The sequence below is a fragment of the Amphiprion ocellaris genome, chromosome 6 (genome assembly GCF_022539595.1).
Source record: "Amphiprion ocellaris isolate individual 3 ecotype Okinawa chromosome 6, ASM2253959v1, whole genome shotgun sequence".
NCBI lineage: Eukaryota > Metazoa > Chordata > Actinopteri > Pomacentridae > Amphiprion > Amphiprion ocellaris.
The window spans coordinates 11,224,595-11,357,545 of record NC_072771.1 but is presented as its reverse complement, the minus strand read 5'-3'; the positions used below and the strand labels follow the sequence as shown (position 1 = coordinate 11,357,545).

General features: G+C 40.8%; 1 protein-coding gene across 3 annotated transcripts; it reads right to left on the bottom strand.

Annotated features, from left to right (window-relative positions):
- Window positions 1-25,842: 25,842 nt before the first annotated feature.
- On the bottom strand, window positions 25,843-90,444 carry top3b (DNA topoisomerase III beta). 3 transcript variants are annotated; one of them, XM_023273345.3, is made up of 19 exons: window positions 90,370-90,444; window positions 90,074-90,278; window positions 83,564-83,695; window positions 81,164-81,270; window positions 80,974-81,048; window positions 79,932-80,128; window positions 78,488-78,644; window positions 78,296-78,409; window positions 77,827-77,917; window positions 49,348-49,502; window positions 49,065-49,170; window positions 43,163-43,309; window positions 42,245-42,418; window positions 39,583-39,711; window positions 38,356-38,505; window positions 36,285-36,385; window positions 31,915-32,116; window positions 27,374-27,561; window positions 25,843-26,307 (listed from the first exon to the last, which is right to left on the bottom strand). In XM_023273345.3, exons 2-19 carry the CDS (start codon window positions 90,141-90,143, stop codon window positions 26,026-26,028), a joined length of 2,577 nt encoding a protein of 858 aa, XP_023129113.1. In that variant the 5' UTR covers window positions 90,144-90,278; window positions 90,370-90,444; the 3' UTR covers window positions 25,843-26,025. The 3 variants fall into 3 exon arrangements, with proteins under 3 accessions (XP_023129113.1, XP_023129112.1, XP_023129115.1); XM_023273344.3 differs by having other exon boundaries at window positions 90,074-90,428; XM_023273347.3 differs by lacking the exons at window positions 49,065-49,170; window positions 49,348-49,502 and having other exon boundaries at window positions 90,074-90,429.
- Between the last annotated feature and the right edge of the window lie 42,507 nt (window positions 90,445-132,951).

The window sequence follows — 132,951 nt, the reverse complement described above, 5'->3', positions numbered from 1 at the left end:
CGGGAAAAACTAAAATTTGATAGACCGCTTTTCAACTGCTCAGGATTTTTTTTTTCGTTAGCTGTTATGGTCAAAACGAGAGATCAGGTGGCCTTAAAATACATCAATACTGAATTTTATATAGAGCGTTGAAGTTTTGCGGAGTCAGGGCTACTGGGCTGCTTGGCTACTTGACTGACAGTGTGGTCTGGAATGATTGACAGGTTCTATGGAGGAGGCAGCCGAGACGCTCATTCACTGTAAACGCTGCTCTCCTTGGTTGGATTAACTGATATGATCACTGTTGGTTTATTTGTTGGTGAAGCAGCAGAACATTTTCCACAGATAGTTTTTTTGCCTGTTGGCTTGTTGTAACCAGTTTTCTACCTTCGGCTGATTCTGCTAGCAGACACTGAAAGGACTCTGATAGTTTGGTAAGTGTTTATTTTCGTATCGGTGCCGCTTACAATGCACTTTACATGCAACTTTAGTGTCAGATCTAATGTGTGCCGCCATGCACTCCAGATGTTGTTGGAGATTATTTCTGTGTGTGTTGACCAGAGAAGAGAGTTAGCATACAGTAAATGTTCGCTTTAATGTTTGCGATGCTAACCGAGCTAGCTGCTCAGTCGTAGCCTGATTAAAGCTAACATAGCATTAAGCTAACGATGTTTGTGTTGAGTTTCATGTAAACAGCTGAAGTGTGTTGTATTCGTGCAAGGTGGTACATTTAGTTAATAAAACTGTCAGTGGAGATGCTGGTTCACATTAATGTAACATTTAGAAAACCTAAATGTGATTAAAACAGTGAGGTTAAGGTTCTGTGTTGTCAGTAGTCCTGAATATCTGCTGAGTCTTTGAAGTTAAACTGGAGAAAACGGTAAATCTACTCTTTAATCTTTAACGTTTAATGACTGATTCACATGATGTAGTACTTACTCCTGCAGTGTAGATTGAAAAAATAACCTCCCAGAATATGTCCAAAGTAATGATGAACACTACAGTTATTACATTTAAACTGCAGCACAGATAAACTGAATAAAATCCTCTCCCCTAAAGCTAAAGTGAGTACAGGCCTTTCTGTCTTTTAGTGCTTGGAAAATTATATGAAATAGGAAATCTTTCCAGGGATGCTTTAAAATGAACTTCTGCTGTGATGCTGATAGTGTGACGTCTGTCTTCATCTCAGATGTCTCATATTCACTGTGAGGATCTTCTGAGTGAAGCCACCAGAAGGAAAACCTCATCTGGTTGTGAAGAAGGAGACTGAATGGACGATATCCTCAGTGAATCACTTCCTGTTTAGCTTTCACTTACAGAAAGACAGACCGACTCTCAGCAGTTTATTATTGTTATTAATGGAAGGATGAGGAGAACATCAGTGCTGCTCTTCCTCACAGTGATGAAGGAGAGAAGACCCTTCAGACAACCACAGCTGGATGTTCATGTTCTCTGGAGCTCTCAGTCTATCAGACTAGATGTTTCCAATGATCCAGACCAAGGCTGGAAGGAAAAGACACTGAAGTACCTGTTTTATTATGAGATGTTTACTCTTGCTTACACTACTCTAGATAGGGGGATATTTGAATTAGTGAAGCCCCTGCCCCTTTGGCCCTTGATGCCCAAAGTGCCCTTTTGTCAAAGTTGTTTGATTTTTTTACATTTTATATAATTTTATTTGTAAATGGGTGTGTGAAAGCCTTTGTGGCCCAAAATAATAAACAAAACCAAAATAATAATAATGATTCAGATCTACCCTCGGTCGGTCACATGATCCACGTAGACGTCCCTCACTGCCCTGAGATGCCCGAGAACGGTATGTCTGCAGAGCTGGAGGCTGCACGGAGAGGGCTGCACACTTCCGGTCACAAATTTAGAGCATTTTTTAAAAGTTACCACAATAGATGATCGCCAAAGTACACAAGTTATGGTTTAAATGCAGAACTTACATTTTAACGGACGATTTCACTCAAAATATACTTAGAATTTAAAAGGATTTTTCAAGGAGTATGTCGCTTTCATTTTGGCCACAGTAAGTTTGTCAACAGAGGCGGAGGCTGCACTTTCAGGACCACATCGAGTATTCCACACAAAGTACTACTTCATATCCTACCTAAGATTTTAAAGGTTTGATTCACCCAGATAGCACTTATTACAATATCGACTGGGCTGCTGAGACTTGTGTTTAACAACATGAAATTTATACGCCTTTACGCATTGCGTTTCAAGACATGCTTTCATTCTGAAGGAGATGTGCACTGATACATGGAAGTGAAGTATTCTGTGAGTGCTGGGAAATTGTTGGTTATCGTTTGACGGTCTATGTTGATGAAGTTCCGAAGGTACGTATTTGGACAATTTGTGAAATTATCAGGAAAAAAAAATAATGGAATCATGTAAAGGCTTTTGTGGTGTCGAGATCTCAAACAGCACAATCTGAAAGGTTGGAAAGAGGCAATACACACAGAGACTTTTGCACCTCTCAGCAGGTATTTTGGCCCACTCCTCATGAGCACACTGCTCCAGTTGTCTCAGGTTTGAAGGGTGCCTTCTCCAGCTCCTTCCACAGATGTTCAATAGGATTTAGATCAGGGCTCATAGAAGGCCACTTCACAATAGTCCAATGTTTTCCTCTTAGCCATTCTTGGCTGTTTTTAGCTGTGTGTTTTGGGTCATTATCCTGTTGCAAGACCCATGACCTACGACCGAGACCAAGCTTTCTGACACTGGGCAGCACATTTCTCTCTAGAATACCTTGATAGTCATGAGATTTCATTGTTCCCTGCACAGATTCAAGACACCCTGTGCCAGATGCAGTAAAGCAGCCCCAGAACATAACAGAGCCTTCACAATGTTTCACAGTAGGGACAGTGTTCTTTTCTTGATATGCTTCATTTTTGTGTCTGTGAACATAGAGCTGATGTGCCTTGCCAAAAAGTTCCAGTTTTGTCTTGTCTGACGTTCTCCCAGAAGCTTTGTGGCTTGTCAACATGCAGTTTGGCAAATTCCAGTCTGGCTATTTTATGATTTGTTTTCAACAATGGTGTCCTCCTTGGTCGTCTCCCATGACGTCCACTTTGGCTCAAACGGATGGTGCGATCTGACACTGATGTACCTTGACCTTGGAGTTCACCTTTAATGTCTTTAGAGGTTGTTCTGGCCTCTTTTGTTACCATTCGTATTGTCCGTTTCTTCCATTTGTCATCATTTTTCCTCTTGCGGCCACGTCCAGAGAGGTTGGCTACAGTCCCATGGATCTTAAATTTCTGAATAATAACTGTAGTCAAAGTAACATCAAGCTGCTTGGAGATGGTCTTATAGCCTTTACCTTTAACATGCTTGTCTATAATTTTCTTTCTAATCTCCTGAGACAACTCTCTCCTTCGCTTCCTCTGGTCCATGTTTAGTGTGGTACACACCATGTCACCAAACAGCACAGTGACTACTTGTAACCCTATAAATAGGCCGACTGACTGATTACAAGTTTGTAGACAACTGTGATGCTAATTAGAGGACACACCTTGATTGAACATGTCCCTACGGTCACATTATTTTCAGTCTTTTCTAGGGGTACCATCATTTTTGTCCAGGCCTGTTTCATGAGTTTATTTTTTTAAATAATTCTGTTGAACCACGGTTCAAAAACAATGTCTGATTTTCATTGGTTAATTTCCGTAGAATTTTTATTTATTATTACTTTTGTCAGATTCAAATTATTTCTGTGACCATTGTGGGTTTTTCTTTCATTAACCGAGGGGTACCAACAATTGTCCACGTGTGTATATGCCAGTGGTTCTCAAATTTTTTCTGTCGGGCCCCCCTTCGGAGGACAAAAAACTTTCGTGCCCCCCCAATAACTTTGTGCATATATATATATATATATATATATATATATATATATATATATATATATATATATATATATATATATGTATATATATATATATATATATATATATATATATATATATATATATATATATATATATATATATATATATATATATATATATAAAGATCACGGGTGTCAAACTCATTTTATTCCAGGGACGACATAAACCCAATCTGATCTCCAGTGGGCCCCACCAGTAAAATCACAGCATAATAACCTATAAATAACCACAATTCCAACTTTTCCCCTTTGGTTTAGTTCAAAAATAGTACATTCTGAAAATGTTCACATTTAATGAAGTATCTTTTTACAAAATATTATGAACCTGAAATTTCTTAAGGAAAACAAGTTCAATTTCAACAGTAGCCTATTATGCCTCAGTTCACCATTTACACATGCATTGTAACTGCCAGATAACAGTTTACCTACAAAAACACAAAACATTCAGTCACAGGTTTCTGGAACTGAACAATCTAGTATTTTACTTCATGATCAGAACAACTTGTCAAATTCTAGAAATTATTTTAAATTTACAATTTTACAAATTTACAATTTACAGTTATCCATCCATCCATCCATTATCTATACACCGCTTAATCCTCACTAGGCTCGCGGGGCGGGCTGGAGCCTATCCCAGCTGACTCGGGCGAAGGCAGGGGACACCCTGGACAGATCGCCAGTCTGTCGCAGCGCCACATACAAAGACAAACAATCACTCTCACATTCACACCTACGGGCAATTTAGAATAATCAATTAACCTCAGCATATTTTTGGACTGTGGGAGGAAGCCGGAGTACCCGGAGAGAACCCACGCATGCACAGGGAGAACATGCAAACTCCATGCAGAAAGATCCCGGGAAAACCGGGACGCGAACCAGGGATCTTCTTGCTGCAAGGCGAAAGTGCTAACCACTACGCCACTGTGCAGCCCTAATTTACAGTTAATGTTGTTGTAATTTTTATCATTTGTAAAGTCGTCCCACGGGCCGAAATGGACCGTCTGGTGGGCCGGTTTTGGCCCGCAGGCCGTATGTTTGACATTGCTGGTAAAAATAATCGGAGGAGATGAGCCGAGTATGTGACGTGATCGAGTACGCTGGTGTTCTGACTGCACATTAACGACGCGTTCTCCCGTTCTCAGGAGTCTGTACTTCAGAGTCTGAACGGCCAGTGCATATACCATAGACATATATAGAAGATCATTATTATTAATATTTTTTTTTATATCTATGGCAAATACAGTCTATGGGGACAGCACAATTTCAGTATTGTTGTACGCCGCGAAAAACAGGCCGACGTTAAAACAATAGTTCAGCTAATTAGTTCTGTGGTGAAGGACCTTTTCCTCCCAGTCTCTTGCGCCCCCCTTGACATGCCTCTGCGCCCCCCCAGGGGGGCGCGCCCGACTATTTGAGAAACGCTGGTATATGCACTTAACATATTTATTTATTTATTTACTTTTGTCTGCATTTATTCTCATTGTTTAACTCCACAAAAGAGGTTTCAAAATTATATGAGATTGATGCATATTTTAGCCTTGCAGCCAAATATTTTAATATTTAGTGCATGTGTGTGACCATCGCCAGCCCTCCCTGAAAGCTAAGCAGACATTCTTTATTAGAATTCCCTATTATGAGCCAGGGAGGGCAGTGCTACACCTCAGTGATGTGCAGGGGAAACAAAGACTGGACAGGACGAACAGGATGAACAGGGAGAGAAACTAACAGGCGGTGCTATTACAATTAAAGAGTGTGATGTGGTGTGCTATTCCCAACTACTAACTGCCCATCAATAAAACTGAAAAAAAAACACAAAAGAAAAAGAGATTCAATCAATAAATAATTAAACTAACGGTACTGAGCACCATAATTGTGGATGTCTTGACAGTATAAAATAGAATAGGCCAGAAGCGGATACTAGTGAAAGAGAGAATGAGTTTAGGGTAGAGACTCTGGAGAGATTCTCAGCACATTCTGATCAGGTCTCGCCAGCTCCTGCCGAGTCCCATAGTCAGCGAATGATCGGATCCACGAAACATGCAAGTGTGAAGGACCCCGAAGCCCAGAACAGCAATCACGGCAAGGCAGGGCCAAGCCAACAGGGCACCCCTTCCCCCCGGGCCATAGGAGCCACAGGGCGGCGCCCCCAGAGAGCCACCAGGGCCACTGTGAACCACGCGGACCCAGAGAACGAGAGGGAGCAGCTACCGACACCCCCACCAAGACCGACCCAGGCAGCCCGGGGCACAAGGACCCACCCTCCACCCAAACCCCAAAGAGAGTACTATAAACCACCTTTCGTCAAATTTTGACAGGTCCCGTTCAGAAGCTGCCACGTCACAACCGGAAGTCCCGCCTTACCACGCCCCCAACGGTTGGTGTTTTTTTTTTTTTTTTTTTTTACCGGAAGTCCCGCCTTCCCGTACCCTAATCTGCGTAGCAACCCTAATCTGCATAGCAACCCCTAACCCTAACCAACCGGAAGTCCCTCCCTCTTTAACTGACAGAAGCTTATCTAAACGGAACCCGACGTGTCCCCCTACCCCTCCCTTTCATCCTATGACAGAGCTTTGAGAGAAACCCGGGAAATCTGAACTAAAAAGTTCTGTCTAGCATTATCACCAGCTTTTTCTCTAGCTTTTTCTCCTCTCTCTCTCTCCATTTTGCATCCTCTGAACCAAAATGCTACTGTCCAGTATTTCTCCCCATACCTCTCACCGGGACCAGAGGTGTCCGTTTGAACACAAGAACCCTCTTCCTCCCTACCTCTCCCTTACACCGGAAGTCCCTCCTTAACTGACAGAGGCTTATCTAAGCAGAACCAGACATGTCCCCCCTCACTCTCCCCTGTCTGCATTCTTATAGACTTCCGTTTTCCATCCTCTGACAGAGTTTTTTTAACAGTCGTTGAGAGACAAACCATGGGAAATTTGTACCAAAACTTCTGCATCCCCAGCACCTCTAAGCAGAACGAGAGGTGTCCATGTGAACAAAATGCTGCTGTCCAGCTTTCCTCCCCTCCCTCCTCTGAACAAAAAAATGCTACTGTCCAGTGTTTCTCCCCACACCTCTAATCACGACCAGACATGTCCCCCTCTCCCCTCCCTGCATCCATAGACAGAGGTTTATCAGTCTAGATGGGAGAGGTGTCCGTCTGAAAAAAATGGTACTGTCTAGTGTGTCTCTCCACCCATCCCCACACCTCTCACCAGACCAGATGTGCACCCGGGAAATTTGAACAAAAGGTACATTGGACAGCTTTTCTGTTGAGGGGGTTGGTGAGGAGGGTGATGACGATATCTAACTGTGGCTGAAACTCTGAGGTGCTTTACAGGCCCTGAAGTAGGCCTCTTGTTTGTTTTTTTTCATTTTATGATTGGGTGAGGCCCAACTTCAAGTACTCTGCTTCTCTTAAAACCAGTGTGACAGAGCAGCTTCAAGAAAGACATTTCACTGACTACAAACTCATGTTTTATTCCCTGACGTATGTCTCAGTAACGGAAACAGACAATAATGTGATGTTTGGTCTCATTTGACAATTTTCATGAGGAAGATAAGAAGTATGCAAGAATCAGCGAAAATATCCAAGAATTAACTAATGACGAATCTGAGGACAGGACTCAAAATAAAACAAAGCAAAAATTTTAAAAAATAAAACAAACAGCACCGGTCTCTTGCTTTAGGATAGCAACAGTGACTTGAATGCCTCTTGACTCATTATTCTCTAAAACTGGTCACAAATGATTCAATATGCGACGCTTGAGCTAAACAACACATTGGAGGAATGACAGAAAATAGATGTAGCATCACATCATTGCTAGAAACTGCTGCAGTGGTTTTATATTAGTACATGGCACTTGGGACTGCCACATATAGAGGGAAACTGTCAGGCTGGCGGCTGCCAGGCCCAGTTAGTGCTCTCCCCCTCCCCTCTCCATTCTTCCCGGTTAGGACAGCCCAGCAGCGCTGATGGAGCAACAGGTGTTCCCTATCTGGTACAATTTGCCAGCTCGGGAACAGGTGGAGGGCAACCAATCGAGTGTCAGCTCGGCTGCAATATAACCAGACGCCACCCAGCTCTCAGCGCCAGATTGTCACACCGCTTGGAGAGTTCTGGACCCACCTGTTCCTGCCGTTGTGCCAGGAGCACGGGAACCTGGTCGCCTCCTCCGAGGAATGGAGATCCACACCTGAGTCGACTCCCTCCTGCTGGCGTCCTTCCCCGCTCACCTGTTGCATCTCTACCCAGGCTGCCACCGCTGTTAACCGGTCCAGAGCATCCCAAGTAATACCCGCGTGTAGTTAGTCCTAGTTATCGCTCTTGTTACAGAGGCTCCGTAGTGTGATGACTTCTGTCTTTATCCCCCTTTTTCGTTACCCTCATAAAGAAAGCCTCAAGTTAAGTTACCCTTAGGATAGATGCTTCTCGCCTAGGTGATACCTACCACGAGTTGGTTAGAGTTTTTGTCGCGTTACGGTTCCGCCCGGCCCTTAGGTGCCGCTACAGGATTCAGAGCTTAGTGCGCTCTATTTTTGGTTCATTGTATGTCTTGACTTCTGTTGTTGTCCCAGAGGACATTGTAAATAAACCAGAGTTACACTCTATTTCCGACTGTTCATTTCCTGCACCTGAGCTCCCACTGAATTCCGTAACAGAAACAATGAAATGGGGATACTGACAGCAAAGCAGTTTTTTTTTTACTATACACAATAAATGTCAAAATAAAGAATGCATAAAAACTTTTTGAAAAATTCTGTAATAATTAAATCAGGAAGGAAAAGAAGGTTGTTAGATGGTACTGAATGATAAGAGACCCCTCTTTGATGGCATAGAATGACATGGGCTTCCTCTTAGTTAGCATGGACCGATGTTCACACTCCTGCATGTGTGCGTAAGGACAGAAGAGAATATACGACTGATCAGTGATTCAACTAAAAGATGTTTCACCATCATATTCAACGGAATAAGCCGGGACATTTCGAGATCCTAAGAGCATTAGTGTTTTTTAACCTTTCTTTTAGTTTAAACTTTTTAATGAACTTGTAAATGCAAGTTGGCTGATCAACTTAAGTCTCAGGTGTTTTTTGAGGCAGATCAAAAATGTAAACTTCAACATAGTTTGAGATGAGATGGTATATTTGACGGGTTACTTATAGAATCAGTATCTTCAAACATAACTGGATTTAATGTTTTTGTACTAATATACTAAGGTTCAACTTCAGTGCATATTCCAACCATTTTCAAACTTTTATATCTGATTAAATGCTATTTAGGAGCAAATGGAATAAATATTTTTTTAAGGAAAAATGCAATAACACAGTAAAAAAAAAAAAAAACAAATGCACAACTACAGGATGTTCAGTGAACTCAAGTCAATGCTTATTTAAAGTGAAGCTAAGATTTTACTCAACTGAAAACACATTTTGTTGTGAGACCACAATCAGTTCTTAAAAATAAATGTTGCAATGTTCCATGTCGGTAATATTCTTGTACTGTAAATATACGTTTTGGATTGAATGGCAATTTCTTGGTGTCTTCAATTTCAACTTCAACTCTTGAAAGAGTAGCCCTTTCTTCAGAATCCTCTGTGTCCAAGTTTCTTGAAACCGCTTGTGTAGAAACAAAAAAAGCACTTATTTAAAGTAACTGAATGAATGAAAGCCATACTGAATATGACAGATATTTTTTTCTATTAAAATACTGCATGTCGTGGAAAAACTTACCATCCTCGTCTATGGAGGCAGCCTGGTCTCTAGACTGAATATCTTCTGTTTCTGAGTAAGGGAAACCTATGGTTCTATTTCCTGAAATATAGAAAAAAGAGCAAGACAATGAGTGCTAAAAATTATCTCGCAACATTTTTATTGTAGTTTCTGGACATAGTTATAATTATTATTTACTAGCCCTGGCCAAAAAAAAAAAAAAAAAAAAAAAGAATCCATAATTACCATTTCAATAACATATATCATCTTCAGTGTGAGAAGATGATATATCCCTGACTCCCTGGCTGATCGCCGTCAGCACTGTGTTGAATGTCAGTCTCATCTGATGTTTGAGGAGAGCAATTGGCTACATGGGTTCTGTCCTGTAAAAAAATAATATAACAGTGCATACATTTACGTATTAAATTTTGCTATAAACTTTATTAGGATATTTATAAACTTTATTTGTTTACTTTATTTCCATTGTTATTACTGTTGTTGTTTGTGGCTCCCTTGTGATCGGCTTAATGTATGAAACCTGTGAACGCATAACAGACATTTACCATATTCAGTCAATTAATGGGACTAATCAGAGAACAGAGGAATGGCACAGTAAAATTACACTGAAATGTTAGGAGTGTACTAGGAATAGATTCACCTCAGTGATTGTAGTCGTATTTAAAGCTGACGTACAAGCGCAGTACTTATTCTCTCTGTTAGAGTTGGAGCCGTGTAATGTTAATTCATTGTATTTTGTAATTTGTGAAAGAGTAGCTTGTTATTTTTTTTTGTCCTATAGCCCACAACTGATAACAGTTACGTTTTCTAAAATGAGATTTTATGTTGGATCGATTGCATTTGACGGCTCTCTGTAGGCTTTTAAAGGAAGAAAACATAAGCTTTAGAAACTTTATATTTAAATCACCCCTGAATTTATAACTTAAAGTATTTTCTCCATTTACCCTTATAAAAATGAAGGAGCAGCAAATGTATTAATATGTAGAAAACCGTTAAACATAATGTGCCATAATATATTTACCTCTATTTATGATAGAGTTGTGTTGGCCCATACTTCAGAGTCAATTGCTGAGTGATAACTTACTGTAAGCCTCAGGTTAAACTTTTCACCTATTTTAGGTAAATCCCTTTACAAGATACAGCAATGACAAAAATTCTCTTCAGATGGTTCCATCTTTCTTTACTTCACAAATTAAGTGTGGGTGGGTTTTTTTGTTTGTTTGTTTGTTTGTTTTAAGTTTTATTCCTACTTGCTGGAGAAATGCAGAGCAGGACATTTCTTTACAAAAACAAAATGGATCAATACTTGTTGGACAAGAACTTCTGTAAAAAGATTCCTTTCTATCACAGCTCTGTTTGTATGTTCTTCAGTCTTTGTAAATTTGCTAGATGAATTGAGCATGTGTCTGTGTGTAGATTCTTCTTCAGCCAAGTCCTTGTATTGCTAGTCCAAGTCACATCCACTGAAGTGACGTGTCTACGTTTGGTCTGGCTGCACTGATTAGCATTTCCATGATTTTTTTTCCTTCATTGGAGATTTATCTACCTGAATATTTATTTTATTTATGAATCTTTCTATCAATATGTAAAGACATAATAGTTGTAAGTATATTGAAGAGGTACAGTGCAAGAAAAACATTTACCCTACCATCCTTCAAGTTTATTTTTTCCTTCAAGCAAAAAAGGTGTAAGGTAAGTTGCATTTCCTTTTCTAAAACCTGTATGTAAATGCTAACAATTTATAATGATTTTTTTAATAAAAATATATATAAACATGTGGCGCTGGCATGGTACACACTGGCATGATTTCTATTCAGTCAGTTTGTAAAATGATTAGAAAATTTTCGGTTATACATCTTTGTACCAATGGACTCATGTAATTTATTCATTTAATGTAAGTTGCTGTATTAATAAACTTAAATATGTTTTGTTTAGATGGGCTTTTTTCAACCTATGCAGTGTATTGCACATAACATATTCTGAAATATTTCACAGGAAAATGAGACTCAGAAGCGTTTGTCCTGAAATGAAAGTTTTGCAGTTCACTACTTCTGGGGAAGACAAAGGCTCTTTTAAGAAAAAAATTCATCAATCAGGAGAAAGGTATGGCTGCACATAAAATTCTGTCATCAATAGTGTATGTCTGTTCAAATCATAATTTAAACTCAGTTTAGCAGCTAATGTATTTTCATGCAGGGAATTTTGTATTAGCACTATTTGTGCTAGTTATAAAAACGTACAAGACCATTTTGCCATGTAAGCAGCATTAAAGTAGCTTAGGCAGATGCAAAATGTGAATTTACTTATTTGCTTTCTTATTTGAAGTTAAATGGGAAGGTCTGTTCCACTTAACAAAACATATGAGAAACAAACAAAATCCTATATCTATCATGTTAAGCTAAATGGGTGCTGATTTAATATTTAATGTCTAAATGAGTGGGAAGCATTGATATTCTGATAGAACGCACGACAAGAAAAAAACTGATAAGTTTTGCTGCACTATTATAAAAATGCAGATACTATAATTCTTCTGCCTCGTAATTAGTGTTACACCTTTTATCTAAACATTTACAGTGACAAGGTTTCAAAGTATTGTTGATAGTGTAACTGCTGAGCTATTTTCTGTTGTGTGTGCCTGGTATGCAGCAACGCATGAGCATTTACTAAACTTATATCATACTATTCATTTATTCTTATTTATTATCTGTTAATCAGGTTATGGAGTGATTGTCGCTAAAAACGTAGAGCAAGGAGAATACTTGCTCGAGTATGTTGGAAAACACATCACTGGATCTGAAGGAGAGGCACTGAGCTGACAATGCAGCATTTCTGTACTTCTACTGCTTTTAGGGACAATTTTTCTTGTAAGATTGGACATCCTAACTTAAGGTAATTGTTGTATTTTGTTAAATGTTTTACAACTGGAAAAATCTTTCATCATGCAGCGTTGATGGCAGTAAACATACAGCAAGACTTGGAAGATTCATAAATGATGATCACATCAAGCCAAAGAGCAAAATTAAAATATTACGTATGTCTTTGGATTGTTTCCTCATAATAGCTTTACTCATATCATTTGTGCAACCTCAGATGAATGTAGCATTATTTGATGTATAGAAGATGTACTGTTTGTGTGTGTGACCCAAAGATATTGGATGAGCAGAAAAGGCCACATCTGTGTGCATTTTCAAAGTCAAATATCAGTGCAGAAAAAAATTGTCTGACTGCAGAGACCCTGACTGCCCATGGAGACAGGCATTTCTGTTTCTATATTTTTGCCATTCCATCATTTAATTGAGCAATAAGGATGTCTCTAATCCTTACCAAAATTGTTCTTCAAAATTCTGAAAAACATTGTCAGTGATATAGTAAAACATGCTTTCAATCACTGACATCACCCCGTTGATATAATTTGTTTCAGAAAACCATTACTTCCTCATGCAGGGAGCTCCAGGAAAAGGCGGTAAATCAAAGCCCATGTGTTTTTTTTTCTTTTTGCATGCTGTACAAAATTTGAAGTGATGACAATGTCTAATGGTTGTTTTTCTGTATTTTCAAGGAATTACGTTGGAAGAGTTCATGAGAAAACTTTGTAAGCCTGGCGTGGTGAAAATTGATGACCTTGTTATTAACACTAAAACAAAGATTGCAAATGGATGCAATGCTGCTGAAATTTTCCCAGGACTCGTCTGCGACTGCAGACTTGCAGTGAAATGAATTGCCAAGTATATTTCTAAAAATGAGATGGAAATGGCACACGTCCTATGTTCAGAAAATTTAAAAGCATAGAATCTTTTACAATCAGTTGCAGTGTTGGAAGATAGTTACTTTGCCTATTTTGTCTCCCTTCTCTGCAAATACAGTCTGATGGAGATAACTGAAAACAAGGATTTTCCTGAGAGAGAAAGTTTGACTTGACGGTCAAAGACTGGAGATCTGCCAGAAGCTACTGCAAGGACTACAGGAACTCCATTCATGCGGGATTTTGCACAGAGACCTGAAGCCTGAAAACATTTTGTTTGGTAAAATAAATAAATAAATAGCTTAGCCATAGCCATAACTGGTAGAATGTATTTATTATCCAATTTTTCATTATATGTGTGATTACTATTACGTACAATGATAGATATTACTATCACGTATAATAACATCATCTTTACAGATGATGTTATTTTGTGGATATTGTTTCAAGTGCTACATGTCTAAGGATCATTTTCAGTATTTTACCAGCAAGAAACTGTTTAGCGCAGGAAACTGGATTTGGCACAACCAACGTTGCTGTCTCAAATGGCTGGATCTTTCTCTTGGTCAAGTGATGAGGATGTTGGAGGTATATAATACAAGTACAAGAAAGAGTCAGATAAGTTCAGGACGGAAATGTCGCTTCAATGAGCAAGATGACTGCTACAAGTTTAGATTTCTTTAAAATACATGAAATGTGGAGCTAAAAATACATAAACTAGTTTTGCTGTATGGTGAATTGTCTCACATGTCAGTATTCAAATCAGTTTACATGAACTCAACTGTATTTTGTAAGTATTATTATAGTCATTGTAATATTATAATTTAAAAAAAATATTACAATCTATGCAGTTTAGAAGGGACTGGACACTGTTTCAAATGAATCTCCTGTATTGCAGGTAGCAGGGTGCCTGGTGCATTACATACTGATGGATGGACAACAACAACTACACCCTACTCCAAGGTTCTATTTGGGTGATCTCAAAATGTCAGAACGGGTAACTTCGCTCTAGAAAGGCATTAAGGTATCATTGGAAGAATGCTGTGTAAATCGACAGAAGCATGCTTTACCACTGAAGAATACCTTCAAGCTGTCACAAGTATGTGCCCAGACAGACACTTCTGATTGCTTCACTTCATACATTAAACGTATCATAAAAATTATATGTATACACTGTAGTTACTATTGCAAGATTGTATGTATAGGGTGAATGTCATCCTTAATTGACTGAATATGGTAAATGTCTGTTATGCATTCACAGGTTTCATACATTAAGCCGATCACAAGGGAGCCACAAACAACAACAGTAATAACAATGGAAATAAAGTAAACAAATAAAGTTTATAAATATCCTAATAAAGTTTATAGCAAAATTTAATACGTAAATGTATGCACTGTTATATTATTTTTTTACAGGACCGAACCCATGTAGCCAATTGCTCTCCTCAAACATCAGATGAGATTGACATTCAACACAGTGCTGACAGCGATCAGCCAGGGAGTCAGGGATATATCATCTTCTCACACTGAAGATGATGTATCTGTCATTGAAATGGTAATTATGGATTTTTTTTTATTTTTTTTTTTTGGCCAGGGCTAGTAAATAATAATTATAACTTTGTGCAGAAACTATAGTTACTGCTAGTTACAGTTAGTTATAGTCAGTACTTTATAGTTACTGACTATAAAGTACCATATATGACTCATCTTAAGACAAGATGAAGTAACAGGCTCTGCATTTCACAGATGCAGAGCCTGTGAAAAATGTTGCGAGATAATTTTTAGCACTCATTGTCTTGCTCTTTTTTCTATATTTCAGGAAATAGAACCATAGGTTTCCCTTACTCAGAAACAGAAGATATTCAGTCTAGAGACCAGGCTGCCTCCATAGACGAGGATGGTAAGTTTTTCCACGACATGCAGTAATTTTAATAGAAAAAAATATTTGTCATATTCAGTATGGCTTTCATTCATTCAGTTACTTTAAATAAGTGCTTTTTTTGTTTCTACACAAGCGGTTTCAAGAAACTTGGACACAGAGGATTCTGAAGAAAGGGCTACTCTTTCAAGAGTTGAAGTTGAAATTGAAGACACCAAGAAATTGCCATTCAATCCAAAACGTATATTTACAGTACAAGAATATTACCGACATGGAACATTGCAACATTTATTTTTAAGAACTGATTGTGGTCTCACAACAAAATGTGTTTTCAGTTGAGTAAAATCTTAATTCATTAATAGGGAAACCCAAAAGGTTCTGGTCCAAGAAAGAAAGGGTCATCATTGATGGGCATTTTAAGAGATTCCTCAAGGAAATGAAGATCCCTGGCAAACCAGATTGTGAAAAATGCTTACATCTCTCAACTCTTTTAGTGACCTTATGAGTGTTTTTATGTGATGAACTGTCTTGATGGTTTATTATGTAGAAAAAAACAACATTACTGTTGTCAGGAGTGCAGCAAAAGCAAGTGACAAACCTTCAGTTTAGGAGTGTATGTGGACTCAGCTTCACTTTAAATAAGCATTGACTTGAGTTCACTGAACATCCTGTAGTTGTGCATTTGTTTTTGTTTTTTTTTACTGTGTTATTGCATTTTTCCTTAAAAAATATTTATTCCATTTGCTCCTAAATAGCATTTAATCAGATATAAAAGTTTGAAAATGGTTGGAATATGCACTGAAGTTGAACCTTAGTATATTAGTACAAAAACATTAAATCCAGTTATGTTTGAAGATACTGATTCTATAAGTAACCCGTCAAATATACCATCTCATCTCAAACTATGTTGAAGTTTACATTTTTGATCTGCCTCAAAAAACACCTGAGACTTAAGTCGATCAGCCAACTTGCATTTACAAGTTCATTAAAAAGTTTAAACTAAAAGAAAGGTTAAAAAACACTAACGCTCTTAGGATCTCGAAATGTCCCGGCTTATTCCGTTGAATATGATGGTGAAACATCTTTTAGTTGAATCACTGATCAGTTGTATATCCTCTTCTGTCCTTACGCACACATGCAGGAGTGTGAACATCGGTCCATGCTAACTAAGAGGAAGCCCATGTCATTCTATGCCATCAAAGAGGGGTCTCTTATCATTCAGTACCATCCAACAACCTTCTTTTCCTTCTTCATTTAATTATTACAGAATTTTTCAAAAAGTTTTTATGCATTCTTTATTTTTAATACTTATTGTGTATAGTAAAAAAAACTGCTTTGCTGTCAGTATCCCCATTTCATTGTTTCACTCTATATGTGGCAGTGCCAAGTGTCACGTACTAATATAAAACCACTGCAGCAGTTTCTAGCAATGATGTGATGCCACATGTATTTTCTGTCATTCCTCCAATGTGTTGTTTAGCTCAAGCCTTGCATATGGAATCATTTGTGACCAGTTTTAGAGAATAATGAGTCAAGAGGCATTCAAGTCACAGTTTTTATCCTAAAGCAAGAGACCGGTGCTGTTTGTTTTATTTTATTTTTTTAAATTTTTGCTTTGTTTTATTTTAAATCCTGTCCTCAGATTCGTCATTAGTTAATTCTCGGATATTTTCGCTGATTCCTGCATACTTCTTATCTTCCTCATGAAAATTGTCAAATGAGACCAAACATCACATTATTGTCTCTTTCTGTTATTGAGATATACGTCAGGGAATAAAACATGGGTGAGAGGTGTGGGGATGGGTGGAGAGACACACTAGACAGTACCATTTTTGTTCAGACGGACACCTCTCCCATCTAGACTGATAAACCTCTGTCTTTGGATGCAGGGAGGGGAGAGGGGGACATGTCTGGTTGTGATTAGAGGTGTGGGGAGAAACACTGGACAGTAGCATTTTTTTTCTTCAGAGGACGCAGGGAGGGGAGGGTGGGGAGGAAAGCTGGACAGCAGCATTGTGTTCACATGGACACCTCTGGTTCTGCTTAGAGGTGTTGGGGAGAAACATCCCACATAGGGGATGACAATGTTGTTTCTCTTTTTGTGGAGATTGTGGGTGATTCTGGAGATTGTGGCACTGAGAACATTCAGTGGCCACTCCCCGAGGCACTGGTTCAGATATGTGGATGACACATGGGTCACCATCAGGAAGGGTGAGGTCGAACCTTTCACAGAACACCTCAACTCGGTGGATAAAAACATCAAGTTCACAAGAGAGGATGTCCAAGACAACTGTCTGGCGTTTCTAGATTGCGTGGTACGCATTGAAACCAATGGGGAACTCAACATTGGGGTCTACAGAAAACCCACTCACACAGACCAGTACCTCCTGTTTGATTCACACCACCCACTAGAACACAAGTTGGGGGTGATCCGTACCTTAAAACACAGAGCACAGAACATCCCATCAGAAGCGGATGGAAAAAGAAGGGAACACAAACATATTCACTCTGCTCTTCAAACTTGTGCTATCCAAACTGGGCTTTTATCAAAACAGCAAAAAAGCGCAGGGAGGATAAGAAAGACGAGGACCACATAAAGAGAAACAACATTGTCATCCCCTATGTGGCAGGAATTTCAGAGAAACTCAGGAGGATCTTTAACACCCACCAGATCCCAGTACACTTCAAGCCCAGCAACACTCTGAGGCAAAAGCTGGTCCATCCCAAGGACAAAATTCCAAGGGAGAAACAGAGCAATGTGGTGTACGCAGTGCAGTGCAATGAGGAATGCTCTGACCTGTACATTGGAGAGACTAAGCAGCCATTACACAAGCGCATGGCACAACACAGGAAGGCCACGACCATAGGCCAGGACTCAGCAGTCCACCTCCACCTCAAGGAGAAGGGGCACTCCTTTGATGACCACAAGGTGCGCATTCTAGCCAGAGAGGACAGATGGTTTGAGAGAGGGGTAAAAGAAGCCATTCATGTCAAACTAGAACGGCCATCTTTGAACAGAGGAGGGGGCCTCAGACACCACTTGTCTCCCACTTACAACGCCGTTCTTAGAGCCCTCCCAAGGAGGTGCAGCCATCTGTCCCACTTGCAGTCAGGTGACCCCCAACCACCCTCCTAGAGGGCTGGGAGGGGTAACGACCGCCCATCAAAGGCTAACGACTCACATTAACACCTAACGAGTCTATTGGTTTCGGGTCTTTGTCCACTTGTTTTTGCCACCACCCTCCTGGTGGATAAATATCTGGTACTCCCCACCAGGCTTTCAGAACTGAAGAAGCCTCTTGGATGAGGCTCACACGAGGTTAGTCCAGTTGCCATAACTTATGCTTGCTTGAGAAATGCCGGTTTTGTTTTCGTGCTGGAGTCGCTCTCGTGTGTCGTCACTCCCTGTCCAATCAGTGGCCTGCACTATGTAGACGTCACATCTCGGCTCACTTCATCTCGCTTGGAGTCGAGAAGGTACGGAAAATCGTGCCTGATACCATGCACTAATCCATATGGAAACGCTCGCAAACAAAGACGAGCCGAGCCGCACCGCGCTGAGTAGGTGCTTGTGGAATCGCGGCTTAAGGTAACTTCGGCCCTGGAGAACCAACCTCCCCTGGTACTTTCTGACCACGGTTGGGCAGCTGAGCAGGAACGGTTAACACTATATTAAATGACCAGATTCTATGTTGCTGTGATTTCTGAATACACAAATTGAGGAATGAACATTCTTGATGGAGCACTACACTCTCTGAGTGCTTTTCTTGTTTATCTTTTTGTCCGTCTTCCTCTCGTCTGTCCCTCACCTGTTTTCTGAACTCAGCTGCATAGTTTAGCGGCTGGACTGCAGAGACCAATTCATTGGCTGAGTTGCGTCACGTGGGATGGCTGAAGTCGTACCTAATTGGTCTGTGTGTTTCCTGAACTGATAAACTAATGCCGTAAACACTGGAAAAACTGCGCCGGTAAAATAGAAGCGACCCATCAAATGCGCTGCAGATGCGTTAATTGTCTTAAAATTTTTAATCTGATTAATTATGGTGCTGGATTAATCCGCGTTAATGTGCTAATTTCGACAGCCCTAATATATATATATATATATATATATATATATATATATATATATATATATATATATATATATATATATATATATATATATATATATACACCTCCTCACCAACCCCCCTCAACAGAAGCTGTTCAATGTACCTCCCCTAACAAAGCTATGAGGTGTGAACAATGATATGGTATGTTGTGATTCCATGTTACATTCTTTATGAATATGGGTTGCGACAATTCAGCCAGTTATATTGTCAGGTACGTTTCTGTATGGTGTTTAAAATTCGTGCTCCATGTGCCCCCTTTTAACTTTGAGCACCTGCCCCTCCAAAGGCCTCTGCACAGCCCTGCTATAAAGTGAATATAAAGCATCACGCCCCCACATCTGAGAAACTGGAACCAGTGAGTGTGAAAATTTGCTTGAAACAAAACCAATTATGGTGGCTAAGAGTCAGTTTTTGTTGATCAACTGGTTGTTTGACTAATGTATCATTACAATTCAATTCAATTCAATTCAATTCAATTTTATTTATATAGCGCCAATTACAGTCAAATTGTCTCAAGACGCTTTAGAGAACCCATATGCCTGACCTCCAGAGCAAGCCAAAAGGCGACAGTGGCAAGGAAAACCCCCTTTTAACAAGGAAAAAAACCTCGAGCAGAACCCGGCTCTAATGTGGGGGGACCCGTCTGCCTGCTGACCCGGCGGGTTGAGAAGGACAGAAGAGGTAGAGAGGTAGAGGTAGAGGATTACAGGTGGAGGTAGAGGGATAGAGGTAGAGGGACAGAGGTAGAGGGATAGAGACAGAGAGGTAGGGGGGGACACAAGGACCATAAAACACACAGTTTAATACATGCATGATAAGACAGATGATACATGCAAAGTACAACTAACATGGAAACTAATTATAGTTTACTGCTATGGTGTACGACTCTGGCATTAAATATACTACATATATAGCTGGTGGTAAATTCAAAAATATGTAGATGAGCAAATCAAGTATAGTAAGGGCAGTGCAGAATAGATTGGTGGAAATGGGCAGCTGGAGGTGGGAGAACAACCACACATCTGAAGCATCCAGCTCTGGGACCAGGGACACTCGGAGAAAAGACACAGGGAGAAACAGAGTGAGTGTAATGCAATAATGGTATATATAGTAAATACATAGGTAGTTAGAGAAGGGCTCGGTGCATCCAGAGAGGTCCCCCAGCAGCCTAGGCCTATAGCAGCATAACTAGGGGCAAACTAAAGGACATCAAGAGAGAAAGTCAGTTGTGCAAATGAAACACCAGCTCACCCTGTCAGGGTCCCCCAGTCAGCCCCAACTATAAGCTTTGTCAAAAAGGAAGGTTTTAAGCCTGGTCTTAAAAATAGAGAGGGTGTCAGCCTCCAGGAAATTACAGCTCTACTTGACAAAGAATGAGAAATTAGAAGGAAAAATACAATTTAAAAGTGGGAAGTGAGAATAAAACATCTAATAACGAAGCACATTAGTGGACACTTTTAAAAGCTTAACTAAACTAAAAATTTGGTATGAAAATACAGAACAAAATTTATTGCTAGAATGTTGACGTACCTCTCCTTGATTAAATCCCGAGAAACTCACCTCCATGTGTAAGTTTACTTACAGTCATCATAGTGGTGTAGTCTATATTTTTCTAGTGGGTATACTCCGATTTTTCCCCTTCCAGCCTCATAAACCAAAGCCAGGTCAAGTTCTCATATATATGCGCACACACACACACACACACACACACACACACACACACACACACACACACACACACACACACACACACACACACACACACACACACACACACACAGCAGCAGCAGCAGCTCCTTTATTTCAACCAAACCACCAATTAGCTAGTTATAGACGTGATAACGTCAGCGGACTCCTCTTCCCTGTCATCAGGTAGAGTTGATGTGGCCTCTCTTTGTCAGGCTCCTTTTCTTAACCGTTAAGGTTAGCTCCAGCTGTAGTGTTCCCTAAAGCGGCAGTATTCACAGGACAAGCAGCAGGCTTATTAAGACACTGAAATAGTGTCATTTGGTTTTGCTTTCTTTTTGTTATTTTTTCTCCACCAACTGGTGTTGGATCATTTGAGGTTGTTGACTCATGGCCCTCTTCTTCTAAGCCAGGGGTATTCAACTAAAATTCAAAGAGGTCCAGTCAGAGAAAATGGATTAAAGCAAAGGTTCAGAACATCATAATGTCTAACTTGAGTTAGTGTGATATATGTTGTTGTAAACTGGTAGTTTTATTAGGGTCTGCCTGTCATCAAAAACTGACAGTCAAATAAATTCAGTACGGTTCAAAAACATTTTTGACAATGTTTATTAATAAATAACTTAAAATAAAATGTAGAACTTGAAAAAAATCATGACTGAACAACCTGAACCAACTTATGCACATCTTTAACAATATCTAAATCTCATAAATGTTAACAATTGAACCCTTTTACATTTTTTTCCCGTCTTATATTACTCCCATTATATCTCTGCTGCTTAATGGGAGAACTGAGCTGCCAGTGTAATGGAAATTTTATTATTTGAAGCCTTATCATTTAGAGAGTTGCTTTGCTATCTGAAAACATACATATATTGTCTGATATTGATGAATGAAGAAATAGATTTCTGTGCCTTTGTAAAGTAACACATGTGCAGGGTAACCTGTGGTACTGCTGAACTTTGCTTAACCCAGCCAGAATGCTATGTCTGTTGACCTTCCTATCAGACATACCAGATGGTAGAAAAGGGGTGCTGGAAGTAACAGCCACGGATGTTGCCCCCACTTGAACCTTGCTTTTCTTCTTTACTAAGCGTTCACACTTATTGTTCAAGCGAGGACTGAACGAACCACAGAGACGTTCCAAGGGGGGGTAAGACGGGGGTTGTCTGAACATCCTGACATTGTTACCTTAGTTCTTAGAAAAACCGCTCTGCAAGCAGTTAAGACAGATAAGTGACTTTCTATGTGTGTGTATGTGCAACTGAAAGTATATAATGGGTTACTTCCTCTTGAGAGGCGCACTTGCAGTTCCTCTGTCGCTGCAATGTCACCTGTTCCTTTTTTGAAGCTTCAATAAAGAGACAAAGACATTTCTGGACTCATCAGAGTTTTATTCATACATCGATAGATCAAGGCTGAACTTAGTTTTTTCCACAACACCAGTATTTTGAATCGTGGCCTGAATGGTGTCAGGGTTATTCTCAAACACATTTAGAGGAGCTCATTGGTGAGTCTGGAACGATATTTAGTTTTGATTATGTTCACAGTTGAGAAAGCTGCCTCGCAGCTGTATGTTGAGCCAAACATGGTCAGCATGTGACCTCAGTCTGTCCTCTAGGGATGTGTAATGTGCAAAAGACATGGCTCTAAGAGCCGATGCTTTGTAGTGAATCTGAAGAGCCAACTCCCATCGAGTGAGAACCGACTCCCAACTTATTTAATAGAGTGTGGAGTTTAACACTGTCCTCACAGTAACCACGTTACTGCATCCTAGGTTTAAGAAGCTTGCATTCAGTGACAACAGAGCTGTCGATGAGACACGTCAGAGAATAAGGGCAGCAGCAGCAAAATATCCCCCAGCAGCCTGACACCTCCACCATTAGAGGGTCAAGTGGAGGAGGAACCTCAAACTTCTGCTGTGTGGAGGCTCTTTGATGGAAGAGCTACAGGACATGATTCAGGAGAAATCCTACAGCTGATGCTATAATGGAGGTGAGATATCTAGAGGAACCCCTCATCCAACCAGCAGATGACCCACTGAGCTGGTGGCAGGCCAAGGCCTCAGTTTTCCCCATCTGGAGGGTAGACCGTGTATTGTGGCAACTTCTGTTCCATCTGAGAGAATCTTCTCAAAAACAAACAAACAAACAAACAAAAATCCAAGCTCAGCCATCTGATTTTTCTGAATGTCAACCTGCACTGAGGACATTTATACTCTTGGAATACCGAGTTTGGTTCTGTTTCTGTTCCGGTTCTGTGGGTTTGTGTGCAGTGTTTTGTTCATTTGTTTTCTGTGCAAAAAAGTTTGATTGAAATATTAAACAAAAGTAAGAATGCCTGTTTTTGGAAAAAAACAGATGCACAAAATGATGCAATTATAAGGCTTCTCATAAAAACACTGAATGCAAAAGAGTTTATCAATACGCAAATCATTCATATTTGCCTGGTTAGGCTAAAATATGAGGCTACAAATAATACTAAATTAGGAAGCGTTTGGGAGCAGAAAGAGCTGTCTCTTCTTTCAAAGCCATGCCAAAGAACCAGCTCTCTGAAAAGAGCTGCACTTCCTACTACTGTCCTCTCTGTCCCTCAAATCTCCACTGGTTTTTGAAGGCAGAGCTTCGATGCAATGTAGCGACTTCATTGGCTGAGTAGCATCACGTGGGATGGCTGAACTCGTGCGTAATTGGTCTGTGTGTTTCCTGAGCTGATAGACCAACGATAAACACTGGAAAGCTGCGCCGGTAAAATAGAAGCGACCTGTCAAATTTAGACTGGTATAGACGGTGTCTGGGTCCGGATCGTGGTCCGCCATTTAGTGACCCCTGTTCTCAGCCATACACCTTCCCCCGCCCCATACAACTTCACCGCTTCCAAACACAGAGAAAGAGAATTTATAAATGGGAAAGTGAACATTATGTCAAAAAACATACCGATAGGTATCTTTGCACATTTTAAGTGGTTATACAGAAATTCGGGACCTTTTCTAGTATACGGTGTACACCAGTGTATCACGGAGACTACACCCCTGAGTCAGCATAAATATCAAGACAGCATTTCAGCTCTGTATACCACCACAATGGATTTCAAATCAAACAATCAAGATGTGCTTTAAGTGTAGACTTTCAGCTTTAATTTGAGGTTATTTACATCCAAATCAGGTAAACAGTGTACGAATGACAACACATTTTAGATGTGCCCTCCAGCGTTTTTATTTGTTTAAGTTCTGTTTTGGCCTTTTAGGCTTTATTGTATAGAACAATGGAGAGAGAGAGAGAGAGAGACAGAAAACGTGGGGAGAAGAATGGGGGAAGGACCTGCGGCAAAGGGCCATGGGCTGGATTCAAGCCCATAACCGCTGTGTTGGGGACTATGGCCCGTTTATGAGTCGCAGAACACAGAATACTCCACTTCTTTGCCCTACAAAAACTCTTTGGTTGCTTACACAGTATGCTTTGAGTCATTGTCCATCTGCACCGCGAAGCGCCGTCCAGCTAGTCCTGAAGCATTTGGCTGAATATGAGCAGATAAAATTGCCCAAAACACTTCAGAATTTCTGCTGCTTTTGTCAGCAGTCACATCATCAATAAATATAAGAAAACCACTTCCATTGGCTGCCACACAGCATTATACTACCACCACCATGCTTCACTGATGAGGTGGTATACTTTAAATTTTGAGCAGTTTCTTCCCTTGTCTATACTCTTCTCTTCCCATCATTTTGGTACAAGTTGATCTTTGTCTCATCGGTCCATATGATGTTGTGCCCCAACTGCACAGGCTTTTTTAGATATTTTTTTGGCAAACTAATCTGGCCTTCTTGTTTTTGAAGCTCACCAATGATTTACACCTTGTTGTGAACCTTGTGGTCACTCTAGTGAACTCTTTTCTTAATTGTTTACTTTGACACAGACATGCCTACCTCCTAGAGTTTTCTTGATTTGACCAACTGTTGTGAAGGAGCTTTTCTTCACCAGGGAAAGGATTCTTCTGTCATCCACCACACTTGTTTTCCATGGTCTTCCGGGTCTTTTGACGTTCTTTTACAAAAAATGTACCAAACAGTCGATTTGGCCACACTTAATGTTTTTTCCTATCTCTCTGACTGGTTTGTTTTGATTTTTCAAAATAGTGAAGTTTTTTTTATAGTGACAGCTCTTTGGACTTCATATGGAAAGCTGACCTCACCAGATTCCAAACACAAATACCACACTTGAAATGAACTCTAGACCTTTCATCTGCTCCTTGTAAATGAAATGAGGGAATAACACACACCTGGCCATGGAACAGCTGAGAACCCAACTGTCCAATTAATTTTGTTCCCTTATAAAGGTGGAAGGCACATATAAAATGTGTTGTAATTCCTACTCCATTCTCCTGATTTGGATGTAAATACCCTCAAATTAAAGCTGAAAGTCTGCACTTAAAGCATATATTGTTTCATTTCAAAACCAATGTGGTGGTGTACAGAGCTGAAATGCTGAAAATTGTGTCAATGTCCAGGTATTTATAGATCTGACTGTATATACCAGTCCATGATTGGCTGGACTCTATCCCAGCTGATTTAGGGTGAAAGCAGGGATTACCCTGGACAGGTCACCAGTCTATCACAGGATCATGCAGAGACTATGGACAAATTAGAATTGCCAGTTAACCTCAGCATGTCTTTGAACTGTGGGCGGAAGTTGGAGTACATGGTGAGAACTCACACAGACACAGGGAGAACATGCAAACTCCACACAGAAAGATCCCAGGCTTATGTCTGAATCACTGCACCACGTGGCAGCAGTACACTGCTAAAAGTATTTGAACTGAAGTTTCTACAATGTTTTCTATGTTAAATGTGGAGCTTTTTATATTCTTTATATGATGAACAAACACACTTACAGAAATAGTTTCATCATATATCTTACATTTTAAATGTAGTAAAACACAAGAAACACAGGAGTCCATGTATTGACATGCACTGCCATACAAATAAACAAATGACAGGATGCACGGCACACAGAATCTACACAAAGTAAGCTGCCAAGGCAGCCATTTTGTCTTTAGGTTTTTTAGGATTGCCACGACGTCCTTTGCCTCTGCCCCGTCCTCCTCGTCTTACACCCCCACCACGGTGTATGGAGTGCCTCATGGTGGCATGTTTGAGCTCCACCAGATCCTGAAAGACAGGATCACAGAAAACACAGCCTCTGTGTTGGGTATCGCCAGCGGGAAGTGGAGTGCGAGTCTTGTTGAAGTCCACTGCCACCAGAGATGCATCGCAGTTATCGCAGCTTTCCTGAGCAACCTACAAAAAGAGAAAAGAACATTAGGGGCAGCATTACACACCAAGAGAAATGATAATAATTTACAATTTCTTTTTCTTCAGGTGATGTTTGAAAAACCTGCAGAGAGAAGGAAGAGAATGCAGGAGAATTACATCTTCTGAGAGTCAGGGGATTGGGGACCCCAAAACTTTCTGAACTGGAAAATACAACACTCACACCACTGTAAGCTGGAATTGGCCAGCTGGGAGAATGTGAGAGAGGAGTAAGTCATTGTACTTCTCTTGTATAGGGCTATCTATCCCTTTCTCATTATGACATGACTATGTGTGGAGCTTTAATGTGGAAAAATGTGTGTCTGTTGCTCTAGACCAGTGGCTCTCAAACTTTTTCTGTCAGGCCCCCCTTCAGAGGACAAAAAATGGGGTGGATGCAGGTGCTTGACAGGTTCACAGCTGAACACAATACAGATAACAGAGGAGGAGGAGTGCAGTGGCCCAGGGCCATAACGGTCCTTGTCAAATATTTCTCCATTCTCTGCAACTGCTGACAGCTAATCACTGTGAGCAGAGCAGAATGAATTGGGGATGGTTACTGTGACAGCACAGTTTGAGTATCGGTGTGTGCAGCGATAAACAGGCTGACGCTAAAACGATAGTTCAGCTAATCAGTTCTGCGTAGACGGACCTTTTCCTCCCAGTTGCTCGTGCCACCCTGGTGTATTAATGGTGTAATGGTCCACAAACTTCGTGGTTCAGTATGATGAATTTTTAAAGTAAACTGAAAATATCAAGGCACCCATTTACTTCCGACTTTGAATGAAAAACGACAATTAAAAAAAACATCCATTAAAAAACCTTAACTGGAATTGCCACTGGACAAAAGTGACCATGTGTTTACTGGTAGAGTTAAGGCATGTTGACCCCAAACAGACTTGTCACACTAATTGTTTGTCTCACAGAGTGCAGTAAACAGGGGACATTTCATGCCAAACTAAAAGTCACATACACAATTGGTTGAGACAAAACAGGCATACTGTCACACTACGTTAATAATCTAATTATCTAAAATAAGCCAAGACTTACTTACCAGTACTTTATGTGCATGTTCAAAAAAGTGCACCACCACATTGCATTTATTACAGGCCATCCTCCATTTTGGTCCAGAGGTGGGATCCAGCACCAAAACCCCACTATCACACTCCACACACTGTCCAATGCCTAAAGAGTTGAGAGAGTGCTGACAGGATGGATGGGTACATTCATTGCATCCCATACCTGGAAAAAGCAGACATGAAAACAAGGAGGTCAGAAGGTCATACTACCAGTCTAATAATACTAAGGGGCAGATAGACTCAGAAGACGGTGGTAATCAAATGTGCATTTTGTGTTTATTAAATTTGTAGCTACAATCTGTGTGTCTCGAGCTACTGCTTCATTCATTCATTCATTCAATCATTCAATCATTCAGTTGCTGGACTGATGGTGTTGACTTCCAGACATATACTGCAAGTAAATGAGAGCTCATAGGTTGATAGGTATGATTTCAAAGAGAACACCAAACTCAGAAAAAGGAAATAAAACATAATGCGGATTTTAAAAAATAAAAACCCTAACATACATAATATTATACATTATTAAACACTGAACACATGAAATGATTTAATAAGACAAAACTGGCTTGTATGAGATGTACAGTTATGGAAAAATTATTAGACCACCCTTGTTTTCTTCAATTTCTTGTTCATTGTAATGCCTGGTACAACTAAAGGTACATTTGTTTGGACAAATATAATGATAACAACAAAAATAGCTCATAAGAGTTTAATTTAGGCGTTGATATCTAGCCATTTTCCGTGGTTTTGTTGATAATTAAAATTACTTAAGTTCTTACATCAATAGCTATGGCACTGTACTGCCAATAACAGTGCTTTTATGCATTCCATGTTTTCTTTATAGTCTGTTGTATTCACATGATACACACAGGAGTTTGTACTTGATTGCATAACCACTGTTTTTGATGACTGCAGCCATGTGTCTTGGCATACTCTCCACCAGCTTCTGGCATTGTTCTGCTGTCACAGCAGCCCATTCCTGTTGCACAAATTCGCTTTGCTTTTGGGCTTGTGGTTCGCCATTTTGTGTCTGATGATTTTCCACAGGTTTCAAATGGATTTAGATCTGTTGCTTGAGCAGGCCAAGGCATGGTTGGAATGTTTTGATTCTCCATCCAGGCTTTAACTGACCTTGCCGTGTGGCGAGGGGCATTGTCTTGTTGGAATATCCAGTCATTCTAGGCAGGAAAGAGTTTTCCAGCTGATGGAAGAGTAGCTCTGTACATGACCTAGTTCATTCGCCCTTCACACAATTGCATTTGCTCTGTTCCACCCATACTGAAACAACCCCAGACAGGGGTGGACTGGCCATCTGGCATACCGGGCACTTTCCCAGTGGGCCGATGTCTAGTGGCAGCTTGTTGAATCAACTAGCCATGAAAATGTATGACGCTGGAGCATCGGGCCCATACCCAGCCGTAGCCAGCAACAGGAGCCACGAGGAGTAGAAAGGCCGCGGTAAGCACGGAAGCCTACAGTGCGAGCCCGGGTAGAGCCACCACAGGTGCAGATCTTGGTGGTAGTGGCAAATATTCAATCCTCCTCCTCCTCCCCTCTCCCCGGTCTGTGGGCTAGTCTGGGCCAAAAATGCCAGGGCTGATTTTTTGTCCCAGTCCACTCCTGACCCCCAGATCCATCACTGATCCACCCCCATGTTTTACTGTAAGGGCAAGACAGTCTGGTTTGTAGGCTTCTCCAGGCTTCCTCCTAACCAGTAAGTTGGCTGGAGTGAGCATCAACTGAAAATTAGATTCTTCAATGAAGAGAACATTAGCTCAGTCATCAACAGTCCAATCCTTGTGATCCCAGCAAAGAGTAACTGGGCTTTCCTCTGCTTTTCATTGATGAAGGGCTTCTTCCTGTGTGACTTCAGACCAGCTTTATAAATCGGTTTCCAACTGTCCTTGCAGAACAAGTCACATTTCTCGACAGTGTCCACTCACTTTTAAGGTCCCTGGAGGTCTGACAACGATTCCTGACATAGGAATGGATGAGTGCACGGTCATCTCGTGGGGTAGAAAGACGTTTCCTGCCCCGACCAGCTAGCAATTTGGTAATACCATGTTTGGCTTGTTTTTTTCTTGGTGTAATGAATGGCTGTCTTGGAGATCTTCAGTTTTTTGGCTACGTGACTCTCACTCATGCCAATTTCCAGTAGTGTCAAGACGGCTGCCTTTGTGGCTTCACATAATTCTTTTGTTTTAGGCATTATGTGAGAGGTGACAACTTCTGAGCTGTGCTATGGCTTGAATGTAAGCAGGAAACCACTCTAGGCCTTTGCATGTGCAGTGCTGCTTAAGACGATATGGCCTCTTATATACGCTGGGAATACAGTTAAGCTTAAGCATGTCAAATAGGACATAGTGTTACATAATCAGCTGCATTTTTTGTCTTGTTCATTGTATTCTTCAGGTAATAAATCTTTAGTGGTACCAGGCAATAAAATGAACATGAAATTGAAGAAAACAAGGGTGGTCTAATAACTTTTTCCATGACTGTATACATACAGTGCCAAGCAAAAGACAGAAATTTTCTATTTTTGCATATTTCTCACACCTAGATGTTCCAGTTCATCAAACTAATGTTCGTATTTATTGAATATTATACAGAGATAACCCACAAAACACAAAATGATTTAAAATGATGGTTTATTGAATAATTACGCCAGTAATCACGGAGTAGGCAGGAGCGAGCGTATGGGCACACTGCCCCTTGGTGGCGAAGAGTAACTCTGCAGACATGGAACGTTGCCTCACAGGTGGGGAAGGAACCTGAGCTGGTGCTGGAGGTGGAGCGATACCAGCTAGATATAGTTTGGTTCACGTCCATGCACAGCAAGGGTGCCAGAATCAAAATCCTGGAGAGGGGTTGGACCCTCTCCTTTTCCGGAGTTGCCCAGGGTGAGAGGCACCAGGCAGGTGTGGGGGGGATACTCAACATGGCTGAGTGCCGCTTTAATTTCTTCCCGGAGGGTTAGGGTTTCATCCCGGGAGAGGCTGAGGACATGGAATCTGAGTGGACCATGTTCAAAGCCTCCATTGCAGAGGCAGCCGTTATAGGAGCTGTGACCTAAAGGACACTGGTGCCTGTCGCAGCGGAAACCCAAAATAAACGCTGGTGGAGGGAAGTCGTCAGGCTGAAGACAGAGGCCTTTCGGGCCTGGCTTGCTCGGGGGTCTCCTGAAGCAGCTGATGGGTACTGGACGTCCAAAAGGGCAACAACTGCAGTAGTCACAGAAGCAAAAACTCAGGTGTAGGAGGAGTTCAGAGAGGCTATGGAGAAGGACTTTCGGTTGGCCTCAAGGAAGTTCTGGCCAACCGTTCCACTCCTCAGCGAGGGGAGGCAGAGCTTTGCCCAGGCTGTATACAGTCAGGGGGAGAACTGTTGACACGTACTGGGGACATTGTTGGGCAGTGGAAGGAGCACTTTGAGAAACTTCTGAACCCGGTAAACACATCCTCTGCAGAGGAGGCAGAGCCTGAAGACTCAGGGGTATCTTCATCCATATCCATGACGGATTTTGCCGAGATAGTTAAAAAGCTCACTGGTGGTAAGGCGGCAGGTGTGGATGAGATCCGCCCTGAAATGCTAAAGGCTCTGGACATCGCTGGACTTGGCTGACACGTCTCTTCAGTGTCATGTGGGCATCGGGTACAGGAGGACGATGAGCCTTTATGTTCTTTTTGGTCAGGAGTGGTTTATGCCTTGCAACTCTTCCATGGATGCCATTTTTGCACAGTGTCTTTCTTATTGTGAAATCATGTAGATGGACCTTAACTGAGGTCAGTGAGGTCTGCAGATCTTTTGATGTTGGTCTGGGTTCTTTTGTGATCTCCTGGATTAGACGCTGATGCACTCTTGGAGAAATGTTGGTAGGCCGGCCACTCCTGAGAACGTTCACCACTGTTCCATGTTTTCTCCATTTGTGGATAATGTCTCTCCCTGTGGTTCTCTGAAATCCCAAAGCCTTAGCAATGGCTTTGAAACCTTTTCCAGACTGATAAATGTCATAACTTTGTTTCATATCTGCTCTTCATCTGTTCTGTTCCACCATCTCTTAGAACGTGGCATCATGTGCTGCTTTTGGAGAGCCTTTAGCTACTTCACAATGCCAGACAAGTTCTATTTAAAAGATGGTCAGATTCAACAAGTCTGTCAGTAATCATACGTGGGTGAGACTGGTGAGTGAACCCAACTGACAAATTAATTTGGTCATTTGGTAGATTGGAGTTAAGGGGGCAATCTCTTTTTCCATATCAGGCATTGTGAACAGGACAGCATTTTCCCTTTAAAATCTTTGTGAAATGCGGCACGTATATGCTGTACTTAAAAGCATAAAATTTTGGTGAAAACCACCGTCAACATTATTATTATATACTGGTTATTATCATCAAACAATGTTATATATAGCAATGGTAATGTTAAGGTTAGTTTCATGTTTGCTGGAGGGTTTCAAGGCTTAGGCTAGTTAGCCACTTTATGACAATTCAGAGTTGATGTTCAGTTTTTGTCTTACCTTTCTTCATGTCCCGGAAAGGCGGGTTGCTGAAGCAGTAGGGGCACAGGGGGTAGCTCTTTCCCCGGGCTCCAGACGTCCACAGCACAAGCTCAAAGTCATCCAGCGGACAGCGGAGCTCCTTGTACAGCTTGATGGCTCCATTCTGGGGAAGACTATAGGTTTCATCACAGTGGGAGCAGTGGAGCCTGCTGGGTTTTGCCTATAGGCACATGTTAGATTGAAAATTGTTGAACAGATTATTTACTGCAAAGTGCATTCGACAAATTGGACAGCTGAAACAAGGATCCTACAAATCCTACTACAGCCCTCGGAACAAGCGATCATAAGAAATTTTTTAAAGGGTGTTTGTAGTCAGTCTTATAGCAGTCATTGCTTACAGTTTAATATATTATGCATCAACATTAGAACAATAATTATACTCTGATCAGCGTCAGCATCACAAACAACTGCCTAAGACTCTCATGTCACCTGCGAGGTGGAATATCCACAGATCTTGAATTTTCAGCACATCACACACACAGTCAATTGGACTAAAATGTGTAGAATTCGGAGGCCTTCCTTCAACTACTTTGGGCAGCTACTAACCACCGTATACCAGGAACACCCTACAACACCATGCTGTTTGAGAAATGCTCTGACCCAGCTGACTTTAGAGAAAAGGCAGGATTCATCCTGGATAGGTTGCCGGTCCATCACAAGGCCACAGAGAGAGACAGACAAGCAAACACACTCACACCTATGACCAATTTAGAATCACCAGTTAACCTAAGTTAACCTAACAGTCTTAAGACTGTGGAGGAAGCTGGACCACCCAGTGACAACCCATGCAGTTACAGGGAGAACATGCAAGCTCTAGTTAAGTCTGCTCAGGATCATCTGAGTCATCCCTTAGGCATACTGCTATGGGTTTAGACTGATGGGGGATTCCCATGATGCACTGCACTCCTTACCTCTCCTCTCTCTTTCTTCCATACAGTTATATATATATATCACCATTACATATCACTAACTCTGTGTATTCCCCGAGGTCCTGTATGTGTTCTCTCTACTGATGTCTCTCGATTTGGAGTTACACGTCTCGGATCTGCAGCTACTGGTCTCAGGAACCTCCAAAATACTCATTGTAAATCATTGCAAATCTCATCAGTTGCGAGTTGTGGGTTATTGGGCTCGCTTTCTAAAGTGTAGTCGCTTATTTGGGCTTGCTTTTCTGCCTGTATTAACCCCTCCTGATTTTCTCTCAGTTCTCCACAATAAAGCAAAACATGTTAGTTTGTCCTTTTCCAGAACCTGTCCACTCCCCCGTTTCTTGGTTACCACCCCCACCCACACTCACAGCAATGCTTGTTTGTAGGATCAATGTAGGACTTAATGCGAAGTACAGCGGATAGACTTCAGACTTCCGTGTCTGCATCTCTGTGTGCCTGCCTGCCCGGTCCTGTCAGGGGTTGCCTGGTAGCAGATGCTGCTGTGCACTGCACCCGCGTGTTTAAAAACTCCACAATGTCCAAAGAAGCAAAAATATTTGCCAAAGTACAGACGTTAAGTTGGAAGAGTTAAACCCCTGGCTAGACAGCGTTAGTGGCGATAGGTACAGGGCAAACTGTATAACGTGTCAGCTGCACGTTTCTGTTGCTCATGGTGGACTGGCTGACGTAAGGGAGCATCAGGGGACCAACATGTAAGAAACATGAGAATAGAGAGGACCCAACCAGCAGTGTCACAGTTTTTCATACCCCAATAATCTCCTGAAGTCGATATGGTAAGGGACATCATGATGTGATCAGCTAGATTTCCTACAGTATATGGTTGTGAATTTACCAGTGGATGCTTGTAGTCATGCTGATGTGGCCATAGACTCTGCACTAGTGACACAATAAATGTCTAAATTGTTTATTATTTTTTAATGCTTTTAAGTTTTTAATAGACGTTTATTAAATAGCCTATATGTAATCAATAAATGGCCTTTGTCTATCTAAAGAAAAACTCTGATATGTTAACAGCACTACATAAGGTCAGTAGTTCAAACCCCAATGCGGCCACTGCCGGGCCCTTGAGCAAGGCCCGTAACCCTTCCTGCTCCAGGGGCGCTGTACTATGGCTGACCCTGCGCTCTGACCCCGATTGGGATAAGCGAAAAGCAACATTTCACAGTGCTGTAATGTGTTTGTGACAAATAAAGGCAAATTATTATTATTATTATTATTAATTATAAATAAGTTAATACATTAATTGTGTTAAGATTTAGAAAAAAATGTTTTTTTCAAAATTAAATATACCACTCCTTGGGTTGTAGTGGCCCTGAGGAACCGTGGCGGGTGTCCTTTATTTTCATTTCTGATAAGTGCCAACCCTAGATTTTGCAAATGTGAGATACGGGCTCACCGTGCAGCTTTAGCATTTAACACAGCATGCTGGCACTGAAAAGCACAAAAAAACCTCTGCACTATTCTCATCCATGAGGCTTACGGACATTGGTTCCACCACTACAAAACAAAACGAGACAAGACAAGACAAACAAAGGTGCTAAAGATAGCCACTTACACAGCCTATCTCACACATCCACCAGTGCTGTGGCTCATCTAGGCGAATTAATTGGATCTACCTGGACCAACAAAGAAGTCATAATACACTGGACCAAATGTCTTTTATTTTAATCAGAGCTTTAGAATCCAAGTTTCTTTTCATCAGAGTATAAAAATTTAAGTTATTCAAAGGTTATATTGACTATTTACTGTCAATTTACTGCATACGAAAATAAATGTATATATTTATACTGTTGTCAAGAGGCGTCTCATTTACATGATGTGGCAGTTCAGCTGTTGGGCTTGTTTTGGGCTTGTTTCCACAGAGCTGGTCGCTTGTTTCTATCGCGAGATCTGGCAACACTGGAGTAGCATGTCTGCTACTAGAAATACACGATGATTTCCGATTACAACTCCACGATTGAAGCCCGTGCTACTCAGTCCTTGCATGGTTATGAGAAGAGGTCTCAACAACTTGCAATGAAGAAGATACTTGAAATTCTTCCGGATGGGTATCCTCTAATGTCAGAATCATGAAGGGACTCTCCCGACCAAAGAGACCCTATTTCATTGGCACTCTAAATTGTCGTACTCTCTCATCACAATTGTCAAGAGATGAGCTCAACAAGCACATCAACACCTATAACATCTCACCTCTGTGCATTCAAGAACACCAACACATACATGAAGAAAGTGATCCCGAAATAATTGCCCATAATCTTGGCTCAAACAGGCTATTTACTGCATCTGCCTGGAAAAACAAAGCCGGAGCATCAGTCAGCAGAGTAGGGATTGCAGTTAAAAAACATCCCCTTCCCCTTCTTACAAATGTCACGAGAGTTAGCAAGAGCATTGTCACTGTAGTGTTTAAGGGAAACCCTAAAACAGTCATCATCTCCTGCTACTCTCCACACAACCACCTCCCAGTAGAAGAAGTAGAGGAGGCCATCAGTCACAGATCATTTCATCCTGTACAGGAAACGCTGGAGAAATAGTATTAATGACTGTCAAAGTCCGTTCTTCCTCTTCCTACTCTCTAACTTAGCCTCCATACACAAAAGAAACTTGGCTCAAACAATCTCAACTGGCAGGCATTGAAAGAAAATGATAATCTAGCAAATACGATTGATGATTTAATATCTGAGAAACTAAATTCCCTCCTTGAGGTTCTCGCATTACGTATGTCCCAAAAGACAAGGGTTAGCTTTTGGTTTTCACTAGAATACTCCACTTGACAGTTGCACACAACCCACTTTGCATATACAGATGCAGTGGCAATGACCAAAATATCAACAGCCACATGATTCATTCATGAATTTCAAAATGGTTGTATCATCAGCTTGAAATGGTAATAAAGGGAGCACATCAGCCAAACTTTGAAGGCCAGAACTTAACAGTCAGACATTATGTGGTCTCAAACGGGAACATAAATGGTGCTTTGGAGATTTCAAGGTAAAAACGTATTTGGGAGTGGACTATAAAACCATGTGATTGTGATAATATATATATTTTATCACAATGTAGAATATTAGGAAGGTTACTGATAATTTACTTGGCATACATTGTTAGATTCCCAAACTTTCAAATATATACATCAAAAGACAGAAACCCCTTGTTCTTTACCCCATGCTTTCTGTTGCAAAAGAGGTTGTGGTACCCCATCATCTTATCTTGTGATGTTACCTGTAGTAGTCTGAACCAGTTGATAAAATGTTGATGGCCTCCTGAACCACCAAGCATTTTCTGAGTTCAAATCTACACAGGGTGGTCACTCTAGGGTCTTGTTGTAGACAAATCTGTAGTCATGCAAATTCTACAACTAGTTTACACATATCTGCTGACCTGGATGCATTTCATGAAGCGGTGGCATTTGCCACAGCGGGATAAGGGCTTTCCAGTGGCAGCAATGGGGGAAAATGAGACCTCCATCAACTCATCCATGCCTGTAAAATAAAACAAACAGTACTGCTAATGTGCAATCAGTTAATTTAAAACTTTAAGCCTTATGTACACTGCATTCACGTCCACCTTTGAAATGCTGTTTCTGAATGATCACTCATTTTTGTCATTGCCATTACCTGGCAGCTTTACCATTTTTGCTCAGTACTTGCCTGGGCTAAAATGAAAAAAAGGAAATGCTTTTCCATGTATTGTTACTTTTTATCTTTTGAAGGTAAAAGAATAGAAAAATTAAAAAGTAACTGGCATATGCAAATGTTTGAACAATCTAATAAGTTACTACTTGGTAACTATACCTTCAAGCACAAATCACGACTTGCAGACAATTTATGTACGTAGCCACCATAAGATGGATTTATGGTCTAAACAAGCTGCATAGCAGATGGATAATGTCAGAAATCCCCTCAACCTGCACCTTCCTCTCTGTGGGTGGTTGTGTTGGCTATGACATGTTACATTCTGAAACACCAACTTTTACACCCTGTACTAGTTCTGAGATTTTTAGCTAATTTAGTTAGTCTTGCACATGCAGAATGCTTACAGCCTTACTCCATCGATTTTTAAGTTTCAGAAGCTTTGGATCATTGTTCTGTGTCAAAGCTAGCTTCTTTCAGGTTTCACTCTCCTGAATAACTAGAGGACAGTCAGTGAAGTTAGTGAAATCCATTCCTCCCTCTATCTGTGCAATATTTCATGTGCCATGGGCTGCTACATGACCCTAAAGCAGTTTTAATATTTTTCTGCATCTTATCGAGTCATTCACACTTCCCCTTAACTGACATTTCTTTCTTTAGTGGAAACTGCAGGCTGGACGTACTCCGATATCTTTGTATGGCTTCTCTTACTTTGTAGGCACCAGGTAGGTCTATTTTCAGATCTTTAGTTGCTCAGCTCATGGCTGTTGAGTACTACCTCATTATTTGAAGAGTCAGAGACCATCTGATCTCGAAACTTCATCAATTGATAATCTCTCATTAAATTTAAAAAAGTCCTAACAGGATAAATAAGTCTTAACGAGTTCATGAGGATCTTTTTGTTTCATTTCATTTGGGGCGGCTGTGGCTCAGGTAGTAGAGGGGGTCGTCCAATGATCAAAAGGTCGGCGGTTCGATTCCCGCTCTGTCCTAGGCATGTGCTGTTTTGTCCTTGGGCAAGACACTTTACCCACCTTGCCTCCAGTGCTGCTACTCACACTGGAGTATGAATGCGTGTGAATGCTGGTGGTGGTCGGAGAAGCCGTAGGTGCAGATTGGCAGCCATGCTTCCGTCAGTCTGCCCCAGGGCAGCTGTGACTATAAATGTAGTTTACCACCACCGAGTGAGAATGTGTGTGAATGAATAATGGATTCATTGTGAAGCGCTTTGAGTGCCTTGAAAAGCGCTATATAAATCTAATCCATTATTATTATTATTATCATTTAATAACTAAGTTGCCCAAACTTTTCCACACAACTGTAAACCAGTCTTGGATTTTTCAGGGGAATGTTCGAAACAACACACAGTTATGCTAAAGCCATCAGTATGGTATAAAAGAATCAAATAGCTAACAGACTACTCTGCTGTTATCACTAGGTTAACTGTGAAAACTGTGAAAAAGAAAAAATATAGCAAATATATCCACATTTATTTTTGGTTATCTGAAACAAAAATGACTTGATTATTAAAGAGTTGAAAAACTAACCCATTTCCTTTTGGTTCTAAAGAAAACAGATGGAGGAATTTTATGTGACTTTATCAGAGATGCCAACAAATTTAAACCTGAGAGCCTTATAATGTATTCCTGAATAGATTTTACTGATCAATCTGTAAATTATATTTTTGATTGTTGGGTCCATAAAGCAGCAGAAAAAAGCCAAAGGATACAGGGTTTTCTAATGTTAAAGACATTTTCAAATTTTAACTGTAAAACAAAGCAGCTTGTCACATTGTGTTTCTGTGGCTGTTGTGAACCTACTGGTGATGGAATCCACAAAGTAGTGAAACTTCCTTTTAAAGATATCCAGTGCATGCTGCAGAACCTGTTGGTAGTTGGCCCTACCCAGGGCAATAAGGTTCAGCTGCTTCTCCACAGCACTACGTATGGTTGGCAGCACCAGCTCTGCATCTGCAAGACATCCATACAGCCAAGCCACAAGTCATTGGTATTTTAATGGCATTCTATAAAACTAACCCACGAGTCTCTATTATCACTGTAGTAGATTGTGTATTTTAACCTTCGGAATCCTAAAATCTGCCAGTGAGTTTTAAATTTTTATGCTGCCTTTAAAACAATGTTAAGATTACACCAATTATTAGAACCACAAACTATAAATAAACACAAAAATGTAATATTTTCAGCTTTTTGACCATCTCCACCACAGTCAACCACATGTAGACTATTATGTCAGAGAAGTTGATAAAATTTCAACTTAAAATCATGATTATTCCATCAGAAATCCTTTATTCTACATGCTTCATTTAAAACTTTTGCACAGAATTAACCATTTACTGAACAAACAAACAAAAAAGTCAAACTCCTGGGCACACCAGTGAAGCCACTGGTCACTCAGCTGTAACCAACAGTTACCTCACAAGGACTATTCAGTTAGTCAGAGATTATTTCAGCTAGGCAGCATTTACAGAGTGAAAAAAGAAATCCAAATAGAGAAATATCTACAGTATGTAAAGCATATTTTTTCCGGTACTTCCAAGTATTTTCAATTTTTGTAAAATAAACAATCAAAGAAATGCAATTTTTTAGTTCTCTCTATTTACAGTCATGGTTGTAGTTTCCATTGAGGTGCAGGACTTTATATTGTATTGTCTTTGGTGTACATGTGATCCGTTTTTATTGTTCATCTTGTTTGTGTGCTGCCTCTTGGCTAGGTCGTTGAAAATGAGAATCTGCTCTCAACTAACTTACCTGGTTAAATAAATGTTAAATAAAATAAATACATAAATATTGCATTAACAAAATGAGTCCACAGTGAATAAAAATATGTCAGGAGCAGTTCAGAGGGTTAATGAAAAGGACTACTTTGCCTGAGTCCATGTCCTGAATGACTGACCATTTAGTACTAACTGCATCAGTTCCTGGAACTTACAAAGATGATTCTGCAAGGTATGAAAATCCCATGGTAAATGGTCATCTACAAATCCATTATACATGTAAGACAATTTGCTTTCACTGAAGGCAAATTACCTATCTTGTAGTAGCCATGTACCAGAACAATGCCCAAGTTGGTTGGCTTTAGCTTGCGTCCATTCTCTACTGTCACATAGTTCCTCTGGCAAATGTTATTGATGTGGACGGGGATGCTGGCATCAGTACCTGAATGAGGAAGACAGAGGCCCAAATCTATTAAATAATTATCAATCCATCATCTATGCACCGCTTAATCCTCATTATGGTCACGGTTGGGCTGGAGCCTATCCCAGCTGACTTAGGGTGAAGACAGGGGACACCCTTGGCTGGGCACCAGACTATCACAAGGCCACACATAGAGACAAACAAGCACACTCTCATTCACACCTATGAACAATTTAGAATTACCAATAAACCTCAGCGTGTCTTTGAACTGTAGGAAGAAGCCGGAGTACCCGGAGAAAACCCATGCATGCACGAACTCCATGCAGAAGGATCCCAGGCCCAGGCTGGGACGTGAACCGGGGATCAGTGCTAACCACCAAGCCACTGTGCAGGTCAATAATTATTATGTTTTGGCAAATAAATCTTTGAATGTTGTGCTTAATAAAGACCAGTAGTGAGCCAGGACTTTTACTGATTTACATATATAATGGCAAGATAAAAAGGCTAGCTTTGAATTAGAGTAGGTGTAGTCCAAGATAGGACTGCCTCAGTGACACAGATCCTCAGCTTTTAGAAATGAACTACTTGCTGCTATGAAAAAATAAAACATTTGGTGTGTACACACACACACACACATACAAACCCTTTCAATTTGAAGACCTAATCACAGGCATGGCAATAGCAAATTTTGATTTCAGCTGAAAATGTTCGGTATACAATCTTCAGGGGGGGTCCAGGGGGGCGCAGCCCCCCCCCCTTGAGCCGAGAGGTTTTCAGTAAAATAGAGTTGATTTAGAATGAAAAACATGCATAGAATTACAGAAGACTAGATTGTAATGAATAAGTTAATTTAATGAAAAGTTAACTTACTTTTTCTTCAATGTCTCACTGCATTTAGTCCTACAATTTTTACAGTTCTATAGGTCTTTTAACACTATTTACACTGGAGTTCTACACTGGTCACAAAGTCACTTCTAATGTCACAGTTTCCTCTATGGCAGGGGTATTCAACTAAAATTCAAAGTGGTCCAGTCAGGGAAAATGTATTAAAGCAAAGGTCTGAAACATCATAAAGTCTGCCTTCAATTAGTGCGATATATATTGATGTAACCTAGAAGTTTTATTAGCCTGTGCATGTAATCAATAGCTGACCATCAAATCAAATAAATTCAGTACGGTTCAAAAACATTTTGACATTTACTAACAAATGAATTTTGATATAACTGTACATCTTAAAATTAAGTGCAGAACTTGAAAAAATAATGACTGAACAACCCAAACCAGCTTATATACATCTTTAACAATACCTAAATCTCAAAAAATGTAGACAATTGTACACTTTTAGATTTTTTCCCCTGTCTTGTTACTCCCCTTATATCCCATGCTGCTTAATGGGAGAACTGAGCTGCAGTTTGCCCTGCCAGTATTTTTTGAATTGTGTATTGTGGTCTGAATGGTGTCAGGGTCATTCTCAAACACATTTGGAGCTCATTGGTCAGTCTGGAACCATATTCAGTTTTGTCATGTTTGTTATGTTCATAGTTGAGAAAGGTGCCTCCAGCTGTATGTAGAGCCAAACATGGTCAGCATGTGCAGGACTATTTCCCTCTCGGTGTCGCTTTATTCATTTCCTTTTTTGTCTGTCTCTCACCTCTCAACTGTTTTCTGAATGCAGAGCTGTGATGTTTAGCAGCTGAATGCAGAGACTTCATTGGCTGAGTAGTGTAACGTGGGATGGCTGAACTCGTACGTAATTGGTCTGTGTGTTTCCTGAGCTGCTAACTAATGCCGTAAACACTGGGAAAGCTGTGCCGGTAAAACAGAAGCGACCGGTCAAATTTAAAATCCCGTTACAATTTACTCATTACAGGTCCGGTCCGTATAAGACGGCGTCTGGGTCCGGATCCGGACCGTGGTCCGCCAGTTAGTGACCCCTGCTCTATGGAGTCAGCTGTGTCAGTTTTTTTTTACATTTACAGAACACTCTTTAAACACTATCAGGGATTTATTTTGCCCTGAGTCATGAGTCAAATACCCATTGTTTTGTTAAATGACTCTAATGACTTTTCTCTCAAGCCAATTCCATCGGAACTTGTTTTTGACACTTTTATCTATTTCTAGCACCGATGACTCTTGATCTTTCAATAAAAACCTCATAATTCCACCGAAAATGATCCCAATAGCTCAAAATTCCAACACGAACATGCCGCCATGAATTGTAACAAAAGAATGCATCGAGCAATTTGATTGGTCCAATCGTTGGCAGCTAATCAATTTCGACCAATCGCAAGGCCTTTTACAATGCAGCAGGAGCTAGACTCGTTCTCTTTGTCTGTTACGCTGCGGGAGAAACGCCGAGCGCTTCTCAAAAACCGGGAGCAAGAGTAACAAAAACATACCTCACCCCCCCTAAAAATTTTCTCAACGGATTTGGACGATTCACAGAAATGATCAATTTGAAAATTAAAATGGCGGATTTCCGCGGAACGGCGGAAAATTGCCATGCCTGTAATCAGAAATTATAGAATGTTTAATAGACAGTGCTGAGATTTACCAATGCCATGTTTCTCCATGAGGGTGATGAGTTCAGCCTCGGTCAGGTAGTCTGGTGGGCTGGTCTGCTTTTCCACCAGCTTGATCTCATCTACTGTGAAACTGTCTCCACGTTCACAATCTGGCATGGCCTCTTCCAGAGGGATACCTTGCCATGGCATAACTGCTGTGTAACCTGAAAACAGATCATACACTTAATGAGGATTAGGCTGCACCAGCTATTCAGACATGAAATACTAAGTCTTTTGGCAAAGGTCTTCTTACCTTCCGTTTAACTAACACTTAGGTTTAAATTACTTCTAAAAATCAGGTGGCAATATCAAAATTTTACAGGACTTCAATAATGTGTAAAATGTGTTTGCGTTCAGGACTTGTCGCTCTGACATCAGCTGAATTCACATGAATTCTAAAGCAGTTTTAAAGAACCAGAAACTCTAAACTCTTGTCAGATCATTGTAATCTGGTAAACCAGGAATATGAAGCAAAGGGCCCACATCAATACAATGACACAAACAAAATAATTAAGTTAATAAAGATTAAACCAAGTCTGTCCATTTTATAAAGAAATTTTAATTGTCTTGAGAGTTAATTTAAATTATCTAAACCTCAATAGAGAACTGTAGTATAATCAGTCCACCCAGAGAAGCCCAAATAACATTACAGGATTCTAGTCACTAACAAAAAAGCTATCAAAATACATGGAGTGGATTGATTATACCACCAGTAACAGATGTAAAATATATTATAAAGCAATATTTTATCCCAGCTAAGTAGCTTTAAAAGACATTTATGTAAGTTGCGGAAACCTGAGCTACTGACAACCTCTAAGTGACTGAAGGTCCAACTGTATTTAAAACTACTGCAAAATTCTTGGCACTTGATGTTATGAATATGCAGTGCCAATTTCAGCTGGCTTTACCTGGTGATATGAGGGTTTTTCCACTACATGAGAAGGCCTCTTTGCCAATGTTGAAGTCTATAGTGGTTTGTAGGTACTTGCAATCCTGAGTAAGAGTGGCGATGAAATGCCTTGTGATGTACTCATATAGCCGCCAGCCATCACTTCCTGTGAAAACAGCACCAAGGGAAAGAAGCAGGGTTAGAAACTGAACATGAAGAAATGCATCTAAGGGCTCTGTCTAGGCTTTGTGTTTTACAGTCAGCACTATGCAGCCACTGTGGTGGTCTTGACCAGGTCTACACCAAACATGTGAGACCCCATCTGACATTAATTTTGGTTTCATCTGACTCAAGAAAGCATTGCCAATATTCATCAGGCTTCTTTGTATGTTCTGTTGCACACTTTGATCTTGCAGTTTTGTGCCATTCATTGAGCAATGTTTTTTTTTTATGCAATGTACTTCACACTGTCTCCGCAACAGTGAAATACTAGTGTCCCAATATAATCCCTATGCCATGTTCAAACCATGTCTGTTTTTCAATTGCAGTGTTGTGTGAATAGTTGTGTTTGGCATTGTCTTCAGTTACTGGCAGTAAGGCTCTTCCTGTGCAACCTACTCAATGCTGAAGCTTTGTTTCAGATTATGTTGCTATTGCTGGTCTTGTAATTTCTGTTTCCTGTGTTGAAGCAGTCTCACAATTTGGTTTCTTACTTGTGAAAACAGGCTCTTTCCACATGGAGTCATGCTGCAGAAGGCCAAAAGTGACAAAAGTGTGCTCTTTACAAGTTCTTTTAATGTTGTTCATATAATTAGCCTTAACTGGAATTACACATATAATCCCTCATTACTGTTGTCATGTTACCTTTTCATTGATTGTCATGTGGCTGCACACCTGTCCGGTCAGCAATCTGTTTGTGATGTAGTTTTCTTCATAGTTGTTCTTTCATACTTTCACATAAAACTCAGGCTCTGGCTGTCAGTGCATAGTGTTGTTCTTGCCATGTATTTCAGTAGCTATACTGCCTGTAAAGTCCAGGAACAGGAGCACGGAATGATTATAATCTTGGCACTGTCATGCTTGTGGTTGCAGTTTTGCTGCAGCAAGTATTGCTTATTGTCAGTGCATATTATTCTTTTATAATATTGCAGAGCTTTGAAAAATATAAACGCAGGTAAAATTTTCTTTTAAAGTGTAGGTGGGTCATTCCAGAATTGGAGGACGTTTGGGCTTAAAACCTTTTGAAAAATAAACCTCTTTTACAATTTTCTGCTACGTATTCATCAATAATAGGTAATAAACTATCAAAGGCTTGATTGGCTCAGCTTACACAGCAGTGATACCATTTATATTACATGTTTTATTTGTTGTTTGCTATACTTGGCGCAATCCTGTTGCCAACACTAAGGAACCTGGAAAAAGTACATCAATTCATTTATTAAAAAGAATTCCTTTCTATCAAGTAAAGAAGGTAACATTCTCTCTGAATAACCACTTTGTTTCATATATACGGAGCCCCGGAAGGGACATGGAGAAAAAAACCAAACAGGAAGAATGCCGAGAAACTTTCTTGGGATCTCGAGAAACTTTCTCGGGATCCCGCAATAACTTTTGCGAGATCTTGCAAAAGTTCCACTTTGGTAAAGTTGGAAAGATATTCACAGATTCGGACTTCCGGCATAAATAACTCATGAGATATACGTTGTCAAAACATAAACTGTGCCTCTTTCAAATTGCTGTAAGCTGGACAATATGCTACAAGGCCAGTTTTATCAAAAGTAACTGTCTTTCAAGCTGCAGAAATTACACTGGTGTCTATGAGCAGTCGGCTGTGCAACGAGTGAATGGGGACTGTCTGCAAATTGCAAAACAGCTGCAACAGCGAAGAGAGACACTACACAAATATTCAAATATTCAAAAACTGCACTCATGCATTGCAGTATCACCAAAATCACTGGAGCCATCAATTGTCTCCTGCTGGTCATACTACAACTCTTGGTTTGATATTAAATGTTTTTTTTTTCATAATTTCAAGGATTTTTTATTATTTTATTATTCCATTAGTAATAAAAGTCAATAATTTCACTCTTATACTGTAGTGCCACCGAAATCATTGGAGCCATCAATTGTCTCCTGCTGGTCATACTACAACTCGTGGTTTGACATTAAATATGTTTTTCATAATTTTAAGGATTTTTGATTATATTATTGTTTTTATTATTATTTTATTAATAAAATTCAATAACTTCACTCTTATGTACTGCAGAAAGATTACACTCTGTCTAACTATCAATTGGCTGCTGTTGATCATACTACAACTCTTGATTTGATATTTAACTATTTTTCATGATTTTAAGGATTTTTTATTAGTCTGGAAATTGTTCTTATATATCTCAAATATTTTTTGTTGTAACAGATAAAAGTGCTCATCCATTTTTTTGGTTGATTGTGGAACATTAATAACCGACAGTAACTGATTTTTATTTTATTTGGGTTGTTTATTGCCATGTGAAGTCGTGCACACTATTTAGTCTGCAAGCTTGTGTGTGAAGTTTAAGGATTATGAGTAAATTAGCTTTGAAGGCTCATTTCTTGATGTATGTGGTACTATATCCACAGTGCACCTGCTTTTCCAAATACATGATACTGAATGGTAATGGAACTTGGAATCCTCACCAAAGAGAGTATCAGATAACACCAATATACCAAACTAAACTGTTTAAACTGTCTCCTCAAGTACTGATGATTGGGAAGAAAGACAATAAGATGCCTTCTTACAAGGCTGCAGCATTAATTGTTTCATTTAAACCTTAATGTTAAACCACTAGCAATATTTTACAAGTTAAGGACTGTACGGACAATACTTGGAAGAAAAAACCTGAAGGTATGATCAGTAGACCCCTTTGCTGGTTGGAGGGAGTTTATTTTTTCTGCAGTGTATAAAAGTGAAGTGATTGAATTTTATTTACTATAAAAAAATTCCTTAAAATTCAGATTTTTTATTTTGTATCAAACCAAGAGTTGTAGTATGACCAGCAGGAGACAATTGATGGCTCCAATGATTTTGGTGACACTACAGTTCATAAGAGTGAAGTTATTGATTTTTTTTAATAATAAAATAATGAAAATTCCTTAAAATTCTGATTTTGTGTTTAATATCAAACCAGGAGTTGTAGTGTGATCAACAGGAACCAATTGATGGCTCCAGGGATTTTGGTGACACTACAGCACATAAGAATGAAATTTGGGGACTCAAAATTAATATACGCATACCACCATGGGGACTGAATATTCGGATATTCGGGTCCAGCCCTAGCAACAGGTTGAAGTTTCATGGAGAAAAGTAAACAATGACATTTTTGTCAAAATTTTCAGAGAATAACTGAAAACGTACTTTATTGTGGTATATCATATGTATCATTATCGTGATATAAAATAATCCATATCGTGATATAAAATAATCCATATCGTGATATATGATTTTTTCCATATTGCCCAGAACTACTTGTGTCATTGTTCTTTCCACAATGGAAATCAAATATTCTTCAGAAAGTTCTTCCCAACTCTGTTGCTGAAGTTCCCAAAAATGTGTGGCACTTGTAGGTTGCTTTCCTTTCACTCTTCTGTCCAGTTCATCCCAAACCAGCTCCATGGGGTTTAAGTCTGGAGACTGTGCTGGCCACTCCATGGTTTCAAGATTACCATCTTGTTCTTTTTTCCTGAGGTAGTTCTGGCAAAGTTTGGACTTATGTTTTTGGTCATTGTCTTGCTGTAGGAGGAACCCCTGACCAACTAGGCTTGTTTCCTGAAAAACGCGTTTTTGTATAATTCTGAAATGTATTATGTTTCAGTTTTGGGTAACCTTACCTGTTTTTTTTTTAAACCTCTGGCAGTTCACCACTTATTTTGTACCATTTCAAGCTATTCAATGGACTTGAATGACTTGAATTTCAACAAAAAAACAGTATAAATTGGGGCATTCTTAAACTTTTAGTATATGTCAATAATTCCATCAAGGCAGTTGCTGCAACCATAATCCATTTAGACTACCATTAGGAAATAAAAGGAAACAATATAGTCTGTAAAATTCAGGAATCTGTTTAAAATATGTAGATTAACAAAATTCTGTCTTAGATAATGTAAATTATTGAATTGAACCATAAATAATAGTTTTGAAATTCTGTGTAAACTGTAGGAGATGCAACCCTGCTAACGTAGTGCAACTGTTACTCTAATCACAGTAACAGGGTTGCAAGTAACAGGGTCACAAATCCATGCTAATATTAGCTTTTTCTCAAGAGTAGAAGCTAGTTATTTAGCTAGCTGTTACTGCTGACCAAGAGGACAAACTTACTTTTGTAAAACAGTAAAGAAAAAAGAAAAAATAATTTGTCTTATCCTGATAATATGCACAACAGAGTTGCATGAGGTAGATTGAGACATTCAATCAAGGCTGACAATGTTACGAAAATATAAAAAATAGAAGAGAGAGCATACCTTTGCTCCATCCATTCTTGTGGAAAACTGTTTAAGGATGTTTATTCAAGCTATCATGTGATTCACTGTTTTCTTCTTCTACCATGCTAAAAAAGATATGGTAGCAGGGTTGCATGCATGTGTTGGGAAACACATTCCATGCATAATAAGTGTTATTGAAAATATTATGTGATTAAAAATAAAGATCCCACAATTACAAGAGACACCCATGAAAAAAGTAACACCAAAAAAAGGAGATTTAAACTTCATCTTAACTTTTTCATTTGGGGTTCAATTTGGTCATCAGGAAGATGGGACAAGACAAAACTGACATTTTAGGACAGTGGTTCTTAACCTGGGTTCGATCGAACCCTAGGGGTTCGGTGAGTCAGTCTCAGGGGTTCGACGGAGGTCAAGACACAAAGCCGACTCATATGATTCGTGATGACACGCCCTGCTTGGCCATCACTGGCTATAGGTGATCACGCTACGTTGCTTGGCCAATCTGTGCTGCAGGGAATTTGGTGCGCTCAGTAGTCGACTTGTGACTGTTGTGATGGTACGTCGTGTGATTTCTTTCTTAATATTTTAATCCATACTAACTATGTTGAGCAAAAAAAGAAAGTGGTCGGACGAATATGTACAACATGGATTCACATGTATAACAGAACGTGATGGGAGTCAGCGTCCTATCTGCATGATTTGCAATGCCAAGTTAAGCAATTCTAGTCTAGCACCGGCAAAACTAAAGGAACACTTCCTTAAGCTGCATGGAGATGGGGAATACAAGAACACAAGTGATGTTAATGCACGGTTCATTTTGTGCACCAGTAAAACATATAACTATGTCTTGAATTTGAAAAAAATCATATTTTATTTTTCAATAAAGAAGGGTTCGGTGAATGCACATATGAAACTGGTGGGGTTCAGTACCTCCAACAAGGTTAAGAACCACTGTTTTAGGGGATACCCCAGATTTATTTGGTATTTTAAAAAAATATTTTCAAACATTCTTTTCTCATTTTTTTTTTAGTTTTGGTCTCAGGAAAAGTATATTTACACAACAACTGCATATTATGGTATTTTGTACATGGATTATTTGAAACTTGATGGGTGGGGCATAAAATGTCCTCCAATTCTGGAATGACCCAGCTATAAAAATGTAATTTTAAGTGACAGACAAATGCTGAAGGTCACAGTATGTTAGACTACGCAGTTTGGCTGCATTCATCTGAACAAGCAGAGAATGTAAGACTGTAAGTTACAGTTGTACATCAATATATATACATATTGATTGATACATATTGATATCAACATAAATACATCCTTCATTAGGACATCATGTATAGTAAAATGTCTCCTTTGACAACTGATGACTTGCACTTACTTTTTGGTCCCTGAGATGACATTTATTTTATATTTATTATATTGCTTGTATGACTCACCCAATTCGCCTTCTGAAGCAGCACACATTGGAGTAATAGGTGGATGGTCCCCAGCATCAGTTCCTTTCCGGGGTCGGTTTAATCCAGTTGAAAGCAAGGCTTTCACCTGATGAAGAGGTAAAAATCCTACATATATTTGGAACGACATTGGAGTTATATTTTCTAACTGCCTGCTTAGGGCTATAAATACAATGAATCCATTTATGTATGCACACACTGCTGTCCTTGAATGTAATGGGCCATAGATGCTTTTATGTATCCTTGGCTCCACAGTGGCCCTTACCTCTTCTGCCCAGAAGGGATTATTGGCCTGTTGCTTCAGTGTTCCCTTCAAATCGAAGTTCTCTGGGTAGTGGGTCGTCTCAGTACGTGGGTAGCTGATGTAGCCCTGTGTATACAAGCGCTCTGCAATCTGCATGGCATGCTGGGGACCCATGCCTGAGACATTACAAATATCAGATTGTTTTCTCTTCTTCTTACACTATCACAAAACCAAGAGCTAAATGCTTATCTATTGTGATGGCTGAAATTCCTAAGCTGGACTCACATTGTATTCCACAGAAGGAGAGTTGCATTTTTACAAGATTTTAGACAGTTCATTCACACTAATGCAAAGCTATCTTAGACTAAAAGATCTAAAGATAATTTCGTACAGTATTTTCCATAAGATACAATATATGGTGATTTTTTTATGCTGAACTTTGTTATTGGCAATAGATCCAAAGAGTCTACCAAGTGTACATGCTATATCAGTATTTAATATTGGTAAAACTCCTGTACCAGCAATCATTTAATCCATCTAACCAGTATTGAGTTATTATCAATGCCTGACTTGTCTTATATCTCTTTGCCATGGAGCCTTATGTTTATTAAAAACAGATTGGTGAAACTGGGAGACATGTTTCTTGACTACCATGACTACACACAAAAACTTGTTTTTGATAAATTCCAAATGCACTGTCCGTCTTTGAGAAATACTCAGCAAAATGCTACATTCCAAAACGCAGTAGGAGAGATCATGTTTTTCCTTGATTAAATTATCTTCACTAACTTATTGTAAAATCCAGAATAAAATTTTAAACTATTCTTCTCACAAGAGTGCTGTCACATTTTGGGTTTAGTCTTAGCTGTCAGAGGTTCCAGAAGTAGAATGGAAGGCAGAGGCTTCACAGTTATCACCTCCTCTGTTGTGGAATCAGCTCCCACTTTGGGTTTAGGAGGCAGACACCCTCTCTACTTGAAGATTAGGCTTAACACTTTCCTATTTGATAAAGCTTATAGTTGGGGCTGCTAAGGTGATTGATCTTGAACTATTCTTTATTCATGCTGCTTTTCTAAGCAGGACTGGGATGCTTCCCATGAGACAGTGAGCACTTCTAACCCTATCCTCTCTTTCTTTCTTCATACAGCTATATTCCACCACTGTACATCATTTTTCATCTTCTCTTTCTCAGAGTTTGTGTTTTGTCCTCTCTGCTGCTAACTATAGCTTCAGAGCTACATGTTTCTGACCCGAGGAGACTGGCCTCAGCAACCTCCAAAGTGCTGATGATTCTCTTATGCATTGTTTCTCTGTTTTCTGTCTGCTATTCTGTTCTCCCTCTTCTTCATTACTTACAACCCCCTCTGTTTGCATAAAAGTAGTATTGGAACACACAGTGGCACCATACTCTCGAGCATTATTTGAACATTATTGTGCTGCAGAAAGTAGTGTTGCTATAAAAATGGCGAGAGAAAGGCAATTACCAATAGAACAGAGACTGACCATCATAACACTTAGATCTTTCCTACAGAGAAAGTGCAAAGAAAGTCAAGGTGTCAGCGAGTACAATTTCTTCACCATCAAAAGGCATTCAGAAACTGGGGGAATCTCTGACAGGAAGAGGTCTAGAAGACCCTAAGCCACAACAGAATCAGAAAACAAGTTTCTGAGAATCAACAGCTTGTGTCATACGTGGCTCACAGGAGAACAGATTCATGCACAGCTCAATAGTTCTTAAACTTAATCTTTACCTCCATCTACAACCTGGCACTGTCCACAGCATGGGTACCAGTCAGCTTCAAGGCAGCCACAATAGCGCCCATTCCCAAACAGTCGAATGTCACATGTCTAAACGACTATAACACTGGACCCATACCAATTTGCATACAGGGAGAACAGATCGACTGAGGACGCCATCGCCGTTGTGCTCCATACACTACCGGAACATCTAAAGCACAAAAACACCTATGCGAAGCTGCTCTTCGTCAACTTCAGCTCGGAATTCAATACAATTCGGCTCCACAGTCTCTGAGCCAAACTCGTTAACCTGGGATTAAACAACACCCGTGAAACTGGACTGTGGACTTCTTAAAAAACCGCACACAGAGTGTGAGAGTTGATTGGCACATCTCCTCACTAACACCAAAGCCTCCCAAGGATGTGTGCTAAGCCTATTGCTCTACACTCTGTTCACACGACTCCTCCGCCACCTCTCTAGGGCTGGCCTGAATAGCAGTTTCTGGGCTCCGGATATTCGGGCCCTATTAATAACGAATATCTGAATATTTGGTCCGCTCCGCAACGTCCGACGGGGGGGCGAATACCACCATCGGACCAAATATTCGGATATTCGGGCCCTACACCTCTCCACCACAGTGCTCGGCCTCATCAGCAGTTACAATGACACACCATACAGGACTGAAGTGCAACATCTGACATCATGGTGTGATGACAATAACTTGGTTATGAGCATCAAGAAGACAGAGGGAATTATTGTTGATTTTCGCAGAAATGGACAACAAAACCACTCTCCACTCTCCACTGGCAGTGAGGTGGTGGAGAGAGCATCTAACTTCAAATACCTGGGAGTAACCATATTGGAGGACCTGTCCTGGAGCATTAACACCTCCTCAACTGTGGGGAAAGCACAAAAACATCTGTGCTACTGAAGGAAATTGAGGAGTGCCCAAATCCCAAAGCAGCTGATGGTGAACTTTTACAACTGTGCCATCAGAAGTGTTTTAACTTTTGGATTTTTAGCGTGGTTTTCCAGCTGCATTAAGGCTGATCAGCAGGCACTCCAGCAGGTGGTAAAAACAGCAGGGAAGATCATTGGGACTACTCTTCCAGCGATCACTGCCGTCTACACCACCTGCTGTCTGAGGAGAGTGCACAACTTCATATGTGATCAACACCACCTGAAACAGTTCCACCTGATGCCTTCAGGTAAAAGGTACAGGTCTATACAAGCTTCAACCACCAGACAGGTCCACAGCCTGTATCCTCAGACAGTGAGGCTGCTAAACTGTTGTCCCCCTCCTCTCTCTGCCCCATCCAGAGACACTCACCATACCCCACTGTTACAATAGCTGTGAACTGGACTTTGCATTGTTGCATTAGACAAAACATCACTCAAATAACTGTCTGTACGTTCCCTCTGTGTGTTCATATGCCCCCTATATGCGCAGTACCACTATTACTGTTCATTAGGGTCCGAGCACCGATGGTGCAGAGGACCCTATTGAAACCCTAGGGTTTATTATTAGGTTCCGAGCACCGACGATGCCGAAGGACCCTATTGTAATGCAAGGAATTATTATTAGGGTCCGAGCACCGACGGTGCGGATGACCCTATTGAAACCCTTAGGTTTATTATTATTATTATTTTCCCGGCCAAAATGATCGCATTTTTGAGGGCCTGAACATGCTCAAAAACTCATGAAAATTTGTAGAAAAATCAGAAGTGGTGAAAATTTTTATATTTTATTGGAATTGCGCATGTGTGTGGCAAAATGGCTCTATAGTGCCACCTGCAATTAAGCCCCTGAACCATGTGTGACCTACAGGCATGAAATTTGGGAGGGATGTTTAGCATGTCAGGGTAAACAAAAAAAGCCTGAAGGACCCATACCCTAAACCCAACAGGAAGTGTGATATTTTGCATTGAATGTCAGATTTTGCCCATTTTTGATTTTTTCTAGAGTGAACTTCTCCTAGGGTGTAACTCCAATTCACCTCAAATTCGACCAGTACATACAGCAAGCCTTAATGATCAAAAGTTATCAAAATTTTCATTTTAAGTGAAAGGGCATGTCTGTGGCAGCGCGGCAACTTTTGATGTTTCGCCATGAAAATTTAAATATTTATATCTCTGCTGTACATGATGCAGTCTGGCCCAAACTTCACATGCTGGACACCAGGGGTCCGTTTCACGAAGCAGGTTCAACAAACTCTGAGTTTAACCCTGAACTCTGAGTTGATCTACTCTGAAATAGAAAACTCTGAGTTTTCGGTTTCACAACGGCTGATTTGAGTTGGTTAAATCAACTCAGAGTAGTTTCACCCAGAGTTAAGCGCGTGCACCACAACTCTGAAAAGCCAGTATCAATGGAGCGCCGATTCGACGAGTCGCAACGGGGAAGCGGAGGACTACACCGTTTGAATTGGAAATCTTAATGCGCTTATATAGCGAGTTTGAGCACGTTTTTAGAAAGAAGTGCAACAGATGCAGCTGCAAAAGAGAGGGAGACGGTGTGGGAGAACATTGCTGCCCGGGTCAATGCGTAAGTTTAAATCACAATAATATTACAGGAAAACTGTTTGAATAGTAGACTATTAAGTTATTTCATTTAGGTGCAATCCCGCGGGGAAGAAGGGCATGTGGCAGAAGTTTAACATGAAATATAAAAACATTTTTAAAACAGGTAAGAAGTCCGCATAATCTCATGGAGCTACCTCATTTTGATCATGTTTTAAATTGTAAAGTAGCCTAAATATTAAGTGGCTGTTTGACTGTGCAGTGGTTTTCTCCCACACACAGCCTAAATGTCTGCATCCATATCATGTTCTGTTAAACAATTAAGCCTATTTAAACTGACAGACTTCTACTCAGCCAACTATATATATACATATATACACACACACACACACACACACACACACACACACACACACACACACACACACACACACACACACACACACACACAGAGAGAGAGAGCCTTGATGGCTCTGAGAGGTTTATGTCCAGGGAAAACGACAAAGATGGTAAAAGTCGTTTCAGGGCCAGATACACATTTCTGACCGTCCTGCATACAGTTGTCTTACTGAAGTGCTCTGCATCTCCTACATTATATAAAACAAACTTTGCAAAGAACCGCAGCACAACACACAATATCTGCTGGGATGTGAGAGCATGACTGCGGTTGGTCATGTTGTAAATGTAAGGACGGATGAGGTTGGATGTAGATTATGGACTGTGACGTGAAATGGTACCACTCTAAAAGATACTTGTCGAGAAATGCGAGAACATCTATGCGCGGTCTGATAATCTCCGGATGAATATTTAATTCTCTGTGCAGTAATGCTGCTCCTTCATCTACTGGATCGTTAATAAAAGGACGTCATTTTGACACACCGCAGAACTAGACTTCGCCAAAACTCGCCAGCTGACTGAATGAATGAGGAAATGAAATAGCGTGTGTGGCTGAAAGAGGGCGGAGACTGAGAGAAACTCGAGGTTTACTGAGAAAAACCTGGTCCCGACCAGGTTAGAGTCAGAGAGTCTGTTACTACGGTAACTGACCGAGAGTTTAAGTTACCCCTCTTTGTGAAACAGGCTAGAGTTACCCCTCTGTCTCGGGTTTGAGTTACCTCCCTTTGTGAAACGGAAAACTCCGAGTTTCCCTCATTTCAGGGTTAACAAACTCAGAGTTTTCCCTAAACCTGCTTCGTGAAACGGACCCCAGGTTCAGTCTGAAGACATCCACACTTATAAATTCTGAAAAAGTAATAGCGCCACTTGTTGGTAACAGTAAGTTTGAGGCATTATATTTTTAGGTACTGTGGCCCCAAACTTTGGATATAATGCTTGGAATTGGTCAGCCAAGTCTTCACCTCTTAACAATTCCACACTGTGAAGGCTTTGACGTTTCATGGAACGCTGTTGCCGTGGCAGCCAAATATCGCCATGACAGACAAAGTACTTCTTGACAGGTTATGAATGCTCCAACACTCACCAAAATTACCACGCACATCGCCATTAATGAATGGAAAGACATTGTATGCATCTCGGTGCGGCATGTGCTATAGCGTCCCTTACAGCATTTTTAACAAACAGCACCCGAAATGTGTTTAACCTACATCCATGAAATTTGGGAGGCATATAGAGCACATCAGGATGCACAAAAAAGCCGCTTGGAGTCATACCCAAAATGCAACAGGAAGTCCGCCATCTTGGATTAATTGTGAGAATTTTGGGGATTTTTGTCATTTTCGAGAACACTTCAAATTCGGCCAGTACATTCAGGAGGCCTTAGTGAGCAAAAGTTATCAAAAGGTTCCTTATAAGTCAAAAGGCGTGGTCGTGGCGGCCTCTGGAATTTTGGTCCTTCGCCATAAAACATCAGGTGCTGTGTAAATGCCCTGAACAACCTCTAATCTGCCTGAAACTTTAGATGTATGATTAGAGTCCTGCCCTGATCACATCCATATGATGAAATACATTCACAGTCATAGCGCCACCTGCTGGCAACAGAAAATGTCATTTTTTTCACTTTGATGTACTATCCTTAGCTTGTTGCTCATATTCACCTCAAATGTGGTGACAGAAGCCTAAACACGTTGATGATGACTCACAGAGAAAATGGTGACTTGTCATCAAAAGGCGTCTGTGGTGGCGCGGTGAATTTTGATGTGTCGTCATGACTACTGAAGTGTTTATATCTCAGCTAATCCTAATCCTATCTGCCCCAAACTTCATGTGTTGGACACCAGGCCCAGCCTGAACACATCCACACTCATAAATTTAGAAATAGTCATGCGCCACCTATTGGTAACAAGAAGTTCCAAAATTACATTTGCATGCACCATTGCTTCAAACTTTGTCATGTCATTCTGGAAATTTGTCAGCTGACTCTTCACCTGTTGACAATGCTACAGTGTGAAGATTTTCACTTTTGATACAATCCTGTTTCCATGGCAATGCATTGTTGTCATGACAAACAAAGCAGCTTTTGACAGGTTAAGAATGCTCATAACCTCACCAAAATTACCACAGACCCAAAGAAGAACACTGTATGCATCTTGGTCTCAGGGATGAGAATGGCAAATGGAAAAAAACTCGCCCCCCCCCCCACCCCACCCCACACACACACACACACACACACACACACACACACACACACACACTTTGAAGACATCCATAGACCAATATACAGTCAAAGTGATAGCGCCACCTGTTGGATGGACAGGAAATGCTGTCTAACTAGCCTGTACATGCTCCAATCTGCCTGAAATTTTACGTGTGATCAGAGTCCAACCTTGATGGATTCCATAGACCAATATACAGTCCCAGTGATAGCGCCACCTGGTAGATGGACAGGAAGTGCTTCATTTCTCGCATGTACATGTACCAATCTGCCTGAAACTTTACAAATGTGATGAGAGTCCGGCCCTCATGACATCCATTGGACGACATACACTCTTGGTCGCTGCGCCACCTGGTGGACATGCTTGGATTCGCCGACCAGCAAGGATGCGAGGACTCGTTCAATGCTGCTTGCAGCTTTAATTAGGGTCCGAGCACCACGAAGTGGTGCGAGGAACCTATTGAAACCCTAGGAATTATTATTAGGGTCCGAGCACCGAATGGTGCGAAGACCCTATTGGAATGCAAGGAATTATTATTATTTTTCTTTGTGCGACGGGGGAAATGCATTTTTGGGGACCTTATCATACCCCAAAATGCATGAAAGTTGGCACACACATCAGGACTGGCGAAAAATTTGATATTTTGTGGGACTTTTGCATGTATTTACCAAAATGCCTCCATAGCGCCCCCTACAAACTTGCAAAAAGTGGTCATTAGGCCAACTGGCAGGATGTTTCATCTACAGTTACAAAACTTTGCGTGCATATTCAGCACATCAGGACACACGAAAAAGTCAATCATGGCCACGCCCTAAACCCAACAGGAAGTCGGCCATCTTGAATTAGCTGTGAATTTTCTGAGATTAATAACTCAGCGGAGGTAAGTCCGAGAGATGCCAAATTTGCCCAGTATATGCAACAGCCCTACCTGATGAATAGTTATCAAAATGCTGTGCAAAAGTCAAAGGGCGTGGCCATGGTGGTCATCAAAAATATTGATCCTTCGCCATTAAACAGGAAGTGGTGCCTAACTTTCAGGAACATGTTCCAATCTTTCTGAAATTTTACATGTGTGATCACTGTCCAGCCCTGACGACATCCATGTGGTTATGTACATTGACAGTCATAGCGCCACCTTGTGGTAGCAGGAAATTGACATTTTTTATACTTTTATGTACTATTCTTAGCACGTTGATCAGATTCACCTCAAATTTGGTGATATACGCCAGAACACATTGATGATGATTCCCAGAGAAAATGGTGACTCGTCATCAAGGGGCGTGTCTGTGGCGGCACAGCGAATTTTGATTTCTCGCCATGAAAATTGAATTATTAATATCTCAGCTGGACATGGTCCAATCCGGACCAAACTTGATATGGAGGAGACCAGTCCGGGTCTGAACACATCCACATCCTTAAATTTAGAAATACTGATAGCGCCACCTATTGGCAACAGAAAGAAATTGTCATTACATTTGCACCTACCATTGCCTCAAACTTTGTCATATCATTCTGAAAATTGGTCAGGTGAGTGGTCACACCTGGACGATGCCACAGTGTGAAGATTTTGACGATTCATGAAACACTGTTGCCATGGCAACGCAATGTTGCCGTGACAGACAAAATACTTTTTGACAGGTTAGGAATGCTCATATGCTCGCCAAAATTGCTACACACATCAGGACTGCTGAAATATTTGATATTTTACACAAACTGCACATGACTGTTGCAAAATGGCTCCATAGCGCCACCTGGAAAATTTCAAACATTTACTACGGGCCGTATGTGTGACCTACAGTTCTGAAACTTGGTAGGCATGTGTAACTTGTCAAGACGCACAAAAATGTAATTGACACCCATGGCCAAAATCCAACAGGAAGTCGGCCATTTTGAATTATATGTCATATGTTTTGACGATTTTGGGTCATTTTTAGACATTTTCAAAAGCTATCAACTCAAACAGGGTAACACCGACAGAGCTGAAATTTGGCCAGGATGTACTCCAGGCATGGGTGATCAAAAGTTATCAAAATGCTCCGCAAAAGTCTGAGGGCGTGGCCATGGCGGCCTCCTGAACTTTGATGCTTCACCATGAAACATCAACTGCTGTGTAACTACCCTAAACATGCTCCAATCTGCCTCAAACTTTAGATGTATGATCAGAGTCCTGCCCTGATGACATTCACATGCTGAAATACAGCCACAGTCATAGCGCCACCTGGTGGATGGAAGGAAATGCTCTATAACTGGCCTGTACATGGTCCAATCTGCCTGAACTTTTATATGTGTGATCAGAGTCTGACCCTCAACACATCCATAGGCCAATATACACTCTCGGTCACAGCACCACCTGGTGGATGGACAGGAAAACCTCTATAAGTAGCCTGAACATGCTCTAATCTGCGTGAAACTTTACATGTATGATCAGAGTCCTGCCCTGATGACATTCACATGCTGAAATACAGCCACAGTCATAGCGCCACCTGGTGGATGGAAAGAAATGCTCTATAACTAGCCTGTACATGCTCCAATCTGCCTGAAATTTTACGTCTGATCACAGTCCGGCCCTAATCACATCTTTGCGCCACTTGGCGGCCATTTTGGATTTCTCGCCATGAAACAGGAAGTGCTGTGTAACCAGCCTGTACATGCTCCAATCTGGCTGAAACTTTACATGTATCATCAGAGTCCGGCCCTAATCATATCTATGCGCCACTTGGGGGCCATTTTGGATTTCTCGCCATTAAACAGGAAGTGCTGTCAAACCATCCTGTGCATGCTCCAATCTGCCTGAAATTTTACATGCATGATCAGAGTCCGGCCCTAATCACATCTTTGTGCCACTTGGCGGCCATTTTGGATTTCTCCCCATGAAACAGGAAGTGCTATGTAACCAGCCTGTACATGTTCCAATCTGCCTGAAATTTTACACGTATGATCAGAGTCCGGCCCTATTCACATCTTTGTGCCACTTGGCGGCCATTTTGGATTCTTCGCCATGAAACAGGAAGTGCTGTGTAACCAGCCTGTACATGCTCCAATCTGCCTGAAATTTTACTGTCTCAGTTGCAGCACCTCCTGGTGGACATGCGTGGGCCAGCCGGGCCGCACGGATGCGAGGACCCGTCCAACGCTGCTTGCAGCTTTAATTAGGGTCCGAGCACCAACGGTGCGAAGACCCTATTGGAATGCAAGGAATTATTTATTATTATTATTATTATTATTATTCTTTTCCGGACTTTTGAATTGCCTTTTTGGCGGCCTTATCATACCCCAAAATGCGTGAAACTTGGCATGCTCATCAGGACTGGCGAAAAATTTGATATTTTATGGGAGTTGCGCATGTGTGTGGGAAAATGGCTCCATAGCGCCCCCTGGAAAATTGAAAATTTGGTCATTAGGCCAACTGGCAAAGTGTTTCATCTACAGCTACAAAATTTTGTAGGCACATTCAGCACATCAGGAAACCCAAAAAAGTCAATCACGACCATACTGTAAACCCAACAGGAAGTCGGCCATCTTGAATTAGCTGTGAATTTTGATGACATTAATAACTCAGCGGGGGTAAGTCCGAGAGACGTCAAATTTGGCCAGTATATGCAACACTGCTTCCTGATGAAAAGTTATCGAAATGCTATGCAAAAGTCAAAGGGCGTGGCCATGGCGACTCCCAAAAAAACGGATCCTTCGCCATGAAACAGGAAGTGGTGTCTAACTCTGCTGTACATGCTCCAATCTTCCTGAAATTTTACATGCGTGATCAGTGTCCAGCTCTGACAACATTCATGTGGTTATGTACATTGACAGTCATAGCGCCACCTTGTGGTAGCAAGAAATAGACATTTTTTACATTTTGATGTACTATTCTTAGCACGTTGACCAGAATCACTTCAAATGTGGTGACATAAGCCTGAACACATTGATGATGATCCCCAGAGAAAATGGCGACTCGTCGTCAAGGGGCGTGTCTGTGGCGGCGCGGCGAATTTCGTTTTCCCGCCATGAAAATTGAATTATTAATATCTCAGCTGGAAATGATCCAATCTGGACCAAACTTGATGTGATGGACACCAGTCAAGTTCTGAACACATCCACATTCATAAATTTAGAAATACTCATAGCGCCACCTATTGGCAAAAGGAAGAAATTGTCATTACATTTGCACCTACCATTGCCAGAAACTTTGTCATATCATTCTGAAAATTGGTCAGCTCAGTGTTTCCCCCTTGACGATGCTACAGTGTGAAGATTTTGACGATTCATAAAATTCTGTTGCCGTGGCAATGCATCATTTCCGTAATAAACAAAGTACTTTTTGACAGGTTAGGAACGCTCATATGCTCGCCAAAATTGCCACACACATCAGGACTGCTGAAATATTTGATATTTTACACAAATTGCACATGACTGTTGCAAAATAGCTCCATAGCGCCACCTGGAAAATTTCAAACATTTACTACGGCCAGTACGTGTCACCTAGAATTATGAAACTTGGTATGCATATGTAACTCGTCAAGACGCAGAAAAATGTAATTGACACCCATGCCCAAAACCCAACAGGAAGTCGGCCATTTTGAATTATATGTCATATGTTTTGACAATTTTGGGTCATTTTTAGACATTTTCAAAAGCTATAAACTCAAACAGGGTAACACCGACAGAGCTGAAATTCGGCCAGGACGTACTCCAGGCATGGGTGATCAAAAGTTATCAAAATGCTCCGCAAAAGTCTGAGGGCGTGGCCATGGCGGCCTCCGGAATTTTGATGCTTCGCCATGAAACATCAACTGCTGTGTAACTGCCCTAAACATGCTCCAATCTGCCTCAAATTTTACAAGTATGATCAGAGTCCTGCCCTGATGACATTCACATGCTGAAATACAGCCACAGTCATAGCGCCACCTGTTGGATGGAAGGGAATTCTCTATAACTAGCCTGTACATGGTCCGATCTGCCTGAAATTTTGTATGTGTGATCAGAGTCCGACCCTGATCACATCCATAGGCCAATATACACTCTCGGTTGCAGCGCCACCTGGTGGATGGAAAGGGAAAAGCTCTATAAGTAGCCTGAACATTCTCCAGTCTGCCTGAAATTTTACACGTGTGATCAGAGTCCGGCCCTCATCGCATCCGTAGGCCGACATGCACTCTCAGTCGCAGCGCCGCCTGGTGGACATGCGCGGATTCGCCGACCGGCAAGGATGCGAGGACCCGTCCAACGCTGCTTGCAGCTTTAATTATTATTATTCTTCGTCCGCTGGGAAATCGGCCTTTTTGACGCCCTAAACATACACGAAAACGCATGAAAATCGCCACATACATCAGGACCGGCGAAAAATTTGATATTTTAGGCGAATGGCACGCGTGCGTGCCAAAATGGCTCTATAGCGCCCCCTAGAAAATTAACAAAATTCAGCCCCCGGACAGCGTTCGACCTAGACTTCTGAAAATCGGCACACATATGTAACTCGTCAAGACGCACAAAAAAGCCTCATGCATCATTACCCATAATCCAACAGGAAGTCCGCCATTTTGAATTATGAGTCATTTTTGGACATTTTTTAAAATCTATAAACTCAAACAGCGTAACCCCGAGAGAGCTGAAATTTGGCCAGGATGTACTCCAATCACGGGTGATCAAAAGTTATCAAAACGCTCTGCAAAAGTCTGAGGACGCGGAAATGGCGAGCTATGGAATGCGGCCATTTTGAAATATGATTCATATTTTGTCATTTTTGGACATTTTCAAAAGCTATAAACTCAAACACCGAGAGAGCTTAAATTTGGTCTGGATGGACACCAGTGATCGGAGATCAGAAGTTATCAAAATGGTCCGCAACAGTCTGACGGTGTGGCCATGGCAACCAGCGGAATGTGGCCATTTTGAGATATGATTCATATTTTGGACAATTTTGTCATTTTTGGACATTTTCAAAAGCTATAAACTCAAGCAGCGTAACCCCGACAGAGCTCAAATTTGGCCAGGATATACTCCAGTCATGGGTGATCAAAAGTTATCAAAACGCTCCGCAAAAGTCTGAGGGCGTGGAAATGGCGAGCCACGGAATGCGGTCATTTTGAAATATGATTCATATTTTGGACAATTTTGTCATTTTTGGACATTTTCAAAAGCTATTAACTCAAACAGCGTAACCACGAGAGAGCTCAAATTTGGTCAGGATGGACACCAGTCATGGTTGATCAAAGGTTATCAAAAATGCTCCGCAACAGTCTGACGGTGTGGCCATGGTGACCAGCAGAATGTGGCCATTTTGGATGTCTCGCCATGAAACAGGAAGTGCTGTCTAACTAGCCTGGACATGCATCAATCTGCCTCAAACTTTACATGTGTGATCAGGGTCCAACTCTAATCACATCCATAGGTCGATATAGACTCACGGTCATAGCACCACCTGGCGGCCATTTTGAATTTCTCGCCATTAAACAGGAAGTGATGTCTAACTAGCCTGTACATGCTCCAATTTGTCTGAAATGTTACATGTATGATCAGAGTCCGGCTCTAATCACATCTTTGTGCCACTTGGCGGCCATTTTGGATTTCTCGCCATGAAACAGGAAGTGCTGTGTAACCAGCCTGTACATGCTCCAATCTGCCTGAAATTTTACATGTATGATCAGAGTCCGGCCCTAATCACATCTTTGCGCCACTAGGCGGCCATTTTGGATTTCTCGCCATGAAACAGGAAGTGCTGTGTAACCAGGCTGTACAGCTCCAATCTGCCTGAAATTTTACATGTATGATCCCAGTCCGGCCCTAATCACATCTTTGCACCACTTGGCGGCCATTTTGGATTTCTCGCCATGAAACAGGAAGTGCTGTCTAACTAGCCTGTACATGCTCCAGTCTGCTTCAAATTTTACGTGTGATCAGAGTTCAGCCCTAATCACGTCCATAGGTTGATATACACTCACAGTCATAGCGCCACCTGGCGGCCATTTTGAATTTCTCGCCATTAAACAGGAAGTGCTGTGTAACCAGCCTGTACATGCTCCAATCTGCCTGAAATTTTACATGCATGATCAGAGTCCGGCCCTAATCACATCTTTGTGCCACTTGGCGACCATTTTGGATTTCTCGCCATGAAACAGGAAGTGCTGTGTAACCAGCCTGTACATGCTCCAATCTGCCTGAAATTTTACATGCATGATCAGAGTCCGGCCCTAATCACATCTTTGTGCCACTTGGCGGCCATTTTGGATTTCTCGCCATGAAACAGGAAGTGCTGTGTAACCAGGCTGTACATGCTCCAATCTGCCTGAAATTTTACATGTATGATCAGAGTCCGGCCCTAATCAAATCTATGCCCCACTTGGCGGCCATTTTGGATTTCTCGCCATGAAACAGGAAGTGCTGTGGAAGTAGCCTGTACATGGTCCAATCTGCCTGAAACTTTACTCTCTCAGTTGCAGCGCCTCCTGGTGGATATGCGTGGGCCAGCCGGGCCGCTCGGATGCGAGGACCCGTCCAACGCTGCTTGCAGCTTTAATTATTATTATTCTTTCTGCGTCGGTCGGGGAAAACACATTTTTTGTGACCTTAACGTACTTGAAAAGTTATGAAAATGTGCATACACATCAGGACCGGCGAAAAATTTGATATTTTGTGGGACTGGTGCATATGTGTGCCAAAATGGCTCCATAGCGCCCCCTACAAAACTGGAAAATGTGGCATTAGCCCAACACGCAAGATGTGTCATCTACAGCTACAAAATTTTGTAGGCATATGCAGCACATGAGGAAACGCAAACAAGTCAATCACGGCCATACTGTAAACCCAACAGGAAGTCAGCCATCTTGAATTAGCTGTGAAACTTTTGTGATGAACTCCTCCGAGGGGGTAAATCCAAGAGACCTCAAATTTGGCCAGCATATGCAATAGTCCTTCCTGATGAAAAGTTAACAAAGTTTTTTTAATAAGTCAAAGGGCGTGGCCATGGCAGCGCCTAAAATATTTATCCTTCGCCATGAAACAGGAAGTGCTGTCTAACTCTCCTGAACATGCTCCAATCTGAATGAAACTTGACATGTATGATCACAGTCCTGCCCTGACGACATCCATATGGTAAAATTAATTCATAGTCATAGCGCTCCCTTGTGGTAACAGGAATTTGACATTTTTTACGCTTTCATGTACTATTCTTAGCCCACTGGCGAAACTGACCTCAAATGTGGTGACATAAGCCTGAACACGATGATGATCCACAGAGAAAATGGTGACTCATTAGTCACGCATTATATTTTCAGGTACTAACGGCCCCAAACTTTGTGATAGAATGCTTGAAATTGGTCCGCCAAGTCTTCACCTCTTGACAATCCCACACCATGAAGGCTTTGACATTTCATGTAACGCTGTTGACGTAGCAACCAAATATTGCCATGATAGACAAAGTACTTTTTGACAGGTCATGAATACTCCAGTGCTCACCAAAATTACCACACACATCACCATCAGTGAATGGAAGGACACTGTATGCATCTCGGCACAGCATGCACCATAGCGCCCCCTACAGCATTTTTAACAAGCAGTCCCTGAAGTGTGTTTAATCTACATCCAAAAAAGTTGGGAGGCATATAGAGCACATCGGTGTGCACAAAAAAGCCTCTTGAAGTCATACCCTAAACTCAACAGGAAGTCTGCCACCTTGGATTTATTGTGAGAATTTTGGTGATTTTTGTTATTTTCAAGAACGAACTCCTCATAGGAAGTAACTCCCTGAGACCTCAAATTTTGCCAGTATGTACAAGTATTTGTAATGAAAAGTTATCAAAATTTTCATTATAAGTCAGAGGGCGTGGCCATGGCAGCCTCCAGAATTTTGATGCTTCGCCATGAAACCTCAACTGCTGTGTAACTATCCTTTGCATGCTCCAATCTGCTTCGAATTTCATATGTGTGATCAGAGTCCAGCTATGAAGACATCCATAGACCAATACACAGTCAGAGTGATAGTGCCACCTGTTGGATGGACAGAAAATCCTGTATAACTAGCCTGAACTTGCTCCAATCTGCCTCAGACCTTACATATGTGATCAGAGTCCGGCCCTGATGGATTCCATAGACCAATATACTGTCACAATCATAGCACCACCTGGTGTATGGACAGGAAATGCTGCATTTCTAGCCCGTACATGCTCTAATCTGCCTGAAATTTTGCATGTGTGATCAGAGTCCAACACTCATCACATCTATTAGCCGAAATAAACTCTCGGTCGCAGTGTCACCTGGTGGGCATGCTTGGATTCGCCGACCAGCAAGAATGCAGGGACCCGTTCAACGCTGCTTGCAACTTTAATTATTATTGTACTTTTTTCTACGGACAGGGAAAACACATTTTTGGCAGCCTTAACGGACTTGAAATTTTGCACATACATCAGGACTGGTGAAAATTTTGATATTTTATGAGAGTTGTGCTTGTGTGTGCCAAAATGGCTCCATAGTGCCCCCTACAAAATTGAAAAAAGTGGTCACTAGGCCAACTGTGAGGATATTTCATCTACAGCTACACAATTTTGAAAGCATATGCAGCACATCAGGACGCACAAAAAAGTCAGTGACAGCCATGCTCCATACCCAACAGGAAGTCTGCTATCTTGCGGTAACTGTGAAAGGTTTGTTATGAACTCCTCCTAGGCAGTAAATCTTAGAGACCTGAAATTTGGTAAGTACATACAACAGACCTTCCTGATAAAAAATTATCAAAATCTTGCCGAGTCCGGCCCTGATTCGATTCAATTCAATTCAATTCAATTCAATTCAATTCAATTCAATTCAATTCAATTCAATTCAATTCAATTTATATAGCACCAATTACAGTCAAATTGTCTCAAGACGCTTTACAGAACCCATATGCCTGAACCCCAGAGCAAGCCAAAAGGCGACAGTGGCAAGGAAAACACCCTTTTAACAGGGAAAAAAACCTCAAGCAGAACCCGGCTCTAATGTGGGGGGACCCATCTGCCTGCTGGCCGGGGGGGTTGAGAGGGACAGAAGAGGTAGAGAGACAGAGGTAGAGGGATAGCGATAGAGGGATAGAGGTAGATGAATTCCATAGACCGATATACACTCTCAGTCGCAGTGCCACCTGGTGGACACGCTTGGATTCGCCGACCAGCAAGGATGCGAGGACCTGTTCAACGCTGCTGCTTGCAGCTTTAATTATATTTGTACCTGCACTGAATCAATAATTTATTGTATATTATTGTATATTGTGCTAATTTTACACAGTGGGTGTTTATGGGACTGAGAGCATTATGGGTCTTGCACCATTTTTGCACTTTATCACAACTTTATTATATGCAGTGTATGAATGCTCCAAACAAAATTTCGTTGTTCTATTTTTTTATGAAAATGACAATTAAAGATTGCATTGAATTGAACTGAATTGATTTGAGTGCGTTCAGCTGTAATATCAGGCAAAGGGGGCTACTTTGATGGGCCAAAAGTTTAGAGTATAATTAGGTATCTAAACTGATTTTTTTTAACTTCATTTGTTTATTTGTTGTAATGCTTTCATTTCAGAGTAGAATGAGACATTAACATGCATAATTTCCAATAAAAAAATGGAAAAATTGGGGTGTTTGGACTTTTGACTAGTAGTGTATATAAAATTTAATTAAATGAATTCAATCATGTAGATTAATCTGCCACTTCTGTGCAAAATTAAAAAGGCCAGCAATTTTAGAAAATTAATAAACCCTTCTTAAAAATGAAACTATCAGAAGAACATTATCCTCTAAATGATCTATATGTGATCTATACGTGTAGCCCTGTGACAGACTGGTGTAGCGTACTAAGGAGCAGAACATTCCAGATAAACACACAAAGATCCAAAGACCCTCTCCCAAAGCTGTAAATTTGTTAAGACGCCATTTCAGGAGACAGCTAACCCAAAATTCACCTCGAAATGGGACATCTGCTGTTCGGATGTTTACCACTAAAGGACCACTCACGGCACTTTTGGAGACAACAGGATGCCTCCTACCTCCACTAGAATCTGATAAGGGTCATAAAGTTTCAACTGTGAGGAAAACCACACCTCTGCAGGATTAGCATTCTGACCTTCAAATCTCTCAATACCCAACACTCAGAACTTTCTACACAATGAATAGAACAATTTAAATCAAAACATTAAGGAAATGCACCATCATCGGAATGACGATCTGGACTCAGTTTCTGATACCAGGTTGATCAGGACCAGTATAGAAGAAGAACACATGGAATCTGAAGTGTTTGTGGAAGATGCCCACACATGAGACACAAACACGCCCTCCTCTCTCTTTCTGTCACAGACCACAGCCATAACAGACACAGAAGACTTTTCACTCTAAGCATATATCCTCCCTATATCTTCTTTTTCTTATTATAAGTGAATGTATATGCTTTTGTGTTTAACCATGTTATAAGTTTACCTTCATGTAGCCTAAAAGTCTACAATTTATAAGTTTATTCTTATGTTTACACCTTTTATTATTATCTCAGGAACTATATGAGATAAACATATTGTGTTTGCTGTCATTTTAATCATTTATTCGGTGTTATTTCAGATCTGTGATCACCATAAATATTGAACAATTGGAATTCTACATTTAAGAAATGGACTAAGAGTAAGTTTTAAAGGTATTTGGCCTCTGACCTCTCCTGGACAGTGAAGCTCAACACCACCCATTGGGTGGAACACATCCATGATTGGTTAGATGCTGATTTGCATTTGGCTCCAAAGCTTTCTATATAGAGGAAAGTAACTGGAATGCTACTTAGTTTTTAGATTTAGAGTTAAGTTTTTAAGTTTAGTTTTGAATTCAGCTTTGCTTTAGCTTTTCGTTTGGGATTTCTTGAGTTTTTGATTTAGTTTTAGATGTTGTTTTGGCTTTTTGACTGTAACCTGGGCTTTTAGAAAAATCAACTTGGGCTTGTAACTGAGCTTGTAAGAATGGGCTTGTAGAACATGGGGATCTCAGAAAAATGCAACTTTTAGAAGAATGCAACCGAATTTAAGAATTACTTAAGAACTACAACAGCGCAAATATTTTCTTGATAACTATGAGCTTTGGCTCTTAGTGTTTTTACTTTGGCACATTTTTGCAATCCACACCTGCCAAGGCTCCTTCTGCGTTCCTGAACCAACTCATCCAGCAGATCATCACAGCTCCACATCTTGCAGCGGCCTCTCTCGCAAGTATTATTTTCCTTCTGCTAAACGGGTGAATTTACAAATTATAATTTGTGTTCCAATTCTGAATTCATCACCTTTTCTACCAACTGCTTCCAGTGACGATCACAGCTCATTAGTTTATCTGCATTTATTTACTGTCTGTTGTTGTCATGTCATTGCTGTTTATTGTTTGTTTGTAGAATTAGTTAAATGTTTGTGTATAATTATCATTGGTTTTACTCAACTGTGTATTTCTTTGCTTTGGGAAGTGGAGCTCAATGAAATCAGAGTTTACGACTTTCAGAATGAGACTGATCAACTTCATTTAATCAAAGTCTCTTTGAGACTTGCCTTAAATCGAGATTTTCCTCAGGCAAGCTGAGGATGGTGCCCCTAAATTAACGAGTGCAATTTTTATCACAAAGCGTAGTTTCTACCATTTCTACACGTTCCGCTACACTAGCGACCTGTCCAGGGGCACTCCTGCCTTTGCCCAAAGTCAGCTGGGACATGCTAAAGCACCCCTGCGACCCTACTGAGTATTTAGCGATGTAATAATGGATGGATCATCCACTAAATCTCTACAACTGCAGTCAATCAAATTAAATACATTTTCAAAGTAATATTATCATTCTTTAGTTTCAGCTTGTCAGTTGTGACAGGCAATTTTTTGCCTATGTGAAAATTCACATATTTTTTACACAAAAAATGAATTATATAATTAATTAATGGTCAGTGGGTTAATTAACATTTAAAATAATTCATAGTTGCAGCCCTCATCCAAACAAAGCAATGTTAAACATCAGCAATAGCCCAATGAGTGACTAATGACAGCTATGCATACATGTATTCTTGAATTCTCAGATAATCACTTTTACAAATATTATTATCCAGACGAGAACAGTTAAGAGAACAATTCGCAAAAAAAAACAACTCTAATATCAAAATGAAAACAGATTTTTACAAAATCATGTCAACTAATTAAAAATATAGACGGTAAAACTTATTATTATTATGATTATTATTAGCATATCTTTCTCCCTGCTGACGTCTGACGTTACGGTGAGCGTATTGCGTCACTTCCTGTTGTAGCGCTGTGTTGTGTTCTGTGACTGTGTTCTGTGACTGTTGTAGCTTATCCACTCCATCTAATTTGATATCCATTAAATCTGTGTGTAGCGGTAATATTTGAATCGTAACATACACTCGTTTTCTTCACGCACCCTCTCAGTACTTAATTGTAGCAGTTAATCTGTTATCTCTGTCCGCTAGCCTAGCACTTAGCAGTTAGCATGGCTTCTCCCTCTTCCTCTCCTTCTCTTTCCTGCTCAGTGTGTCACATGTTTAGTTACTCCTCTGCCTCCTTTAGTGATAATGATACCTGTAATAAATGCAGTCTGTTTGTAGCTTTGGAGGCGAGGCTCTCTGAATTGGAAGCGCGGCTCCGCACCATGGAAAACACCCCGCTAGCTGTTAGCCAGGCTCCCTTAGCCGGTGCGGACCGCAATAATATAGCTGCTAGTGTAGCTTCTGCTAGCCGTACCCTAGCAGCTCCCGAGCAGCCGGGAAGTCAGGGTAGCTGGGTGACAGTTCGTAGGAAACGTAGTCCTAAGCTCAAGCCCGCTGTCCCGGCACACCACAAACCGTTTCACGTTTCTAATCGTTTTTCCCCACTCAATGACACACCCGCTGAGAAACCAACTCTGATCATTGGCAGCTCCGTAGTCAGAAACGTGAAGCTAGCGACACCAGCGACCATAGTAAAATGCCTCCCAGGAGCCAGAGCGGGCGACATAGAAGCAAATTTGAAACTGCTGGCTAAAGATAATCGTAAATACAGTAAGATTGTTATTCATGTCGGCGGTAATGACACCCGGTTACGCCAATCGGAGGTCACCAAAGTTAGTGTGGCATCGGTGTGTAACTTTGCCAAAACCATGTCGGACTCCGTAGTTTTCTCTGGACCCCTGCCTGATCTGACAAGCGATGATATGTTTAGCCGTATGGCATCGTTTCGCCGCTGGTCGTCTACGTGGTGTACTGCAAACGACGTTGGCTTTATAGACAATTGGAGCTCTTTCTGGGGAAAACCTGGTCTGATTAGGAGAGACGGCATCCATCCCACTTTGGCTGGTGCAGCTCTCATTTCTAGAAATATGGCTGATTTTATTAGAACTCCTAAAGCATGACAACCCAGAGTTCAGACCAGGATGCAGAGTTGTAGTCTTCCACACCTCTCTGCAGTTTCCTCTCAGCTGTCACCCTCCAGTAAATCACTTAGCTTTATTGAGACTGTGTCTGTCCCCCGACCACCAAAATTCAATAAATTAAGCAAATCAAAAATAAACAAAAGACATAGTAACCATAAAAATCTAATTAAAATTAATACCACTATTTCAACTGAGCGAAGAAACAGGACAATTAAATGTGGTCTGTTAAATATTAGATCTCTCTCGTCTAAATCTCTGTTAGTAAATGATTTGATAACTGATAACCAGATTGATTTGTTCTGTTTGACTGAAACCTGGTTGCAGCAGGAAGAATATGTTAGTCTAAATGAATCAACTCCTACTAGTCATACTAACTGTCATGTTCCTCGAATCACGGGCCGAGGAGGAGGAGTGGCAGCAGTTTACCTCTCTAGCTTAAAAATGAACCAGAGACCTAAACCTAGTTACAGTTCATTTGAAAATCTTACTCTCAGTCTCTCTCATCCAGATTTAAAAGCTCAGAAACCAGTTTTATTTGTTGTTGTATATCGTCCTCCTGCTCCTTACTCTGAGTTTTTATCTCAATTCTCAGACTTTTTATCTGATTTAGTGCTCAGCTCAGATAAAGTCATTATTGTGGGTGACTTCAACATTCATGTTGACGTGGACAGTGACAGCCTTACAACTGCTTTTAATTCAATATTAGACTCAATTGGGTTTTCTCAACATGTAAATAAACCAACTCATAGTTTTAATCATACCCTTGACCTCGTTCTGACTTATGGCATAGAAATCAAACAGTTAACAGTATTTCCCCGGAACCCTCTTCTTTCTGACCATTTTATGATAACATTTCAATTTACAACAATAGATTGTATAGGAGTTAAGAATAAATACCATTACAGTAGATGTCTGTCTGACAATTCGGTGACTAAATTTAAGGAAATAATACCCTCTCTATTTAGTCCAGCACCACTTACTGATATAATGGAAGGGAAATATTATAATTTTACCCCCACGGAAGTGGATTATATTGTTAATAATGCTGCAGCCTCACTGCGTACAACACTTGATAGTGTTGCACCTGTAAAAAAGAAAGTTCTATCTCAGAGAGGACCTGCTCCTTGGTATAATTCCCAGTTGCGGACTTTAAAGCAGGCGTCCCGAAAGCTGGAAAGGAAGTGGTACTCCACTAATTTAGAAGAAGTTTATGTAGCTTGGAAAAAAAGTCTAGTAATTTATAAAAAAGCTCTTCGTAATGCCAGGACAACATATTATTCATCTTTAATAGAGGAAAACAAGAACAACCCCAGGTTTCTCTTCAGCACTGTAGCCAGGCTGACAAAGAGTCAGAGCTCTGTTGAAACTTGTATTCCTTTAGCTTTGAGCAGTAACAACTTCATGAGCTTCTTTACAAATAAAATTATTACGATTAGAGAAAAAATTAATCTGGCCCTTCCTGCAAATGTCACAGATGTATCATCGAGTACAGATACTTTAGAATTGGCTGTAAGACCAGATGGATATTTAGAATTTTTCACCCCCATACATCTCTCTGAACTCATTTCAATAGTTTCTACATCCAAACCATCAACATGTCTTTTAGATCCTATCCCAACTAGACTGTTCAAGGAGGCTTTACCTTTAATTAATTCCTCAATGTTAGATCTGATTAATCTCTCTCTAGTAACAGGTTATGTACCACAGGCTTTTAAGGTTGCTGTAATCAAACCTTTACTTAAAAAGCCCACTCTAGATCCAGATGTTTTAGCCAACTATAGACCAATTTCCAACCTCCCATTTCTCTCTAAAATTCTGGAAAGAACAGTTGCAAATCAATTATATGAACATTTACAAAGGAATAGCCTGTTTGAAGAGTTTCAGTCAGGCTTCAGAGTGCATCATAGCACAGAAACAGCTCTGGTGAAAGTTACTAATGACCTTCTCATAGCGTCAGATAATGGACTGGTCTCTATACTTATTTTATTGGACCTTAGTGCAGCATTCGATACAATCGACCACAAACTTTTATTACAGCGACTAGAACATTCTATTGGCATTAAAGGGACAGCACTGGACTGGTTTAAATCCTACTTATCAGACAGGTTCCAGTTTGTGCATGTCAACAATGACTCTTCTGAGCATACTAGGGTTAATCATGGAGTTCCTCAGGGTTCTGTCTTAGGACCAATACTGTTCACATTATACATGCTTCCCTTAGGCAACATTATTAGGAAGCACTGTATTAATTTCCATTGTTATGCTGATGACACTCAATTGTATTTATCTATGAAGCCAAATGAAACTAATCAGCTAGCTAGACTGCAAGATTGTCTTAAGGACATAAAGACCTGGATGACCTATAATTTCTTACTACTAAATTCAGACAAGACTGAAGTCATTGTATTTGGCCCCAAACATCTTAGAGAATTGCTTTCAAAGCATATAGTTACTCTGGATGGCATTACATTGGCCTCCAGTACTACTGTGAGGAACCTCGGTGTTATCTTTGACCAGGACATGTCCTTTAACTCGCACATAAAACAAATCTGTAGGACTTCCTTTTTCCACCTGAGAAATATTGTGAAAATCAGGAACATCCTGTCTCAGAGTGATGCAGAAAAACTAGTCCATGCATTTGTTACTTCTAGGCTTGACTACTGTAATTCCTTATTATCAGGTTGTCCCAATAGCTCTCTGAAACATCTACAGCTGATCCAAAACGCTGCAGCCAGAGTACTGACGGGAGTTAGCAAGAGAGATCATATTTCTCCTATATTGGTTTCTCTTCATTGGCTCCCTGTTAAATCTAGAATAGAATTCAAAATCCTTCTTCTGACATATAAAGCTCTTAACAACCAATCTCCATCATATCTTAAAGACCTGATAGTACCATATTACCCTAGCAGAACTCTTCGCTCTCAGACTGCAGGCTTACTTGTTGTTCCTAGAATCTCTAAAAGTAGAATGGGAGGCAGAGCCTTCAGTTATCAGGCACCTCTCATGTGGAACCAGCTCCCAGTTTGGGTTCGGGAGGCGGACACCCTCTCTATTTTTAAGACCAGGCTTAAAACCTTCCTTTTCGACAAAGCTTATAGTTAGGGCTGACTGGGTGACCCTGACGGGGTGAGCTGGTGTTTTCATTTGCACAACTGATTTCCCCTCTTGACGTCCCTTTAGTTTGCCCCTAGTTATGCTGCTATAGGCCTAGGCTGCTGGGGAACCTCTCTTGATGCACCGAGCCCTTCTCTAACTACCTATGTATTTACTATATATACCATTATTGCACTACATTCACTCTGTTTCTTTCTGTGTCCTTTCTCCGAGTGTCCCTGGTCCCAGAGCTGGATGCTGGATGCTTCAGATGTGTGGCTGTGTTTTATGGTCCTTGTGTCCCACCCCCCCACCTCTCTATCTCTACCCCTCTATCTGTATCCCTCTATCTCTACCTCTACCCCTCTATCTCTACCTCTCTACCTCTTCTGTCCCTCTCAACCCGCCCGGCCAGCAGGCAGATGGGTCCCCCCACATTAGAGCCGGGTTCTGCTCGAGGTTTTTTTCCCTGTTAAAAGGGTGTTTTCCTTGCCACTGTCGCCTTTTGGCTTGCTCTGGGGGTCAGGCATATGGGTTCTGTAAAGCGTCTCGAGACAATTTGACTGTAATTGGCGCTATATAAATAAAATTGAATTGAATTGAATTGAATTGAATTGAATTAAAACAAATGATTGCATAAATATTCACCCCCCTTCAGGTCAGTATTTAGTAGATGTACCTTTGACTGCAATCACAGCATTGAGTCCATGTGGATAGGTCTCAAAGAGTCTTACACATCTGGACACTAAAATTGTTCTCCTTTCTTCCTTTCAAAATAGCTCAAGCTCTGTCAGGGTGCTCAGGGATCAGGAGTGAACAGCTCTTTTCAAGTCCAGCCACAAATTCTCAATTGAATTGTAATTGATTGTAAGCTTGGCGTCATTGTCTTGCTGGAAAATAAATCTTCTCCCAAGTCGTAATTCTCTTGCAGACTGACTCAGATTATCCTCCAGGATATTTTTCAGCATTCATGTTCCCCTCCACCTTAACAAGCCTTCCAGTACCTGCTGCCAAAAGCATCCCCAAATCATGATGCTGCCAGCACCATGCTTCATGGTGGAGATGGTGTGTTTGTTGAGATGTGCAGTGTTCGCCAAACATAGTATCTCATCTGATGGCCAAAAAGCTCAATTTTTGTCTCATCAGACAAAAGAACCTTCTTCCACTTGACCTTGGAGTCTCCCACATGTCTTTGGGTGAATTCCAGGTGAGATTTCATATAAGCTTTTTTTCAACAGCGGCGTTTTCTTTGCCACTCTTCCATACAGCTTTGACTGGGAAAGAACCTGCACAAAAGCTGATTAGATTAGAAAATCTTTATTGTCCCAATTTGGGCAATTTGATGTCCAACAGCAGTCAACAACGAAATTCATACCATAAAAACAGTATAGTACAATACACAGAAACATAGATACAAGTAATTTAATAATAAATGTCATCAGATAAGTTATCATGACCATATATGCAGCCTACGGTGCAAGGACACAAGCCTAAAGCTTATTTAAAAACCCTACAGCTGAGGGAAAAAATGATCTGAGGTATCTGTTTGATTTGGCCCTTCTAGGGAAGGTATACCTCTTCCCAGATGGCAAAAGTCGAAACTCAGCATACAGAGGGTGATGTGGGTCAGCTAAGATGACCTTTGCCTTCTGAACAGCTCTTGCTTGATAAATATTGTCAAGCTGCTGCAGGCTAGTGCCAGTGATTTTTTGGCAAAGTTTGACAATGCTTCCCAGCCGATTTTTATTAGTGATACTAAGGTTCCCATACCAGCAAATCACTGACTCAATAAAAGATGAATAAAACATTTTTAAAAGCAACCTGTCAACATTAAAATCCCTCAGCTTCCTTAAAAAAGAACAGTCTCTGGTTGGCTTTATTGCAGGTATAGTCTGTATTGGCCTCCAACGTCAGTTTGTTATCCAAGATGGTGCCCAAATACTTGTACTGGCTTACAATCTCCACAGCTGTGCCATTAATGAAAGTGGGCTTTGGGAGAGGTGGATTTTTCCAAAAATCGATCAACATTTCTTTAGTTTTACTGACATTTAGTTGTATGCATGAATTATGGCACCATTCAGTGAATTTGTCTATCACAGGGCCGTGCCCTTCTTCCTGGTCCTGCAGGAGGCTGACAATAGCCGAATCATCTGCAAATTTTACAATTAAACTTGAATCATCTGTGCTCTGACAGTTGTTCGTGTACAGCAAAAAAAGTAAAGGGGACAAGACACACCCTTGGGGTGACCCTGTAGTTCATGTCATGGCATCGGACAGGGTGCTATTGACACGAGTTCTTTGTGACCTCATAGTCAGGAAGTCAACCAGCCAACATATAGCTCCAAAGTCAAAGCCAGGTATTTCAGAGAGCCTGCTGGCTAAAATATAAGGCTCTAGACAGTTAAAAGCTGACAAGAAAAAGAAAGGGGCTTTTTAAGACTGCAAGTATTAAAATCACCAAGTATACAATGTGGGGCATCAGGGGAAATGCTTTGGAAGCAATGCACCAATTTAACAATAGTGGATGTTGCCTCCTTAATGTTGGTTTTAGGATGAATACAGACCACTGAAAAAAAAAATGCGGGATTTCCTGTGGTAAGTAAAATGGGCACAGTAAAACAAATAGCAGTTCAATGTGAAGGCTACAGATAGATTTCCTTATTATGACAGTCTTACACCAGCGGGGATTGATATACAAGCACCCCTCTCCCTGTGCTTTGCCGGTCAGCTGTGTGTCACGATCGAGCTGGATAGGTTAACCGAAGCCATCAATACTATACTCCTGACTGGAATTGTGCTCCTTTAGCCAGGTCTCAGTCAGTGCGATCACACAAGCATTCTTATACTCTGTTACGCATTTTACGCATGCCTGAAGTTCGTCGATTTTATTCCTCAGATTTCATTCCTGGCAGGCGGCACAGGCTGAGTTTACGTAGCCTCTGTCGCACCCCTCGCCTCCTTCCATGCCTCCTCCCTCGTACCACTGTCAGCTGTCTGTCAGCCGGTATGTGTAACCTCGGTAGTTCTCCTCCCCGGCCATGTTTCCGTATTTGTATCACAGCATGCCATTCTGTAAGTCCACATCCACCTTTACGTATCTCTGGTGGAATACCGACAGGTGGAATCCAAGCAAAAGAGGAATTGCTACATTGGACAAGGAAATAATGGCTGTATTGAAGTCTGTGGTGCTGGATGCCTTGTTGAAAGCTTATCAGAGTCCCGAGAGCAAACAAATCCAAATGCAAGACGCTCATAAAAAAGCTAATAAAATCCATGATGACTCCACGTACTTAAAACGTTTGGGTAAAAAACACCACTCGTTTGACAGATCGGTTAAAAACTGGTTATCCACATTTAAAAACCCGCACTAACAGACAATACAAGACAGATCAAACACACACTACTCCTGTTGCTTGTTGCTGCAGCAGAGGCAGTCCCAAAAAGACATGCACACGTTGTGGTATGTATAGTCTCTCCCATCCGATCCACTGAAATTTTAACTTCTTCAATGTGGTCGTAGCTGTCTTGGTGGCCTCTCTCACCAGTCTTCTTCTTGCCCAGTCATTCAGTTTGTGAGGACAGCCAGCTCTAGGAAAATTTAAACAAGTGCCATACTCCTTCCATTTCTTAATGATGGATGTAACTGAACTCCATGGGATGTCCAATGAATTAGAAATCTTTTTGTAGCCATCTCCAGACTTGAACTTTTCAATGATCTTTTCTCTGAGTTGCTTGGAGTGTTCTCTTATCTTCATGTTGCAATTGTAGCAAGAATACTGATGAACCAGAGACTGGACCTTCCAGATACAGGTGTTATTATACTACTATTATTTGACACACATCAACTGCACTAAGGTGATATCCATTTCACTTATTGTGACACTACTTGCATCAATTAGCTGGACCTCTGTTGAATTACTTTAAAGGTCACTTTAAAGGGGGTGAATATTTATGCAATAATTTACTTTATCTTATATGTTTCTAAGTAATTGACATGATTTTGTAAAAATCTGTTTTCACTTTGATATATTTTTTTTCTGCAAATTCTTGTCAAAAAAGCCAAAATATATTGACCACAATTTCATGTATAAAAGCAACACAAGGGTAGAACATCCAAGGGGTTGGAATACTTTTTACAGGCATTGTAAATACCTAAGGCAGAACTGGCCACTCTCAGCATCTCCACTGTGTTCAAGGCCTGGGGCCTCTGTTTGGTCTTCTCCTTCTTAGTCACTGACTCCACCTGCAGCAAGAGAGATCCACATTAAGAGCCTAAATCAAAGATCAGGAAGTTGGGCTATATTCAGTATAGTTATGGCTAAATTCCGATTTTCTAACTTGTGTGTCAGTGATCACAGAGGTCGTCACTGTTGTTCAATGAATTTTAATTTTTCAATCGATTTATTTTGAAGAAGCAGTTGTTGATTGTTCATAAAATGAAATACCCTACTGTTCAACACTGCAGTTATCAAGAGGTGATGCACTTTTGAATCATTTCAGTTTTAAGTGAAATTGTACAAGTGTGTACACAATTCTGTAATCTTTCCACAGTATGGTTCCTTGGTGTCAGTAATGTTGATAGTAGAATATATGCACAACATCATCAAGATTTTGTTCTTACCTGAGCCTCCCTGGATGTCTTGGCCAGGTTGACGAACATCTGACCCACCTCCCTGTCAAAGACCCTCACCCTGTTCCAGTCCAGTGTAAGCGGGCTGTCCTTTCCTTTGAACACCTAACCAAAGCACAGTATCTGTCAATACAGAAAAGAAGGAGGGTGAACAGACTATTCATAGTGTATCTGGGGATTTACCTTTGCCTGGATAATCCAGTATGTCTCTGGTTTGAAGGACTGGATCTTGTCATGGCGTTCTACACAGAAACCAAGTGTTGGGGTCTGGCATGGTCCAAATGAGATCAAGGAGGAGTCCAGATTGCCATATTTACCCTGAAAATATTTGGTCTGGAACCTGAAAAATAGTAAACCCACAAAAGACAGACTTGGATGATATTTTTCAATACCTTCAATCAGACATAATCAGACTTGTTGAGAGTGGTGTAGCATCAATCAGACATATCTGAATATAAAGTAAAGAACAGATTTTCATTCCCCATCTGTAAAAAAACACAAAATTAAGGTTTTGGAGTCACCAAGTCAAAGTCTAGATTTTAATCTAATTGAGATAAAAGGGCAGTTCATGATCGAAAACCATCTAATTTGGCCGAATTAAAACTATTCTGCAGAATTTTATTGTGTTTTCTGGTTATAAACTTGGAAGTGTAAAGTAAAAGCTGACAGGACATTTACTTCTGCTAGAAGTAAATGTCCTTACTTCTGTTTACTTCTGATACACTCGCAGGTTTACATGCAAGCAAGAATATGATCCGGATGCTACATCACAAGAATTTAACCAGTAGTTGCCAAGCTCAAATTTGTATAATCCTGCCCTCGCACTGCCTCGACATGACCCATTTCACTGAGCTGCTGCCTTTCAGCTTGCCATCATTGTTTTCTTTCTACAGCTGTTTATGCTGACTCTACAATGTCTCAGACAAATGTAAAGCCCACCAAATGTTCTGCTGTTGGCTGCCAGAGTGAACACAAGCATTGCAGATTACTTATATTTTTGAAAGCTCTGTCAGCACAACATAAGAAAAATCATTCATGTTAGCCCATTGTGCAGCTAATGCGGCAAACGTTACCATTGGTTTGATTGTATCCCCACAACTCAGAGTTCTGTGGAAACTGTATTCAGAGATGGTGAAAATTTTTGATTTCAACCAATAAACAGGACCTGTGTAGATTACTGTGTTTTCATGTCACCTGCTGTGCTCCAGGGCAATCTAAAGTGTTTCAAGAACTTTTTAAAAAGACCTGAAGAAAGGTGATTGGATCCTATTCGTCAAAAGGCCAACTAAATTACCAGTCATGTACCAAATTCTCCTATGAAGTGACAAAAATAGTCCACCACAGGACAGAGGTAATCACTCACAGCAACTTTTTATTGATGTGCAATGATCCTTCTGGGTAAGGGGAAAGATGACTTAAATCATGGCAGCACAGTGCCAGCATAACACAATCCCTGACCCCCTTAGTGTGGGGGGTCAATCATTCAGGATGTTTTCAGCTGGCTGTATATTTGCTCCAATGTTTTAAAAGATGAATGAAATGCATTAAATGTCTTTAGTGTTATGATCAGGCAGCAGAAAATCGAACACAAAATGGTTGTGTGGCAGAGACAGTGAACTAAGTGTACCGGGTGAAGGCGCAGCCAATGCGCAGATCCAGCTCCTGACGTGCATCTACCGACAGGGCTTCATTCCTGTTGGGCTCCCCGAGGTGGTTCATTGCGTTCCAGATATCAGTGTCAGTAATAGAGCTGAATTTGGCACGGTAAATGCTCCGCTCTCTGGCACACCCTTTGTTCATCACTGGCTGAATGGCATCCAGCACCTGGGAGGTAAGAAAAATTGTTTGCAGCATGTTTGCAGATACAGTAACCACTTTCTATATGATCTAAGATTTTACATGCCGCAAATGCTTAACTGCACCGGTCTCTATCGGTTTCTTGATTATCAAGTCTAAATACACCCTTTAGCTGAGTGTGGTCAGGTGTGGTGTCATACGATGTTAAGTAGCACTATATTAGCTCCACATAGTATAAAGAAAGCATGCTGCCATTACTAGTGGGTAGTGCTAACAAGTATATGTTTATAAGGTAATGATATGCAGCGTTGTGTTTATAGCTTGTTGTTCCTCTGCCCAATGTGTGTAAATGTAGCCTTACAGATCACTTCCCAAATGACAAAAATCACGATTTCTCATTTAAATCTACTGTTTCCTAAAAATTGAATACAAAAACACTCTTTCATTTCAAAATGAAGGTAAAAGGCATTATGATGCCAACATTCTGATGTAACCAAAGCCCTGCTTCCATTTAAAGCTATTCATCCTCAGCTGAGAGTTAAATTGAAAATTTATAAGCAAGCACAGCCAACATAAAAACATAATAATAGGTTTTTTGCCACATCAAATGAAAATTTCACAAAAATCTTTATCAATAACTATACTTTGTCCTATTACAACTAAGGCTAAATTTAGAGATGGATGAGTAGAAATTAAAAACCTAATGATCTGAAATGGAATGACTCAAATGCAGTCTGCACAGGACAACCATAACTGAGATGGCAGCAAAGTAAAAAGATGTAGAGCAGACACCTAATCCATGGCACAGATTAGATGTCAGTGTCCAGATATGGATCTTATAAGAATAACAGGTGTAACTGGACCTGAATTACCTCAAAACAGATGTTCTCGCCTTCTTTATCACAGTCCAACCACAAAACCACATAGTCACATCCTCTGGCTTCAACCTGACATGACACCAGAAAATTGGATGGAGTAATAAAGACAAAAGGCATGAGACTAGTCGCACAAAATGCCAAAATCACCAATGTCCCATTAAAGCTAATCACTGTGTAAACCTACCTGGAGAAATTTGACCATGTTGAGTTTGGAGTTGGCCTCCTTTTTTTCTGTGGGAGCTTTACTGAAGAGTTCCGCAGGGTCCACCTTGTCCCAGTTGTTGTATTTCCCTTTAAAAAGAAGGACAATGCTGTCATAGAAATGCATATCAATGGAGGTTGATCAAATCTTGAAAGTTGGTGCTACCAAATCCTACAGGTGTCCCAATTTTTCTTGATTACTTACAATCCTCTCTGTCTGCTTAAAAGTAGTGTTGGAACACATTGTGGCACCATACCCTCAAGAGCATTATTTGAACAGTATTGTATTGCAGAATGTAATATGTTGCCATAAAATTGCAAGGGAAAGGCAATTAAGACAGAACATCATAACACTTAAAAATGTATGTCTTTCCTTCAGAGAAAGTGCGAAGAAAGTCAAGGTGTCACTGAGTACAGTTTCCTTCACTATCCAAAGGCACTCAGAAACTGGGGGAAACTGACAGGAAGCGGTCTGGAAGACCCAAAGCCACAACAGAATCAGAAGACAAGTTTCTGAGAGTCAACAGCTTGCGTGATAGGCACCTCAATGGCAGAGGTGGGTAGAGCAGCCGAAAATTGTACTCAAGTAAGAGTAATGTTACTTCAAAATAATATCACTCAAGCAGAAGTAAAAAGTAGTCATCCAAAAGATTACTCAAGTAAGAGTAAAAAAGCATTTGGTGAAAAGACTACTCAAGTACTGAGTAACTGATTGTAATGTCCGATTTATGTTTTTAGAAATGATGTGATCAGACAGACAAAAATGTAAAATAATGCGAAAATTCTGGTATTTCCAAATAATAAAATAAAAAAATAAATAACATCTTTACAAAATGACAAGTGAAGGCACAAGAAACACAAATTTCCAAATCTCAGTATTTCACAACATAAAGCTTTTGAAACAAATACCTGTAGTAAGGTAATGTTTTTATGTTTAAACAGTGCAAACAACTTCCAGTGACAAGATATACTGTATGCTGTATTTTACTTCCCTCTGAATGGCACAGGCTCAGTAGATAGAAAATAACATTACAACGAGGGCTGGACCTGAATATCTGAATATTCGGTTGTCAGATCTTCCCCCTCTAACCACCCCCAACCCCAGCTTCCTGTTCTTATCAAACATCAACGTGTCTGTGACAGGTGTCAGTGAATACAGCTCTTTCTATTATGTGTTTAGAGCTGTTTAGTGCTGTTTCCCTGTGGCAGACTGATGCCCTTGTACAGCTGTTTTCAGAGAATGTTGGGCAGTCAATGGATCAACGTTATAACCAGTGAAGTTGAACACTGACAGGACAACGCCAGACTTCAGTGCGTTGGTCCGATCAACAACTAGCTTGCCAGACTCCACCACCTTCTCCTCAATGCAATCATCCTCCAGAAAGTGCTCACCACAAACCCTGAAGTCAGAGTCCATTAGAGGCTCGTTCTCTTCAGTGCCACTAGCCAGCGAATCAGTACTGTTCTCTGTTTAAGCAGCAGTTTATGAAAGTGGACTGTTTTGTCCATGGCTTTAACTCTATAAAATTATTTTTTACATCCAGGAGTAAGGTAGTAGTGGTCTCCCTTTAGACTTCTGATGATCTGTGGCTCCTCAGTATCCATCTTTCACTATCTGTCTTGCACTGTCTGTCTTTAACTGTCTTGTACCTAAACCTGCAAAGGTAACCCATCCCCGCGATGTCAATGGTTGTCGTACTCCAAGACAGCCATTGACATCGCCCTTTGGAGAGATGACACAATACTATTTTCTTTTTCCTTTTATATGCTTATATTTTTGTACTTGTTATATATCTTCTGAATAAAGTGAAAATACATGTACTGAATTATGCAAATTTGACCGTACTTCATTTCTTCTTTAAGGTTTTAGACTGGTCTCCCTATAGTCCTGGCTTAAAACCCCATTAAGAACCTGTGGACTGTGATGAAGAAACAAGTCTGTGTCAAAGCCAACAAATGTAGTTACACCACCCCAATTCTGTGAAGAGGAGTGGCTGAAGATACAACAAGAAGCTTGTAAACAGCTACTAAAAGTACCTAGTTGAAAAGAAAATGGACATTTAACAAAATATTACCATTGCTGCATTTTTGACCGAGCAGATTTCAGGCCTTATATGAATCAAAAAATGTGAAAGAACTAAAATGCATGATTGTTTTTTTTGTGTGACAAAGACATATCTGTTTCAATTACTCCATCATAGAAAACTGGAGTCACTGGAAATTTAAAGACCGACGTGACATACATGGCGTTTGGAAGTGTATATAAACTTGTATTTACAACTGTAAATGAGAAGGGAGAAATCATGTGCTTTTTAAGCAAGCAAACACTTTCGATGAGAGTTAGGGAAATGTTGAGCAGGAACCTAATATGGATGATACTCACCAATGAAATCCAGACTCATTACATGTCCACAAACTGAAGTCATCTTAAAGCGTACAGTTTGGCCCTCGAAGTTGCCAGTGTATTCATAAACTGAACATGCTCCATTGAGTCCCTTGCGACTTGTACAATTGCCTAAAGGAGGAGGAGAAAAGATAAGGCATTAAAAAGTCAACATAGTCAGTAAAAGCTATTTACAGAGCTCTTATCATTAGGTTATTTAAACATTGTAATGTCCAAGTTGAAATTAAAGCTTAAATACAAATACATGGGTTTGAAAAGAAGTGACTAACCGCAGATGCATTTTTGATTGTTAAAACTCTCATGAAAATATTCAAAACAACAATGAATGTATCCTGCTAACAATTTGATTTTGATATGTCTTATTTCTCTGTGCCATAAAGCTTCACTGTTGTCCAGATTTACTTTAAGTTCTTCAATTTATTATTTTTATATTTCTGAATTCTCCCCTGTAGTATTAAGTTATACTCAAGAGTTTGCAAAATGGGATCCATCAAAAAGAATTCTCTTTACCTGTTTAAGTCCATACTGGTCAAAGTTCATCAACTAGCCACACTGTTGCTCACCGGCTTTACAACGTTACGCTTTTTTTTTTTTTTTTAAATCACACTACTCATTTGTGATGGAGATCTCAGTGCAATGAATGTGTCTCCATCTGTGTGACCATGAAACTACACACAGCATTCAGTGGACATCACGCATCACAATACACATCATCACAAACACACCATACTCCTCTGCACCAAAATATTGGGAAATCCCCCAATTCTTTCCAGTTTTGGAAACAATGGTGTAAGACTTCAGTGTCCAGATGTGCAAGGCTGACAGAGACCTATCCACAGGCTTAATCCTGAAGCTGCAGCCAGTGGTGCATCTACTAAATATTGACTTGAAAAGGTGAGTATTTATGTAATAACTTATTCTCTATAGGCAAGAATTGCACAACTTACAGGCAAGTAATATTTTTAATTACTTCATAGAAATTAGCTTTCACTTTGACATGAAAGTCTTTTTAATGTAAATTCTTGCCAAAAAAAAATCTAAATTAAATGGCCATCAGTCAATGACCAAAAGAGATAAAAAGGAAGGGCTGACTCGGGTGACCCTGAGGGGGTCAGTTGGAGTCCACATGTATGGGGCACAACTGACTTCTTCGACTTACTTTAGTTACGTCCATAATTATGCTGCTATAGGCCTAGGCTGCCGGTTGACCTCTCTCGACGCACTGAGCCCTTCTCTCATTACCTATGTATTTACTATATATACCATTATTGCATTGTATTCACTTTATGTCCCCCTGCGTCCTTTCTTCCAGTGTCCCTGGTCCCAGAGCTGGATGGAGAGCGGGAGGCGAGGCCCGCCTCGAGCGCGGAGCGGCATGGCGGGGTGTGAGCGCCGCCGCCTCCGCAGCCGCATCCCAGGGCGTTCCAAAAGGTCTGCTCTTAGGGGTACGAAGGCGGGGTGGGACGCTGTGCACTGTGGAATGCTGCTGCTGTCTTTCCTCCAGCCCACTGTGTCCTGCTGCCCATTTTCACAAATCTACTCTGCACTGCCCTTACTATACTTGATTTGCTCATCTACACAGTTTGCGTCTTACTTACCAGCTATATATGCAGTATATTTAATGCCAGAGCCTTACACAATAATAGTAAACTTATGAATCAGTTTCAATGTTGGCTTGTACATTGTATGTATCATCTATGTTACTCTTATTATGCATGTATGCCAATGTGTGTTAAATGTTTCCTTGTCCCCCCACCCCACCTCTGTTCTCCTGTCCCTGTCCCTGTCCCTCCCCCTCTACCGTCCCTCTTAACCTGGCCAGTCAGTTGCAGTTGGGTCCCCCCATATGGGCTGGATTCTGCTCAAGATTTCTTCCTGTCAAAAGGGAGTTTCTTCTTGCAAATATTGCCTTAGGGCCTGGTCTGGGGGTTCAAGTTCAAACATCTGAGTTTTGATTGTCTTGAGACAATCTGAATTGTCATTGGTGCTACATAAATAAAATTTAATTGAACTGAAAACTTCCAAGGAGGTTGAATACGTTTAATGGTACTTTAAAAATTTAAAGTGCGGTCCAGTAATGGATGCAGTTACTTAACACAAAAGACGTCCTACCCTGCAAAAGAACTTTGACTTAGGGTTAGCAACTTAAGGGATCTAATAGCAATAAATAATATATATATTTGTCTGTTAAGAGACTGTTGGGTGAGAGTAAAAACATAGCTGATGAAGCCTCATAATCCCAGATGAGAGCTGCCATTTTCACTGTGTTGAAGTGTAACAGTATGCAGGTCTTGACAAAGAAATGTCCATTTCCTTAATAGCTCGATGATCCTCAATGAAATCAGCTTTATTTAGCTTTCAATTATCCTTTATACATATAACACACAATGTTTGTAACTTCATAGCATGCTCAAAACTGTACAGAATAATGACAAACTTTTATCCTTTTTGAAAACTAGTGTCCACTTGCTGATGAGTCAGACATGTAGATTTACAGGAGGTCAAAGTAATGGCGAGTGAGGCAGGACCATGAGATCTCTGAAAGCTGTGACGCTTTTTAGGTCAATGATGGGGTAATTGGGATCCTCCTATTGGTTATTAGCACTTAATGCTACATGCTGACGTCCTTTCTGAATAAAAGGAGTCTCTCAAGGCTGAATGCTAATGACAGGAACATGGACGCAAACTATTATAATGGTGACCAAATGTTCCCAACCCCATCCCGTGTCTGCACTAAAGCCACTCCAACCTCTTTCACGTGGACAATCCCATTACCAATACCTGGACCGATTCAGATACACAGAGACTGACAGAAATACAGACAAGAACAGGGCATATAAATAGAGGGTTCAGATACAAGTTGTAGATCAATTCCAAGCTAAAGGGTACACTGGCAACCAAAGACGGCACGCATAAAGAAAAAACTAAATTGCAGCACCTATCAACATCCCAAAGGCAAAAGATAAAGGGTTCCATTGCAGCAATATCCGGTCACTTCAAACATGGAACAGTTCCAGGTAAGAAACTTGCCTTTATGTTGGTGCTGATGATAACCGCTCGATAGCCACCGCATAAGATTCTATTGCCCTGTAGAGTAGCAAACTAGTAGATTAAAGGATAGGTTCACAGTTTTTCAACTTGTCTTTCATGCAATACGCACACACGTACATAGACAGTAAAACAGTTACTGGTAGCTGTAATCATTATTTCACCCGGAGTCCTTGTCTATACATTCCAGTGGAAAGCTAATATTCAACTTTAGTGAACTTACTTAGACCGTCAAGTGGACATCTTTTAAAATTAATCATTTAAAACAAAGGACAGAATCTAATAGTAAACCTGATTGGCTGACTTTAATGTTAGTTAGTGACAACATCACCGGAGTTGTCTGTGTAGTTTCTCATTCATCCAGGTCATGGTTATCCAAAGTTGTTTAAATCAATCCAACTGGACTTTAAGAAAGTTCCTTGAAGACGTTTCACCTCTCATGCAAGAGGCTTCTTCAGTTCTGGTGGTGGTTGATGTTGCCTCAGCTTATAACATAATAATATAATATCAACCACCACCAGAACTGAAGAAGCCTCTTGGATGAGAGGTGAAACGTCTTCAAGGAACTTTCTTAAAGTCCAGTTGGATTGATTTAAACAACTTTGGATAACATCACCCGAGTGATTTGCAGTTCATCTTTGGAAATCATGAATGCAAGTACCAAAGTTTACGGTAGTCCACCCTTGTACAAATTACATCTTGCCATGTTACATGAGCAAAGTCACAGTCGTATTAATGATTCTGCATTGTCCTTTGGGGAGATCTTGCCATTGTCATGCTGGTTTACATGAATATGCTACTGTGACACTTAAAGAAACTGAGACACCATTAATGTTGTAAATTCCACTTGTACTTTTCCAGCTAAGTCAGAAATCTGTGTCACTAACAGTGTGGCTCTGGATTTGACAACTTACGTAAAAATCATTACACTTGCAGTTAAAATGGAAACAAACAAAAAAAAACTAAAAACAAATATGTCATATTTCTTTTCATTTTAGTCACATATTACTGTATTACATAGCCCATGATATTACACAAGGTAGTTTTGACATCTTGTGCACTCAGAATATTATCTTATCTGCACAAGGTAACAGTATGACGATAATCATTTGTGTAAACAAGATAGAAAAATAGCTTTCAGGACTTACAAGGCTAAGTACTTTATGGATTAATGCAAGAATTTCATTCAAGGAATTTAAACCACCTACCAGGCATGAGTGGCTCAGTATATGGAGCATGTGCAGCTTGAAGAGCATAAAGGATAGTGACCTATCTAACTCATTTATTTTTTACTTCCAAAGTTATACTGAGGCAAAACGTGGTCTGGATGTTTTCAAACTAATGATGAAATGATATCTGAGTGTTGGTACAGACACAAAACTGTTTCTAATATTTTACTTTGATGTATGATTAATATGAGCATGGACATAATTTTCATCAAAACACTTTCATTAGTTTCTGAAAAAAGCCAAAGGGTAAATGCCCTTGAAACACATGAGGTAGTACAAGTATTGGAACAAAATATAGTTTAAAATCAGGAACTATCTGATCAATGAGTAAAACGCCTGACCAGGAATTAGATGTGTCTTTGCTGCACATGACAAATGCTAAAAATATTGGGGAACCTGGCAGAGAGAAATTGGTCAATACTGACAAAAATCTTGGTTGTTCTGTGTCTCTAGCTGCTGCGCGTCTTTCTGCTGTGCCTGATAGCCCTCCACCGGTGCCTGGCCATGCCACTGGGCAGCCAGTGTGTGGAGGAATCTTTCTGCACATACAGTCTGCAGGATTACTACAGCCAACTGGTTAACCTGCCCAGCCGCATCAACGAGCGCAGCATTGCGACTTGGAGCTACGTGTGAGTACAGATACCGAGTATCATTTGTCATTAAACTACAACAAAGGTTTTATCCTCAGGCGAAGAAATTGTTAAAATTGTCACTATTTTCTAGAACTTTATAGAACAATTAACTGAACAACAGAAAAATAACCAATATATGAATTGATGATTAAGCGAGGGACAGTCCTACATTTATACAGTATATACCAGTCTTTGTCTACCACATTAACTCACCATATTAATAGTGGAATGAAAGCCTGCCTCTGATCACTCCCTACTCTTTATGTCTCTCTAGGGAGAACATCGACTTAAACCGGGTGCCTCAGGTCATCCATGAGGCCAGCTGCCACACCAGTCACTCCTGTAGGGGACTTGACAATGCATATGGTCTAGAGACCATCCCTGTATCCCTGCGGATGCCTGTCCTCAAGAAAAACCCCAGCTGCTTCCCCACAGCCAGCTACTCACTGGAGTTTGAGTTCATCACTGTAGCATGTATATGTGCCATCTCTCGGCAAAACTGAACAGGACTGACTGTAGTAATGTCAACCCAGGACACTGGCATACTCTAAGAATATGTGGTTGTTTAGACAGAGCATGAGGTAGTGGCTGCTGAGAAACGGTCCATTTCACTAATTGTTATTGTTTTCCAGTGGACTTTGAAAGTCTCACCATTATCAAAGCATCCCATAATAATTAAAGACATTTTAGATTAAATGGCATCATTATTGTGTCCACGTGGAGAATTTTGATAGCCCCATCGCCACAGTTCTCCTTCTTGTTTGAGGTCCATCCATAACAGCTCAAACGTACAACTAGTAGTAGTACTATCCTACATATTTGGGGAGCAGTAACTACAGAAAATCTGGAAAGGTTCTCAAGTTTTTAGAACTGGGTGTACTATAACAAATTAACTGGATGTTACATCTTCATTTTAGGACAAACCGTTATTTCATGCCCACTTATTTCCTAGTAATGACGATAAAAATGGATTAATTTATCGCTGTATTTAAATATGTGATTTAACTAGCTTAGTTTTATCAAAACAAATCATGAAATCCATGGGCGTAGACTGTGGTTTCTGCTCATCTATCTTATGCTGAGAATATGTTCCTATATTCTCTACAACTGGACTTTGTTACAACTTTATGTGGGTCAACAATGTGTTATCAAATATTTAAAATCTCAAAACTTACATTTCTACACTTAATCTACATGTCTACTAGTCAAGACCTCATGAGCATGATTTACATTGATTTAACTATTTATGTTTTGCCAAAAGCTGTATACATCACTTATTATGAAATTTTAAAAAATCATCAAATAAGGACCTCTGTCTTCAATTAATCTGTGTAGATACTGCATTTTGGTTTGGGTAAGTGTAACATTTTTTAGCGGAGCTTGGCATAACTTTTGCTCACTTAAAGTGAACAGTAACTAGTACGAACTGAGTTAATTGTCTCAAACAATTATTACGTCAACGTATCTAACGATTCAAACTAGGCTGTTGCCTCATACTACACACGAGGATTCTACCACAACGTTAAATTATAATTAGTGACTCTCTTTGGCATACTACATAACTATGAAGTCGTACCTACCTTTGGAGAGTATTTTGGCAATCGACTGGGCCAAGGACGGTTTCTCGGCCACCATCAGAACAGTTCTCATTTTGAATGAAGTGCTAACAGACGTTCTATCAAACGATCGTCGCGCAGCTCACTTACAGTACAGGCAGCGCACAGCTTACTGCTGCTGTCTGACGATCCCAAAATGGATCGATAAGTCCCGGCAATAAACACCTCACTATAAAAAAAAAGAGGAATTTTTCAAATTAGTGTCTTCCTATTATGCTATATCACGAAGTACACGCTGACACGCGATTCACTTCCGGTACCATCTCCTTCTTCTCCTCCTCCTTCTTCTTCTTCTTCTTCTTCTCCCCCTCTTCTTCTTCTTCTTCTTCTTCTTCTTCTTCTTCTTCTTCTTCTTCTTCTTCTTCTTCTTCTTCTTCTTCTTCTTCTTCTTCTTCTTCTTCTTATGAATTTCCGGCAGGCTGGATGCCTTGCGGCACATTGCTGCCTCTCGCAGGTCAGGCAGAGAATGCAGAATTCAGATCATTCCTACTTCCAAAGATGTAATCCTGTGGAGTTGATAAAGTGAAGGACTACGTTCACCGTCCTTGCCTGGTTCTCTCTGGGATTAAGGAGACTCCTCATTGTGATTGATTCCATTCCCTCATGTGACATCTTGGTATATAACTGTGTTCTTTGTTCTTCAAACAGGCTGCACTCCATAAGCAGATGTTTCACAGTTTGCTGTTTCCCGCAGGCTTGCTCCACATAATCCATCCTTATGTTTGCCAATTTTAGCTAAATCCCATGCCAGTCCACAGTGTCCAAGTCTTAGTCCTGTCATTAACACAGAGTGTTTTCGCTCATGTCCAAGGTAGCACTGGTCTGCCTTTACACTATTTTGTATTGAGAAGTAATGCCGTCCTTTTTCACCATTCTCCCACTGCTTCTGCCACTGAGCTGTAATGACATCCGTGATGATGGAGCGACATTCAGATATCCCGATGCCCACAGTCAATTCAACATCCCTCCTTAATGCCCTTTTAGCCGCCATATCTGCCATCTCATTTACCCTCTACCCCAATATGGGCGGGCACCCACAGAAACCCTATCATGCCTCCAGCCTGCTCAATTCTATACAACAGAGTGAGGAGTTCCACCACCAAGTCTGGTCGGGCCCCTGGATTGTTATCTCTCAAAGTCATGAGGACTGAACCTGAGTCTGAGCATATGACTACCCTCCTCAGCTTGACCTCCTCCACCCACTGTAGAGCCAATATTATGGCAACTAACTTTGTTGTATACACCGACACCCCCTCAGCCAATCACTCGAGCTTAACAATTTTAAAATGCAGGATGAAATAAGCAGACCCTGATATTCTTGTTTTGGGATCTTGGGCCCCATCTGTATAGATCTGTAGATAATGCTCCCAGTTGCTTTTTAGTCTTTCCTTTACCAAGTCTGAGCCAACAGCACTTCCCTGTTTTTTTATGGTTTCCAGTATGCTGAAATCTATTTCTGGTGTTGGTAGGAGCCATGGAGGCACAGCTGGCCAGAGAACTTGAGGGGCCACCCCTACCTTTTCCACCTCCAGCTTCTCCACTCGTTTACCCATATTAAAAATGAGACTTTTTTAAGACTTTTCTCCCACTCCCCACTCCCAGGCATCATCAAGTACAAACTTTGCTGGGTGCTCTCCTTGATGTGCCTGCAGCTTAACAACATACTGCATTGCCAGTTTAGCCCGCCAAATTGCCAGAGAAGCTTCACCCATTTCAACAAGCAAAGCTGGGACTGGTGTAGTTCGGAGGGCCCCACAACATATTCTGAGTGCCCTTGCCTGAATTAAATCCAACCATTTTAGATTTGACTCTGCCGCTGTTCCAAAGCACACACAACCATAGTCTAGTCTTGACCTTATCATTGCCCTGTAAATCATTAATTGAGTGCCCCTTCCAGCACCCCAAGAGCTTCCTGACAGAGAACGCATTACATTCACCACTTTCTCACATTTATTCACAACATTATCGATATATTTTTTCCATGTCAACTTTTCATCAAAATAAACACCCAAAAATTTGAATTCTCTTACCCTCTCAATTGCTTGTCCGTACATATATAATGCTTGAGGTTCAGTTTTTTTGTTACCAAAAATCACATACTTAGTTTTTTCCACTGATACTTTAAATCCCCATTTTCCACCCCACGTAACAATCTTGTTTAGGGCATTCGCTCAATAATGTGTTTAATATTTCTCCCTCTTTTCCAAACCGCCCCGTCATTTGCGAACAGGGATAGTCCAAAACCAGACCCAAGGTCTTGAAAGATGTTGTTAATCATCACATTAAATAATACTGGGCTGATAACACTCCCTTGGGGTGCTCCATTATCAATTGCTGTGCCATTTGAATAAGCATTTCCAACCCTAACTTGAATCATCCTGTTCTGCAAGAACTCCTGAATCCAATTAAGCATACGCCCCCGTATTCCAGCCTCATGTAACTTTATAATAAGCCCTTCCTTGCATAGCATGTCATAGGCCTTCTCAATATCAAGAAATACAGCAACAAGTCCTTCTTTATTAGCCATGGCTTTCTTAATATCTGACTCTAGGGAAATCACTGAGTCCATGGTGCTCCTCCCTCTGCGGAACCCACTTTGCCTTGGAGTGAACCAACCCTTCTTCTCCAACCTATATACTAATCTATCAGTGACCATCCTTTCCATAACTTTACATAGAACTGCTGTCAGAGCAATGGGTCTATATGACCCTGCCTTTGAAGCATCTTTCCCTGGCTTCCAAACTGGGACCACCACTGCCTGCTTCCAGGAACTAGGAAGAGTTCCCTCCTTCCAAATATTATTTATAAGCGGCAATATTTCTTCTAACACTATATCACTTGCTCTCTTAAGGATCTCATAACTTATGCCATCCTTACCAGGGGCTGTTCTCCTCCCTTTTTTTTATTGCTCTATGCAATTCCTCCAATGAAAAATAGAGATTACAACTGTCGCTGTTATCATTTACCTCAATTTTATGCATATTTTGTTTAAATGTCTCATTTCTTTTCCTTACCCCTTCTTCACCAAGGTTAACCCCACTATGGATAGACTTACATTTAGCTTCACACAGTTTTGCTTTTTCCAGGTCACTTGTGTAAACCTTACCCTCTTCCTCTAACACTGGCATGTTGTTTCTCCTTAAAATTCCCAACATACGGTGTACTGCCGGCCACATCTCACCCACTTACCATAATATCTTCTCCAGCACTCCCTTTTTGCACTTTTAACCACCCTCCTAGCCTCCGCTCTCAGTCTCTTGTACTCTATTGCTCTACACTCCAAAGGACTTTTCCTCAAAGCCCTATAGGCTTGATTCCTCTCTCGTATTGCTTCATCACATGCTTTGCTCCACCATGGCACACTTATCGTCCTCTTAGGGTTTTTCTTCACAGGGATACATTTACAAGCACTGCTCATTAAGAGCTTCACATAAGCTGTTATTCCACTCATCTATTGTCCCTTCCTCCTTGACTCCCTCAATAGCTTTATTACAACTAACTAAAAATTGTTCCATCTGTCTTACCATAGTTCAAGTATTTTGTCCTTTCCTGCACTTCTGCGAATAAGGATTTTCCAAATCTCAGGAGAATTGGAAAGTGATCACTGCCTATTGTATACCTGTCCATACAGTCCCATTCTCCCACCCTTGCCATATCACAGGAAGCTATTGCTATTGCCTGTTCTAACAACAAACCTTGTTGGCCTACCATCATTCAAACATCATTCAAGTGCTCCCATTAGCGTCTTTAGCTCTGCTGCCCCATAGGGGGTTGTGTGCATTGAAATCCCCTACCCAAATAACTGGGGCCCCTATTTGCTCCATAACTCCTTCTAATCTGCTGATATTGATTTGCAAATATGGATTGTAAAAATTTACCACATTTACCCAGCTGTTCTTTGTCCATACCCTTACAACAACACACTCTAATGTACTCAACTTCCACCCTCTGGTACTGTACATCTGGTCTTAAAAATGTTGCACAGCCTCCTCCCGTTTTCCTCCCTCTATCTTGTCTGACACTTTCATATCCTGGGACCACAAAGTCTAAGCATGGCTTGAGCCATGTTTCCTGAATGCATAGCAATTCTGGTAAAACCTTAAATTCATCGACAAATCTCTTAAATTCCTGCCCATTTGCTATCAAGCTCCTTGCATTCCATTGCAGGATGTAAAACATCAGCAGTTTAACAATCATTTTCATTCATTTCCATGTTTCCTTCTTCAGCATAATCCTCACTTCTGTCTGTACACCTCCTTTCTTTCCTGCTCTGTTCATACACTAGAAGCTTCTGCTTCATGTACATGTGCAGCTCCTCTGGGCCCAGAAATGCCTTCTCAAGAAATCTTTCCACAGCATCATCTACCACTTTAATGATATCAGACCTTTTGGTTTGGTTTCTTGCTGCCCATAGTATATCTGCCATAAATGGAAGGAGTGACTGCGTCCCTATTATCTGCCTTGGAGCCACAGGTGGAGAGGAAGCAGCACTTGCTTCTACTGCCCTGGGAGGCTCCCCTTACTTTCTTCAAGGCATCTGCATATGACATTTTCCCCTCTACTCTCATTTTTTCTACCTTCAAAGCCCTTACATGATGCTCACATCCTCTGAAGGAGGCTATATGGTTCTCCCCACAGTTACAACACTTAACTTCCTCAGTCTTACACTGCGCAAAGTCATGATCCCCTCCATATTTCCCGCACCTTTTATTTCCCCTACACACTGCAGCTACGTGCCCAAAGCGCTGGCATTTGTAGCAGCGCAGAAGGGGGCGAACATATTGCTTCACCTGGAAGCTCATTTAGCCCAAGTGGACTCGCATTGGTATTGTTTCCTGTTTAAATATAAGCAACACAGCTGCGCCAGTCTCTTTGAACCTACATGCAGCCTCTATTTCAGCTCCTTTCAGGTTTTTTACAATTGCACTTTCTGTTGTCTCAGGACTTATGTATATCACTTCCTTTGCGTTTTGAGCCTTGCCAGGAATGAAGCACTCAACAGGCCTGTTAAGCAGATAGTGAACTTTCATGGCATTCAATCACTGGGCTTCAGAATTACAGAACACAAGTATATTTCCATTCAACAACCTTTTCACATTCAGCACACTCCCCATTTTACTTTGTAACTCCTCCGACATGCTGAGAGGGTTTAAGGCTTTGTCACTTTTATCCTTAAACTTAACAACAATCTTAAACCCATTTTCCTCTCCAACCTTCGGCATTTTCCTCATGTTCTCAGCCTCCTCACTTTCACTCCCATTCTCTGACTTGTCTCGTTTGTTCGTACTTTGTTGGCTACTCTTCCCCCTTCCCTCTGACTCCCTCTTGGAGCCATAGCAGTCCCCTTTTGAGGAAGCCTGGCAGTCAAGTCCAATACTCCGCTATCCAAAACTTGTAAATATAAGGATATAATGTCTACCCGCCAACTCTGCCCAACTCTCTCCGACCATCCACTGCAGCCGGCTCCGTTTTTTTCCACTCTGAACGGATACTGAGTGTGGCTGGACCAGACTGGACTCAACGTCGGGGGGAGGAGCTTAGCATGTGACACGACTCGCATGAGCGTGGGATGTCCAATCAGATCGCTTGACGAAAGACACCGCCTCCTCCTCCTCCTCTTCCTTCTTCTTCTTCTTAGATATTGTTTTTGGATGTTTGCAAACATCGGACTGGTTGATTACCACCACCATTCTGGTATGGCATGCTCGCCAGAATGTTGACTATTTACAACATTTGTTGAAACCAAACACACATATCACACGATGTATTACGAAGCAAGTTTACCATAGTCATGTTATCTTTTTGGGAACCAAACTGACAAAACCTAAAACCTCAGGCATAGTTCAGGACGGCATGTTTTTGGACTGTGGAAGGAAGCTGGGGGACCCAGACAGGAACCATGCATGCACAGGGAGAAGATGCAAATTCCATGCAGAGGGATCCCAGGCCCAGGCCGGGACACAAAACCGATCTTCTAGCTGCTGCAGGGCCACAGCGCTAACTGCGCATAAATAAATCAGACAATACACATATAAACAAATTTAATAAAGAATTTTGATTCCATGCAGTGTTTATTTATTTCAGAGTATTTTACATCCTGATAACACATCTATTTAATGCCTATTTTTATGTCCAATCTGTAGATTTACAAAAGGGGAACTATCATCACAGATTTGGCCCAGGGTCCCTACAATGAGAAAGTCACCATGGCAAAGTCCAAAACGCTCATTCACTCAGGCTTCCTGATTATTCTGGTGAAATAGATTTTTGTGATAAAATGATATTAAACTAAGCGTACTTTCTAAAATTAGTAGGATTAAATGAACTTTTTACAAAGACGTTCTGTGTCCATTAAACATTGTCCATTAATACATGCGATTGTTTTTAATTTTAATATTTTCACGCCACAAACCTGTCTCGTGTCTGTTGTCATCTCAACAAGCTGCATGTGTATGAAAGGTATGAAGGTGAACTTTAACGTCACCAATTATCTTCATATATATATATATATATATATATATATATATATATATATATATATATATATATATATATATATATATATATATCATTCAGCAATGTACGTAGTACACAGTTAAACGAAATGACGTTTCTTACCTCCATTTCACAGTGCAGAAATGAGGGTAATACTATAAAAAAGTTAAGAATAAATATAAGGTAAAAATAAATATAAGATAATTTAAAAAGACTAAACTAGATAACAAAACAAAAACAAAACCACAAGCATACATCAGACACAATCATACTCGCTACTGGGGTGATAATGGATGAGATTAATGTGACTGCAGTGGGTATGGGGGTGATGCACAGTAAAAAGCTTACCGTAAAATGTACAGTAACTTGCTGGCAGCAATTGGCAAGCTGTAGAATGTTTTACAGTAAGCTTACTGTACACTTAATCACAGTATCTATGTTGCCATTTACAGTAAGATAATTCTTACTGTAAATGTTGCTACACTAAAAACGATCTTACTGTAAATGCAATCACAGTAATAGGGTACTGTATTTTTTGTCACAGCAAGCATGAGATTACTGTAACAAGCATTACTGTGTTATTTTAATACTGCAAATTAATTAGTTGTAAAATAAAGACACTGTTGTCAAAAATTTCATTTATTTTATCAATTCATTCAACTTCAACATTTTCAATTTTAAATTCACAGACACATATATACAGATCTATACATTTTGTAAATATCTTTCATTTCATAAACATTTTTCATTTTGTACACAGTTTTCATTTTGTACACATTTTTCATTTCATAAACATTTGTCATTTCATAAAGATTTTTCATTTTATGCACATTTTTCATTTTGTTCACATTTTTCATTTCATAAACATTTTTCATTTTGTACACATTTTTCATTTCATAAACATTTTTCATTTCATAAACATTTTTCATTTTGCAAACAACAACAACAACACTGTTTATGAACATACAAACACTTCCACTTTTCCTGAATTTGACACTTTGTCTGTTTGTAAACATTTTCCATTTCCTAAACATTTTTCATTTTGTAAACATTTTTCATTTCATAAACATTTTTCATTTTGTAAACATTTTTCATTTCCAAAACATTTTGTAAACAACAACACTCTGTTTATTAACATACAAACTCTTCCACTTTTTCCTGAATTGGACACTTCTGTCTGTTTGTAAACATTTTTCATTTTGTAAACATTTTTCATTTCATGAACATTTTTCATTTTGTAAACATTTTTCATTTTGCAAACAACAACACTCTGTTTATTAACATACAAACTCTTCCACTTTTCCTGAATTGGACACTTCTGTCTGTTTGTAAACATTTTTCATTTTGTAAACATTTTTCATTTTGTAAACATTTTTCATTTTACAAACAACAACAGCACTGTTTATGAACATACAAACCCTTCCACTTTTCCTGAATTTGACACTTGTGTCTGTTCGTAAACATTTTCCATTTCCTAAACATTTTTCATTTTTTAAACATGTTTCATTTCCTAAATATTTTTCATTTTGTAAACATTTTTCATTTCCAAAACATTTTGCAAACAACAACACTGTTTATTAACATACAAACTCTTCCACTTTTCCTGAATTGGACACTACTGTCTGTTTGTAAACATTTTTCATTTTGTAAACATTTTTCATTTCATTAACATTTTTCATTTTGCAAACAACAACAACACTGTTAACATACAAACTATTCTTTTTTTTTAAAAACTAGAGAAACTTGTTACAGTGTGGGTGCAGGTCTACATGTGTTGTAGCCGCAGGGTGTTCAACAGTCTGACTGCCTGTGGGAAAAAGCTACTACAGAACCTTGATGTGTGGGTTCTGATGCTGCACAGTCTCTTTCCTGATGGAAGGGCAACAAACAGTCCATGTGAGGGGTGGGAGGGTCCTTCATGATGGAGGTGGCCCTGCGTATGGAGTGTTCTTGGTAGATCTCTTGGAGAGCCAGGAGGGAAACACCAATGATCCTCTCCGCCGTCCTGACCACACGTTGCAGAGATCTGCGATCCAGTTCTGTGCAGTTTCCAGACCACGCGGTGAAGCAGCCAGTCAGGACGCTTTCCACAGTGGCCCTGTAGAAAGAAGCATTCTGGTATACGTATTTGGGGAGTCCAGGTGTGAGAGGACAGAGTGTAGACTAAAGGATATGGCGTCGTCGGTGGATCGGTTGGGGCAGTAGGCAAATTGTAGAGGGTCAAGAGAAGCAGGAAGAACAGACGATGTGCTTCATGACTAAACACTCGAAGCACTTCATCACAATGGGGGTCAATGGTATTGGGCATTTAGGCACGTGACAGCTGACTTCTTGGGCACAGGGATGACAGTGGTTCTTTTGAAGCTGGTAGGGACTACTGCCTGATCTAGAGAGATGTTAAAAATGTCTGTGAAGACTTCTACTACCTGATCAGCACAGTCTCTAAACACACACCCTGGTATATTGTCTGGGCCTGCAGCTTTCCGTGCACTGACTCTGGAGAAGGTCCTCCTCACATCAGCTGGATGAAAGTGAAGTGCCTGTTCACCTGGGGGAGGAGGGGCTTTCTGGGCTGGTATGTGGTTGCTAGCCTCAAACCGTGCAAAGAAGTGGTTCAGTCTGTCAGGGCCTGGATCCCCTGCCACATGCGCCTGGTCTCTAGTATCACAGAAGTGATTTTCTACCTTCTGTGCATACTGACAAAGACAACTGATAGGCATTGCTCCTGTTATACTAATCAGGCATCATCAACTTGTAAGGGAACAGATGAAGTTGACGCCAGGCATATCAGTTATATTTACAACAGACACATTCAATGATAATTTCTGAATAGACAACTTTGACACATCTTTGCTTTTACATCTAGTACAGTAAACTATTACAAGAGTGTGTGATTGTATGGTCACACAGCTTTGATTTCTATACCTCATTTCATGACACAGTTTTATTGGTTTTCATCTCTTTATTTGCAGAATGAACAACCATCTCAGTGTTGTGTACTTAACCAGCATGTTCCTGTCTTGGTCGTATATTTTGATGGCCATACTGATCTGCAGCCAGACTTCTGCCTCTCCAGCAGGACCGTGCAGAGGCCTTTGGAGGGGCAGGTGCTCAAAGTTAAAAGCGGGCAAATGGAGCACAAATTTGAAACACCATACAGAAACGTACCTGACGAAATAACTGGCTGAATTGTAGCAACCCATATTCATAAAGAATGTAACATGGAATCACAACATACCATATCATTGTCCAAACCTCATATCTTTGTTAGGGGGCAGTTTATGTTTGACCTGATGGGGTACATTGAACAGCTTCTGTTGAGGGGGTTGGTGAGGAGGCTGCTGCTGATATCACTGGAGGTAGGCTGTATTGACTGGTGCAACGGTTAAGGCTCAGGACTACTGATCAGGAGGGTAGTGGTTCAAACCCTGATATGGTCACAAGAAACTTTCACAGAGTGCTGTAATGTATTTGTGACAAATTATTATTTTGAATTTAGATCACCATTAGACACTGGACTGTTTAACTGTGGCTACTCTTCCTGGAGTCCTTGCTTTTAAATATCATACCTTTCAAGACATATACTGCATAGCCACGGATTTGCTCCATGGTGCTGATTCATAATCTGCCCTTTATTATTCGTAGTGCTAATAATAAAGTTAAAAAAATTAAATGATCTATAAATCATGTATTGAAATTTATTTGTGCATTTATTCAGTTTGACTACTTTGCGCAAGACAGCAAAGTTATAAAAGTTATATATTTATGCATATTACATGTAATTTGTCTATATATACAAATCTTATAAACAAGTACTGATATCTTTAAATGAGAGGTTGAGAAAATCACAATTCCAATTCTTCTAATTATTATTGTTATTGTATTTATACTGCAATAGTCCCAAACTATGTGAAAATGCATGTACATAGTTAGTTTGTACATAGTAGCGAAATAACCTTCCTCCTCAGCACGCTGTGTGTGGTGAACTAGCGGCTATAACTGATGAGACTTACGCACACACACGCACACACCCCTACACACACACACACGCACAGACACACACACACACACACACACACACCTTCACACACACACACACACATAGGATGTTCCCTTCATTTCGTCAGTCATCTTGCAAAAATACACCATACACAAGCGAATAACGCTGCAAAACCTCCTCACCATCAGGACCATCAGTTGTTGAAGTCCTCCCTCGGGTCTCTGGTTTCTAGACTAGCAGCACTAGCGATGAGCTACAGGGCAAGTCTGAGCACCAGAAAAATTGCGTAATTTTAGCAGCCACACTCCCTCAAGCAGCCCTTCTCATGCGGAAAATTTCCGCACCATGCACCTCCACATTTTTCTAAAGGCTGGGTTATACTTTCCACACGAACGAGCAGCGCGGAAATCAGCCACATGGAAATCCACGCGAGAGAACGTGTGTGCATTTAAGGCTGGGTTATACTTTCCGCATCAACGAGCCATGCGGAAATAAGCTGCACGGAAATCCGTGCTAGAGAACGTGTGCATTTATACTCCGTGCAGCATGTGCTCTTAAACTGCAGGGGGCAGTGTATCGTAAACGCACGTCTACCTGGTCTACTCTAGTACTAAACTAGAGTAGAAGAAGTTTGCCATTGTTTATGCCACTTACAACATGGCATTTTACCAAATAAAAGCATTTCAGCAGTTAGTTTTAATTTCACACCACAAATTGTTCATAACACGGTTACCACGGTGATCTCTGTGATGAGTCATATAAGTGCACGTATTTCTAGACTTCAGCTACGAGTAGGTCCTGGCCTTCCGCCATGTTTTTCCGCGCGGCTCCGTCCACATAGTTAGAAAAATTTGGAGGTGCACGGTGCGGAAATTTTCCGTGTGAGAAGGGCCGCTTGAGGGGGCGTGGGTGTGAAAATGATGTAATTTGTCCGCGCGGAACCGCACAGACCCCACGGACACTGTAAGCATAAAACAGGCTTAACTACGCAGACGGAGTCACGCAGGAAAAACATGGTAGAGGACCGGGACCTATTCGTAGCTGAAGTCTAGAAATACGGGAACTTACACGATTCACCACCAGAGATCACCGTAGTAACTGGGTTATGAACAATTCATGGTGTGAAATGAAAACTAACTTCTGAAATGCTTTTATTCGGTAAAATCCCATGTTGTAAGTGGTGTAAACAATGGCAAACTTCTTCTACTCTAGTTTAGTACCAGAGTAGACAAGGTAGACATGTGTTTGTGATACACTGCCCCCTGCAGGTTGGGAGCAGACGCCGCATGGATTATAAATACACACTCGTTTTCTCGCGCGGATTTCCGTGCAGCTCATTTCCATGTGGCTCGTTCGTGTGGAAAGCATAACCCAGCCTTGAGGGATGTCTATGTAGATCATGTGGCCGACCGAGGGTAGATCTGAATTATTATTATTTTTGTTTTTTTTTATTATTTTGGGCCTCAAAGACTTTTACACACACACACACACACACACACACACACACACACACACACACACACACACACTTACAAATAAAGAAACAAAATCAAATAAAATTAAAACAACAACTTTGACAAAAGGGCACTTTGGGCATCAAGGGGCAAAGGGGCAGGTACTTCAGCCCCCTCCACCGCGCCGGCCCCCGGGTTCCGATGCCAATGTAATTCCCGGATCGGAAATTTCCGATCCAACCTGCGGAGATTTCAGATCCATGATCCACTTCTGTGCTTTAATGTTATTTCCTGAAATGACTCCACAAGCGATTCCCTGCCATAGACTGAATCAAGATGGATGTAGCACCTGGCTTCAAAAATGAAGCCTACCCGGAAGTGTCAAAAAATTGCAATATCACACTGTCCGCCAGGGGCTGGCTCCAAAAAGCTCTGGCTCCATAGACCCCAATTTATCACAGGAAAAACTAGAATTTGATAGACTGCTTTTCTACAGCTCAGGATTTTTTTTTTGTTAGCTGTTATGGTCAAAATGAGAGATCAGGTAGCCGATCGTCAAATAAATCAATACTGAATTTTATATAGAGCATTAAAGTTTTGCGAAGCCAGGGGGCGTGACTACTTGGTTGACAGTCTGGTCTGGAATGATTGTCAGGGCCTGTGGAGGAGGTAGCGGAGACGTTCATCCACCGTAAACTCTATTCTCGTTTGGATTAACTCTGATATAATAACTGTTGGTTTATTTATCGGTGGAGCAGCAGAACATTTTCCACAGACAGTTTTTCTGCCCGTTGGCTTGTTTTAACCAGTTTTCTACCTTCGGCTGATTCTAACAGCAGACACTGAAAGGACTCTGATAGTTCCGTAAGTTAATATTTATTTTCTTATCGGTGCTGCTTTTGATGCACTTTATAAACACCTGTAGTGTCAAATATATTGTGTGCCATGCACTCCAGATGTTGGTGGAGTTTATTTCTGTGCATGTTGACCAGAGAAGAAAGTTAGCATCCAATAAATATTAGCTTTAATGTGACTTAGTGGTGCTAACTGAGCTAGCTGCTCAGTCGTACCGATTGAAGCTAATGTAGCATTAAGCTAACAGTGTTTGTGTTGTTTCATGTAAACAGCTGAAGTGTGTTGTGTTAGTGTATTGTGGTACATTTAGTTAATAAAGCTGTCAGTGGAGACACTGGTTCACATTAATGTAACCTAAATGTCATCCCCTCCAGGAATTAGACGAGACCATGGTTCTTGTAGCACTGACGGGTTTATTGACTTCAGTTAACTCCATACAAACCCACCGTCGAACGGTCAAACATACACAAATTTATACAAAACATACATAAATGCATATTAGCGGTGAGACTAAACTTAAGGTAAGTAAACAAGATAAACATTTGACACATACCTCGCTGGCCGCATTTACGCAAAGAGGGAATGAGTCCGCTTCGTCACAAACACAAAAATGATCAAAAAGAAAATTGTTCCTTCAAACAAAAAGAGTTTACCATTGCAAACGTCACCTTTGAGTCCTTGTATGACGTTATGCCTTTCTTATGGCTGGATGTGCGACTTGAACAACTTTATAATACATCGATAAACCAAATCATAGATGTCACACGTAAAAGTGTCCCCCTTGCAACATGAAACAGAAAGTGCTTCCCTTGAGCAGTTAACAAAATAAAAATAATTACTTGATAAAATAAAATATACAAATCATATCAAATGCATTTCTTAACAATGATAATTATGGCAGCTAAACTCCCACCAAATCACAACTTATTGATTTCAAATTACATCTTACATTAAAACACACAATTTATAAAGGAAACATTTCAAACTCATTCTGCTTCGAGCAGTAAGACTGTCTTATGTACTGGCCTATCTAAATAAATCTGCTTAGTTGTGCGTTTTCCTTGATTGTCTCTGAGTGAGTCACTCAGTAGCAGTTTTACCTTTCTGACTCTTCCATCTGCACTAGGATAAACCTCAGTTACTCTTGCCAACCTCCACTGGTTTCGTGGAGCACCATCTTCCTGAAGTATGACAATGTCATTAACTTTGGTGTTTCTCTTATCCCTTTGCCATTTTTGTCTTTCCTGAAGATTGAGAAGATATTCTTTCTTCCATTGCATCCAGAATTCATTTGCTAAGCACTGAACTTGATGCCATCTTTTGCGCAGATACAGATCTTCACTCACAAACTGTCCTGGTGGTGGAGAAATAATCTTGGATTTCATCATTAGTATGTGGTTTGGTGTGAGTGGTTCGAGACTTGTTGGATCATGCAAGTGTTCTATTGTCAAAGGTCTGCTACTTATAATAGCCATCACTTCATACAAAAACGTTCTAAGCGACGCAGTGTCAAGTCTTTTGCCAGACTGATCTAAGATTGCTGTGAGAACACTTCGAATTGTTCTGATTTGTCTTTCCCATAGACCTCCCATATGGCTTGATGATGGGGTCTTCATTACAAACTCACAGCCATGTTCTTTGACCTTCTCATGATCCAGATCCTTCATTGCATTCATGAACTCTCTTTTTGCACCTACAAAGTTTGTGCCTTGATCACACCTTATCTGTCTTACATTTCCATGTATTGCAATGAACACACGCAACGCATTGATGAAAGCATCTGTTGTAAGATCGTCCAACATTTCAATATGTACAGCTCTTGAGCACATACACATGAAGAGACCATATTTTTTTGAATCTTTCCTTGCTTCTTTTAAATAGAATGGACCGAAACAATCGATACCACAATAGGTGAATGGTGGTGTTATTTCCATCCTGTCCTCAGGCAAATCTGCCATCTTTGGATCTTGAGGGCTTCTCCTGTCTTTTCTGCATGTTGTGCAGTTGTAGATGTGAGAAGCAACTGCTCTGCTGCATCCAAGGATCCATATGCCATTGGACCTCAGTTCATTTACAGTCAGTCATCGTCCTTGATGATACACTCTTTCGTGGTAGTGTTTAATGAGTAATGAAGACATGTGACTTGATCTTGGAAGGATAACTGAGTGTTTGATATGTGAGTGAAGTCCAGATCTTCCCAAACGCCCTCCCACCCTAAGCACACCATTCTCATCTATGAACGGGCTCAGTTGGTGCAGTTTACATGTCTTTCAGTTGCGCTTCTTTGCATTCCTTAATGTTTTTAATTTCACCCTTGAACGCCTCCTCTTGGACCAGTTTGATTATGAACAGTTCTGCTTCCTGTCTTTCTTCAACATTTGTTGTCTTCTTTGTTGTTTGCTTGAGACCTTCGATCCGTTGAGCATGGTGCTTAAGATAAGCAATTGCCTTGATGGCTCTCTTCCAATCAGAGAACTTTGACAAGCGATCTAGCAACATCCTTTCTTCCTTTGCCTTGGTGTTGAGCACCTGGACCTTTCGAAGTTCTGGATCGTTGTCTGCGACCTTTTCGACTTTAGCATCGCTTGTGGGTAACTCACTTTTCCATAGAAAATCTGGTCCACTGAACCAATTTGACATGACCAGCTGATTTGCTGTTAGACCTCTTGAAGCTAGATCTGCGCGATTATCAGCTGAGTTGACAAAATACCACTGTTTGGGATCAGAGGTGGACTTAATTCTTTGGATTCGGTTAGCCACAAAAACATGAACCCTTAGGGCATCATTATTAATGTATCCAAGGACGACCTTTGAATCTGTCCAAAAATATTCTTGAAGACCATCCATTTCAAGCTCGGTTCTTAACATAGTACTTGTCCTGACCGCGACTACTGCTGCAGACAATTCAAGACGTGGGATTGTGGTTACTTGAGTAGGGGTAACACGAGATTTTCCCATGACCAGCGAACAATGGACATCTCCATTAACGTTGACTGTTCTGAGATATGAACATGTCCCATAACCAGTGACGCTTGCGTCTGAGAAATGGTGGAGTTCATACTGCTTGACATCAGAGAAGTTTGGTGGATTGTAGCATCTCTTGATTTTCACATCAGACAAGTTTGGGAGATCTCTTAGCCATAACTCCCACCTTGTTCTGAGCTCTTGTGGGAGTGGCTCATCCCATCCAACCTTGTCTTTGCACATCTGCTGCAAAATCTGTTTTCCCTTAGGGCGCTAAAAACCCCAATGGGTCATAGATGGAAGCTACTGTGGATAAGCACGCCTCTTCTGGTAAGAGGTTGGTTTGCAACAGTGACTCTGAACTGCAAGTCATCAGAGGACACGCACCATTGAACACCAAGAGCTCTTTCCATGACCGGCCCTCCTAAAGCAATGTCAAACTCCTTGGCACTTTCAGCACATTCTTCCTTTGGTATTGATTTCAACACATCTTTGCTATTGGAAATCAACTTGTGCAGTCTTAGTTTGCCTCTCATGAAGCAGTTTCTGCCTTCCTTTATGAGCTGAATAGCCTCAGCTTCAGACCTGACACTCACCAGTCCATCGTCCACATAAAAATTTTGCTGAATGAACTTGACTGTGTTTGCACTGAAGTGAAATTGACTTTCGGTGGCTAGATGTTTAAGACCAAAATTGGCACAGCCAGGTGAGGAGGATGCCCCAAAAAGATGGACTCTCATCTGAAAAACTGATGGCGGAGACTCGAGATCACCATTCTCCCACCATAAAAACCTTAAGTAGTCTTGGTCTTCAGGTCTTACATGAAACTGATGGAACATGCGCTCCACATCACACATGACTGCAATCAAGTCCTTGCGAAATCTACAAAGGACTCCCACCAAATTATTTGTGAGCTCTGGCCCAGTCAGTAGGTGGTCATTCAGTGATACATCCTGAAACCTCGCTGAACAATCAAAAACAATGCGAATCTTTCCAGGCTTTTGAGCATGGTATACCCCGTGGTGGGGAATGTACCACGCAGGTTGATTGCTTAGTTCTTCTTCTGGGATTTTCTCAGCATCGCCTCGAGCGATGATGACTTTCATGAAGCCTACATCATCTTGGTAATATTTCTGGTCTCTTCTGACCTTTCTTTCCAAACACGAGGCGCTGAACAGCGTGTGGCTTATTGTTTGGTAAACATGGTCGGCCTTGTTTGAAAGGTAGAGGCATTTCGTAATGACCATCTTGTTTGTGCTTAATTCCATCTTTCAGCTTAGCCAGGAATCTGAGATCTTCCTGAGAGACGATGGTCTCTTCTCCAACTCTCTGGTTAAAGTCTGATTCTAGCAACTTGATGACATCCTCTGGAGTGGTCATTTCTCTGATCTGGGTCTTGCAAACATAATGAACTTCACTCTTTAGGTTAGATCCTGGGTTTGATTCAGGTATCACTTGTTTTCCATCAATCAAAAAAATGATCAATCAATCTTTATTGGTCATTGCACATTTTCATATACAACGAAATTTCATTTGAGCTGCCTTGCCAATGACAGCTCCGGCTGCTGCGCAGTGCTGCGCACACCTTTCTTGAAGAAAAAAAGAAAAAGAACATGTTGGGATCTGGGTAGGGATAGCAGAGGGTAAAAGAAAAAAAAAGGCTCGTTGTACCAAATGAAACCTCCAATGTTGGGAAATTCAATTTGAGAAGGAACCTAAAAAAAACAAACCCGCAAACAGGCAAAGCATGACGTTAGACAAGGATAGTTGGGATAAGGATGTGGGGTGTGGAGGGGGGAGCACTGCACAGTTAGCCGGTTCCTGTGCAGGTGCACGGATTCCTGGCTCCTGTGTATAGTGAGGAAAGCTTGTGGAGGCGGGGGGGCAGGGGGGATATGGGAATGTGTGTGCGAATGTTTAGCTCAGTTCATGAGTCCGATGTGTGTGTATGAGTGTAGCCCATCTTCTTCCGTCTCAGACCTCCGGTGTCTCAGTTTGCGAGGGTGGGAGCGCGATAACACAGCAAGGTTGCTATGGAGACGTCCTCAGTTGGCCCGGTCCAAAAGTCAACAGGTGTCCTTGGGAAGGTGGGGGTGGGGGGGGTGGGGGGGTGGGGGGGGTGTAGGAGAGCTATCTCTTGGCCATGAAACTTCCAGAGGAGTTTGTTATTGTTCCAGGGGCGCCAGAATGTAATCAGTTATTCACATGTTTGGGCGGGAGAGAAGTAATTTCACCTTCCCCCTACTGCGCTCAACAATTTTAGACCTCAGCTGTAGCGATTCTCACCCTGATGGCTTCCAATCTGCGACTCAAATCAACAGTCACACCAAGCAAATTGTTCATCTTACGATTGAGTTCGTCATACCGAGAATCGGCAGCCGTGATCCGTTCGTTTGCATAGACAAGCAGAGTTTGGACGTCATTTCTGTCTGCGGTCTTCCTGATTTTCCAGAAGCTCAGGCCAGTGAACAAGCCAATTATCAGCAGGCCTGTCATCATAAATCCAAATATATAAACATCTTCCACATCCTCCACGGATAGGGGTGCCAGGCACATGATCCCCTTCCACTTCCCCAGGCATCGATCACGTAACCAGAGGCAAAACTCCCATCCGTGCAGGTAGGCTCCCCTAGGCCTGCGCTCTTTGTGGCGACAATCTTGTCAATTGCGTTGAGAGACCAGTTAATCAATTCCATGATTGGTGTTTCGAAGGTCCAGTGCCAAGCGATCGCTCCAAGTCAGACAGACGAGACGAGATGAAGAAATGCAGCAAGCAGGGAGACATGAGGGTATGAGGAGGAACAGAGATAGCGGAGCAAGGAAAAGTGCGACCGCCTCCTACGAGAGCTGAGAGCAAAAAGATTACAATTGATGGTGGTGGCTTACTCCAATTGCATCACCATAATGTTCAGATGGATCTCCATAGCTCACTATGCTCCAACCGAGATTGGTTTTCTGAGCAAATGGCTAATTCTCTTCTCCACATACAACTTCTCTTGGCATCAGAGCTTGCGGGCAATTGTAGCCAATGAGCAAGCCAATTTCACATTCCATCTGCAGAGCAATGCTTTCTGCAGGATGCTCCAAATGAGACCACTGAAGTGGCTGTAGCTGTGGAGACGTGTAGGGGACAGAGAAGGAGAAGAAGGAGCTATAGTGGGGATTTCCATATGCTGAGGAGAAGAAGAAGGAGCAGCAGTGGAAGTAGGTGTGTTCACAGTGTCAAATCTGTTGAAGAACAGGTTGAATTCATCAGCCCTTTCCACATCACCCACTATAGGCTCCCTTTTCTCTTTATTGTTGTGTCCAGAGATGGCACTGATTCCTCTCCACACATCACGGATGTTGCTGTGTTGAAAATTCCTCTCTATCTTCTTTTTGTATTCCATTTTTGCTATCTTCAGTCTCCTCTTCAAATCATGTTGTACTTTGAGTCGTTCTTTGTCACCGTCTCTAAAAGCTTTTATTTTCTGGTTGAGGATTGCTTTTATGTCGCTTGTGATCCATGATTTGTTATTGGGGAAACAGCGAACAGTTTTTGCAGGTGTGACTGTGTCTCTACAGAAGTTGACGTACTCAGTAAAACAATCAGCCTGTCTGTCAACGTTCATACTGTCCTCATCTGTTTCCAGCATCACATTCCAGTCTGTTGATTCAAAGCAGTCCCTTAGAGTTTCACTAGCTTGAGGAGTCCATCTTCTGACTTTGACTTTAGTTGCAGGCTGTCTCAGCACACAAGGTTTGTAACAAGTCTGCAGATAATCCAAGTTATGATCTGACCTGCCCAGTGGTGGTAAGGCAGTAGCTCTGTAAGCTTCTTTGACATTAGCATACAGCAGGTCTAGGGTTTTATTTTTTTATTTATGTGTTTTTTTGCTCATTTCTCAACTGATTTTCATGTGGTTTTATCTATGCTGTCACCACCATAGATATATCTATGTCTGCGCCTTCTGCGCCCACCACTTTTGACCTTTACCCTCATGGTGCTTCTGAGCATGTGCAATGTCTGGCCTACGGAACCATGTCTAGGACATCCTTAGTGTTGTAGTATCTGATCTGAGACATGTATTAGTTGATAAGTTAGTAGAATGGAATCTGTTTTGTCTATTCTAGTATCTGACCAGCAATTTGTGGGAAAACATACATTTCCTCTTTCCCTATGTAAACAGGTAGTCTCTGACATGAGATATAGGTCTTTCTGGTTTGGTTCTGGGAATGTTTATGTTTAACAGGCTGAGGTAATGTTTATGCAGGGGTCCCCCATCCAGATAGTGATGGATGGGCCCTACAGAGTCGAGGGGGGTATCCTGTATCCTACCAAGTTTTCTAACAGAGACTAGATGTTGTGACCTCATACGTCACCAAAGGGTATAAAATGACCACCAGTCCTTTGTTCAAGTGGGATTTTCTCATTGGCTCTGAAGTCTGCATGGCGCCTGAACAGATGCTGTCTTTATTATATAAATTATATATATATTATATATTATATATATATATATATATATTATATTATATATTATATAAAAGCAACAGTGTCAACGGACATTTTCTTCAACATCTGCACATCCTTGAGGTCTAAGAGAAACTACGACAGTGTGTATGGTTGTGATTGTGCGATTCACACAACACGGTTTCATTGTACTTATGCAACTGGCCTTTGTGGTTGTAACAAGTCATCAAATTAAGTTAAACTTGCTAAAGTGGACTACGTTTTACAAGCTAACACACACGTTAATTAAATTTGGTATAGGTACATAAAGTCACCAACCCATAAAGTTTATTTTTTTGAGTGCATCTACATTTGAGGCATTTATACATTTTGGAAACTGAACCCCTCCCTAACCAACTCTTATTCATTAGTTTTTCTATGGTAAACATTTCAGGGATGCGTAACATTTGATTTTGGTGCATTCTGATGAAATTTGCAGAAAATTAAAAAAGTGATTACGGGGTAGGTTAAATTTATCAACTATTTCTCCAAATGTCATCAGCACCTTTTGCATGTTGTAAAGATCTCCTATTTTTCCCAGTCCCATGGAAGCCCAAGATCTAAATCCTCCCTCTGTTTTTCCTGGAGGGAAGGAGTCATTTCTCCATATTGGGCTGAAGACAGAGAGAGAGAACGTTTCTCCCAGATACTTTTAATCTTGATGCTACACTCCAGTCTTTATATATATATTTTCACTATCGGGTTTTTGGTATTCTTTTTAAGGATTTTAGTGCTTTCTGAGTATAGGTATGTCGTGAGGGGCAGTCTCAGCTGGAGTTCCTCCATTTCCTTCCAGATAGGGGCATCTCTTTTTGTGAAGTAAAACATCAGTGTTCTTAGCTGTGCTGCCCAGTAGTACCAGAGGATTGGGACATTTGAGTCCCCCTCTGTCGCAAGGTAAGAGCAATAGTGAGAGTCGTGTCCGGGGACATCTATTATTCCACAAAAGTCTAATAAAGTATTGTTTAAGTTGAGTGAACAGGTTTCTTTGAGGGGGAAGTGGAAAATTTTGAAACAAATACAATTATTTAGACAGTATATTAACTTCAAGGACGTTTAATTTCCCCATTCGTGACACTGGTATGGGTGTCCGCCTATATAGTGATTTTGAGATTTCTTGCATTAATGGTTCATAATTACTGACTACAATATATTTAAATCGTGGGACAATTTGAATGCCCAGATGTATAAAGCAATCCACAATTTTAAATTGAGTGGCAACATTACGAGGGCTTTTACTTTCTAGTAGATTTAGAAGCATTATCGATGATTTTGATCTGTTTAATTTAAATTCTGAGAATTTTGCAAACATGTTAATGAGTTCTAATGATTCAGGAATGGATTTTCCATCTTTTTCAGAAATAATATTACATCATCTGCAAATAGAGCCAGACGGTGTTCCTGTTGTCCAGTTGATACCTGTTATGTTTTGGTGTGTTCTTACTGTTATTGCCAGTGGTTCTGAAGCCATAATAAATAGCAGAAGGGATAAGGATCCCCTTTTCTACATTCTCTTTGTAGCTTAATGGTTTTGTATATATTGTGATTAGTCATGATTTCAGCATATGGTTCTATATAAAGTAGTTTTATCCATTTATTAAGGTTTTCTCCAAAACCAAACGTTTAAGGATTTCAAATCAATAGGGCCATTTGACCCTGAAAAAGGCTTTTTCAGCGTCTAATGACACTAATGCTGTATCTGTTGCCCCTTTTTCCTCAATTAATATATTTAGGATTCTCCTAACATTATGGAAGCCTTGTCTACCTTGATCTTTGTCAGTACTATTTGCCATTATTTTCTCAAGTCTCCTGGCTATAATTTTACTCAAACATTTTAAATCCACATAAATTAATTGGCCTAAAGTTTTCATATTTGTTATTTGGTTTGCCTGGTTTTGGCAGCAAAATGATTACAGCTCCTCTTAAGGATGTTGGGAGGATTTCATTATGAAAACATTCTTTAAGCATTTCTAAGGAATCTTCAGTCTATGTTTGAACATTTTATAAACATCAATGGGTATCCCATCTGACCTAGGGGTTTTTACTCCTTTGATGCTGTCAATGGCTAAATATAATTCCACTAAAGATATATCTTTCTCCAGTTCTTCTTTAATTACATCTGATATCCTGGGGGTATGAATATCGTCCAAGAAATTATTCAATTTAGATGTATTTGGATCTATTTCTGAGCTATAAAGCTATAAAGCTTTTTGTAAAATTTCTTGAAATTCTAGTGATTCAGGAATGGAATGAACTCATTACTTTCAATTGGGTCCACAATAATTTCATTCCTATCATTTTGTAGTGAGCTTAAAAGCCTTTCATTCTGTAGTTGTTTGTTGTGCCATATGAGCACTCTGCCAGGTTTTTCCCCTTGATCATACAATGTCTAAGTCGTAATAAACATGATGAAGCTTTTGTTGTGGATATTTCATTATGTATTGTGTTCTAAGAAGAAATTCTTGGTGAGTATCCTTAGAACCTGACTGGTAGTATTCTTCTTCTAGTTTCTTTATTTTTGTTTCAAATGATTTTGTTTTCGTATAGGTTTCTTTGGCTTTAGCACTCGTAATGTTAATTACTTGTCCCCTAATAAACCCCTTCAATGCTTCCCATCTAATACTTCCTGAGGTTTCTATTGTATTTGTTTTAAAATAGTATTAATTCTGTTCATCTAGGAAACTAACAAAGCCAGTACAGGCCATCCATTTTGTTTTAAATCTTCATTTGGGAATATCGCTAGTCAATTTGGGATCACAATAGATGATCCCAAGTTTGGAGCGTGGTCTGGCATTCTTTATTCTTTATCATGAAATTATGAATTACACCCCTGCTTCTCGAATGTGATTGGTCCATTCCTGTACTTTTGTCTTTCCGTGGATCCAAAGTGCAATTAAAGTTGCCCTCCATAATACAATTGCCAGGTGAATATTCTTATATTTGGCCACTAGGTGCCAGTAGAGTACATACAATAACACAGTGACTGCCCTCTCATTTGCTCTTCTACCCCAGCTCACACAACAAACCACCTCAGCACACCATATTTTGATTATTCATACCTCCTGCTGGTTATCATCAGTTAGGCTATAATTAGACATACTTAGTTTTTGAAAAATCAATACATGGATATGGTTGGGCTGAAAGCATAAAGATAAAAAAATGACAATAATTACAAATGTTTTCAGTCCTGTGATTCACCATTTGATTTTACTGAAATGAACTATCCATCGTCGACTCCTGTCGTAGTAGTAAGATTGTCTTTTCTTCATAGTGATGAGATGCAGACCCAAAAGCAAATAGTCTGATGAGAAAACCCTGCCAGTGATTTCATTCATCCTCTCTTCCACACTTCAAAGTTAGTAATGAATTAAATGCTCTCCACCACTGCCCACCCAGCCCCTCCTTTCCTGTCCACTGAGTCACTGTCCACCAGTTTCTCTTAAAGATATTCCAATTAAACAGCAATGTTTGTAAACAGGAAAGTATGTTTTAAAATTCTTTGATTTTACTGTGCCAGAACATTCCTATTATTGCTATTCATTCGCATAATTGGGTCTGTGGGGATGTTCTGCATTACTTGGAAAACAAATGAGATGTGGTTTTCTGGATGGTAGACATAGAGTGGCCTCAGGGTCTCAGCACACACAATGTAATTAAAACTGATGAAATTAGTAATAAAATTACTGTCTGCACTGAACTACTTTATAATGTTTGGAGAAGCATTCATAAGTGTGCAAACCATCACATGGCAGAGAACTGGCAACTGGCTAAGTTGTTGCTATACCTGTCCATCAAGTTTCTCCTTCAACATTAAATCCTGTCCCACTACTGGCAATTTCAATTCAAAATTAAAGAATCATATTTTTCCCTTCACTTTAGTTCCCCCTGAGGCTGCCCTAGCCATGTCCACTCTTAGATTTCCCTTATTACTCTGTCTATGTTTAAAATTAAGTTTTCTTTCAAATTTGGTTCTTTGGTCTTACCTCTGTTTAATCAAGCCAGTATGTTCCATCTTTGACCATCCGGTTCATGTGGTAGTCTTAATATATGTTTTCACTTGAATTTTTAAATGACCTGCACCCCTTGGTCCCACTAACCTAGTCAGAGTTTATGTTCGCTTAGTCATTATCCATTTCACTCTACTATCCTTTTCCCTTTCTCCTTTACCTTCACCCCAACAGGTTGAGCCACACGCTGCTCAAAGGAAATCTTTGGATCTGTTGGGTTTTCCATGTGTAAGGAGTGTAAGGGAGAGAGGGGAGCTCAGAGTCATCTATGTTCCTGACAAATTTAGATTACCACACACACAACAGAAAACCAGAAATCAAGTAGTGCAGAAGATATTCATCTGTAAAGTTAGCATCAACAAGAAGTATTCCACATATTGCAAGAGATGTCATACATTGTTTTGTATATCTAACATTCAGAAAGAGAACTGACAGCAGCATATTTACTCCTGAAATGTCATTTTGGACATATGCACACCAACACTAAAGGAGTATTGCAGATGACTGTTGTGTGACCAATTGTAGTGGGTCAGTTAAGGTTAATCCAGGGCCAATTTTTCATCCCAATGCAGTAGTAATGGTAATTGCTGACAACATGATAAAACACCAGACATGCACAATATTTTCACTATTGAAATAAATAAACTTTGGATGTTTTTCCTGTGCATTTGTATCAGTATTTGATTTCTTAATTCATATTGACGGAGTTTTCAAAAAAGCCTCTATACAACAATAGCATTTAAAAAAATTGAAATTCAGTTATGGCTATTGGTTTTCTGCACCACTCCAATACTTACTGTCATGGTGTATATGGGAACCTAAATGCAGACAGTAGACAGAATGGCAGAGTGTTCAATGGTTTTTAGAAAAACAAACTTACACCAAACAGGAAAGTGAAACTAAGCTTGGGGGGCAAAAACTGAACCAAATCTCATACAAAAAAGTTAAAACTACAAAAAAAAATCTCTAAACTAACCACAAAGGAGAAATCCAAGAAAACCACAGATGAATAAAGTAAACTAAGCAGGGATCCTGACACTTTGTTCCATCTTGCTACCACTTGAAAAGCCTCTGGTTGCCTGTGGTCAGGGTAAAAAAGAGTGAAATTAAAGTTAAAAGTACAGATAAACGTCAATTAAGTAAGGTTAAATGTGTTGGAATCTACAAAGGCTGCTTTTTCCAACGTTACACTGTGGGTGCACCTCCTCTTTTAAAAGTGACTTCTGGAAGTGGAAGTGTTCCTGGATTACATCACCTTTCAAATAAATTTTAGTGGGTTTACCATTAATAGTGCTGTGACAATTGACACAGCTTCAAGCTGTCATCTGTGGGTAGAAGGTTTAGTGTCTACCTCTACAACAATGCAGAATTAAGAAGCCTTCGCCTCTCTCTCCACAAACCCCTCCCCATTTGCTGCAGCTCAAACATACCAGTTCACCTACCAATATGTATCTGAGCCGGAAAACGTTCCTGAAGAACAGTAAATATATGGGAAGCTTCACGTTGCAAGTGGGCAGGATAGGTTTCTTAGGTCTGTTTTGTATGAAACCCCAGATTATCTAAAAACTTGTTCCTGAGAAGGTCATTGGTACACTGCACTTTCAAGGTTGAAATACTTGGCCATGGCACTGACTGCTCATTTAGCAAAAGATTGTTTCTCACAGAATATTAAAAAAAGAACGAAAATATCTGTGACATGTTACCAAGGTACAAAATTGGATGTTCACTACAGGGGAGATGCTATAGAGTCACAAAGAGTCGAGCACAGGAGGTCAACAGTAAAGACTTTCAAAAAGGGAGCAGACAATCAAAAACCTGGGGGGGTGGTTGGGCTGGAGTCTATCCCAGCTGACTCAGGTGAAGGCAGTGGACACCCTGGACAGGTCACCCGTCTAGCACAGGGCTACACAGAGAGACAAACAAGCACACTCACATTCACACCTATAGACGATTTAGAATCACTAATTCACCTGAGCAATTTTTTGGACTGTGGGAGGAAGCTGGAGTACCTGGACAAAACCCACACACGCACAGGGAGAATATGCAAACTCCATGCAGAAAGATCCCAGGCCCAGGCTGTGACACGAAACGGGGATCTTCTAGCTGCAAGGCAACAGTGCTAATCACCGAGCCACTGTGCAGCCCTTGTTTCAGCTCCTTAAATAAGACAAAGACAACCCAAGAAAACACAAAATGGATAAATGGACGAAATGATCAATGAAATGAATGATGATTTTATTTATTGGATCAAAAATGCTGTCCAGACCACCTTCCCCTATGAAAAAATAATTGTCCCCTTAGCTATTAATCTACAAGATGACCAAATTCATTTGGCAGTTGGATTTAGTTTCACCAAACACACACACTGACCATCCACACAGCAGAGGTCTGTATCATGAAGCAACGTTAACAATTTCATAGTATCGTTTTTTTTTTTATGCCTTCACCAACCTGCAGTCAGACTAAGCAGTCACGTTATTAATTCAGTAAGTGAATCCAGGGTTTTTGAATCTGGCTATGAGCGAGTTCACATGAAATTAAATGGCTGGTGCTGACATCAGATGACCTGTCACAAACATGAACAGGAGCGGCATATTTCTCACAATAATCGTAGACCAATATGATTATTTTTCAAATATAATATAAAAAAGCAATGCAGCTGCTGCAGCCAAAGTCAGGAGGGAAAGCTGGCAATAAAACTGCAGACTATGTAAATGCCTAATTAACAGGCTCATCAATATCACTGTCCCATTGTGTGTAAGCTGCTTTGATGTAGAGTTCTTATTCAATATTCAGTTTAATTATCATCATGCATCGCAAAATTGTATAGTGTAATTGCAGATTTAGTCCCTTTATGCTACTCACGCAAAAGATAAATTTTTCACAGAATAACCAAGTACCAAAACATATTTTCATGGTGATGGGGATGAATTCAGTGATCTCACATTCAATATCATTCTTATGGCCTGCAAGCAAATTTAGGCTTTTTTCAGCTGCAACTTTGATGGTGTTTATTGGTTTTGGAGCTAAGGAACATCTGTAAAAACATCTACAAAACTAGTAAGTAAACTAACAGCAAAACCTTTAAGGCCAACCAGTAGGCTATAAGGCTGTAGTGTTTCAGTAAGCATCTATTTTAGGACTATATCTACAAAGGCCTATAGAACAATGAAATGCCTCACAAAACTCTGGTCTTCCTCTCACTATCGGCTCACTGAACTCTACGGGATCTTCCGGGAATAATGACTCTATTTTCCAAGATACCGGACTGGACAGTAGGCTGTATTTTAATAAGCATTGATCTGTTACCTCAAATGCAAACTGCTTCAGAGCAGATAGATCTTGAGTAAAGGTTATCAGGTCCCAGAGTTAAACATGAAGTTATCTCAATAACCCTGCATCCTGTTTCGTAGTACAGACCATGGCACTTGTGTCATCCACTGATTTTGTTCCCCATTTGCTCCTGTATGTTACTGAAATTGACAATAGCGTCTAGAAGAACAGTAACAACAGCAATATCCCCATAATTTATTTTCCTCCTACATGTGTTCCCACACCAACAGCTCAGAAACCTAAAATCAATCACTCTTTGTCAAACACTGCACATACAGTTCGATGGACAATTTGCGCTACCACACACCAGAAGCCTTACCTATTGCCTCTCATTTCTGAAGTTTAATGACCCTACTTCCAATCTGATTTCTGTAAAGTCTTTATATCATTTAAGTTGCTTCTTCCACACATCTTTACTATTAACTTAAGGAACTGCTCAGAGCAATGCAACCTTGCAGACACAGTGTACATTACCCTATAACCCTCCTCTCTTTCTCTGTACCATACAAACAGCTCTGGTAAGCAGTGTTGCTATGGCAACATGCTCAGTTTTTCCTTCCCAATGTCAGATCCATTCAGAATGGTGCTCATATAGCATGGTCTGAGCTGCAAGAGGATGGGAGTCTCATGGTATTGATTCCATGCAGAGAGAGGTGGGGAGGTTTCTGGTGACAGTGCAGTGCAGGCAGGCGAGCACCGATCTCTATACAATGTCCACACACACAAGAACAAAACAGGAGGAGGACGGTGGTGGAAACACAGAGTAACTGGAACATAGCAATGAGGGTACCTGTGTGAGGGATGACGAGTGATCAGGTGCAATCAAACCACACACACATACACACACACACAGACATGCAGGCGCACACAAATACACACACACATGCACACACACACACACACACACACACACACACACACGCACACACACACACATGCACACACAATTAACGGCAGCATGTAGGGTATGTAGAATGTGCATTAGAGAAATCAATTAGAAGATATATGTATGTATAACAGATTGTTTTAGTCCAGGCAAACTTATAGCCTTTTGGGTGTGATTTTTTTTGACAAAATACGCTATTGTCTTCATCAACATAATTGCAGGAATATGGCATTAAGAGAAAAAGATAGCCAAATTTTTTTTATTTTTTTAAAAAGCGACAAGCAGTCAGTTTTAGACCAAAGCCTAACTTAATGTCAGTTCCTGTTCAATCTCTCTCATTCTTTGCAACAGCAGCAACAGACACAAACATCTTGCAAAGCAAAGCTGCTAAATAGTGGCTTCATCATGACACAACCTGTCCATTAACAACAAGGCAGAAAATCGAATATATATTGTTTAAAAAGATTTTTTGCTATAATCCTGCATTTACACTATGAATAAAATGGTTTTAAAAATAATCATTTCATTTAAAATTTCAAAAATATTTTTTATTCCAACTTTCTTTATTATTTTCAACATAACATACAATATTGACAGTTGCAAAACCAGGAAGACAGCAACAGTTCAGATACAATTGTATGTTTTAACCCCACCCTCCCATCCCTGAACTAACCCACGTCAGGTCCAGACCAGATACAATACTGCAGGAATCTAGTTCTACACTCACATGAAAGAAATAAAATAAAATAAAATAAAATAAATAAATAAATAAATAAATAAATAAATCTCAGCCATACCTGTGCAAACACACCCAAATAAGAAGTACAAAATAAAATCAAACAAAAATAAGGTAAAATAAGATAAAATAAAATAAAAAAAAAAGGGGGGGGGGACAATAGCAATAGTATATTGACACATATAAGTAGCTTTTACAAGACTAATTCGCCTCAGTTTCAGAGAGCAAAATAACTGTATCCGTCAACAAAATAAATGATTGCCATGTTTTCTTAAATTTGTCAACAGAACCTTTTAGTGAAAATCTAAGGTTTTCCAGCTTCAGATTAAATAGTACCTCCTTCACCCAGTGATCATGGGTTGGGGGGTGCGAAAGCTTCCACTTCAGTAAAATTAGCCTACGAGCCAATAAGGTAGTAAAGGCCAATGCCTGTCTAAGGGGACCAGGTAGGTTAGCATCAGGAGGAATGCCAAAAATAGCTGAGAGGGGATTAGGAACAATGGTTTGGCCATAAGCTTGGCTAAGTGTGTCAAAGATATCTCTCCAAAATACATTGAGTTTAGGACAAGCCCAAAACATATGCACATGATTGGCAGGTGATTGTCCACATCTGCTGCAAGCATCACTGACGGTTGGATAGATTCTAGACAACTTAGCATTGGTATAATGTATTTTATAAAATACTTTGCATTGAATCAAAGCATGGCGGGCACAGATTGAGGATGAGTTAATTAACTTTAGTGCTAAGTTCCACTGTTGATCGGACAAACACATCTGAAGTTCTTCTTCCCATCTTGATTTAGTTAAAGAAATAGACTTCACGACTGCTCTATCAAGTATACTATACAGGACTGAAACGCATCTTCTTTGTTGAGGATCTGTTTTCAGAAGGGTGTCTAATTGTGTTTCAGGAGGGCGATTGGGAAAATGGGGGAATTGCTTCTTTACAAAGTCTCTAGCCTGAAGATAACGGAAGAAATGTGAATTAGGTAAATTATATTTGGATGAGAGGTCAGCAAATGATAAAAAAACATCATCACAGTATAAGTCTTTAACCTTTTTGATTCCTTCGCTATACCAGATTCTGAAAGCTCTGTCAGTAACTGAGGGTGCAAAGTTGCAATTTTTCAATAAGGGTGTCAACAGAGAAGGACCAGTTAGACCTAGGTGTTTTCTTAACTGTCTCCAAATGGCTACTGTTTCCTTCGCTATGAGATTATCTCCAACAAGGGATGGAGAGAGCGGGAGCGGGGAACTAAGGATTGATGATAGTGAATAGCGGCTTGATTCCTTTTCCATTTGGACCCACACTGGCAAAGTGTCACTGCTCTCGCATTGCCAGTACAGAAGTTTCTGTATATTGGCAGCCCAGCAGTATTGTCCGAAGTTGGGCAATGCAAGGCCACCATCACACTTGGGAGCCTGTAGAATAGACTTACGGAGTCTAGCAGACTTTCCATCCCATAGGAAGTTTGAAATAGTTTTATCCAGTCTATCAAAGAATGATTTAGCAAGAAGAGTGGAAGAGGTACAGAAATTTGGGAAGGACGACCATCTTAATCAAATTGACACGTCCTACAAGGGATAATGATAATAAAGACCAACGCTCAAGATCTTTTCTGACACACTCTAATAAAGTTAGAAAGTTTTGTTTCACCATCTCCGATAACGAAGCAGAAATAAAAACTCCAAGATACCGAAATCCACTCTCCGCCCACTTGAAGGGTGTGATTGAATGAGGAAGCTCCTTGGCTAGAGAATTAAGCGGAAACAGTTCACTTTTTTGATAATTAAGCTTGTAGCCAGAGAATGTGCCATACTTATCCAGTATATCAAAGAGCACTGGTAGTGAATTCACAGGGTCAGCGATATACAGAAGTAAGTCATCCGCATAGAGAGATACTTTATGGGTTATCCCCAGCCTCATAATACCTCTAAGTCTTTCCTCTGAGCGCAGCCATATAGCAAGAGGCTCGATCGCAATAGCAAATAGAAGAGGCGAGAGAGGGCACCCCTGCCTCGTGCCCCTTCCAAGCGGAAAAGGCCGAGATAATGTGTTGTTAGTGCGAACTGAGGCCAGTGGAGAAGAGTATAAAAGTCGAACCCATTTGACAAAGTCCTCACCGAACCCAAACTTGTCCATTACTTCAAAAAGAAAGCTCCACTCGACACAGTCAAAAGCTTTCTCCGCATCGAGGGACACAACAATCTCTGGTACTGAACTGCATGGTGTGTGAATAATATTTAAGAGACGTCTAGAGTTGTGATAGGAGTGGCGTCCAGTCATAAAGCCAGTCTGATAAGGAGATAATTTGAGGTAGCACACGCTGTAATCGAAGTGCAAGGACTTTAGAAAGGATTTTAAAATCTAGATTTAGAAGCGAAATGGGTCTGTAACTACTACACAATAGAGGATCTTTATCTTTTTTCAAAATTAAAGAGATGGTGGCTTCTGACAGAGTCTTAGGGAGCCGGCAGTTTGAAAATGCCTCATTATACATTGCATTCAACACTGGTGCCAGAAGATCAGAGTTAGCTTTATAATATTCAGCCAAAAAGCCATCTGGGCCCGGCGACTTGCCAGGATTTAAAGATTTAATGGCTTCTTGCACCTCAATAATCGTAACAGGTCTGCCCAAACCTCTTGCTGATTCATTATCTATCTGTGGGAATTGTATGCCATGAAGCATCTCACATGCAGTTGGTGGTGACCTGGAAGAGTACAAGTCTGAATAAAATTCAACAAATACTTCATTTACGCTTTTCGGATCAGATAGAATCTCGCCAGTAGTGGACTTTATATTTGGAATCAATTTTGAAGTTGCATCTGCACGAGCTTGATGGGCAAGGAGTTTTCCGGCTTTATCACCAGACTCAAAAAAACGCTGCTTTGTCTTGATTAACTGAGTCATTGCGGCTGTAGTGGTGGTTAAATTAAGGCTAGCCTGTAGCTTCACTCGTTCAGTGTAAAGGCTCGGATCAGGATTGAGCGAGTATCTGCTATCAATATCTTCTATTTTATTCATTTTATTCATTTGAAATAAAACTTATAAGCTGACCTCTCATATAGGCTTTTGAACTTTCCCACAGTAAACTTCTGGATATTTCAGGAGAATCATTTATTTAAAAAAAAAGTGCAATTTGGGATCTCATAAATTTATTATATTCTTCTTTAATCAGCAGGCTAGAGTTAAATCTCCAACATTTAAGAGGGCGAGATAGAGTTTCAAATACTACATCCAGAGAAACTGGCGCATGGTCTGAAATAGCTATGGTATGATAGTCGCATGTTTTAATTTTTGAAAGCAGTCTACTATCAACAAGAAAAAAATCGATACGTGTATATGTGCAGTGTGGGTTTGAAAAGAAGGAGAATATCTTGGTGTTTGGATTTCTATGTCGCCACGGGTCCACAAACCCCAGTTGAGTTTTGAAAAAATCTAGACTTTTAGCAGACTTACTCAAAGCAACAGCTTTTGATGACGACCTGTCCATTAAAGTGTCCTGAATTAAGTTGAAATGCCCTCCGATAATAAGATGATAGTTTTCTAAATTTGGTAGTGCAGAAAATAGTTTGGTGATAAAGGTGTCATCATCCCAATTTGGCCCATACACACTAGCCAGAGTCACAAGGGAGCCCTGCAAGTTGCCAGAAACAAATATAAAACGGCCTTCTGGGTCAGCAGATATTTTATGTTGTTCGAACAGAATATTGTTACGAATTAGTATGGCTGTTCCTCTAGCCTTAGCATTGAGTTTAGAATGATATACATTGCCAATCCAGTTCCTTTTTAATCGCAGTACCTCCTTATTTCGAAGATGAGTCTCTTGTAGAAAGAACACATCCCCTTTTAGCTGTTGCAAATGAGCCATAACCTTATTGGCCTTGGTTGCATTTCCGACACCCCTTACATTCCAAGAGACAAATCTAAGATTACTATCTGTTTTAGACATACCTTACTGGACTTAAAAAGGTAGATCGTATGAGAAACTGGTGTTGGATGAGGACACACTGAGGCTTGTCGTATTGAAGGCAACTTACTGTGGGGAAAAAGAGGGGAAAAGAAAACAACAAAAAACAACCGAAGAATACACACATCCACAGACACACCACAAACTGTCTGGACCTAAAACCCCATCAAATAAAACAATTCTTAAGTGTCCATTGCACAGCAGGATAAGAACTCTTTCCTGCAAGGGCAGCTTTATCATAACCCTTTCAATTGGCTTCCCTGTTGCAGCAAAGGGCCTCACTGACAAAACAAATCTGCATACACCAAGTAGTTGTAACTATATTGTTGACAAAATAGATTTAGAAAAAGCAGTAAAAAGTTAACATACACTAACAAAAAATAACAAAAAGGAGAACAAGAGATATGTATGTTTGTAAGTGAGCATGTAAAAACATTTTGTAAATAATAGCAATGATAAGGATAACCATTATAATGGTGGTGGTGACGATAGGGATTAGAAAGCTGTAATAATGAATATATAATCAATATGGATCTGATATGATTGAAACCGAAGTTGTTACATACGTGGCCATTAACATAATAACAATTATAGAATTTTAAGGGTTGAAATAACAGTTGTATAGGTAGCCATGAACATAATAACAATCACCGAATTTTCAGGAGCATTTTATGCCTCAAATGCCACTGTATACTCAAATAGCAACGTACCATACAGAGGCCGGGTAAGTGGCTAGTCCTCCAAAGAGCTTGAGTCCAGACGTCGGTGAATAACAATGTACTTCTTAGCGTCTTCGGGTGAAGTTAGCCGTTTCCGAGTTCCGTCGTTGGTCATGATGAAAAGTGAAGCCGGATAGCGGAGCTGTGGCTTGAGTCCTAAATCATACAGTTCTTTCATGACTTCGCGATACGCAGAGCGTTGTTCCAATACTTCAGGACAGTAGTCCTCTACAATGTGGATGGGGGTATCCTTGTATTTCAGTTTGCCTCGTAGCTCCCGGGCTTTGCGCACAACGAGCTCACGGGTCTGATAGCGGTGAAAGCATACAACAACCGCCCGGGGTCTAGCGTTTGATCCTGGCTTAGCAGTTAGCACGCGATGAGCTCGATCCAGTTCAGGAGCCGTCTTCAAAATGTCCATTCCAAAAACATCCACAAGAAGCTGGGAAAAAAAGGCTGTAGGTCTTGGCTACTCAATATTTTCAGGAACCCCCAATAAACGAACATTGCCACGGCGGCTCCTACCTTCCAAGTCCACTAGCCTAGCTTTCAGCTTGACATTGTCCTCCATCACGGTTAGTAGTTTAGCAGCCATATCTAGCATCTCTCCGCTCGAGGTTGTGGCTGTGGTTTCCAATGAAGTGATTCGCTCATGGTGGCTGTTAAGAGTCGACTGGATATTGTCCAGCTTGGCTTCAAATCGCTGGACAGACGCATTGAACTCCGCCGAGAGCGATGTTTTATGCTCCTCCATCGTAGCTTTTAACATAGCCATGATAGCTTCATTAGCAGCGCTGGCATCTTCTTTCTTTTGCTCTTAGTATCTCGCAGATCTAGAAGTCATTTTTGCAATTCAGTGGCGTCAGGGTAATAGACTACCCAGTGATAATCCCTTATAGGGTTGTCACGATTTCAATTTTTTGAGCCACGATTATTGTGGAAGGAAATATTGCGATTTTACGATTATTCACGATTATCGACATTATGAAAGAAAAAAACCCAGTGTTTGTATTTAAATAAACTCTTTAATAATACTTAAACTTTTAAACATTTACTGTTCTTATAAAATAAAATGTTCCAACACGTCTTTGTAGTAAATAAAAGTGCAAATTGCATTACAAAACAGTCATTAACTTGAGGAACTTAAAGGCTTCTTTAGCTGCCATCATTAAAATAAAATAAAATTATAAGATTGGCATTAAAAACTGTGCTGTTTTCTCTATAATATTAATAATAATTAGGGATGTGCCGATCAGGTCTTTTGCTGCTGATCACCGATACCGATCATCCTTGAATGCCGATTACCGATACTGATTACATGGATTGGATTTAAATGCTCTATTTATATATGAGTGCTGCTGCTTACATGATGTAGGAAAAAAAATGAGCAAATACTGCCTTAATTTAGACAAAAATATGCTTACAAAAACTGGCAGGCACATTACAGCAACTATTCAGTCTGGGAATCTTGTAAATGATGTATAATTACTACTTATTTATGTTCAATATGTATTTATTGGTTCTAGTGAAGTGCCTCTTTGAGACTTTTATGTATTATGGAATGTTGCAATTTAATGTATGATTGATAACGTAGTGTTTACTTTGTAAATCAAACAAAACAAAAAGACATAAAAAGAATACATTTAAAGATTCTAAAAACACTTCATTTTAAGCTTTAAATAATCCTCCACAATTTTAGACAATATAACTACAGAAAAAAGGATAAATGGGAGTCTTATTTATTTTTACTAAAACGTTTATATAAACAATTCACCACTAATTTTACAACAATTAATCAAAACACCCGGATCATTTCCCAGGGAAAACTCTAGAGTCTGACAGGAGGTCCAGGCAGACAGACAGCCTCCCTGTCCTGGAGGTTACTGTCTCCTCCACTACCACTGTCAGCGGGCAGCGGGGCTTCCCGGACCACACTCCCTGCTGAGGGGACCGGGCCGACAGCATCTTCGGAGGAGGGCACGGGCTTCCGGAGCCAAAACAACCGGCGATTCGGGAGCTCCGGTTCCCTCCTGCGCTCCCATTCCCCACCCGCCGCGGCCCGCCGCCTTCCCCTCGCCTGTGGACGCAGGAAAGCAGCCCGGCTGCGACGGGCGGGGAACGGGAGCGCAGGAGGTAACCGGAGCTCCCGACCCGCCGGTTGTTTTGGCTCCGGGAGGAAACTCGGTGGATCCTCAGGGGGTCCTCGGGGCGGCCCGGCCGCCGGACCGCTGACTTCGGAACCGACAGTTACCACGCGTGCGGTGGACAGTCCCATCTTGGCAACCTCATTGCGCACAGCGGCCACAATATTAGGGACACTTCGTGTAAAGAATCTGTCATAACTGATCATATATGTAGTATCAGGCTGGGTAGGAACTTTTGTGCCCAGGTATGTTGCTGGGGGGAGGACAATAAAATGTTCCGTGCTTGACTTGAACATGGCTCAGCCCCGTCTCTATTCAAAAGGTTTCTATGTACCTATTAAACAATAGAACATGGTGTCAGAAGTTCAGCTAATATGCGACACAAAGAAAAGACATCTGCTCTACCATAAGTTACCAGCGCAAAAGACTGAAAGAGCTAAAAATATCTCCAGTCGGCGGCAGCTAGCATAGCACGGCTAGGCGGGAGCTAACAGCAAACGAGCTAGTCACGGCACTGTAAACAAGGCTAAACATGGCGCAGTATCAAGTAAAGCCACCAGAAAAGTTTTCATTCAAGGCAGAAGACTGGACCAAGTGGATAAAACGCTTTGAGAGGTTCCGGATCGCATCAGGTTTGGAATCCCAAGAGGAGGAAAACCAAGTAAATGCTCTCATATACAGTCTCAAGCAAGCATAAGTTATGGCAACTGGACTAACCTCGTGTGAGTCGAAAACGTTTCACCTCTCATCCAAGAGGCTTCTTCAGTTCTGAAAGCCTGGTGGGGAGTACCAGATATTTATCCACCAGGAGGGTGGTGGCACCCATATTCTGTATAAAAATACAGAATATAGCCCCTTTGCGCCCCGCAAGTTGTGTCCTTTTCCACAGTGTAAGCTGATCCGTTCCAACCCTACAGTGTTTGGAATAGCATCCCCATCTTCCAAGCACCAAGGCGGAGAGAAGAAGGGAGCTGGCAGAGGAGGAGATGGCCCAAGCAGGACAGCCTCAGAAGCTGGAGGAGGATCCTGACCAACTACAGGATGAGCAACAGGAGGAAGAGGAGGAGCCAGAACAAGAACAGCCAGATCAGAACTCCTTCCACCTTCCACCTCCTTCCACCAGGAGGGTGGTGGCACCACCCTCCTGGTGGATAAATATCTGGTACTCCCCACTGGTACTCCCCACCAGGCTTTCAGAACTGAAGAAGCCTCTTGGATGAGAGGTGAAACGTTTTCGACTCACACGAGGTTAGTCCAGTTGCCATAACTTATGCTTGCTTGAGACTTATCATGACCTGGATGACTGAGAACATCCACAGATTTGCTCTCATATACAGTATGGGGGAAGAAGCTGAGGACATTGTAGTGTCTCTACACCTCACCCCAGACCAAGCGAAGGAGTACAATACAGTCAAACAGAGGCTAGATGCTCACTTCATAGCTCGGAGAAATGTAATATTTGAAAGAGCTAAGTTTAATCAGCGACAGCAAGAGATGGGCGAGTCGGCTGACAGCTTCATCACCGCGCTGCATTGCTTAGCAGAACATTGTGGATATGGAGCATTACATGATGAAATGGTCCGAGACAGACTCGTAGTAGGACTCAGAGACAAACGCTTATCAGAACAGTTGCAAATGGATCCAGAACTAACACTTGAAAAAGCAGTAATAAAAGCAAAACAAAGTGAAATGGTCAAGAAACAACAAGAAATGTTGAAAAGTAATTTCAAGGGAGACGTTGTGAACACTCAACTGGACAGTGTACACATGAAGCCACAAGGGGGCGCCAAATTCAAGCACATGAAAATGCAGCACAAGCAAAGCCTTAAAAGAGACAAACCTTGCACAAGATGTGGAGACGCAAAAGGTCACGCATTTCAGCAGTGTCCAGCCAGAGATGTTACATGCAATAATTGCAAAAAGAAAGGACATTTTGCTAGAGTGTGCAGGTCTAAGAAATGCATGAAGTCAATGTTGAAATGATAAACCAAGATTCTTCATCAGAGGAAATTGCATTTCTGGGCTCACTTTCTAGTGATTCTTCAGAACCATGGATGACAGAAGTTAAAGTTGACAACTTCAATGCTGTGTTTAAAATTGACACAGGCGCTGATGTGACAGCAGTACCAATAAACATGTATGAGAAAGGACAATTCAGTGAACTAAGTCAAACTAGGAAAGTTCTGATGGGACCAGGCAGGTCACCATTAAAGGTCAAAGGCAAGTTTACTGCATCTCTCAAAAGAAAAGACGAGCATAAATGAAGACATTTATGTCGTTGAAGGATTGAGTACAGCTTTACTGAGCAGACAAGCAGCCACTGCATTACAAGTAGTAGCTAGGCTTGATACAGCTACTCTGGACTCAAAAGAGACTATCAAACATGAATATCCTGAGCTTTTCACAGGGCTAGGGACAATGAAAGGAGAATACAACATTGTACTGAAACCTGGAGCAATACCCTTCTCCGTTTCAACTCCACGACGCATCTCTCTCCCTCTACTCCCAAAGGTTAAAGAGGAACTGAACCGCATGGAGCAACAAGGAGTCATCTCCAAGGTGGAGCAGCCAACAGAATGGTGCGCGCCTATGGTGGTGGTTCCCAAACGCAAGCAGGAAAAAGTGAGAATATGTTCTGACCTCACTCAACTCAACAAATCGGTCCTAAGAGAGAGACACCAGCTACCTTCTGTGGAGAATACTCTTGGACAGCTTTCAGGCGCCAAGATATTTTCAAAGCTAGATGCCAATGCAGGTTTCTGGCAGATTCCTCTTTCCAAAGAATCAGCTCTGCTCACGACCTTCATCACTCCCTTCGGTCGCTATTGCTACAATCGTCTGTGTTTTGGACTTTCCTCAGCACCAGAACACTTCCAGAAACGCATGCAGCAGATTCTGGAGGGTTTAGAAGGAGTCGTGTGTCAAATGGATGATGTTCTCATCTGGGGAGCAAATCAAAAAGAGCATGATGAAAGACTGAGGACAGCTCTCACACGTCTACGAGATGCAGGAGTAACACTGAATGACAAATGTGAATTCTCAAAGACTAAAATCAAATTCCTTGGTCAGATAATTCAAGCATCTGGAGTCAGCCCAGACCCAGATAAGGTCAGTGCAGTAACAGATATGAAAGAACCAACCAACATTTCTGAAGTGAGGCGTTTCTTGGGAATGGCGAATCACTTGGGGAAGTTTTTGCCACACTTAGCAGAGAAAACGCGTCCGCTCAGAGATCTCTTGAGGAAATCAAACATGTGGTCATGGGGACCGCAGCAGATACAGGCTTTTGAAAGCATCAAACAGGACTTGACAACACCCCCAGGACTAGGTCTGTATGATCCCTCTGCAGACACGCTAGTCTCAGCAGATTCATCTTCATATGGACTGGGTGCTGTTCTTTTGCAAAAAACAAGCAGTACAGACTGGAAACCAGTGGCATACGCATCACGAGCACTGAGCACCACAGAACAGCGCTATGCGCAAATCGAGAAAGAAGCGCTAGCCACAACGTGGGCTTGTGAGCGGTTTGCCGAGTTTCTGATTGGAAAAGACTTTCACATTCAGACTGATCACAAACCTCTAGTCCCACTGCTTGGCTCGAGAAATCTGGATGAACTACCTCCACATATCCAACGTTTAAAAATGCGTCTCATGAGATTTTCACTCACCATATCACATGTGGCACGCAAAGAAATTGCCACAGCTGATGTGCTATCAAGAGCACCACTTGCTTGTTCAGAGGAGCGACTACGCGAGGAGGAGATTGACCTTTATGCCGACGCCATCGTAGCCAGCCTCCCTGCAACTGAAAAGAGACTTAAAGAAATGCAGACTCACCAGGACAATGATGAAATCCTGCACCAGCTCAAGGAGTTTTGTGTCAAAGGTTGGCCGGACAAGTTTTCAGTAGAAAAGACTTTTCAGCCATACTTACCTTTTGCAGGTGAACTAACTGTTCAAAATGAGTTGTTGTTACTAGGATGTAGACTTGTCATACCTACAACACTCAGAGGTGACATTCTGAACAAACTTCACGAGGGCCACTTAGGCATTACAAAGTGCAGAGAACGTGCTAAACAATCTGTTTGGTGGCCAGGTCTAAGTAAAGATCTTACGCAACTTATTGAAAAGTGTGACATATGCGCACGTGAGCGAGTTCACAACAAGGAGACTATGTTAGGAACAGACTTTCCTTCTAGACCATGGTGTACAATAGGTGTAGATCTGTTTCAGTTTGGTAAAAATCAGTATCTCGCTATTGTAGACTATTTCTCAAGATTTTTTGAGGTAGCCAAACTTTCAAGCACAACTTCAGAAGCTGTTATTGACCACTGTAAGTCTATTTTTGCTAGACACGGCATACCTGAAGTGGTACGCTCAGACAATGGTCTGCAGTTTGCATCTGAAGCTTTCCAAAAGTTTGCACAGATGTGGGGTTTTTCACATATAACATCTAGTCCGCTTTTCCCACAGAGTAATGGCGAGGTGGAGCAGGCAATAAGGACTATCAAAAACTTGCTTAAGAAGTCTAGTGATCCCTACTTAGCTTTGATGGCTTATCGTGCCTCACCGTTGGCAAATGGTTACAGTTCAACAGAACTGCTAATGGGACGTAAGATACGCACTACTGTTCCCGTCATTCCTTCACAGCTCGATCCAAACGGAGCTGACTTGGAAAAGGTGAAGATGAGAGAACAGAGTTACAGGCAGAAACAAAAACTGAACTTTGACAAACGACACAGAGCTCACAACATGCCCATCTTGCAACCTGGAGACCATGTGTGGGTCAAGGACATGCAGCAGAGAGGAACTGTGGTGTCTAAAGCTGAAACACCCAGATCATACATCATCGAAACATCAGGCGGCAATTTGAGAAGAAACAGGTACCATCTTTCACGCACACCTGTTGGTCCTGCGCCGCACATCACCGTCCCGGATATCCCTTCCGAGAACAACACTGCAGAGACTGTGAATGAACCTGTCTCACCTGCGAATCTCCCCAACTCAAACCAGCAGTCTTCAGAGTCTGGAAGACGTTATCCAGCTCGCATCAGAAAAACACCAGAGTATCTAAAGAACTGTGTTACATGAGTGGATGTGATTTGGGGCAGAATAATCCTTACTCCCACTCTAGGGTTTGGGCAGTCTACCCCACTCCCTTGTTTGTTTTAAGATGTTTTATAAAAAGGTCATCCCGTTAAATAATATTAAAAGAAAAAAAAAGTTAATGTCTTAAAAGAAAGAGAAACAAACATGTTCATCAATGTTATTAATACACTGTTGATATGTGTAATTGAAAATGTTTCTACAATGCCAGCTTGTGAAACAAAGACATCATTTGTACACAATGTTTTGTTCCTTATAAGAAAGGGGGATGTAGTATCAGGCTGGGTAGGAACTTTTGTGCCCAGGTATGTTGCTGGGGGGAGGACAATAAAATGTTTCGTGCTTGACTTGAACATGGCTCAGCCCCGTCTCTATTCAAAAGGTTTCTATGTACCTATTAAACAATAGAACAATATAATTCTCTCTCTCTCTCTGTGTGTGTGTGTGTGTGTGTGTGTGTGTGTGTGTGTGTGTGTGTGTGCGCGCAGTGATGCCGATTAGACAGGAGCGCGCGCACCGGCCAAGGAGCCACTCTCTCTCCACTCAGCGCAGCTCACCCTTCTTGCATTGCACCTCTCGCGAGGCTTTTCTATGGATAATCGTGGTTGTGAAAAATGTGACGAATATCTATTTATAATCGTGGTTATTGTAAAACCGGTTAACCTTGACAACCCTAATCACTTATTTAATAGTTAGTTGTGAGTATCTAGTAAAGTAGAGGAGATAAAGTTAGGAGCGCCGAGAGAAGCAGCTACTCCAGCATGCCGTCCGCCGGAAGTCCCCAAAAATATTTTTAAATATATTCTTTTAAACCTATATTTTTTGTATTTTGTGTGCAAATGTTTCTTCCTATCATATTCCATACAACTGTTTCCTGCTTGAGCAACATAACGATAAACCCTCAGTTGTAATTACAAATGTTTGTGTAATGTTCCCACCCAAAAACAAAAGTTGGAAATTTACTTGCAAACAGAAATAAATTAATGTTCGTACAAATGGCTGTAAGGGGTACAGTTGTACTTCAACAAGTCTTGATAAAAAGAAGCGTAAACACTCTCTAATACTGCAGAAACAATGGCAATTGAACAATGGCAAGAGTGCACAAGTCTCTCTACAGACATTTACAGCCCTTTACACACACTCTCTGTAAGTTCCCATTTTGACAGGCTTTGCCTGAGGGAGCAAAGGCTGGGTTAAGCTTGTTTTATGCTTGCCGCGTCCGCGAGGTCCGTGCGGCTCTGTGCGGAAAAATTACGTCATTTTCGCACCCACGCCCCCTCCAGTAGCCTTTCCGTGCGGAAAATTTCCACTCCGCGCACCTCCACATTTTTCTAACCAACGCGGACGGAGCCACACGGAAAAACGTGGCGGAGGGCCAGGACCTACTTGTAGCTGAAGTCTAGAAATACGTGAACTTATACGATTCATCACACAGAGATCCCCGTGGTAACCGGGTTATGAAGTATTCATGGTGTGAAATTAAAGTAACTGCTGAAATGCTTTTATTTGGTAAAATGCCGTGTTGTAAGTGGTGTAAACAATAGTAAACTTCTTCTTCTCTAGTTTAGTACCAGAGTAGACCAGGTAGACATGTGTTTGAGCTGCACTGCCCCCTGCAGTTTGGAAGCAGACTTCTTCTTCTCTAGTTTGTTACTAGAGTAGACCACGTAGACGTGTGTTTG

Bases quoted from the DNA above. Each gene is read 5' to 3' on its own strand.
- top3b (XM_023273345.3), bottom strand. From the start codon at position 90,143: ATGAGAACTGTTCTGATGGTGGCCGAGAAACCGTCCTTGGCCCAGTCG. The intron at 36,386-38,355 runs GTAGGTTCACAA...TTTATTTTACAG, and splicing joins CTTTGTGGATTCCATCACCA to GCATGGATGAGTTGATGGAG. The intron at 26,308-27,373 runs GTAAGTAAGTCT...CTCTTTTTGTAG, and splicing joins AACATGCACATAAAGTACTG to GTTGCTCAGGAAAGCTGCGA.